The following is a 111,322-nucleotide window of genomic DNA, read 5'->3' on the forward strand; positions in this document are numbered from 1 at the left end:
GTTTGATGTATCCAATGGTCTATACGAGACCAAATATTGGCCATGCAGTGGGAGTTGCCAGTAGGTTTATGTCAAACCCAGGAGTGACCCACTGGAGAGCAATAAAGTGGATCTTGAGATATCTACGAGGCACTACAGATAAGTGTTTGTACTTCGTTAAAGGTGAATTGAAAGTACAAGGGTATGTAGATGCATATTTTGCAGGAGAAGTTGATCACTGGAGAAACACCACTGGATATGTGTTTATCGTGGGCACAACAGCTGTTAGTTAGATGTCGCAGATACAGAAGACTGTTGCATTATCCACCACTGAGGTTGAATATATAGCAATTACAGAAACCAGTAAAGAGATGATATGGCTTTAAGGATTGTTAATCGAGCTGGGATTCAAACAAAAGAAGAATGTTTTGCACAGTGATAGTCAGAGTGTGATACATCTGGCAAAGAATTCTGCATTTCATTATAGAACCAAGCATATTGGACTATGTTATCACTTCATCAGATCTCTGTTAGAGGATGAGGTTCTAACATTGAAGAAGATCCAAGGTAACAGGAATCTTGCGGATATGCTAACAAAAACGGTGGCTATTGATAAACTGAAACTATGTACAACTTCAGTTGGCCAGCAAGAATGACGAAACCGAGAAAGAGCAACTGCATTAATATTTAAGTGGGAGATTGTAAAAGGAGGCATGAGTGCCTAGGAAAACGTGGTGGACAATGAAAGGCACAAGGCTCAAGGCTTAAGTCCAGGAATAGTAGCAATGAAAAAAAAAATATTTCACAGGACTCGATCGTAACATGAAGAAAAAAAAATTGCTTTTCTCGTCACCATCACGAGAAGTTTTTGGTTGTTGCTCATTGTCTGTTGGCCATTTTCAACCTTAGTGTAGAGGGAGACAACAAAGAAGAAAAAGAAGAAACACTTCGATGTGTCCGAGTTCGGGAGATCTGCATCTCTGTAGTCGTTTTTCTTTCTCTGGTAGCCGAGAGAGGAAGTGTAGAGGCTCTGTCTGGTTGCTTCCGGCTTGAGATGTTTGGGTGTTGGCCAGTCTCGGGGAACTTTGTAAACATGTTGCTCTACCGGGATCTCCAAAAAGGTTTCCACTATTTTCTTTATTGATCTTTATCGGACTTTTAAAAATTTGTCCTTCTGTTATCTGCGATGCAAGATTGACTTATGGGTTGTGATTTGAAAATATTGTACACTATGAACTTTTTCTCCCTATGATGAAATAAATGCAGCAGTCTATGGACGCAGCTAGAGTTGGGCGAACCACGTTAAAATAGTAAGTTGTTATTTTTATTTCCTAGTAAATTTGGTAAGAATTTTCTTAACAATAGATTTACCAGCTCTTCAGTTCTCAAAGGCAATTCCTCGATGACTGTATGTGAGAGGTCAAGCAGTTGCAGCTCCTTGAGATTGGCCAAGCAAGGCAACTTCTTTAATCTAGTGCAACCATGCAATATTAAAGCCCGAAGATTTTTCATTTTCGAGCGCGACTTGGGAAGAGACCTAATATCTACGTGAGATAGATTCAAAGATTTGACACACTTCATTTGGTCGAAGGGTGTCCATTTGAGTTTAGATGAGGGAGGGGTTCTTTTGTTACCCTTCTCATCTATCAATCTATATGCCGTTTCAACACTCATCTTCTGTTTCAGCTCTCCCAAACGCCAATAAATATGTATTAGGACCGGAAAATGAAACTTCTTCACCCCACCAAGCTCCTGCCTCAAACGGAGATGGATCAAAAGATACTCACACCACCAAAAAGAAAAAAAAACGCAAAGAAAAAAAACAAAAGAAGAAACTTCCATAAATTTGGCTAGTTGAAGTAACGAAAGAAGCATCCAAAGAAGGATTTGTTTCGAAGATAACAAACTCAGTGATGTTGAACATTTAAAGAAATAAGAAGAGAAAGAAACCACCTATTACGAGGAAAGCAAGGGAGGTGCGAGACCTCAAGTCTTCATCAATGGAATTTTTCACCGGTCTTCGGTTTTTAGAGAAGTTCAGAGACAACAGGATAAACAAATAGATAATGGTGGGCAGATTCTCATTGAAGGGGGCAGCGACATGGAAAGTTAGACCAAAGGTCGGTGATTTAAACCAGAAAAATAAGAAAAGCGACCACAAGCTTTGAACTTTGATGAGGAAAGCACCAGTTTGTCACGTCGACACTGCAAATCTAACCGAAAGCCCCTCTCCTCATCCATTCCCTACAATCCAACCTTTACTACACGTTTTTGGTATGGCTTAAAATATCAAACATTATAAAAATTAGAGGCTGGTTACAAAGTCATGAAACCCAAACTCAAGACTGAAGACCTCATTGCTTTCACTTTCACCATTAAAGCAAAAGCCATGGACTGATGCTTGGTGGGTGCAGCCCATCTGTGGTGTCTGTCTGAATCCAATTAAGTGATTACTCATCTTTATTTTATTTTATTCCCATCACAGTTATGAATCATCCTCATTCATTTTGCCTTCCTTAGGTGGGTTCATAGCCAAGTCGCCCTTTACAAGACAACTTAGTTTTGAGTTGCAAAACTTAGCTGTTAAGGAGGGGGTATGTGGACAGAAGCTATCTTCTCCTGGTTCTTATTCACCTCCTCTGCAAGTGACAGAATAGAATTTACTTGTGAAAAACAAATCTTGTTTCAAATTAGAAGCTTGAAGATAATGTTGAAACTAACTCTTCTCATTACAGTGCAGAGTCCTCCACGCAACTTTCATAAATGAGTCTTTGCACTTGTACTCAACGTGATCCTTAATGAAAACTTTCCACCTTCCCATCCTATGAAGCTGCAAGGTGTGGTGGGTCATTAGATGCATCAACTATCAATACAATCCTAAATGAGTTTGTCAACCACCCGCATGGTCAACCAACCCATTTATTTATCGGCACAACTGCTAGACAAACAGTCTCATGATTCGCATAAGCATTTGCACAAACATGTTTTGCACATACATGTATTACTTGATATGGTATCATCTTCCCTTTGTATTTATCCTTATCCCTTTGGATTAGGATATAAGATCTTCATGATTGTATTAATCCTCTCTATTATAAATTGTATAAAAACTGTGAACAATATGGCACCGTAACGGAAGCATGCAGATAAGGCTTCCATCACTAGAATCGAAGGATCTTCGAGTGCCAAAAATAGTATTTTTTTGTTTAAAAATTATGTATAAATACCCCTTTGTAACCTTGTTTATAATCGTGGTGAATAAAAAGTTTTTCATTAAAAACTCACATGGTATCAGAGCCCGTCGATCCTCTATGTATCTGATCGCCATTTTTTCGGCAAGAAGTTTCCCCAAGAAAGAACATCAAGATTTCCGCTGCTGCCAACCTTTGTGCATAGTCTCCGACACCGGTATAGTCGCTTCCCTTCAGATTTTGTCGTGACGCAACGGCCCACCGGCGTTCCACTACCTTCCACCATCACAACCTCATCGCAACACCGCTTCCTCTCCTAAGCAAAACCTCTTTTCAATTTGTCTCCCCTTCGAGCCTGAGGGCACATTCCTCCTTGAGCCAAACCAATCCGTCGTCCGACCCATGCAAAAACCCCGGGTTAGGATCGGCCCATGGTTCAACCCTATGCCCGATTCGGTTCATTATTATTTGAAAAAAAATCAAACCTCAATGGTTGCTGACTACATTTATCCTTACCTCCCCTTTCAAACTCTCATTCACATGATTACCATTAAACTCTCCTCTACCTCCTACCTCCTCTCGAGAAGCCAACTACTTCCCCTTCTTGAAAGCCAAAATCTCCTCGGCTATGTGGACGGAACCCTCACACCACCACCTCAATTTGTCTTCGTGGATTCTACCATCCCTACTATCGAATATATAATAAGAGAGCAATGGATCAATGCCTTCTGAGCCTCCTCCTTTCCTCTCTCATTGAGGAGGCAATGGTCGAGGCTGTTGGCTTCTCCACTACACATGAAATCTAGCTCGCATTAGAAAATACATCCAATCACCGGTCAAAGGCTCAATAAATCCATCTCAAAGATGACCTCTTGCAGATAAAGAGAAAAAATCAATTCATTGCCGCATACACCCGTGTTTTCAAAGGTCTTTACGATTAGCTTCATGCGATCGGTAGACCAGTTGACAACATCGATAAACTCCATTGGCTTCTTGGTGGACTCAACTCCGATTTTTCCACCTTCTCAGTCACACAAATGGCTCTTATGCCTCTCCCCCGTTTCGTCGACCTCACCTCCGGAGCCAAGAGCTTTGAACTCTTCCAAAAATCCCTCAAGAACTTTGTTTCTCCCGCTAATGCTTTGACTGCTACATCCCATGGTTCGAACCGGTCAACCCACCACGACTCTAGTCGAACCAACGGTTTTGGCCACCATTCTGTCAAATGAGGCCACACTCATTCTAGTCTAGGGGGCCGCCCTCCTCACTACCAGATATGTAGTCTTGATGGTCACTATGCTGATCATTGCAACCAACGTTATGCTTGTAGTGAGTCCAATGAGTTTCTTGCCCATCATGTTGAAGCTTTCACTGGAATGTGCACTCTTAATGGATCTACACCCTCTGACTGGTTCTTGGACACTAGGGCTTCTACTAAGAAGTCCAATAATGCATCCATCCTGAATCAGTCCACTTCATACACGAGTATGGATTCTATAATTGTGGGGAATGGTGCCTCCTTACCTATCTCATATACTGGTATTCTCTCTCCTACCCCAACTATTCAATTGTTAGATGTTTTGACTGTTCTTTATCTCACCAAAAATCTTCTCTCCATCAGTAAATTAACACTTGATTTTCCTTTATCCGTTACTTTTACTAATCATCTTTTCACTGTTTAGAATTGTCTCACAGGAATGGTGGCAGCAACCGGTAAAAAAGATGGATGTTTATATGTGCTGGAGTGTGGCAACCCTGCCCTTTTTTGTCTTTACATGCTTCCTATGATTTATGGTATGCTTGCCTTAGCCATGTAAATCAGTTTGTTATTTCTTCTTTACATAAACAAAAACATCTTTATCTTACCTCTTTATTGCCCTCTCCATTATTACGTAGTTCACATCAACTTGACAAATAATCATTATATGCCTTATCCACGTCATGAACATAGGTCATCTCATGTGTTAGATCTTATTCATTGTGGTATATGGGACCCTTTACCTATCAAATCTCATTTAGGATTTGCATATTATGTTATTTTCATTGATGATTTTTCCCATTTCATTTGCCTTTATCCTTTGAAATTCAAATATGATTTTTATGATATTTTTACCCAATTTAAAAAAACTGTGGAAAATCAATATTCGGCCCTTATTAAAAAAATTCAAAGTGATGGCGGGGGAAAATTTTCTAGAACTTGCTTTCAGACTCATATGCGTACATCTAGAATTCGTCACAAAAAATCTTGCCCATATACACCTGCCCAAAATGGACATGCAGAACACAAACATTGTCATTTGACTGAGAGTGGTCTGACACTTTTTTTCACTCCCATCTCTCTCCTCATTTTTAGGTTGAAGCCTTCAGCACTGCAACTTACATCATCAACCGTTTACCCACATCACTTCTTGAAGGTACATCACCGTTTAAACTTTTATATGGTTCCATTTCCAAATTATGCAAATTTTCATCCATTTGGTTGTCATGTTTATCCTTGCTTACGTGATTATATGTCTAATAAATTTTCATCTCATAGTATTCCTTGCATTGTTTTTGGTATACAGCCCCTCTTATAAATTGTTTCACTTCATTGATCCTGTCACCTCTCGGATCTACATCGCCCGCGATGCTCAATTTGATGAACACAATTTTCCTTTCATAAAATCATTTCAAACTCAACCCCCTTCCTCTCTCCATTTTTCTAACTTTCTAGAACCCAATCTTATCCAAACAGAAACCCACCCTTCCTCCTCACACCATTCTCTGCAAATTACTCAATTCGGATTTACCCCATGTTCTATTTGTACTGATCCGATCGATGAGTCCATGTAGGCTACTGATTCTTTTGTAGGTCCCTCCTCGCAGCACCAGGCTTCCAGTCCAAAACCTATCAAGACACGAATCACTCCTCCTGCTCCCGATTCTACACTACTGTTGGGTTCTTACCCTATACTTACACGAGGTAAAGTTGATATTTTCAAACCACATCATCTGGCCAACCTCGGTATCATGGGATCTTCTGAACTTCTCTCCGCTCTCCTTGCTTCTACTGCACCTAAAGGATTTAAATTTGCTGCTAAGAATCCTGCTTGAATTGTTGCCATGGATGAAGAAGTTCAAACTCAGCAATATAATCGATATTGGATTTTAGTCCCTCGACCTGCCAATACCAATATTGTGGGCTCCAAATGGGTGTTTCAGACCAAATATCTGTCTAATGGATCCATTGAGTGTCTCAAAGCATGCCTCATTGCCAAGGGCTACACTCAAGTACCAGGTCTTGACTACAGTGACAACTTTAGTCCTGTTGTAAAGGCTACCACCATCCGAGTTGTGGTCTCTATTGTTGTGACCAACAAATGGCCTCTTCACTAACTTGACGTCAAGAATGTGTTCCTCAACGGTACACTCACTGAAAATGTTTATATGAAACAACCTCTTGGGTACATGTACCTTCAGTTTCTTCATCACGTTTTTCGGTTGCAGAAAACTCTTTATTGTCTCAAGCAAGCTCCTCGTGCCTGGTTCCAACGCTTCAATTGCTTTATCACTCAACTTGGTTTCTCTTGCAATCGTGCTGACACTTCTCTGTTTGTCTTTCATAAGCACTCAGACATTATCTATCTCTTCCTTTATGATGATGACATCATTATTACTGGCAAAAATTCCACTCTTATCACCAGCTTCACTCGTAAACTCAATTTTGAGTTTGCCACTAAAGATTTGGGTCCTCTCAAGTACTTTCTTAGCCTTGAAGTTTTGCCAATTACCGATGGATTATTTATTAGTCAAATCAAATATGCATTTTTTTCTCAAACTCAGCTACTTGATAGCAAACCTGTTCCTACGCTTATGGTCATTTCACAACATCTGTCTGCTAATGGTTCTCTATTTTTAATCCCACTCTTTATAGGTCTCTCGTTGGTACCCTTCAATATTTGACCATCACTTGCCCTGACATAACCCATGTAGTCAACTCTGTTAGCCAATTCTTGCATGCTCCCACTGAAGATAATTTTCTTACTATTAAGCGTATTTTTTGCTATGTCAAAGGCATCATTCATTTTGGCCTTGGTTTTCGCCCATTTTCTATTCCTGCTGCTCTAGGTGCTTGCTTTGATGCTGACTAGGCTGGTTGTCCTGACACTTGTCGCTCCACCTCTGGTTACTCCATTTATCTTGGAGACAATTTGATTTCTTAGAGTGCTAAAAAGCAACCTACGGTATCACGTTCCAGCTATAAATCTAAGTATCGTGCTCTTGCGCACACTGTAGGTGAACTTATTTGATTTATGCATCTCCTTCGTAATCTACATGTTTCTATTCCACAACCACTTCTTCTCTTATGTGACAACAAAAGTGCAATCTCCCTAAGCTCCTATCCAATTTCTCACAAGAAAGCCAAGCATATTGAATTAGATTATCACTTCCTTCACAGACTTGTTGTTGCTAACAAACTTCACACTCAGTATGTGCCATCTCACCTACAAGTTGCTGATATTTTCACCAAAAGTATTCTACACCCTCTCTTTGAATTTTTTTGCTCCAAACTTCACTTTCGTTCCAATGCGACACTTAGCTTGCGGGGGGGTGTGAATGATATGGCGATGTAATGGAAGCCTGCAGACCATGCTTCCATCACCAAAACTGAAGGATCTCTGAGTGCCAAAATCGTATTTTTCTGTTTCAAAATCTCCCTAAGCTCCTATCCAATTTCTCACAAGAAAGCCAAGCATATTGAATTAGATTATCACTTCCTTCACAAACTTGTTGTTGCTAGCAAACTTCACACTCAGTATGTGCCATCTCACCTACAAGTTGCTGATATTTTCACCAAAAGTATTCTACACCCTCTCTTTGAATTTTTTTGCTCCAAACTTCACTTTCGTTCCAATGCGACACTTAGCTTGCGGGGGGGGGGGGGGGGGGGGGGGGGGGGGGGGTGGTGAATGATATGGCGATGTAACGGAAGCCTGCAGACCATGCTTCCATCACCAAAACTGAAGGATCTCTGAGTGCCAAAATCGTATTTTTCTGTTTCAAAATCTCCCTAAGCTCCTATCCAATTTCTCACAAGAAAGCCAAGCATATTGAATTAGATTATCACTTCCTTCACAAACTTGTTGTTGCTAACAAACTTCACACTCAGTATGTGCCATCTCACCCACAAGTTGCTGATATTTTCACCAAAAGTATTCTACACCCTCTCTTTGAATTTTTTTGTTCCAAACTTCACTTTCGTTCCAATGTGACACTTAGCTTACAGGGGGTGTGAATGATATGACGACGTAAAGGAAGCCTATAGACCATGTTTCCATCACCAAAACTGAAGGATCTCTGAGTGCCAAAATCGTATTTTTCTGTTTCAAATTTATGTATAAATACACCTCTGTAACCTTGTTTATAATCGTGGCGAATAAAGAGTTTTTCATTAAAAACTCACAAATACCACCCTTAATCAATGCAAATGTGTGCTTCAGTTCAACATCTCATATGGTATTAGAACAAATCGATTAATCATATGCATCTGCCGAATTCCATTTTTTTTATTCAAAATTCTCTCCTCCCTTCACTCCCTCTCTATCGATCATCCCCGCCGGGTCTCACTGGTGTTGCGCCACATAGGACTTTCCCCCCACCCATAGGCAGCAAAACCTCACAGTCCCATCCAACCTAACTTGTGTTGTCACCTGGAACGACATTAACCTGCACCACTCCTCGAACCTAGGCCTAACCTCCACCCCTCGTACCTCCTAAACAACAACTTCACTACATGGCTCGACAACACTTACATGTACCCTCTAGTTGCACAGACTACCACCACGCATCCTTCGTTTGGCACGTGAGCCTCTTCTCACGGGCACTTCGTCTAGCAACCACCGCTCTTGATCCCCTCAATGTAGATGGCCAAAGCTTTCGTTTCTGCGATTGCCACCGCTAACACTCAAGCCTTTCGCGGCTTTATATCTTGTCTATCCAATTTTGTTCACCTTCCCTCTCCCACCATCATCACTGGTCCGACTCCTCTCTTGTCACATGACCTCTCCAAGACTAGGAGTTAGCTAATTGTGCTCCCCCTGTGCAGGGTTTCGATTAATCAAGCGAATTGCACACATGTGACCTAAGTCACTCACATGTGCGAGAAAAAAAATCATCACAATTAAATTGAATTAGAAGATAAGATTCCATGATTGTATTTATCTTCTCTATCCTAAATTGAATAAATACCACCATTAATAATGGAAAAAATGTGGTTAATCTCATATTACTGTGTTTCAGCATTGCAGTGACGTTTTGTGTTTGTAAGTAGGGGTGGCATAGAATCGAGCCGAGCCCGAACCTGCTTATGTTCGAGTTGGGCTCGATTTAAATATTTGAACTTGAGCTCGAGTTGAGCCTAGCCTCGAGCCTAAAATTGTAATCAAGCTCGAGCCCAATAATTTTAACCGAGTTCGAGCTCCAACCTACATTTAAAACTTTGCATAAAATATATGTCAAATAAATTGTATATAAAATTATGCATACATTTTACATAAAATTGGGCATGACCTTACTTAAAATTGGGCATAACCTTTGCAAATTAAACCTGCATAAAATTATCTATATACTCTGCATAAAATTATTCTTAAAAGTTGCATAGTTATGCATAAACTTTATTCAATAATCAAATAAAAAAATATTCCTTTGAAAAACAACGTTACTTTTGTCCATTTGTACTCAATCAGATCGTTCTGATTCAAGGACTGGAAAACCAGATCATCGAGACAGATAAAAAGTTTAAGAAAAATGGTTTTGGATTACTTAATTTGCATGTGTGAAACTAGCACGTTTGAACTGCACGTGCGAGTTCGCACGCTGTGCGGGATAGGGCATGGGGGGGGGGGGGGGGGGGGGGGTGAAATAACTCCGATTAATCATAAGAACTAACGATTAAATGTTGTACATACCCTTTGTAATTATTGTTGTGTAACTAGACCTGTTTTTTTACAACATGTATTAATTTTGGATTTTTATCACCCTAAACTTTGTAGTCATCGTTTGATGGATCAATAATCGATAATAGATAGATAATGAATTTAAATAAATAATAATATTTATTGGTGAATACATGTGTTCAACAAAATAAAAAATGAAAGATATTGTAATAGTATCTAATTTGAAATTGCAATTACTTTTATCATGGAAAAGATGGAAATACTTTTTATATTCATGAGTTAAAAAATTGGTTTCAAGTAAAAAATTATTGGATATTTAAGAATGGTTTGGTACAAGTTCCAAAAAATAAAGATTAATCTAAATTTGATGAGATGGTCTTGGGATAAGTTCATGGTGGTGAACATTGAAGAGGTGTGGACCTTTCATTTCCAAGTGGAGGAGATAAGGACATTTCCCGTGTCTTGCTTGCCTTCTTCTTCGAAAATCATGTATGATTTTTTTGCATTGGTCTCAATTGCTTCTCTCTTCCATAAATTTGCTTTTATCACAGAGTGAGACACTGGAGCCCAACGAAGATAGGGAGGACGGTTGAGTAGAGCAGATGGTGATAGCGATGGTGACAAGGACGACAATAGAAACGTCGGAGAGGGGGAATGAGAGACGGAGACAAAGAAGAGGGAGAGAAAGTTGTGGGAGGGGCTCGGCGGTGATAAGGATTGACGATTGCAGACGGGGGGAGGAAGAAATCGAAGACTGCCAATAAGAAATCGAAGAGGAAGAATAAAAAATAAAAAGGCGAAATCGATCCCATTTTCTCCTCCCTGTTTCCTTAGAAAGAAAGACGAAAAATCGAAGTCTCGAACTCGGAGATTTGAAGACACCTCAGCTCAAACCGATTCGGTCGAGCTTAGCTTAAAAAGGAACCTTATCTGGAGCCTGATCTGGATCACGATCTAGATAAACGGTATCAAACTTAGCTAGAACCAAGCGAAGCTCGAGCTAGGTTCAATTCCACACGCCGAATTCTGTCGACGGAATGTCCAAAAACAAAACAAGGACTTAGGAAGCCAGAGGACTGACAGTAAAGTCTCACTCATTGAAGTCAATTTCGTCTTCAATTGGGTCAACCATTATGGGGCCTCGGTCAAAAGTTAATATATCAGCGGATCGAATATAGTTTTAACATGGGGATCGGACGACGAGTGGTTTAACTGTTAGTGAATATGAACTGGAGTTTATTTGCAATCTGAGAGTCCTGTTAATTAAATCTCCTTATTTTTAACCCACATAATGAAGTTCCTAAAAAGTGAACGACTGTCTCAGTCCCTGATCCTCCCAATCCTCAAATGTACAGGAAATTTGACGAGTTTCAGCGCACTCCCGTCTCCACCCCACGCCCGCTGAAAATCCTGGATCACTTCCTCCTTCAAAAGCTCCATCCCCTTCTCCTTCGCCGTCTGGTACGCAGACCATGAACGAACGTACGTAAGAAACTTATCCAGGTTCATCCACTTTCCCCCTTTGAACTCGAATGGCCCTGTGTGTCCCTCCCCTTCCACCGGATCGAACGGAAAATCAACGCTTCTGTACCTATCGTCCACCATTTGCCGCTGGGGAGCCCAGAACGGCCCAGACTCCTTGTACAGTTTCCAGAAGACGTCGTCCACCGCGTCGTCCACTTGCGGCTCTGTGTAGCACCAGACGGCGAGCACACCTCCGGGTCTGCGCAGGATCCAGTTCACTTGTTCGTAGAAGGAGGGTAGGTCGAACCAGTGAAATGCCTGAGCTACCGTCACGAGGTCCACACTTGCTCGAGGGGCGACGGCTTGCTCCAGTTCGGGTATAGAAATCGTTGCAGCGGTCTGCTGGTAGCGGACATTGGGAAGCTTTGGGGCGTGGGATAGCTGTTGCGCGCTCGTATCTGTGCCGACTACCTTCTCGTAAATCCTCGCCAACTGCAGATAAAATAATAACCAGAAACGGTCAAATGTTGCTTCTTCCGTGAGTACTTCAGATCAATTGGTTAACGGAGAGAATCGGCCGGCGATCCAGAGAATGAATAATTAAGAGCTTACAGCGACAGCAGCCTGACCGTTGCCGGCTCCGACGTCCCAGGCGAGAAGGTGATTGGAAGTTTTTGAAGCGATGAATTCGAAAAGATCGTCTGGGTAAGTGGGTCGAGTTTCTGAGTACAAATCCGCTTGCTTGTTGAATAGATTTGCCATCTCTCCCTCGCCTTTCTGTCTAAATTTTCTGGTGCTTAATAATAGGTTCTGCACGAGGGATAGTATGTATATATACCGGATTCACCGTGTATGCCACCATTAAAATTACAGATTTATAGTAGGACAGTGCCAGAATCAGAAAGAGATGACAATTAACAAACAATGTAACATTTTCTAACTGATTATTTAAGCTTTTTTAGATACACAAACGGAACACGACTGTATGTCCCTGACTAAAAACAGAAAAGCCTTCGTGTTTAAGAAATTGCAGCATGCATACACCAAAGTCCACCGGTGCATGCGGGAACGCCAGGTTTGACCAAATCGAGGTTGTTTCTTGGCGTGGCGATCACGCATGGGAGCTTTCGTTGCGACTGCCCAGCTCACGGATTTTGCTTCAAAATCTGAGCACCAAAGTAAGTGTACGTCAGCCATGACGAAAGACGACGCGGAGCTCAACCCGGACTGAGAATTCTTTTCCCTGAAATAGGAAGAAAGATTGTTCGATTCGATCACGAAGACAGCTGCAAATGGAGGTAAAGAAACTTTCGGGTAGGAAAGACGTGGGAGCTTTCGCTGCGACTGCCCAGCTCACGGATTTTGCTTCAAAATCTGAGCACCAAAGCAAGTGTACGTCAGCCATGACGAACGACGACTCGGAGCTCAACCTGCACTGAGAATTCTTTTCCCTGAAATAGGAAGAAAGATTGATCGATTCGATCACGAAGACATGTGAAAAAGGAGGTAAAGAAACTTTCTGGTAAGAAAGACGTGGGAGCTTTCGCTGCGACTGCCCAGCTCACAGATTTTGCTTCAAAATCTGAGCACCAAAGCAAGTGTACGTCAGCCATGACGAACGACGACTCGGAGCTCAACCTGCACTGAGAATTCTTTTCCCTGAAATAGGAAGAAAGATTGATCGATTCGATTACGCAGACATGTGAAAAAGGAGGTAAAGAAACTTTCGGGTAAGAAAGACGTGGGAGCTTTCGCTGCGACTGCCCAGCTCACGGATTTTGCTTCAAAATCTGAGCTCCAAAGCAAGTGTACTTCAGCCATGACGAACGACGACTCGGAGCTCAAACTGCACTGAGAATTCTTTTCCCTGAAATAGGAAGAAAGATTGATCGATTCGATCACGAAGACATGTGAAAAAGGAGGTAAAGAAACTTTCGGGTAAGAAAGACATAAGGGTGTTTAGGGTTTATGAGAAACGGTTTTCTCATTAACGTGGTCTCAAACTCCTGACAGTTGTAACTTCCGGTAGTTGTAACTCCTTCGTTAACATGAAGCTATGAATAACCTTGATGGGAGGTTGGCTTCAGTTAATGTGTGTTTTCAGTCCCCTGTCTCGTGACTCAAACACCTTCAGTTGAGCCATCGCCGTGAGTGGTTAGAGATCGGAAGCGCCGAATAGAGAACGAAATTTGAAACGTATGGAAGGAGGTATGATTTAGCTTCCGTTTAATTTATAATGAATTTCATGTTGTTATTAGAAATTCATGTTTATGGTTTACAGTTGGTATCAGAGCAGACCTCTGATCCAGCGTTTCGGTTCCAATTGAGCTTAAGTTTAAAAACTCTGTTTCAGTCTCTATTTTTGTTTTTTAAAACCAATTTTGTGCGGTCTCTGTATGTTCCCCGTTTGCGACAGCTGGGGCTCTTGCATCGGCGAAAAGTGTCGGAGAAAGACGCAACACCGACGCCGGCGACCATTCCGCACGGTTTGACGGCGTCGACATTGTATAAAAACAATTGGTGCCGACAATCTCTGTCCGCTCTCGGTGTGGGACTGTCGACGGCTCTTTCGCAACGCCTTAGAGCGTCGGAGCCGTAGCGCCGACGCCAGCGACCATTCCGACAAGTTTGCTGACGTCGACGACTTGAAAGAACGCCGACGAACTTTCCTTCTGTGAGTGGCTGGAGGTTGAAGACGACCTCTAGCATGCAAAATCATGTTAATTAAATTCATAAGGTATTTTTTTAAATACCAGACGAGTTGGGTCGGGACGAGTCTTCTGTGACTTGCTGTTCCTCGACCGAGCCGACTAGGTACTTAAAATTGGTTTTACGCCAGCGGGATTCGAACCCGCACGCTGGGAAAATAACTTGTGCCAGTGACTATTAGGCCACTGGCCGTCAGCTGTTATTTATATAGGAAATTTTAGATTTATTTCCTGTTACAGTTTTTATGCATTTTTTGGCATATATGTAAATGCATGAAATTAAAGTTATGCATAATATTATAGTTTTCAATTATGCATATCTTATGAAAATATTTTGTGCATAATGATAACATGTTAGTGTAAGTTATAATTATGCAATTCATGTTATTCTCATACATTTGTAAGATTTAATGTCTAGTGATCCATATAATTTTTATTAATTAGAGAGTAGCCACAACATCTTTAACTTAATAAAAATTATATATTATGATTAGGATCACATAAAGAATATTAGACATTAATTATAACTAATTTTACTTGATATAGTAAATTTTATCCCACAGGAATTTTTATTATATTTGAGTTTATTAATTAGGATAAAATATCAAGTTATTCATAATTTACCCACATGGATTATGAATTCATAAATAATTTGATAGTTTTATCATAAATAAAAAGTAGAAATTAATTGTAATTAATTATACTTAGTATAATAAATTTTATCCCACATGAATTTTTATTATATTTGAGTATATTAATTAGGATAAAATATAAATTATTCATAATTTACCACAAGAATTATGAATTCATAAATAATTTGATAGTTTTATCATCAAGTTTACTCATAAAGAATATTGAATCTATTTGAATTAAAAAATATTTAGCCCACAGGCAATGTTTTTTATGTCAATTGATTTGATTTTTAAGCATGATTTACATTGGTAAAGCATGATATTTTATTCAGGCCTCATTTTTTAACATCAGCATGTAATTTGTAATTTTATGCAGTTGTACAACCTGCATATTTCTCTGATATTCGTTGTGATATCCCTGATCTTAAAGGAGATAACTATAAGGTCTGGAAAGAGAGAATACTTCTTCATTTAGGGTGGATGATCATAGATTATGCTATTAGGAAAGACGAACCACCCATAATTACTGATACCAGCACTGCAGCTGAAATTACACTTTATGAACGATGGGAGCGATCTAATCGCCTTAGTGTATTGTTCATTAAGACTAAAATTGCTGTTGCTCTTCGTGGTTCTGTCAAGCAGTATGACAATGTCAAAGACTTGCTAAAAACCATTGATGCTCAATATGTCACTTAAGATAAGGCATTAGAAAGCACCCTAATCATGAAGTTCTCATCCCTAAAGCACACCAGTATGAGAGGTGTGCGTAAGCACATCATGCAAATGAGGGATATTGTGGCTCAATTAAATAATCTCGAGGTTGATATGTCAAAATCTTTTGTGGTGCATTACATCCTGAATTCCCTTCCGCACCAATATGGACCCTTAAAAATCTTGTACAACACACATAAAGATAAATGGTCAGTTAATGAATTTTTGACCATGTGTGTTCAAGAGGAAGGGAGACTGGTGATGGAACAAGGAGAAAGTGTCATGCTGGCAACACATGGAAAGGGCAAGTATCAAGCCAAACAAAAAGGGAAGGGTAAAATACCCCCCCAAGCTGGTATTAAGAAAGATTTCAAGTGTTTCTTCTGTAAAAGGAAGGGACACGTGAAGAAGGAATGCGCCAAGTTTCAAAAATGGTTTGCTGACAAAGGTACACCAACCTCATTTGTTTTTTATGAATCTAATATGGTTAAAGTCAATAATTGCACTTGGTGGATTGATTCTGGATCAACAATCCACATCTCGAATTCCTTGCAGGGTTTGCAAAACCTAAGGAAACCAGTGGGAAGTGAGCATCACATTTTCTCAGGAGATCAGATGAGCTCACATGTGGAAGCTATAGGAACTTGCTATTTAACTTTAAGTAGTGGTTTTGTTTTAAAATTAGAAAAGACCTTTTATGTTCCAAGTTTCTCTAGAAACTTGATTTTAGTTTCAAGGCTTGTACCTTATGGATATTCTTTTAATTTTTCAGACTCATCTTTCAGTTTATATTATAAGTCTGATTGTGTTGGGAATGGTACATTGTCCGATGGTCTTTATAGCAATAATTTACAAAACAATGCCACTTACGATTTAATGCATGTTCACACTGGTCATAAAAGAGGTGTTATTAATGAGGATTCCTCTACATTATGGCACCAGAGATTAGGTCATATCTCCATAGATAGAATTAAAAGATTAGTGAATGAAGGGGTACTTAATACTCTGGATTTTATTGATTTTGAGACTTGTGTAGACTGCATTAAGGGAAAGTAGACTAACAAGTCAAAGAAATGTGCCAATAGGAGTTCAACCATATTAGAGATCATACATATTGATATATGTAGTCCAGACATGGACTCACATGGTCAGAAATATTTCATCTCTTTTATAGATGATTCCTCACGATACATATATCTCTACATGTTTTATAACAAGAATGAAGCATTAGATGCCTTTAAGATCTTTAAGGCTGAAGTAGAGACACAATGCGGTAAGCAAATTAAGATCGTGAGATCAGATAGAGGTGGAGAATACTATGGTAAATACACAGAGAATGGACAAACATTGGGCCATTTGCAAAGTTTCTTCAAGAACATGGGATCGTTGCCTAATATACCATGCCTGGTTCTCTGGACCAAAATGGTGTAGCAGAAAGAAGAAATCGAACATTATTAAGCAAGGTGCGGAGTATGCTTAGCAACTCCAATCTTCCGAGATCCTTGTGGCTTGAAGCACTTAAGACGACAATGTATATATTAAACCGAGTTCCAACCAAGGCTGTTCCAAAAAAGCCATTTGAATTATGGAAAGGTTGGAAACCGAGTTTGCGACATATGTGCGTTTGGGGATGCCCGTCTGAAGTGATAATTTATAATCCACAAGAGAAGAAGTTGGACCCAAGGACCATTAGTGGGTATTTCATTGGATATGTTGAAAGGTCTAAAGGTTACAAATTTTATTATCAATCTCACAACACACGAATTGTGGAATCAAGAAATACAAAATTTCTTGAAAATGACTTGATCAGTGGGAGGAATCCAACTTGGAACATAGTTTTTTAGAAGGATTATTTAGAATCTCAACCTTCCACCTCAAGTGATAGATTGGTTATTGTTCACAGCACCCCTCAATTACAAACTGGTGTTGAACACACAATCATTGAAGTTCCACAAAATGCTAACAACATTCCAGTAGATCAAGTACTTCAAGAGTTGCCAAACACTTTTGAACAACTAGTTGAACCACATACTTCTCAGGAAAATGATGGTTCTACATTAAGAAGATCTACTAGACTCAGGAGATCAGCAATTCCTGGTGATTGTACTGTATATCTGCAAGAATCTGACATTGGAACCGCAAATGATCCCATGTATTTTTCAGAAGCCATGAGTTGCAAAGAATCAGAATTATGGTACAATGCCATGAAGGAAGAGATGAATTATATGAAGAGTAATGGAGTTTGGGATCTTGTTGAGTTGCCTAGTGGATTTAAAGCCATTGGATGTAAATGGGTCTTTAAAACAAAGAAAGACTCATTAGGCAACATTGAGCGATACAAGGAAAGACTCGTTGCTAATGGATTCACTCAGAACGAAGGAATCGATTACAAGAAAATTTTTTCTCCTGTATCTACGAAAAATTCCTTGCGCATTATTTTGGCATTAGTAGCCCATTTTGACTTAGAGTTGCAACAAATGGATGTGAAAATGATATTTCTCAATGGAGATCTAGAGGAGGAGGTTTACATGAAACAACCTGAAGGATTCCCCTCTAGTGATGGTGACCAATTGGTTTGCAAGCTAAAAAAGTCAATATATGGATTAAAACAAGCATCCCGCCAATGGTATTTGAAATTCCATAATATAATTTCTTCATTCGGGTTTGTAGAAAACATTATGGATCAATATAAATAACAGAAGGTCAGTGGGAGTAAAATCTGTTTTCTTGTTTTATATGTGGATAACATTTTGCTAGCAACCAATGATAAGGGTTTTCTACATGAGGTAAAACAATTTTTCTCTAACAATTTTGATATGAAGGATATGGGTGAGGCATCTTATGTCATTGGCATTAAGTTTCATAGAGACAGATTTCGAGGTATCTTATGTCTGTCTCAGGAAATCTGTATTAATACAGTGTTAGAAAGATTTCAGATGAAGAGTTGTTCACCAAGTGTAGCTCCCATTGTGAAGGGTGATAGGTTCAATTTGAACCAATGCCCGAAGAACGACCTTGAAAGGGAACAAAGGAAGGACATTCCATATGCTTCTACTGTCGAAAGCCTAATGTATATTCAAGTCTACACAAGACCTGATATTGCATTTGCTGTTGGGATGTTGGGGCGATATCAGAGTAATCCTGGGTTAGACCACTGGAGAGTTGCAAAGAAAGTAATGAGGTATCTTCAAGGAACCAAAGACTACGTTCTGATGTATAGGCGGACGGACAATCTAGAAGTCATTGGTTACTCAGATTCTGACTTTGCTGGCTGTATTGATTGCCACAAATCAACATCAGGCTACATTTTCTTGATGGCCAGTGAAACAATATCATGGAGGAGTGCCAAACAGACTTTGTCTACCACGTCGACTATGGAAGCCGAGTTAGTTTCCTATTTTGAGGCTACTTCACATGGTGTATGACTTAAGAGCTTCAATTCTGGGCTTAGAATTATGGATTTTATCTCTAGGCCATTAAGCATATATTGCGATAATTCAGCTATTGTTTTTATGGCCAAAAACAACAAAAGTGGAAGTCGAAGTAAACACATCGACATAAAGTATTTGGCCATAAGAGAACGTGTTAAAGAAAAGAAAGTGGTCATTGAGCACGTCAACACTGACTTAATGATCGCAGATCCTTTGACTAAGGCATGCCACCGTTTAAATTCAAGGATCATGTTGTGAATATGGGACTTGGTTCCATTATGTAAATTTTGCATTGTATGAATAATGTTATTTCAATGAAATTCTTAATTAATGTGATGTTTTTTCTCATATTTATGTGCACTTTAATTTTGAGAAAATTCATCTGTGTTGGACCAAGAGTAAACATAGGGTTTATTCATAAAGTATAAGTAATACATACATAGTAATACATGGAAGATAATACTCGTCATTAGAGGACCTATCGCCATGATTCATGTATTTATTACTTAAATTCAAATTATCGATGGGTTTAAGATTATATTAGAAGTTTGGACAAAGTGGGAGAATGTTAACTGTTTTTATGAGAAATGGTTTTCTCATTAACGTGGTCTCAAACTTCTGGCAGTTGCAATTCCCTCAGTAACACGAAGCCATGAATAACCTTGATGGGAGGTTGGCTTCAGTTAATGTGTGTTTTCGGTCCCCTGTCTCGTGACTCAAGCCCCTTCAGTTGAGCCATCACCGTGAGTGCTCAGAGATCGGAAGCACCGAACAGAGAACGGAATTTGAAGCGTATGGAAGGAGGTATGATTTAGCTTCCATTTAATTTATAATGAATTTCATGTTGTTATTAGAAATTCATGTTTATGGCTTACAGAGGGTTCATGGATCACCCATAACTTGCTTTCAAATTTTACAAAGCATTAATATTCTCCTCTATTTAAAAATTTTTAGAAAACATTAAGAGATGGTAGACATTAACAACTAATGGGAGGATACTCATGTGCCAATTAATCCACAGTGTAGACCTAGAACTTGAGAACCGATACCAGCAAATGGTTCCTCAGTACATGCCCCACCCAATGGATGAAGAGGGTATGATAGATCCTTGTGGCTCTCTGTTGGGAATCTTGAATCTCTATATAGGGATCTTGCCTCCAAGCATCCGCCAGTTATAATTACATCCACCCCTTTGTTAGGTCATTCCCTTGCTTCAGCGAGGAACTGGAGGAAGAAGTACCTGTGTGCAAAAAGAGTTCATAACTTACAACATAAGAAAATAAATTATTAAGTGGAATAAAATTTTGTTAAATTGTAAAGATAAAAGTGTAATACACATTCTAGGTGTCTAAGACATAATTCTCATCTCCAAGGAACTCGTCATCATCCATCTTTGGGGCTCTTGTTAAAGAAAAATTCTTTAGCTTAGCAAAACTTTGACAAACAGAATATAAATAAAACCTTATTGGCATACATTTTGCTTGTGTGATGCATCTTGTTATCGAAACCAACCATGGAATTTTTATGTGTCATTTGAATAAAGCTTCTACCCCTTTCTTATATTATTCATTGAATAACCTATTATACAAAACTCTTTAAATTTTATTTTTTTTCTACTTGACACCAATATGTTGCACAAACACATCAATTATCTAACATCAGTTATTGGTACCAACGTTTCTATACATCAAACGATCCTAATTTAACATCCCTAAGATCAAATAAAAGAGCACCTGAACTATGACTCTCAGATCACATTCACCTCTATTTGATTAAATTTGTGAGTCCACCTCACCAATTTAGGACTACATATTGTTTAGTATTGTATAGTTAAACATTTAAGACACCTATCGAATTTCAGTGACACCTCCCTACATCTTTGGTATTATACCAATAAAATTTGTTGTCATGCATATACATGCTCTATAGCCAAAACACAATGCATACCAATCAATAAATTATATATTATATGTTGGAAGTGAGGCCTAAGATTCCTCTGAAGTAGCCTAATTTTGATGATAATAAACCTAGATATTAAACCTTGGTCCATGAGCGATTTTTTTTGCAAATAACAAAGACATTTGGGCCATTTTCTAAAGTAGTCAATGCCATATGAAGGACTCAAGACCATCAATAAGCCAAAAAAAAAAAAAAAAAAAGAAAGAGTTGTGCCCCATTACAGAAAGTTTTGTATTAAATGAAAATTCGACCAACATAGGGAAAGACTCACTGTAGGAGTCAAAGACATATAGAGAAGTCGACTCTATCTGGCAACATAAAATAAAATAAAAGAAAAAAAGGAATCAAACCACCATTACAACAAAAAATGAATTAAAACATGGTGTTGACCCTTCTAGGAAGAGACACACTATAAGAGTCTAGCTCATATGGAAGTTTGAAAGGAAACAGAGTTGAAATCAAGTTATATAAAATTTTGAATTAATATAAAAGAGTTGACCGCTCTAGGAAAAAAACACATTGTAAGGAGTCGACTACATGGAGAGGAGTCGACCTTGTCTATGCAAGAAGCAACAAAAAGGTGTTGACCCTAGCTAGTAGTAAGTTTTGGAATTAAAAGTGGATTCAACACCTGTACAAGTAGAAGCCAATGGAGTCGAACTGAGTGGAGGACTTGACCCCAGAAAAAGTCGTTGGAACATAAAGGAGTAGACCCCAGGCTCAAAAGTTGACCTCAAAAATCATCTTTTCATAATGTCAGAGGCAGATTCAGAGGCTATAGACCTTCAATTTTTTAAGTGGCATCCAATATGTTCAACAACAAAAATAAGATTTATTTGAATATTTTTTCATAATATTTTGACTCAATTTTCATCTATTTTTACTAAATACCCAAATTAACTATTGATTTTATGAAAAAGAGAAATATTTCGTTGACTTGTTGTAATTTGAATACAATGAGCCTCTATTTATAATATAAAAAATATGTAGAATCAAATTATAATTAAACTACCTGTGTCCTAGTTACACCCAAAGTTTAACACTTAAAGAAAAGTTTTAACATAATTAAAAAAATAAATCTAAATAGAAGACTAACATAATTAAAACACTTTGATGGAGACTCTTCTGTGAGACCTCCTTCCGTGAGACTCATCTTAGACTCCATATTAATTCTGGCTTGGTGAAACTTCTTGTTGTAAGAGTCAAATGAAACTCTTCCATACCTGCTCTTCAATAGTAACCTTACCCATTCATAAGGGTATGATATTGCAAAAAAAATTATATTTCTATACATGTTCCAAAATTTATCAACCATATGAAATAAAGTCCAAAATTTTCTAGCATTACAGCACAAGAACTTAACTTCCTAAAAATGGGTTTCCCCTAGATATTTACATGCAAGGTAATTAACTCCCTCTTGATTTATGAATGCACAGGTTTGTGTTCTAATGTATTCCTACGTTGGAAGACACCTCGAAGTGGCATAATTGTAAATACCTCCCCATGTAAAAAAGATGGCAAAGGAGATAATTAAAATGTTTTCTCATAAAGATAGCACAAAGATGTAATTAAGGAAGATGATGTATGTTTACTTATGTATTTTCTTTTTCAAAGTTTTAGCCCTGAGGGCATTGTAGTCATTATAAACCTCCTTACACAAGTACAAATAGAAGCTCAAGGCTTGGGGTAGACCATTAAGTCTCTCCCCTTTGTCTCAAATTCGTCCCTAGCTTTCTCTCTTCTCCCAAGCTCTCTCTCTCTCTCTCTCTCTCCATCACTCTAGTTGTCTCTTCTTCTTTCTTCCTCTTCATTACTTCTCATCTTCTTCTTTCTTTCTTCCTCTTCATTACTTCTCATCTTCTTCTTTCTTTCTTCTCTCACCACCTTGGTCAAGGACCTTGTCATAGGATCTTAAATCTAACATGATATCAGAGCAGTGGATTTAGGATTCCAACATTAAGATGGTGATTAAGATTATTAAGTTTCATGTAAAGTTCTTTTGAAGAAGCAAGGATTAGGTTGCGCCAAAGACAAGTTCTTCATCCTTATTTTTTTTTCTCCAATATCATTGGCACCGAGGTTTTGATCTCTAAAATTTGTGCAAGGGATGATGATTCTCGTTTAATCTGGATAGAAAGCCTGAAAGTTACATCTTTGGCTTCGGTGGTAGCTATTTCATGGCTTTTTTATACTTAGTTTGCAAAATCTGGTTCAATTGATCAAGCTCAGCTATGCTGCTATTTTTGTGCATGAAAAGTTGATTTGGTTGCTTGGAAAATACATGTGAATGATCTCAAATGATTAACATAATCAAAGCTCATTGATTTGGTGTGTTTTTGAGTTGTTGATTTTTTTTATATGGTGCTCATCCCTGAAGAACTCAGTTTGCTAAAACAAGGAGGATGTTGAGACCTTCGAAGGTTGGTATCATTTTTTTTGTTTCATGATTATGGAATGTTCAAAGATATTTGAATGAAGCTAGGCTTGTTTATCATTAGTTTAATTAGTATATTATTTAAAGAAGCCATGCATACATAATTAAGATCTCTTGAAGTTTCATTGTTTGATGAGGATAAGTTGATATTCAACATTGAACTCGTGAAGTTTTCTTTGGAAGTGCCAAATTTGTTTTGATTAATAAAGGATAAGTGTTGGTGTTTTCCCTCTCCTTGGGAAGTATTCCTCGTTGAGATAAAGGGTGGATTGACTTACCCAAAGATTCAAGAAAAAAAGGAAATAAAAGGTTGTCTTTTGGATGATAGTTGGCACCTAAAGCATAAAAAGGAAAGTTTTCTCTCTTAAAAAATCCTCTAGCTTGCTCAAAATCCCTTGATTTTTGTATGTTATTGTTAAGTTGTGGAGCCTAATTAACACCTTAAACTGAGTTGGTACGCGGATTGACCTTTACAATAAGTCACCGTGGGGGTTGGAAAGGGTGCGGAGACCTCGAAAGGTCCACTATATATTGACTGGTGTTTCATTAAAGATAGTTTGGGAATTTCACTATTGTATTACGGTTGCCCTAATTTTCTCTTTATATTTGGGGGCTCCGCTATTAGGGTTATCATCGGAGGAGGATCATCAGTTGTGGCTGAGAGAGATTAGAGAAAAACACGAGTGTGAGTGATTTCTCTTGTAAGCTACTTCATCATCATAGTGAAATATTACAGCGGTGGAAGATAGGACATAGTCCCACCTTGAGGTGAACCTGTATAAATCTTTTGTTTTCAGTGCTTGATTATTTATTTTTTTAGTGATTTTTATTACTCTCATTAGTATTAAATTAGGGCGTCTAATTCCTAACAATTATTACTTGCCTTGATTAATTATCCTCTTGCCTTAGATAATTAAGGAAATTGAAGATTGACATATTTTGGTGAAGTGATGCCATAACTCAAAAGGAAAGTTTCCTTGGTTATTTTTGGAAGTGGTTGATTTACTGGAAGATCTTCCATGTTTTGATTTAGTGGATGAGTTTATTGGATTATGCCCTTGAATATTACTCGATTAAGAAAGACATGTGTTGCCTATTTGATCTCGGCCAGCATTACCTCCTTATTAAACACATAATTGATTGAGATCTCGGGTTGGCTTGGTTAGCTTGAGCCTTGATTAAGATCTCGGATTGGTTTGATTCTTTCTTTGGGTTGGTTCATATTAGGGTCAGCTTGTTGGAGTTATTTAACTTATTCATACAAGGAGTGCAATAATACTTGATTAAGACTTTCTAAGGCTTGATATTAAGCCTTGAATTATTGCAACTCCTTACATACATTGAATAAGAGTAGTGCCGTTGTGATACTCATTGGTTGAAGACACATGGGAAGTAAGAGTGACCTCCTCAAAATTATTACCATACCCTTGAGAGGATTGTCCAATTACCTAATATGGTCACAATCAGTTAGGAGGTTTCTCACTCAAAACCTCTTAGATCACTTAACCAAACCAGCTCCACTGATTGGTGAAGAAGATAGTTCTTGTGAAATGACTCAAGAATGACACCTTGGTCATTAGTTGGATAATCATTAGCATGAAGGACCATATAGCCAACAATGTTGTTCACCTTGAGACTGCAAAAAAAATTCGGGACACTTGTGTTAAGTTGTACTCTAGTAAGGAAAATTTACAAAAGTTATATGATGTATTCCAAAACATGTTCGATACAAAGTAAGGGGACAATCTACATGACTATTTGGCTCAATTTAGAGGACTGATTTAAGAGTGGAAGATTGCTTAGCCTTACTCCACTGACATCTCAGTTCAAGAAAAGCAGTGGGAGACCTTAGCAGTTGCTATTTATTTATTTGTCAAATATCGTGTCATATCTTGAAGCGGCCAAAAGTCAACTTCTCTGCTCCTTTACACTTGCATCATTCGATGACATAAGTGCAACATTACTTCGGATACCAGATCCTTCTTCCACCTCTCAGACTTAAGTATCATATGCTATGTATTAGGGTAATAGAGTTACATCTTCTACCACCTGAATACACGATAGAAATTATAGAGGAGGCCGAGCAAGAGGTGGTAGAACTGTCTGGTTCTTCAAGGTTAGATGACCGAGTTTGCACTCATTGTGGTCGACTAAACCATTTAGTAGACATTTATTGAAGCTTCATGGCAAACCAAATTGGGTTACTACCAACTAGGCCTTAGTTAATAATAATGAGAAAAATAAGACAAATTTGGGTTACAAAAAGGCGAGAAGACTATAACTGAGGATGATTATAAGTTATTGTAGAGGATGGAGACTCTGATGGTATCTTCTCCTACATCTTCTACAATGTTGTTGCCAACACTGCTTTAGGTATGATCTCTACCACTTCCTCCACTTCATCATGGATCATCGACTCAGGGGCTCTGAACATTTTACATGTAAGAAGTGTTTGTTACATTCCATGTTTACCAAACAAGTTTGTTATCATAGCTAACGAATTCCAAACCAAAGTTCTTGGATAATAATAATCCTCTGTTACACCCTCACTTCCGCTCACTAATGTCTTGTTTGTCCCTCAATTTTTCCTAAATTTGTTGTTTATTAGCCAGTTAACAAAATTGTTTAATTGTTCTATCACCTTATCACCTTCTTCTTGTGTTTTCTAGGAACTAACCACGAAGCAGGTGATTGTGGAGGCCATGAATAGGTGGACCCTTATTGCTTATATTTGCCTCCAATGACTACATTTTCCATTTCTCAAACAGAGGCAAGATTATGACACAACCAGTTTGGACATCCATCAATACCATTACTGCGACACTTATTTCCATCTTTGAATACCTTGTCTGATTTAAATTGTAAAATTTGTTAGTTGAGCAAACACCACAAGCCAACATATTCTCCTAGAGTTGAACTTAAAAGTGTTGTTCCCTTTTACTTAATTCACTTAGATGTATGGGGACCCGTAAGTATCTCAAACATATCTCAAGTTAAGTATTTTATTACGTTCGTTGATGACTTCATGCGAATCACATTGTTGTTTTTATTCAAAGATTGATCTGAATTTTTTTCCATATTTAAGTCATTTCATGCCATGTGAACACTCAATTTGGGGAAAAAATACAAGTGGTTTGGTCAGATAATGCTAGAGAATACCTATCTAATGAATTTCAATTATTTTGTCAGGATAATCGCATTATCCATTAGACATCTTATGTCTACACTCCTCAACAAAATGGTTTAATCGATCGAAAAAATTGACATATCCTTAAGGTAGCCCATGGCCTACTCTACTCTATGAAGGTGCCCTATTTTTATTGGCCTTTTGTCATTCATACAACTTGTTTCCTTATTATTAAGTTACCATCTTCGGTACAAATCCCTATACTCATTATTATTTCCAGATGAGGACTCATTCTCCTTTCCATTAAAAGTCTTTGGTTGCACATATTTTGTTCACGTCATATCCCCTCAGAAGAGTAAGTTTGACCCTAAGTCTCTTAAATGTATTATTTTGGGTTACTCTCGTACCCAAAAAGGTTAAGTCTATTATAATTTTTTTTAAAGTTAATTGTTTCTAAGGGTATCACCTTTTTTAGGACATATATTTTTATTCCTCAAAAGATGTCACAAGTCTGAAGCCCATTGTGTCACATGATGTGGATCTACTTAACCCTCTAACGCATCGATTAACTCCACACTTGTGGAGTTTACAAATTTCTATGAGGTAAGCCCATCTCTCCCTATTGTATTTGGCCCACAATTTGATATTCGGCCCATAGCTCTGCAGAAGGAGCCTAAGACTTGCACTAGGTCCTCCACTTCACATCCTATATCCAATTTTGTTTCTCACCATCATTTGACTTCTTTACGCTATCAATTTCTTGCATCTATTTCTTTCAACTCTGTTCACAATCGTATCAGGAGGCTCTGAGACAATTTTCAAAGCTAACCCAACCTTGTTGGTTAGTGCTAGGTCTTTGTCTTTGAAGAAAGCAAGTGAACTTTCAAATAATTTTAAACCTCAAGAGAGAGCTCACGGATACCCAAAGGATTTAGGACCTCTAGGAAACTCTAGCCAAGGATGCAGGCGGCAACAATAGGACTTTGTCTTTGTTGTTCTGGGATATGTCCCCAACCCTTCATCATCAAAATACAGTTTAAGAAACTAGTTAGAATGCCTGAACAAAACGTTCCTTCAAAACATATGTTCATGGCCTGGGCATACGATACTCTTCCGAGTGTAACCTATGGAAGCAAGGAACGAAGAATAACAAAGTAAATACACAATAAATTATCACAGGAAATGAAAACCTTATGGTGGAAGACATATTTGGCTTACCAACTCTAGAATTCAACTCCCTAATCATTTTCTCTTTTTTCGAATGATGGTGAGTAGATGCCTATTAGACAGAAGACAGCAAGGGCTGGATGGCGGCAACTTCTTCAGAAAAGATGTCCATAGGCCTCAAACACTGCAGACAATAGGCTTCGATTGGACTCTCACTTGATTCTGTCAGGTTCTCCATTTCATCCAATTCATCGTTTTCCATAGCACCCTAATAGCATGTCAAAATACACCACACCACTATCAATTTGAACATAATCTATAGATTGCGCTCAAGGATAATAACTTTCATAAACAATTGATTGTTCTTGACAACAATTCCAACTTAAAACATCAAAGGAATAACTATTATTACAAGGATGCTATTTACTCGAACGATTTGTTCATGAATATGGTTCAAGTTAAAAACCCACAATTTTCCATAAGTAATTAACAGCCATTCAAGTTTTTGACAAGAAAAAACCCATTTCAAGAAAATGTTTGGTGAACCACCTGAACATAAACTGTGAATGGTAAAATTCTGCTCATTTTATCATTTGGAAGTGCTCATTGCAAACAAAGATTTAATGAATAAGCTTGGCCTCAATCTGAAGAATTAATCTAAAACAATTCCACATGTAAAATGTTGATAATACATGATCTCGGCATGAGAGCTGGTGTTGAGGGGGAGTGTTGAAAATCAACACTAGCGGGCCCAGCCCATGTGGGCCCACCTTTTTTTGCGTGTTTAAGCCATAGACACACAATGCGTCGGGTGGGAGATACAGGAAGGGTGAAATAAATTAGGGTAAAGGAAAAATCGTTGGTGCGGCGTGGTGTGAGAGCAGAAACAGAAAAAGGAAAATCGAGGAGAAAGGAGAGAGCGCTCGGGAGGCTTCTGTTGACGGAAGAGAGAGAGTTGGGGAGGTTCTCGTTGTAGCCGGAAGAGAGAGAGCTAGGGAGGTTCTCGTTGTAGCCGGAAGAGGGAGAGTTGGAGAGACTCTCGCCGTTGACAGAAGAGGAGTCCGGGAGGCTCTTGCTGTTGTTGCTGAAGCCGGAGCTCGGGACTCGGGATTGTTGTTGGAAGAGGTCAAGGTTGGAAGCCAACGTTGTTATTGTTGGACAGAGAGCGTGAGAAGCGACGCTGCTGTTGAATAGTGTCGTTGTGCGCAGCAAGGAGGTTCCTTTTTCTCTCAAGTTTGATTTTTGTTTAATACTGTATTTGTGGACCCTATTTGTGTATTTATGTTTTTGTGGATGTGTATTTGCCCACTGTGAAGTTTGTATTCAGTACGAGAACTGAATAGAATAGCAATTTGGTTGTTGTGTATGTGAAATTTATTCAACAATTGGTATCCGAGCGGGATGGTCAGGGACCGTTATTTTTAGGTGAAGCTATCTTGAGGTGTGAGCAGTAAAGTACTCTACAAGGTTGCTGCTATCTGAGGTTGTTGGGTAGAGTGAAGTTGTGCAAGCATGATGAATGACCTTCATGTGGGAGGAGGAGTCAAGAAGTTCAACCACAAAAACTATAATACGTGGTCAATATGTATTGAGTCTTACCTACAAGGTCAAGACCTGTGGGATGTTGTTGGTGGCAGTGAAACTACACAACCAGTGGCAGAGGATGCCAATGGGATCTTGCGAAAATGAAAAATTAAAGCAGGCAAAACAATGTTTGCCTTAAAGGCTACAGTTGAAGAAGAAATGTTGGAGCACATTCGGGGTGTAAAAACACCGAAGGAAGCATGGGACACTTACGCTACACTGTTCTCAAAGAAGAATGATGTAAGATTGTAACTGCTTGAGAACAAGCTGCTACCAACGGCACAACATGACATGACGATTGCTGAGTATTTTCACAAGATGAAATCGATATGTCGGGAAATTTCAGAATTAGACCCAAAAGCTCCCATTAGGGAACCCAGGATGAAGAGGATAATCACTCATGGTCTGAGACCCGAATATCGAGGATTCATTGCTGCTATACAGGGATGGCCAACTCCACCATCACTTGTTGAGTTTGAAAATTTACTCGTTGGTCAGGAAACCTTGGCTAAACAAATGGGAGAAGTCTCGCTGAAGGGTGAGGCAGAAGCTCTCTACAATAGCAAGAGCAGAGGTAATGTCAAACGGTACACTAGTAGTGGGTCTAGAAAGGATGGGGACAAGGTGAAAAGAGTTACCAAGAAGAGGGAAGCGCTCGTCAAAAGAGTTACCAAGAAGAGGGAAGCTCTCGTTAAAAGAGTTACCAAGAAGAGGGAAGCTCTCGTCAAGGGGGAGCTTCGAAGAATCATGAAAATAGTAGAAGGTTTGATGTCAAGTGTTACAACTACGGGAGGATGGGCCACATAGCGAGAAATTGTTGGTCCCAGAAACAGTCTATTGAAGGTAACACTGTCACTTACACATCTCTAAAGAAGATTGAAGAGGAGTGGGATGCTGAAGCACATTTTGTTATGGAGGAAGAAGAATGACACTTGGTTATGGGGGAAGAAGAATTAGCCCTCACTGTTACAACTACTGAACAGATAAGTGATGATATGTTGAAAAAAGGGGGAAGAGAAGAGGATTTTGAGAGGGATGAAGAGGATGACCTAGAGATTGAAGTTGATAACACAGTTTTTCATCAAAACCATACAGCATCTCAATCATCCCCTGTAGTCCCCACACAAAAGGCTTCAGCAAAGATTTTAGTCCCAATCACAGCTATTAAGCAAGTGATGGATGCTATTGAAGATGAAGCTTCAAAAGGAAATTTTGTTTCTAGCTCTCCTGGTGATGTATTGGGTCTTGGGAATTATGCATTAGATGATGATGAGGTTCATAGCTCTGGAGTACTTCAGTTTACTGAGCAGAGAAAGGATGATGTGTCTAAGGCATTGAACAAGGAGACCAATAGAGGTCACATGTCTGAGAATGGTAAGAGAAGCAATGTTAGTCATAATGGAATCCTACAAAACCAGAAATCAGGAGTAAATAATGGAGAGTCAGGACCATTTGCTCATAGAGGTGGGGTCTCTGGAGTTTACGATGACTGCCAGATGAAGGATGAGGAAGAGAGAAGTAAAGGTTCCTAAGGTAAAATCTCATCAAATGCTATTGAATCTATTTCAAATGTTTCTATTGGAGGAGCCCTTGTGAAATTTGAATTGACTACTGGACACCATGATAACAGTAAGGGAAATTGAAACGTTAAGAAGATGGAAAGAGACATCAGTAAGAGGGATAAAGGCTCTATGAAAGAAGTGAGAGATCTTAAGGAGATAGAGAAAGATCAAGTTGTTAAGCCAGGAGAAAAATTAAGGGACTTAGATCCAATAAAACCCCTTCAATATGGGAGTTCAAAGGCTGGGAGAAAAGAAAGAGAGGCAGCAATTGAGAAGTCTTCTAATGGTAGAGAAGACCGAAACAACCAAAAAAGGGAATGGGAAAAAGATAACAAGGAAGATAGATCCATGACACATGGAGATGGTAGAGATTCTGACAGACAAGATAAGAGGAGGCATTCTTCATCTACTACTAGAGGCAGAAAAAGTGAGAACCCCAACTTATTTGATGGTCATGAAAACAGTGGCTTTAATGATGCATTTGACAGAAAATCACTGATGATGCATTTGACAGAAAATCAAGGGAAAGGAAGCCAGAAGAGAAGGAGGTCATGAGGCGTGACCGTGTTGATAATACATGATCTAGGCATGAGAGCTGGTGTTGAAGGGGAGTGTTGAAAATCAAAACCAGCGGGCCCAGCCCGTGTGGGCCCACCTTTTTTTTGTGTTTAAGCCGTAGACACACAGTGCGTCGAGTGTGAGATAGAGTAAGGGTGAAATAAATTAGGGTAAGGGAAAAATTGTTGGTGCGGCGTGGTGTGAGAGTAGAAACAGAAAAGGGAAAATCGGGGAGAAAGGAGAGAGAGCTTGGGAGGCTTCTGTTGATGAATGAGAGAGTTGGGGAGGTTCTCGTTGTAGATAGAAGAGAGAGAGCTGGGGATGTTCTTGTTGTAGCCGGAAGAGGGAGAGTTGGAGAGACTCTCGCCGTTGACGGAAGAGGAGGAGTCCGGAAGGCTCTTGCTGTTGTTGCCGGAGCCAGAGCCGGGACTCGGGATTGTTGTCGGAAGAAGTCAGGATTGGAAGCCAACGTTGTCATTGCTGGACAAAGAGCGTGAGAAACGACGCTGCTGCTGAATAGTGTCGTTGTGCGCAGCAAGGAGGTTCCTTTTTCTCTCAAGTTTGTGGACCCTATTTATGTTTTGTGGATGTGTATGTGCCCACTGTGAAGTTTGTATTCAGTACGAGAACTGAATAGAATAACAATTTGGTTGTTGTGTATGTGAAATTTATTCAACATAAACTAGTATGGGTCCTAAACATGACTCCACCATATAAAATAAATTATCACAATTGAAAAGAGGTTGATATGTAAAAAGAATGAAGAGCTGTGTTTTTAGATGAATCTTTTAATACGTTTAATCTCTCACTGCTCATTTATCTGCTTGGCGTATTCCTCAGACACTTACTGAAAGTTTCCTATTTGTTATTTTAGTAAACTTTAAACAAACACACAAACATTTATTCTTTGCTTCGTGCATTTAAGTCAACTGCCTGCACAATCATTCTTTTCATTTGATAGGGAAAGCTAATAAACATTCTCGTCCAATATTTAACAACGGAAGTGATAGGTTTTACTTGAGCAGAAACAGCACTTGAGAGATGAGCAGGAAAATCCCTTGGATGAGTGAAAGTTTCTCCAATCTGATCTAGCAGAGAACCAGACAACAAGCTCAGGAAGAATACATTTCCAACTAAAAAATAGAAAACCATGCTACAGGTTCTGATCTCCTGTTTTGCTTATTGAGATGAAACCTTCAAGTCCAGCCATCGCTAACATGGCATAGGGGACAACATAAATGCAGCTGTTAAGAACAACGCTCGGGAGGTACCCTGTCAAAATGGAATTCAGTCCAGGTCAGTGGGATTGAATTTGTCAGTTCTGCTACCAAAAAACATTCTTTCTTATATCTCTTACATTCTCAATAGAATCTAAAGGAGTAAACCTAAATTTACATACAAAAGGTAGCAAAGTACTGCCACAAACAACTACACAACCGAAACCGTAATTTTCCCTGAATATATTGGTTTATAGGCACAAAGAAGCTAAACATGAAAATCAGCCAAAAGATATTATTACACTTTCTGTAACCAAAAGATAATGATTGACAACATCATTTTAGTAGCTAAATTTAATCCTGCTACAGTATCATCTTCTTCCCCGCTTCCACTTCCGAACAGAGCGGAAACCAGAGATGAAGGAGATCGTTCAGCAGCGAAATTTTTTTTTCTGGATGTTGGCTGATTGCTAGCGGATTAAATGTGCTGGTTCTCTGGATCGAATCAGCTCCTATCTTCTCGGCGGAAATAGAGTTCTCGGTGGAGGAAAAAACCCAGCGAGCCGAAACAAAAAACGGACTCAACAGAGTCTTCTCCGGCAACGATCCAGTCGAATACCAGGCTGGATACCGAGTAACAGAGCAAGTTTACGGAAGCTTGCAATCAGGATGCTGTCGTAGAGTACAGTAATGATCCAGTAGAAGCAGAAATAAGGTCGTCGTCGTCCCCGCTTCGGAACATAGCGGGACAACGACGAACCACATAGACGACAACTCAGTGCTGGTGATTGTCGAGCAGAGCGGAGAACCAGGCAAAGTCCATTGTCTCCAGGAATGGTAGAGGAGTTTCCGGAAAAAAAAAAACAATCTACTAGGCTGGACGAAGATGATCTCGGACTGAACCTCCGAAAATAAATGGAAAGATACTCCTTTGTTATTCTAGGTGATTACCAGAAATCACCAAGATACAGCAGCAACGGAGCTTGTGTAAGCACCGGAATGGCCTTCTCAAGATTTTCCAAACACCCCACAGAAGCCGCAGGCAGATACTTTCGATGACGGTGGGTCAACAACCGGTGGATCGCAGTATCTTCAACCAGTGCATCAATCGGCAAGATATTCAGCAAGCGAGCAATCAGCGAGGTCAATTTCTGGTTTACGATAGCAAAAAATAATCAAGCAGATGTCCTAGATACCATGATGACAGCACATCGGATTTGCAGCGGTTAAGCAGCAGAGATTTTCTGAAGGTAGCAGAAGATCCGAGAAGCAACAGTTTTCAGGATGGAATAGCAGAGACACAGGTGAATTCGTTGATGGTTGCCTCCGGCACGGTGGCAATTACTAGTAGAAAAAAACAAACAAGGGCATAGTTAATAGAAAAAATAAAAAATAAAATCAATGCCACGTTGATTTTCAGGATTCCATATTTAAGTCCCAGAGAAAAATACATTGAGAGTAAACAAGAGGGAGACGGAGGTTATCAACTTGATCAAAACCCTCCCTCATAATTTATATTTATAGGTATCAAACCTACCAATATTATAAGTATACTCTTCACCTTAATAAAAGTAAAAAAATATAAAAAAATCAACTAATTGTTTTTTTAGTGAAATGATAATTTTATTAGAAAATGAAAAGCATAGACAGGCTCCATCCTCAGCAAGAGAATCAGCAAGAGAGTTAGCTGATCTCGAGATACGAATCCAAAATATTGAAAAAGGGAGATAATCACAAAATTTTGATGAAGAACAGTCTAGTGTCGCCACGAGGGTAAGATATAGAAGAACACCAACTGATGATAGCCTGTGAATCTCCTTCAATAACTAGAGGTCCACCGAGATGGTCTCTAAAGATGGAGAGGCCTCGAAGGAGAGCATAGAATTCAGGTTGGGTACAGTCAACAACTCCCATCAGACCAAGTAGGTGATGAGGGATTAATCCTCGGTATCACGAATGACTCTGTTACATCTCACAGTGCCTGGATTACCACGAGCGTTGCCGTCAAAGTTCAATTTCAAAATTCTGTGAGGAGGAGGCGACCAGGTTTGATTGATGGGCAGCCGCCCGAGGTGGGCATGCTGGCAAGGGCTGTCCAATGGAGGAGCAGGGAAGAACCAACCATGCTGAATTCGTTCCTGGTATGTAACCAGGCCGGCACATGCCCAGAGATATTGCTAGCCACATTAGCGCTACAGGCCTTGAAGTTGAAACACCTACTGCTTCTCTCCTTCCAAAGGGCCCAAAGAATATGGCCAATGCAAGAGAAGAGGATGAGCTTACCCAGAGTGGGGAAGGAGGTGCCGGTGAGAATTCTGCAGGCGTCTAGGAGGCCGGTGGGCAGGCAAAGCTGGATCCCAATTCGATACAAGATGTTGGTCCAGAATAACCATGCCAAGTGACAGTGAAGGAGAAGATGGGTTGTCATTTCTTCAGCCGTGCTGTAGAAAGAGCAAAAGATGGAAGGTGTGGTGTTGCCACGCTTGTGAAGATTGACGACCGTAAGTATTTTGTCTCTCATGGCACAACAGACGAAGAACTTCATCTTGAGCGGGGTGGGAATTCTCCAAATAAAGGTCACCTCACGAAGAGAGCAGGGGGTGTCGACCAGCGATTGATGAGATAATATGCAAATGTCACAGTGAATTTACCATGATGCCAGAGAATTTTATCTTAAAAACATCTCTCCAATTTACTAAGTGATATTTGAAGAGCCACGCCAAAGGAATCTTCTCATGAGGGCATCAATTTTTCGGCATACCGCAGCTCCGGGGCAGTGGAGGAAGGAAAGAAAATAATTTGGAAACCCGGCAAGATAGGAGTTGAGAAGGATTCGCCTTGGGTAAAAGTCTTCCTCTCCAAGTTGATAGCCATCTTTGAAGTCTTTCTATTACTGGGTCCCAAAGGTGATTTGAGGCCCGCCATCAAAGAGAGGTAGGCCCAAGTAGGAGGTGGGCAGAAAGTTGATCTCGCACTTCAGGTATGCAACTATGGATTGAAGCAGAGCAAGATCAATGTAGATGTTTGATCCGATATCGTCAGCAAATTGAAGGAAGGAGATATTGAAAGCCGACTGTGAGGAGATGGGCATTAACCAGCCAAGTTGCGGAGAGATATTTGGCCACAACGTTAGAGAGGAAGGAAGGGCGACATTAAAATAACCACAAACAGTATGTTTAATAAAAGCGAGAAGGGATGGGCGATAACACAGCTCCTTATCCAGAATCGCCATTTATCTCCGAAACCCATTTTGTTGAGAAGAAAATAGGCAGGTTCGGGGTCGGCTCGGCTCGATACCACGCTCTTTCCATCACTCTGAAAATATTCAATGGATGCTAAAATCGGAAGTTTTTTCGAGTCCATGGGAGCTTTCTTCAGCGGCGGAGATAACATTCCTTGGTGTGATCGGGATATTATAGCCGTAATGTTTCTGTTATCTATGCCAGTTTCTAGTTCTTTTTGTTTTTTACAGCTCTGGTTGCAGAGTTGGGGTTTCGGTGCTTTAATTGACTTGCCTTCAGCTATTAGATGATATCTTAACCTGTCAAAACTCCCGTTGGATGGAATTACTTAGTCCATTTGGGGCATTTTGGCTTGGTAACTATCTCCCAGATGTTATTAGTATTTTTTTAGGACATTTGGTTTGAGGCATTAACTAATATCATTTTGGGATTTCGGCCTTACGCTACTTTTCCGAGGAAAATTTGTGTTTGTCTATGTTTTTTTCTTAAAAACGGTTAAATAAATTATTTTATGATTAAACTATGCAACAGCAGTAACGTGTATTCTTTAGAAAAGGTAATGCTACTAGGATGAATATTTACTTCATTGCATATTATTTCGCTTGTTCATGAATTAAGGTTGTGCATCCATGTTAGCAAGCGTTTGTAGATTATAATTCAAGACACTGTACAAGAGACTATAATTCGCCTTACAAACATAATTGCAAATAAATCTTGCATTTCTTGATTTTAATTTAATGTTTAATGCTTCTGTTCGTTTGTATTGTTCGTTCTTTTATTAGCTTGATTTTCTGAGTGCGAAAGAAACTGAGCCATTTTCATGCGATATTTTATTTGGCAATGGCAAATTTCACTTGTGCAAAATGGTGGTTGGCATAATGGAAGTGAATCGCGGTCAGCTCACTCTTTTCTTCTTCTTTTTTTCTTCTTTGTATTCTTTCACTACTTTTTCTTTGCCAAATCAGCAAGCACATCATTTTTATTTTCAACGTAAGTGTTTTTTTAGGTGGATTTTAAAATTGGTGAACTGTTTCTGGTAGAATAAGTGATGGTAGATGTCAATTGCATGAGGTAGATAAAAATGCATTATCTTAATGGGCTTCATGTGAAAGTCCTTTTATTTTGACTTATCCATTGTTGTTTCACATGGAAAACAACATTCATGCAAGTGTTACCTTCTAGATGAGTAGATTGATCACAAGGACAACAAGTATTTAAGATTAAATTTATCTTTATTTAAACTGTAGACCTTAATTTTACTTTCGGGTTTTTGTATAAGGTTAGAGCATGTGTCTCTTACTTCCGACAATGTATGTGTATGGTTGGAGCTCCCTCTACATGTTACACATCTTCAAAATTCTTTTTCTTTATCAAAGCTTGTGTCAATAAACCAGACCTGAGCATATGAAAATTGAGTTGGGAGTGAAATGAAGTCAGGCATCTATAAAATTCTAGTACTGTGCCCCTTGTTGGCTAAAATTCTAGTGTCATAAGCCCTGGATGACTGACTTAAGCTAGCAAGCCACTTGAACCCAATGTCTACAAATCAAAGCTTCTGAGATTGTCTTTGATCTTTTTATATGGCTCACTCCAGAGAAAATGTGAGAACTCTCTATCACACATACATGGATGAATATCTGATGAAAAGGAGTTAATGCGGAATCCTAAAGTGCTTGTTTCATAAATAACAAAGTAAACATGCAGTTGTTTATTCTTGATGGATTATTGGTTTTGAAGTGTAGAGGACTTAGAGATTGACTTGAAGCCATCCACTGAGTGATCATTGTGAAATGTGCTGCAAAATTTATGGCACAGGAGCCAAACCATACATGTACTTATCTTCCTTCTACTTTTCATTGGAGTTTCCTATGAACAGAGTTCTTTTTTTTTTTTTTTTTTTTTTTTTTTTGTAAATGAAAAAAGAGGGATCACATGATGGGATTAGCATTTCAGATAAATCTTCTGCATGATTGGGAACGATTTCATTCATAATAGTTATTATGCCAGATTAATTTGTTCTGTTGAGTTTGCCCATTTTTCCATATATTTTCCAAAGTCTAGGCAGATTTCTGCTTTAAAAGTAAGAAGCTTAATAAATGCCCAAAATACCACTAACATGATAAAAAAAAAGTCACAATTGTTAAAAAATAAAATCATTGCCCGAGTGTAAGCGTAGGCTGTTGGTTTCCATATTTGAATGTCCCATGTATTTTCTTTTTCTAGAAACATAACTTTCTCAAAGAAAATGACCCATTTCCTATGTTGCCTTCTCATTGTTTTCCCTGTACTTTCTGCTCTCAGGGATGTGAAAGGGAAGTTGCAGAAGCTGAAAATGATGGCTCAGAACAACTCATAAGTCAAAGCATCATGAGGCTGTCATGGGCTCTGGTTCACTCAAGACACCCAGAAGATGTGCAACGGGGAATAGCTATGCTTGAAGGTAAAGTACAAAACCTCCAGTTTTGGCTTCATGTTCTGATGGTCTATTGATCTTCTATCAGGTTTGACTACTTTTACTGAGCTCTTGATTTGCAAAACTTTTTATATGTTTATGCTAAAAGCTAGCAAACTGATTACTCAATTATGAAACTTTTGTAAATTTGTCCTTTTCAAATGTAATTGTGAAACTTGGGACTGGCAGTTGCTTTGAGTAAGCCTGTCAACCCAGATCAGAAGAGGGAAGCACTGTATCTTCTAGCAGTTGGACACTACAGGAGTGGAGATTATTCAAGGGGCCGTCAGCTAGCAGAAAAATGTTTGGAGGTGAAGTATCAGCATGTTTTTAAAATTATTTTGTAGTTGCTCCTGCTTTCAGTGACAGTTCTTGTTCCTTATGATATGATATTATAACTGAATGCATTAGTGTAGGCTTGATATGGATGGTCTCTTTCTTGGCAGAAACCCAAGTATTGGTATTCTGAAGAATTCATTCTGGATATCTATGTTTTGGTGCATCATTAATTGTTAATGCTGTTAAAAATAAATTTTTTTACTGAAAATAAAAGATAATTTTTTTCGTTTTCTCTCACCTGCCTGTGGGCAACTTCTCTGTCAATGTTTCAATTCTAGATTGGGTCTTTTTATTATTGACAATAATGAAACTTCCGATTCTGACAAAGATATTTGACAACATGAACAGTAACCGTATTAGACTAGAAATGGGATTTCCCTAGATACCTATTGTTATCTAAGTTTTATTGAAAAACAGCATCAGTTTTAGTTAGCCTCTTTTGCCCACCCTTCTTATAATTCCAAGAGTTAGCCACTTCCCTTGCACAAAATTAACTGCAATATGCCTCACTTTTTTAGGCATCTCTACATCTCTCAGATGTTGTCATTGTCAGCTTTAATTCTTTTACTTCTGGGTTTTGTATCTTTCTGGATTTTGTAGATTGCTCCTGATTGGAGGCAAGCTGTGACATTGAAGAAGACAATTGAAGATAAAATAGCTAAAGGTAATAATTAGGTTCACAAACATTCAACATATTAAAATTTATATTTTATCTTAGTGTCTAACATTTTGATCACGATATTATATGGAACAAAAAGATGGTGTTATCGGCATAGGAATCGCTGTAACAGCAGTTGGACTTGTGGCTGGTGGAATCACCGCAGCATTGACACGTAAGAAATGATTGAACCTCCTGTTCTTTCTTGGAGGAGCTGATATGCAGATGTTTAATCCATCTATATTTCTGTTAGATATGTCCACTGTTGATGCAGCCACATGAAGTTTTTTACTTGTAATTTGTATTGTGAAGGTTTCCTTGCCTAGTTGTTGAAGGAGTTTGATAATAAAACATTCAGAGTAAAGGTCTGACTTAATGCAGACTCATGTTATAGATGAGGATCCCTTGTGAAGCTATTTGGAGGATTGCTGGTACTAGTTGAAATGCTATGATTGTGTCGGTCTCTGGGGTCTCTGGATGGTTATGTGAACTAAAGAAGCCTTGAACAATACAGATATACATTAGTCTTACATTACTCACACATTTGGCTTTCATCTATTTCATGAAGGGTAGGTTTTATAATGTCAAATGTAGTCTGTTCATGTTTACATTACCTGAACTCAATGGATATATTAAGCTATAGAAATTTTTTTGACCCAAACTTGATGTTTCTTTCATGCAGTTACCTAGTTACAGCAACTAAATAGGTTGCAGCGGAGTTGCACGAAAGACTAAAGCAAAGCATGAAGATGAGTTACAATAACAGTAAAATCCACATCTTTCCTTCCATTCATTAAACATTAAGCATGATAATACAAGAATCAAATGAATTATTTCGTTGAAGGAGTAATATCTTTGGCTTAAAGTTGCAGAAGGTCACAGTTTGTCGTCACCAAGTAAGGTGAGCAATATGTCCTTGTAAATCCCCGAGGTATCTCCAATAACATCATCAACAAGCTTAACTTTGAATGCTTCGAGGTACTCTGCTTTAATCTTCTCCATGTCTATTTCTGCTCTAGTTACTATGGCTCTGGTCGGTGAATCTTCATCTGTTCCAAAACCCACAATCGATCATCGTACGACCTGGTTTGATGACATAAAACCATGGAAACCAAACTTCTTAACGATTGTGAAGAAAACCCAGTAAGGGTCTGTCTAGAAGAGATGGAACAATAATCTCTTTACCTCTGCGAAGTGTTTTGCAGGTGAACGGATGCACTGTATCGCAGTCAGCAGAAGATATGCATAATCGTCAGATACGGAATATTTGATACCCTGCATTAGAATATGGTAAACTTAAACAGTTTTGAGCTGAAACTTGTCCCTTGTACTCAAAATCCAAATAACAACATCCTCAGCCAAGGCGTTCTTCTTGATGGCCTCTTTCCAGCGTGGTCGCCTCCTTTTGTGCCTCTGTCTCGTCCGCCTCTTCTCCGTCGAATCTGAAAGAGCTGACTAGACTCACCAGAAGCTGTAAATGAAACACGTTATCGTTTTCTACGTAGAAATCGAAAGTACTGAAGAAAGAGGTACCTTTCTGAAAGGTGGCTCGACATGGAGAATAATGTCTTCTTCTAAGGAGCATTTGAAGAGGGAGCAGTAGGCTCGTCTGACTTCTATGAGGTGATCGGGGGAGAAGAACAAGCAATCTCGACGAGGACAAGTAGTCGTGTGGCGTCCTTTTTTGTCAGAGCCTCCTGCGCCATCTTAGCGTCTCTTTGAGGGGAATCCAGCGTCCATTGGATCACTGCGTTCTGGTTGGTTCATTTCACAGAGATTTGAACATTTCAAATACAGATAGAACTAGACAATTGCATAGCCACTTTACTTGATCGTCTTACAAGGTTCGGATTTTGAAAATAACCATGAGATGGACCAATCCTCATAGAAAAGAAAATAAAAAATAAAGTAGTTTAAATCAACCATTTCTGTTCTAAACTTATTTTTTATGGAAAAGGTGAGGCAAGTTTTCAGCGAGCAAAACAGAGAATTGATGGTAAAGCTGGACAGAGCAGGGAGAGAGGTTGATACCCGGAAATCGCCGGAACAGAACTGAGAATTGATGGTAAAGCTGGAGAGAGCAGGAGAGAAGGAAATAAAGAGTGAGAATCCTATACCATATACCCCCTGGACCTGGTCCTGGCCAATCAATCAGAGATTTGTCATCTTAACAATTGACAAAAGAACGTCAGAGAGTGATAGTGTGACGACATTAATCTACATTGTCGTCTTCAAACAACCACGCTTTGATGAGCGGAGAAGGAGAGATACAAAGTCAGCCATTAGAAACTCCAGCTGTAAGGGACCCAGAAATCTGCTCATTTCTATTGATTTGAGGAATTTGTTAATTGGGTTCATATTATCTGCCATGGATAACACGCAGAGCGATCTTGAGTTGATATAACGCATTACGTAATTAATTAAATTGAAGAAAACAGTTTCGTCGAGCTTCATAATTGTCATTCTTTATACTATATTACGATCAATCCTGAAACTCCTCCTTTCATCTGTTTCTTGTACATTTTAGTTACTGGCAGTATAAATGAAATTCCCGTTTGGTATCTGAAATGACGAAAATGGTTTTTGAGACATGTATATAATCTGAAGATTCTAAACTGAACAAAGACATCGACATCACCGACGCTACTTGTGAACAAACAAATGGCCAACGATTTGGATGGGTTTGGGTGGCTGCGATCTGTTTGTGAAGTGGGCCCTCAGTGAAATGGTAAAAATTTGTAGAAGAAGTGGGAGTGACACGGGAAGCTGAAGAATCAAGATTGGCATAAGGGAAAATATGTTCGACAAAATGAACATGACGAGAGACAAAAATTTTGTTAGTATGTGGGTCAAAACAGTAAAAGGAGTGATGAGCAATGGAGTAGCCAAGAAAAACACACGGGCGAGAGCGAGGTTCTAATTTATCTTTAGTATAGGGACGAAGCCAAGGATAACATAAACAACCAAAAACACGAAGCGAAGTGTAATGGGGATGATGATGAAATAATTTGTGAAATGGAGTGTCAAAAGCAATAGTAGAGGAGGGCATGCGATTGATGAGATATGTAGCTGTGTTAAATGCAAATGACCAAAATCGAAGAGGTAAGGAAACTTGGTGAAGAAGAGTAAGTCCGGTTTCAACGATGTGACGATGTTTCCGTTCGGCAGAGCCAACATGTTCGGGTGTGTAGGGAGGGGATGTGAGATGTTGAATACCAAATTTACACAGGATGTGTGTTAAGGCCTAATATTCAAAACCGCCATCAGTGTAAACTGTTTTAATTTGGGTATGGAAGAAATTTTCGATTAGAGATTTGAATTGCTGAAAAATAGCAAAAACATCAGATTTGACTTTAAGAGGATAGAACCAAGTATATTTCGTGAAGTAATCAACAAAAATGACATAATAGCGAAACTTGTCAATGGATAAAATTGGAGATGGACCCCAAACATCTGAATAAATAATTTGAAACAGTTCATGACAATTTAGGGATGAAACATGAAAAGACAATTTATGACTTTTATTACAAGCACAAGAGTCACAGTGAGACTAAAATTTTGGAGACGCAAAATAAGTAATGTGCTTCGTGGCAAGGAGCTTTTGTTGGATGGAGAGAGAGGGATGACTGAGTCGTTGATGCCATAAGGCAGATGTCGTGGTGAAGGAGGTAGAGGGTGAGACTTTGGAAGGTGGAGAGTAGGATGGCCATTCGTATAAGTTGTTCCTACTCCGGCCTCGTGCCAAGGATGCCCCCGTACTCAAATCCTTCACAAGAAAATGGTTAGGAAAAAATTCAACAGAGGTGTTATTTTGTTTACAAAACTGAGAAACGGAAATGAGATTTTGTTTAATAGATGGAGCACATAAAATATTATTCAAAGTGAAAGTGGTATTAGATGCAGTAAGTGTAGAGGAGCCAGTATGAGAGATAGGAATACCAGTGTCATCACCAACAACGACATCTTCATTCCCGTCATAGTTGGAGTACATGGAAAGGTTTTGCAAGTCAGAGGCAATGTGATCAGTTGCACCCGAATCAAACACCCAATTGCCATTGGAAGCACTAGGGGCACTGGTGGTTAAATGAGCTTGTGGCCGGGATTGTGGATGGTTTGGTTTGGGGCAAGAGCGACACACCTTTGCTGTGTGACCAACTTTGTCACATAGTTGACAGACGACACGAGGGTAGCCCTGCTGAGTATTAGGCCGCCAAGGAGCAGTGAATGGAGAAAATGATCCAGAGGGATAGCTATTACCTTGATGAGGAGAGCTATTGGACTGATTTTGGTTGGATGAGGAAGGATGAGAGCTTTTGTTGGTTGGAGTGTAGTTTCTATGGGATCCACCTTTGGGCTTCTGACCATTGCTTTTGTGAGTAAATTGAGCAATGGTGGATGCCTCTGGTTTCTTGTTTTCATTCTGTTGTTGGATCATCTCTTCATCGAGTAACTTGTCATAGAGATCTTCGAAAGAGATTGTAGAATCACGAACCCAAACAGCAACAGTGAGTTCCTTGAACTCATCTTAAAGGCCATTGAGAGTATGGTTGATAATTTCTTCATCGCTCATGGAATGACCAATTATGGCTAAGCTATCAATCACACCTTTGATCTTATTCATATAGTCTGATACAGTGAGACCCGCTTTCGTAGTCCGCATCAAGGAGGTGAGTAGCGTAATCATCCTTGTGTTGGAAAGCAGCTGCTGAAGTTTGACAATTATTGATAGTGGGACCAATGGCTAAGTGGATTATGGCTTGAATACCCAGGAGGACAACCCTATCTTGCCGGAGCCATAAGTCATACGCTGAATCGACTGTTGGAGGACAAGGATGAGATCCATCAACAAAACCAAGGAGACCGTAGCCAAACAGCAAGTTGGTCATCTGAGATTTCCATGAGGCATAGTGTGCTCCATCTTTTGCTAATTTGAAGGAGATTTGAGAGGAAGCATTGAGAGAGATCAGACTTGTACCAGCAATAGTGGTATTACCTGACATGGTGGTGCGCGCAACAATTGATATTGTAGCTGAGTTATGAGGAGGAGCAAGTTGAGTTTCCTGGGAGGAGGCTGAGCGTGGAGAAGAAGGATTAGACATGGAAAAAATAATACTATGAAGTCACGGCAGATCTGGGTGAAGGAAGAAGAATGGGACAGAGATTGAACGAATAGAAGAAAAGGAGGAGTTGTTCTTTTGACAGCTAACGCTCTGATACCATAAAGATTATCAAACACATTCATTTACATTTCAATCTCAAGTATTAAGTAAAAGAAAGTGGGGCTAATATATAACCTACAATTACGCTCTATCAGCTCTCACCAAGGCTTTTTCAGATTTCCTCATCTCCATTTTATCTTTTCTGAGTTCTTTTCCACTACACAATAGATTTATTACTTGCTTATGTTGATTTATTTTTGTGCTTTCATTAATTATGGTTGCATTTAGGATTTGGAGTTGATGAATCGTTTATCGTCTCCGTCTCCGTGAAATGGCAATCGGACCACCTGATGAATTACTGGAAAAGTTGCAACGATCTCTTCAGAGACGATGAGTGTTCCTTCCAAAGATGGGAAGCTGCCCATATCGCCAAATTGAAGACAGAATTCTCCCGTTTTAAGGTACTGTTTCTCATGTATTGGTGCTCTGTAATGCGGTTGTGGATCTCGAGTTGTTGACCTTTGCCATTGGCTTGTGACCTGTGAACTTTCTCTCATTTGAGCTCTGTAGAAAGCAGTGCTGCAATGGGGGATGCACCCGTGGGAGAGAGACGCCCGGTTCGCCAACGAGGTTGTCCACAAGGGCCCCCCTCTCGACCTTCTCATAGAAGTCGCTTGTACTCGCTCCTCCGAAGAGCTTCTTGGAGCCAGGAAGGCCTACCATTCCATCTTCCACCATTCTCTAGAGGAGGACGTCGCCTCTCATCTCCAAGGAAACAACCGCAAAGTAAGCAACCACAGTTCGATTTTCACGAAACAGAGAAAATTTTAAGATCGTTTTATTCGTATCTTGTCGATTTGGTACAGAAAATCACGGTCTAAATTTGGGCCTTTTTTTCTCTCTCTGGGAAGTTGTTTGTGGCACTGATGAGTTCGTATAGGTACGAAGGACTTTGGGTGAACCCAGAACTTGCGATTTCAGAAGCTAAGATACTGGGTAAGGCCGTTAAAGAACCTGGTACAAAGATGTTGTCAGAATCCTGAGCACGAGAAGCAAGAAGCAGCTCAAGCTCACCTTTCACTAATACAATGAGATCTTTGGTAGCACAATCGACAAGGTATACTTGATGATACTGAGTTTTAGTATGCGTTTATATTCTTCTTTATTTCCTCCTTAAGATGACTTCAAAATTGGGTTTTGTAATGATTTGGAGAATGATTTGATCCTGCAATCAATAGTTGAATGCCTCACCTCTCCTGTGCCACATATTACAGCAAGGTGATGATGGATGACATCGAAGGCAAACTTGTAGAAGCATATGGCCTACTCTGTTTATAATACTCACGCACAGTATAAAAAACCTTGTTAAAGAGTGATATGGATTTTTCTATGAGCACTTCGTTACGATTATGCTCCATAGACACGATACCATCTCTATGGAGGATGTTAAGGCATCTTTATACTCTAACGAGTTTAGGAAGAAGGTGTCTACCAGTGGGAGCGAGGAGCCAGCAGATGGTCTGTTTATTCGAGGGCGAACGAAGGAAAAGGATTCTAGAGGCAGTAGCCGTTCTAGGCAGAAGTCAAAGGGGAAATGGGGCAAGTGCTATTATTGTCATCAACTGGGTCATTTTGCAAGAGATTGTCCAAAACTCAAAGAGAAAGAGAAAAGAGAAGAAAAGGAAGAGGTTGTTGGGGTTGCTGAAGATCATTCAGATGGTTCAGAATATGTTCTCACAGTTGAGTGCTGCAAACTCACAGGATGAGTGGATACTTGATTCGGGCCGCTCCTACTACATGTGTCCTATCAAGGATTTTTTTTTCTGTGACATATCAATCGGTAGATGGTAGTACAATTTTGATGGGGAACAACATGCCCTGTAAAACTGTTTAGGATTGAAACGGTTCAGATCAAGATGTATGGCGGTATAGTGAGGATTTTGAAGAAGTTCGGCATGTACCAGATTTGATTTCTCTAGGTTCTCTTGTTTCTCTTGGCTACAGATATACACCTAAAGGTGGAGTTTTTTGGAGGTCTGTATAGGTACACTGGTTGTGATGAAAGGGAAAAAGTTGGTAACCTTTATGTGCTTCAGGGCAGTACAATAATAGGTACTGCAACAATTTCCTCATCTTCAGATTCAGATATTGACACGACTCGTCTGTGGAATATTTGATTAGGGCATATCAGTGAGCAGGTAGAGTTTGAGGGTGGTAAGTACTGCTATGCCGACATGGTCACTTATGCATTGCTTGTGGCAAAGACCATTTAGTTTCCAGAGCCCTCTAACTACCGTGAAGCTGTCATAGGTAGCGATGCTGCTCAATTCAAACTTCTAAGTCCTACACCCGATTAACAAATCTCCACCTGACCGGATTACCTGGTTCGGATCTGCGTCAGGACCCGATTAAGTGATTAAATCGGGAGCTCTCTGTTGGGAGGTTTTTTGAGTTTGAGACGTCGAGATTTGGAGATTCTTTGTGCGAGAAAGAGGGATTTCGTCGAGGGAGAAATCTGAGCTCGATTTTGTATGCTTGAAGCCGCAAAGTTTCACCCTTTTCGCATTTAGTGGATTATCATCTCCTCCGTGGATGTAGGTTGTCGCCGAGGCACGTAAGATCGTTGCCTCTTGTGCTGTTGTGTTGATTTACTGCTATTCTGCATCTATTTTTTATTTCTCTCTTTGTTATATGCTTCGTGGTGAATACTCTGGTTTATGTGCTCGGATTTGGTCTCTCCGTTGTAACAACCCAAAATTGCCTAACCTTGGCTTTCATATAAGAAAGCCAATCTCTTCCTTCAACAACGTAAACATCTATAAGAAAACAGAGTTTGTTACTCAGAATTTACGTTCAAACGAGTGCATGCGTCTCGGAAAGCTCATCAATCTTCTGAAATTGATTTTGAACACAAGTTGGCTACGGTATTGGAATCATGTACAATCACAATGGTGCCTACGCTATAACTCATCCAGCTTCCATCTATTACTCCGAAGTTTTTACCAAAGGTGAAGGCAAATGGAGGTAAAAAAATGGAATGCTTTTTGGCGTCGACACATCCTCTGGTTGCGGACTTAGCTCCGAGATGAAAATGGCTGGAAATTTGGAATTTAATGTAGAATTTATATAGTGTACATTGTAGGCCCTGAAGGATCATTATGATGTTGAACTTCACTCACAAGAATTGGTGGCTTTGAAGCTTGGGGAAATTTATGTTAGATGTTGAATTGAACCATATAGGAGGATGAACTAAACCAGACATTTACAATTGATTAAAAGTGGTATTTATAAAATTTAGAATACAAAAGATAAATTTACATGAGAAGATAATTACTACATATGATAAATACAATGGGGTCTTATCCTATAACTAAAAGGATTATGTTAATCCCTTATCATACCCCCTCAAAATAGGTTAAGGTTAGAATGGTCAATCTTGTCTCGTAGCAACTGAAATTGTGAATTGGCTATTTATTTCGAGGGTTCTTGGAAGCAAAAGGATGGGAAGAATAGTGACACTGGTAGCAGCTAGGGCGGACAGAATCGGAGAGAATGCATCATCCAGTGAAGAGATGTAGAAGAGCAATAGCACTGGTAATGCTTGGGGCAGACAAAGTCGGTGAAAGTGTATCATCTGGTGAAGAGATGTGAAAGAGCAGTGGCACTAGTCATGGTTGGGACAAACAGAATTGGAGAAAGTGCATCGTTCAACGAAGAGATGTAAAAGAGCAACAACACTGGTAGTGGTTTGGGCGAACGGAATTGGAGAATGTGCATCGTCTGGTGAAGAGATGTGGAAGAGCAATGGTACTGGTAGCAACTAGGGTGAACGGAATCGAAGAGAATGCATCATTTAGGGAAGAGATGATGAAGAGTAGCGACACTGGTAGCGGCTAGGGATAATGGAATCAGAGATAACGCATCGTTCGGTGAAGACATGTAGAAGAGCAATAACACTAGTAGTTGTTGGGGCTGACGGAATCGGAGAGAGCGCATCATTCGACTACAGAGGAGAGGATTTACAGTGAGGGTGTTTTTTTTTGGCACGTGCAAAATTCGCACGTGTGAGTTCATCTATGCGTGAGACAAGGGAGGGGGGAGTTTGAAAATAATTATTCAGGAATACATATCACTCTCATACCAAATGTAAGCCTAAATATGAATTTCTACATCATTGTGAAATTCATGAAATAGAATTAATCAGAAGCGCGAAAGAACGCTTACGATCAAATTCCCGAAATAGAAGATCGTCTCGTCTATATTAGAGTCTCCTCGATGGAAGAGTTACAGTCACTCTGCTAGACCAAATCCGTTGTTCTTAAAGTACATCTTTTTACATCAAAAGATAGATGTTTCAAAATGCCTATCTTATCTACATCTAAGGGATAATGGATCATCTCTAAGAAATAGGAACTACTATCTCTTCAAGTGATAGTGTTATCCCAGAAAAGCAGTAATTGTTAACATTGTTGATATATATTTCTTAAGACAATCTTTATGTCCCTCGAAATATGTCTCTATCAATCTTTATGCCTGTGGCATAAGAAGCTTCACCCATATCTTTCATATAAAATTTCATCGAGAGAAATTTCTTAACCTCATGAAATAATCCTAAATCACTTAAAATGTCATCTACAAATATGACAAAGAAAATTATTTTGCTCCCACTAACCTTATGGTATATACATTGATCCATGATATTCTTTGTAAAACCAAATGAAGAAATAACATCATAGAATTTTAGATACCACTAACGGGAGGCTTTTTTTCAGCCCATATATAGATTTCTTAAGTCTACAAACTAAATGTTATTCCCCTCTAAAATGAAACATTCATGTTTTTTCATGTAAACCTCTTCTTCTAGGTCTCCATTGAGTAAAATAATTTTCACATCCATTTGATGTAACTCCATATCAAAAGGAGCTACTAATGTCATGATTATCCTAAATGAATCCTTCTTTGAAATAGGAGAGAATGTATCATGATAATCAATTCTTTCCTGTTGAGTTAATCCTTTGTGTACAAGTCTTGCCTTATGTCTTTCAATATTGCCTAAAGAGTCTCTTTTGGTTTTAAAAACCCACTTATAGCCAATGGCCTCCCCCCCTTTAGACAATTGAACAAGATCCTAGACTTGGTTTTTAGCCATTGAATCCAACTCTTCCTTCATGGATTTATTTCCACTCACAACCTATGAAATCATAATATGATCATCTTCAGTGCCAATGTCTATGCCAGATTCTTGAAGGTACATTTCATACTTTGGAGAAATAGCAAGTTTCCTTACTCTTGAAGATCTTCTTAATGGTACTTCAACATTTTTCAGGTTGAGAATGCTAAGTAACTGAATCTATAAGAATATCCTCATGATGATAGTGTTCTTCAACTATTGGTTGTTCTTGAGGAATTATGTCCTGATGATTATCTTGAAACACAACCAATCTATGTGAAGACATAAGAGCAGTTTGAGAACTGCTATATTCCTCAAAAGCTAAGTTTTGAGGTAGCATACTCCCACTAATCTTATCATTCTCTTGGAACTTGGTATTCTTAGATTCGACAATTCTCGTCGTCTGGGATCTGATGGGTCCATTGATAGATTCAAAGATCATCTTGTGGCCAAAGGATCTGATCAACAGCCAGGTGTGGATAATAAGACTTTTAGCTCGATTGTTAAACCCACCACAGTGAGACTCTATTTAGTATAGCAATAGCAATGGTTAGTCCCTTTGTCAATTCGATATCAACAATACCTTTCTTTAAGGTCGGCTCTTAGAAAATGTATATATGGCACAACCTCTAGGCTTCGTTGATTCAAATCATCCAACTTATGTCTGTAAACTTCATAAAAACTATCTATGGTCTCAAATAGGTTCCACGGGCTTGGTATCATGAACTACGTCAATTTCTTTTGGGTTCAAATTTCAAGAATTCTCACTCTAATATTTCCCTATTTACTCTTCAATATTGGCAAACATGTTATGTTTTTATTAGTGTATGTCGATGATATTATTATTATTAGTAATAATGATGACCTTATTTCTCAATTTGTTGATTGCCTCATTCAACATTTCTTTTTGAAATATCTTGTCTCTCTTTGTTTCTCCCTTGGAGTTGAGGTTGCTCCGTATCGCAATGATATATTACTCTCTCAAAGAAAATACATACAAGATCTGCTAAAAAGGACTCATATGGAGGATGCTAAACCTATTCTAACCCAATTTCTGATGAACTCTTTATCACTCACCATGACCTCAATCTCTCCTCTTTCTGATCCATCTAGTTTTGTGAAGTAGTTGGCATCGTGCAATATCTCTCTCACTCGACATGATATTTCCTTTATTGTCAATATGATGTCCCATTTTATACATCAACTGACTAACAAACATTGGTTATTAGTTAATAGAATTTCACTGTATTTATGTGGCACATTGGATGCATGACTTCTTCTACATTGTCAGTCTCCTGTATCTCTACATGGGTTCTCGTATACCAGTTGGGCAGACATTAAAGATGATTACTCCACTAGTACCTAACTTATTTATCTTCGACATAATCTCGTTTCTTGGAGTTCAAAGAAGCAACACATTGTTACTTGTTCTTCTACTGAGACTGGGTATCAATCAGTTGTTGTTATTGCTGCTGAACTTCGGTGGGTGTGCTCTCTACTTATTGAACTTGGTGTGACTTTGCAGTTTTCTCCTGTTGTCTATTGTGATAGTATTGGTGCCATTCAGTTAAACTCCAATCCTGTGTTTTAGTCCAGAATGAAACATGTAACAATTGATTATTACTTCATCTGTTATCAGGTTCAATCTGGTCTACTTCATGTTCCTCATGTTGCTTTTATTGACCAACTTGCTGATCTACTTACCAAACTATTAACACATTCACGATTTCAATTGCTAATAGATAAGATTGACCTCTCAAACCGTGGGCTATCATAGGGGGTATAAAGAACATAATACTTTAAAAAAGACTTTATAAACATTCATCAACTAATCAATTGAGTCATCCATAAGAATAAGACTCTTCTGAATAACTCTTGTGCTGAAGTGATTTTTTGTGTAAAATTGTATATAATTACCATTCTAAATCAACACAAAATCATGGTTCAATTTCAACGAAAAACAATTCATTTACACTTCTAAGCCCCAACTAACACAATTTTTGAATTTATCAATGTCGCATTGAATTGTTGTGGTATGAAGACGATTTTGTTATTAGCTATTGGTAATTGAATTCTCAAATATTTGTTGGATTGAATTTATCACCCTTGCACATTGCTTTTGTCGAATATTTCTCTCCTTCAATCTCTGACCTTGAGCAGCAAGTCGACCAACTTCTGCATATGACAAATCTTCGAGTTTCGATCCGCCTAATTTATATTCGATGATGAAAATCGCAACGCTACAGGAAAAGAAACCGATTACTATTTTGGACTGAAAATGAAACCGATTACTGACCATTCTTCTCTAAAGGTGGGTGGACTTAAATGATCCATAGATCGACACACCAGACTGTAAATCCCAAAACCATAGATACCAGTCAAAAATTTAATGGCTGTCTTTTGACAAAACCGAGTAGGGCAGCGAGCTGCGAGTCCCACAAATTAATTTGAGATTTGTGGACTTCCTCCACAGTCCACTCAGAATTCAAACTCCTACGAACTGACCGTCCAATTCAGTGCCGCCGCACAAATTCTTATCGCAAAATCTGTCGACTTTTTTGACTCTGAAGCAGACGATAGAAATATTAGAAGAGGCATTAGTGGAAGTAGAGGATCAGTATGATGATTACGCTTAAGCTTAAACTATTAGTTTAATCACCTGTTTTTGGCTAGTCGATAACGCAGGCTCCGTCCCCGACTCGAAAGCGACTCCTAGAATCACTCCCGCCACGAACCGGAATTTACCTGAAATCTGCCGAAATTGATCCAAAATGAATCTGAAATGAAACTTCCATTCGTCTCCAGCCAATGGCCTTCCAGCATTAGATCGCTCATTTCAGCCACGAATGATGATACGCATCATGCACGTGGACCCGCTGAATTGTCGGATAAATCTCTGCCTTCCACGTGTTCTTCTGGGGTCTTGTTTTCTCTCTCTAACCCCCTTTGTCTCTCTCCTCTCACTCACATATCCTTCTTCTTCTTCTTCTCTCTCTCTCTCTCTCCATCCGTCCATTAACTTCCCACAGCTGCAACTACTGCACCTTTTCGTCTCCTTTGCGATTCGAGGACCCCTTGTCCGTGTTTATTTTGCTAGACTGAAGCCGTTTCTTTCATTGTTGGCGTCCATGTATCTCGATTTTGGTTGAAGGCCTTAGGTGTTTCCACGCTTTTTCAACCTGGCAATGTTTGAGTTGAATTACAAGTGCTTTCGGGAAGTGGTATACGGCGTAGAGGTCGTTAGAGATGTTTGATTGGAACGACGAAGAGGTGGATATTTTATTATTATTATTATTGGATTTTTTTTATAAATAAACAGAACATAACTATGTTCGGAAATTTAATGGATCTATCCTTCATTCAGTTTTTCTTTTTAAAATTTTCTTCCCGTATGTGTTGGCTTGTTACTGAATTTCTACGGGCGAACTGTTCGGATTGCTTTCTAGGAATTTTATGTTGACAAGTGCTCTGTTTCTTAAAGTATATATATTTGTAATGGAAAAAAAGAGAGGTTATTTTCAGTGAAGAAGATGTTTTCTTTGGGGAACAGAGTTAACCGGAAGAATCAGGCAGTTGTGAATTTTAATGGTTTACCTAGGTGGTTTTCTTTCTGTTCGTATTTGGGATTACATTGTGGAGAGGCCGTAATTAGTATGACTAAAGGCACTCGGGTGACCATTTTTTTGGTCGTATATATTTTGCCTACGGTCGGATTTAACTGTTGGGTTTCTGACTTATGAGGAGTAATTATTGTGAAATTTCCAACTACATTGAACTGTTCCATTTTTTAGCTTTTGCTGTGATGAGTGGCCGTCCTGCCTCTTACGGGCTCGACAAAAAGGCGAACTGAAAATGCATGGCCAAATTAGAGGAGCCAGAGTGGTCGCTAAAGACTCCTCCAGTACCTGTGTGCCCTAGATTGCCTAGGGATCAGACATCGAAATTCAGCTTCTTCCTACCAACTAGTGAGGCTTGTCAGATGTAATGACTGGGGTTATATGATCCTTGAAGCTAAGAGTGGTTCTTCAATATCTTCTGTGGTAGAGCTTGAAAAGGGGACTTTTGTTGGAGTGAGCTGGTCTACCAAAGGGTGGAGTGAAAGATGGATCCAATTACAGGGTTGAGGGAATTGAAAGACCGGTTGATTCCCTTCTTTTTCTTCAAGGCAAATGTACCATGGGACTGCACTACTGCTGCTTTTCTTAGGATTTTTTCATATATTGATTGAAGCCTTGTGCGGCATTGAGCTGTAAACGTAGAGAAAGATTCGAGAAGCACATGTGGATGGCAAATTTCTTCAAAATTTTCCACAATCTGAAGAGCTGAATGGGCAGATGAAGATGTGTAATCTAGTGTCTCCTCTACCTCACCATAAAGCTTGCAAAGGCTGTTTAATGCAACTTACTTACCTCTTCTAGCTCATCACAGGCGAAAGCTTTCCTTTGAGCTACTGTCTGTGCGAATGGGGAACTTTTTGTGACCCAAGAGCCTCTAGGGCAGACTAGCTTCTAGTGCTATATTTTGGAGAGTGTGAGTCATGACAAGGCTGTAGTATATAGCAACCAAGAAGGTGCCAAGGGTTGTATGACTCCATATTGGTAGCGTGTCATCTTTAAAGTCCCTCCTGAGGCTTTAGGTGCCATCCAAAGATTTAGCCACCTGATGTTCTTGAATCTTTCACTAAGAATGACAAATCCTGGGGGCCATTGAGCTTATGGTACATTACACTCATTTTTTATTTAAGTAAAGTTTCTTCTTTTCAGGGTTTTACAAGGCATGAGTTTGCCACTTTTGTCTCCTCCTAGAGAACAATGATTCAGCCTTGGCAACCTCCTATGGTGGGTTGGCTTAAGTTGAACTTTGATGGAAGTTTTTGGGGAAATTCGGGCCTTATAGGAGGCCGGGGCATCGTTTGGAACAGATCCTGTGGGTACTTTTTTCTCTATTTGGGGTGTGAGATTCTACTGAAGTGAAAAGTCATGCTTGGCTTGATGGATTGAGGATTTATGTGCAGCATTATAATTTGCCACTTGTTATTAAGGCAATCTGGCAATGATCTTGGGGTGGTTTTCATCTGGTCGATCTCCTCCATGGTGAGATGAGACAATTGATATTTGCTGAGGTCTTTTTGTAAATTGGGTTTATGTCGGTAGAAGTTTCAATGGGTTGGTGGATAATTCAGCTTGGATGGGTGTTTCTCTTTCACTTGTTATAGAGGGTAATACTTATTCAATAGATACATGTTGATTGATGTATTTGGTTTGGGTGGGGATTGCTTTATTGGGATACTTTTGTTAGCTTTCTTTTCCTTCTTTGGTGATTGTTGTTTGATGCTGCCCTAAGTTAGGGGCGCACTTCTTTCTCTTGTTCTCTTTCTTCTTTTCTTAATGAAATTCTCATAATTTTTTTTTTTTTAAACATTGGCTAATCTTTGGCTAGCCTATGGAGAGGTAGCAAAGCAAGAACCATGGAGATTGCATAATCTCAATCCAGAAACATACCATATGCCCATCCCTTACATTGTAGCTGATGATGCCATGAAAAGTTTGTTTGTCTTTCACATTCACCTTCCATATTCTAGATGCTCTTCTAGGGAGCATGCCTAGAGGTATCCAATTGTCTTAAAGGATGGATTATTTCAGAGAGATTAATCTTTTCCATAATATTTGCCTGTTAAAACTTAGCCTCTATAGCCACTTAGAAAATAGTGCTAAGTTAATGGCTTTAAGCCTCGTTTTTCTTAAGCCTCCATCTTTAGTTTTTTTGGCATACTTGATGCCATAGCACTAATGCATGTATGAGAGTGGATATTAACTGTTGTTTCATTAAGGGCAGTTTGGGAATTTTATTTTTGTATCGCGGTTGCCGTAGTTTCCTCTTTATATTTGGGGTGTCGCTATTAGGGTTTTATCATCCAAGGAGCATCAGTCGCTATTAGGGGTTAGAGAAAAAACCACCTATAAGTGTGTGGGATTTCTCTTGTAAACTATTTCATCTTTGTAGTGGATTACTGCAACGGTGAAAGATAGGACGTAGTTTCACCTTGAGGCAAACCTCTATAAATCTTGTTTGTTCTCGTGCTTGTTTTTCCTTTCTTTCGCGAGTATTATTATTGCTCTCGTTAGTTTGGAATTAGGGCGTGGCATCAGAGCTTTGGTTTGTGATTGAGAGCAATGGCTAGCGGAGAAGGACCGACACTTGGAATCAACAAGTTCGATGGTATGAATTTTGCGTTCTGGAGGATGCAGATTGAAGATTATCTTTACAGTAAAAAGCCACGTGTACCACTTCTAGGTATGAAACCAGAAGCTATGAAAGATTATGAGTGGAATCTCCTCGATAAACAGGTGTTGGGAGCAGTCCCTTTAGTTCAAAATGTGGCATAAGAGAAAATCATAACAGGGATGATGAAGATTCTATCTGACATGTATGAGAAGCCTTCCGCAAATAATAAGGTACATCTCATGAAAAAACTCTTCAATTTAAAGATGACAAAAAATACATCAATGACATCGCATTTGAGTGAGTTTAGCACGATTTTCAATCAATTGACCTCGGTTCGGATTAAATTTGATGATGAGGTTCGTGCTTTAATTCTTTTGGCGTCTCTGCCAAATTGTTGGGAGCCTATGAAGGTTGTGGTTAAAAACTCTATAGGCAATGGGAAGTTGATATTTAATGATGTTCGGGATGCCATTCTTGCGGAGGTAGTTCGTAGAAAGGACTCCAGAGAATCGTCGACATCTAATTCTGCCCTAAGTGTCGATACTAGGGGCAAAAACTTCGAGAGGAATTCAAAAAAGGGCAATGGTAGAGGGAAGTCAAGGAATGGTAGAAGCAAGTCCAAATTCCGTGCTGGAATTGTGGCAAGTCTGGTCACATAAAGAAAAACTGCTGAGCACCGAAGAAGGATGAAAAGAAAAACGATGCTGCAAATGTGGTGACTGAAGAAGTACAAGATGATTTACTTTTGTTGGTTGATAGCCCTATTGATTCTTGGGTGTTAGATTTAGGAGTTTCTTTTTGCACCACCGCACATCGTGAGATCATGGAGAATTATGTTGTTGGAGATCACAAGGTGTATCTTGTAGATGGAGAACCTTTGGATATTGTCGGTATTGGTAATGTCAGTTTGAGGATGTCAAATGGGTCGGTGTGGAAAATTCACAAGGTGAGACATGTACCAAAACTGATGCGTAATCTGATCTCAGTAGGGTAGCTCGATGATGAAGGTCATAATGTGACTTTTAATGATGTTGTTTAGAAAGTCACAAAGGGAGCCATGGTTGTTGCACGAGGTGTTAAAACTGGAACTCTTTACATCACATCACTTTCAGTTGCAGAGACATGGTTGCAGTTGCTGATACTGTTACTAATTCTGATTTGTGGCATTGTAGGCTCGGTTACATGAGTGAGAGGGGAATGAAAGTGCTTTAGTCTAAAGGGAAGCTAGCAGGGTCGAAAATTGTAAACCAGAGTTTGTGTGAAGACTGTATTTTCGGCAAGTAGAAAAAGGTTAGCTTTCCTAAGGCTGGAAAGAAACAAAAGACAACAAAATCGGAGTTAGTTCACACGGATGTGTGGGGGCCTTCAACTATTACCACCTTTGGTGGTTCTAACTACTATGTGACATTCATTGATGATGCATGCAGAAAGGTATGAGTTTATTTCCTGAAAAAGAAATCTGATGTCTTTTATACCTTCAAGAGATGCAAAGCAATGGTTGAGAAGGAGACAAATTTGAAGGTGAAGTGTCTGCAGTCAGATAATGGGGGATAATACATAGATGATGATTTTAAGCGGTATTGTGCTGATAATGAAATCAAAATGAAGATCATTCTTGAAAAACCTCAACAGGATAGTATGGTTGAGAGGATGAACAGAACTTTGAATGAGCGTACTAGGAGCATGAGATTTCATGCGGGATTGCCAAAGATGTTCTAGTCTGAGGCTATTAGCACCGTTGCCTATTTGATTAACAGAGGTCTCTCAACACCATTGGATTGCAAAATACCAGAAGAGGTCTGGAGTGGTAAAGAGGTAAACCTTTCTTTCTTGAAAGCTTTTGGTTGTGTTTCTTATATTCACATTGATTCTGCTGTTAGAAGTAAACCTGATGCTAAATCTAAAATATGTTTCTTTATTGGCTATGGTGGTACCGAGTTTGGTTATCGCTTCTATGATGACCAAAGTCGTAACGTTATCAGGAGAAGAACGTGATCTTCAATGAAGGTGCCCTGCTTAAAGACAAGTTGAAAACAAAGTCTGAGAGCACAAGTGATGAAGCCAAGAAGTCTGAAGTGATTTAGTTGAGAGATCTTCCCTCTATTGAGATGGAGAATATTACTCAGAAGATCAGGAGAACATATCCCCAGAAGTAAATCAGAACATTCTTGTGACTGAACTAAGGAGATATGTCAAAACTAGCAGACCAAGACAGAGGTACTCCTCTGCACTGAATTATATTCTGTTAACTGATAAAGGTCAACCAGGGACGTATGAGAAAGTCGTGCAAGCTGATGAATCAACCAAGTGGGAGTTGGCCATGCGGGATGAGATGGATCCACTGTTATACAATTAGACATAGTAGTTGACCGAGTTATCAAAAGAGAAGAAGGCCTTGCATAACAATGGGTGTACTGAATAAAAGACGAACATGATGGCAACAAGCAGTACAAGGCAAGACTGGTGGTAAAGGGCGTTCAACAAAAAGAAGGCATTGACTACACTGAGATTTTCTCTCCAAAATTGAAATTGACTACTATTAGAACAATGCCTGGACTAGTGGCAAATGAAGACTTGCACATTAGAGCAGTTGGATGTAAAGACAACCTTTCTTCATGGTGATTTGGAGGAAGAAATTTACATGATGCAATTACAGGGTTTCAAAGCACAAGGAAAAGAGAAAATGGTGTGCTAACTTCAAAAGAGTTTACCTAAGGCCATTTGGTCTAGTTGTATTCTGTGTACATTAGGTGCATCAGGTCGCGACTTCGAATCGAGCCACGCCCCACTCAAAAAAAAAAAACTTCAAAAGAGCTTGTATGGTCTTAAACGAGCTCCAAGACAATGGTATAAGAAGTTTGACACCTTATGAGTAGTAATGGTTTCTTGAGGTGTCGGGTGGATCATTGTTGTTATGTGAAGAAACTTGATGACTCCTACATCATTCTAGTGTTATATATTGATGACATATTGATAGTAGGTGATTGTAAGAAGGAAATAGATAAGTTGAAAAGAGAGTTGTCCAAGAAGTTTGCAATTAAGTATTTGGGTATTGCAAAACAAATCCTTGGGATGAGGATTACTAGGGACATTGATGTCTTGAAACTGTCACAAGAAGAATATGTGAAGAAGTTGCAGAGCAGATTCAACATGAATGATGCAAAACCAGTGAGTACTCCTTTGGCTACTCACTTTAGGCTATCTAAGGAGCAGTCATTTTCTACAAAGCAAGAGTGAGCCAACATGGCCAATGTGCTTTATGCTTCTGCTAGCAGTCTCATGTATGCCAAGGTGTGCACTAATCTAGACGTAGCTTATGTAGTGGGAGTTGTGATGAGTACTCCAGGTAATCAACATTGGGAAGCAGTGAAGTGGATTCTCAGGTATTTGAGAGGCACTGCAGACTCAGCCTTATGTTTCAAAAAGTCAGACTTGGGATTACAGGGTTATGTATATGCTGACATGGCTGGAGACATTGATGGCAGAAAAAGTACCACTAAATATGTATACACATTGGGTGGTACAATAGTTAGCTAGGTCTCTAAGTTGCAGAAGATAGTTACTCTTTCCATTACTGAGGTAGAATATGTCGTCGTGACTGAAGCCAGCAAAGAGATGGTATGGCTGCAGTCCTTCTGGGAAGAATTAGGTCTCAAACACGGGAAGAATGTGTTGTACTATGACAGTCACAGTACTATTCATTTAACAAAGAATTTTGTTTATCATATCAGAACAAAGCACTTACAGGTGCGTTATCACTTCATTAGATTGGCTTTAGAGGATGAAGTCTTAGCACTTGAAAAGATTCAAGGAAGTCAGAATGCGGGTGATATGTTGGCAAAGACTGTTAGGATTGAGAAACTGAAGTTGTGTGCAACTTCAATTAGACTTCTCTCTGAGGATTGAGAAGTTGTTGCCGTTGCAGAGGAGATATTGATGATGGATTAGTCTCCAAGTGGGAGATTGTTAAGTTGTGGAGCCTAATCAACGCCCTACGCTGAGTTGGTATGCGGATTGACCTTCGTGGTAAAGTCAACGTGGGGGTTGGAAGGGAGGCGGGAAACTCTTATCCTGGGGGTGTTGGGGCGGAGCCCCCTCCCGGTCCATGATATATTAACAGTTGTTTCATTAAGGGCAGTTTGGAAATTTTATTCTTGTATCGCGGTTGCCCTAAATTCTTCTTTATATTTGAGGTGTTGCTATTAGGGTTTTATCATCCGAGGAGCATCAGTTGCGGCCGAGAGAGGTTAGCGAAAAAACTACCTATAAGTGTGCGATTTCTCTTGTAAACTATTTCTTCTTTATAGTGGATTACTACAGCGGCGGAAGATAGGAAATAGTCTCACCTTGAGACGAATCTGTATAAATCTTGTTTTTCCTTTCTTCCACGATTATTATTATTACTCTCATTAGTTTGGAATTAGGGCGTCTAATTCGTAATAGGTTGGGCACCCGTACGATGCCTTTTTGGTTTTCCACCACTAATCCTCAAGTCCCAGGAAAGTCAATTTTAGGTGTTCCCCCTCAAAGATTGTCACAATCTGGACCCCCTACATCAGGGGCAGGAAAAGAATTGTCAAAACTCAATTTGAGGATTCAATGTCATAAGTGTCGAGGATTTGGACACATCGCATCCAATTGTAGCACTTGAACCCTTCTTATCGAGCATTAAGAGTACTCACAGGAAGACTAGGAAAACGTGGAGTACGAGCCTGATCCTATCGACTTTGATCTCTCAAATGAAACGTCTGAGGAGAGCACACCCGCTTTGAATTGTGCCAGACCTACTCACACCCCCGCCGTTGATTGAATGTTGTCCAATGTGCGTTGACTTAGCCCAAGGAGTTTGACGACTGGCATCAAGCTACTATCTTTCACACTTACATCAAGTGTGGAGAGAAGAGCTGCAATGTTATCATTGATAGCAGCAGTTGCATCAATGTTGTCTCATCCCGCACTGTTGCCGACCTCAGCCTAAAGACCATTCCACATCCTAGACCTTATCGAGTTTGTGGGTCAATGACACTTCCATTTTAGTTGAGGGTTGGTGTCTCGTCCCCATTTAATTCCTTGAATACAAAGAAAATATCTGGTGTGATGTAATTGCCATAGATTTGGGTCACACCATCTGGGACAAGCCCTGGTTGTATGATTGAGATGTTACAATTTATGGGCGCTCTAATATTTGCTTTCTTGTTCAAAGGAAAGACCATCCGCCTTAAACCATTGCCCTCAAAATTTGTTACGCAGAGTAAAACACAATCGAGCTCTCAAAAGAAAACCTTGTATTTCATCAGTCTCAAGGATTTGGACGATGAAATATTGCATGAGTCTGTAGTTTTTGCAATGGTAGCCCGCGAGGTACCCGTGAACTCCTTAGGCGACTCAATGCTTGAAGTTGAGTCCATCTGACGGGAATTCCAGGATGTCTTTCCCAAGGAGCTCCCAGATACACTACCACCTATGCGTGACATCCAGCATGGCTTAGAATTGGTTTTGGTAGGGCTCGGGATCTTTGGTTCACTCCCCAAGCTGATGCGAATGACCGGACCTGAGTTGCAATTAACACGCTCGACTGTAACTCAGTTTTTCCCATATGAGAAACAGAGAAGAGGTTTTTGTCACCGTCGCCAGGAGAGCGGTCCATTCCGTGTCGTTGGGTTTCGTCGGGGCATTCGGATGCTCGCCGGCATGGTTGTCGGGGTTTTCCGATCGTCGGCTTGAGCTCTGGCCGTTGCTAGAAGGGACGACCTTCCTGTTACTTGGAGACGCTTGGAGCAACGGTGGCCGGCAGGTGGGGCCACCCCTTCACACTCGGTCTCTCGCAGTTGCGTTCAGGTGTGCTCTCACTCATTTTGAAATTTTGTCATTAGATTGTTAGAGATGGTGAGAGAGTTTTGTAACCTGGCCTGCACATCTTCTCACCTAATCTTTTCTAAGGAGGTTGAGCATGTTTATTGGCTTGATGGGTTGAAGCTGGTGGGGTCTAAGACATGGGCATAGACTTATGGTCAGATGGTCATATCGTCATAGTACAGTATAGCTTAGATCCCTTCTACTCAGCTTAACTGTTCACTTTAAGGTTGACAAGGGAAGGACAAACTACCTTTTTTAACTTGAACTGCATTAAATCACTAGCTTACTTTTTTTTAAAGAAAAGATGTCTTGCAAATAACTTTCTCAGTGTGGACTTTCATCTACTTGGTGTTGTTTTACCTGTATGGTTAGAAACATTTTATGGTCTGTATATTATGTGCCTTTCTTTTTTAACTTGAACTGCATTAAATCACTGGCTTACTTTTTCTTAAAATAAGATTTGTCGCAGATACTTTTCCATGTTTAAACTTCTCTTCTACTCAGATGTTATGTTTATTTTTCTAATATTCTTAAAAAGTTAAATTAATGTGGACCAAGAAGAAGTGTTGACTTTAGTGGAAAAAAAAGTTGAATAATAGTTTTGAAAATAAGATACCGACTGTGGATTTGACATGGACAGATGAACTTACTGACTTTAACATTTGATTTTGGTACAGAACTTACTGACTTTAACATTTGATTTTGGCACAGAACTTACTTTAACATTTGATTTTGGTACAGTTTGTAGTAGTTACAGGTTCTTCATATTAGTATTTTTCATGAGATAGATGGACAAGTAACGTGTCTCTATTTAATGGATTTCCAAGTCTGTTCTGTGCTTAGTACATCTTGAATTCTCATATTTCTTGTTTTTAAAGTAATTTTCTACGACTTTTTTCTCTCTTTTTTGTGTGCTTTGTCATATGCCTAGTACATCTGATTTTCTCTCTCTCTCTCTCTCTCCTTCTTTGTCATATTATCTTCCCTGAAAACATTGAAGAATTTCAGAAAGTGGCAAACATAGATGCCGATCCATTAGTTATAATGGTCTTTCTTAAGAAGGTATCTAGGATGTTGTGCAGTTGGCATCGAGGATGAAGATAGGGTCATCTTGATTAAGAAGTTTTTTTTGCGCTTTATCATATTCTGTGCTTAATACATATTGGATTCTCATTTTTCTTGTAGTTGAAGTTATTTTCTACCACTCATTTTTTTCTTGCCTAGTTCATCATATTATCTTCCCTGAAAACATTGAAGGATTTCAGAAAGTGGTGAAGGTAGGATGTCAATCTACATTAGTGAAAATATGTTTTATTAAGAAGGTTTCTAGGATGTTGTGCAGCTGGCATTGAGGATGAAAAGAGGGCATCTTTCTCAGTAAATTGATTCAAAGATGTGTAACTTTTGGTAATATGGAATTATTGAGGTCTCTCAAGAAGCATTTTGGTAAACTTGAGTTTGCAAAAAGGCAGATGTTTTTCATTCTGTTTCTCTTTATTCTGCAAGAGCCAATAACTTGGCTGCTGGTAGTACTTCCCTTAACGTTCTTGTGCGACAGACGAATGTGGTTCACTATAGTTTGTAACTATGCGACAGACGAATGTGGTTCACTATAGTTTGTAACTATGGTTTTCTTAAGGTCATTGTGACTTAGGAAGGACCTTTGGTCTAGCATCCTTAAAATCTCAGGGGTGATTTTTGTGATTTCCATGAAGCCATAATATAATATAAATTAGGGTTGCCTTGTTGTCAATGTATCTCATGTCTTCTTGCTTCTTTTTCTTACTTTGTCAGATTGCAGACATAATATGGGGTGAACCTGGTGAGAGTGATGATCATATTGTCCCGTATCCCAAGGAGCATAATGAGAATGCATATTTTTCATTTGGGGATATCGGGAAGGAGCAATGCATTCAGGACACCAATGTCATAAGTAAATCTGGTGAGGACAAGACTCTGGGAGTCAAAAATGATTTACCTGATATTAAGGTTGAAACCTCCCCTACAAGGGCAAATGAAGAACTTTCAGCTTCAGGACTGGGCTTGGGTTCATGGACAGATTTGCCTGCATCAGATGTGGTTAACAAAGGGGGCTCTATTGAGACCGAACTGTCTAATTTCACTGATGTGACCAACTTCAACTTGATAAAAGGTAACATGATTGAGAAAGCATTTTATATTTTGCAAAATAAGCCGAGAGCAAACCTAGTGGACTGACTCAGTCTCCCTAACCTGCTATCCTGGCAGGTCAAAATAGTGTAACCTGTATGACATCATAAATAACTACAACACACTCCATACAATGTCAGCTGAATTGCGTGGTCCTTTCCTTTCTTCCATTAAAGGTAAACTTTATTTGAATCTGTCATCTGCTATGTGGTCTAGCTGGGTGATGTGATCTTCTGGAATCAGCCCAGCCAATCTAGCCTTTGCTTGTCTGTGTGGTTAAATTTAGAATGCCAATGCTATTCTAGACTAAGGATACTCTTACTAAAAGAAGTGTCTACTTCGGTACTTACTCCCAGACTACCCGCACCCTCAGATCCTCTGTCTCCATTTTTTTCTCCAATAAGCCGTGTTCTGTGTTCAGAACTGTATCCATGTTCTTTTTCAGGAATCAGTGCCAGCAGTGTCCTCAGGAAATTTTCAATTTTTCTCCTTTTTGAATTTTCTTAAATAGATTATGAAATTCTTAAAACACTAATCATTCTCAACTTTTGGTACAGGTGAACCTGAATTGTTTGGAAATGAACAAGAAGCCAAGGAGAGTGACGGCTTCCTTGACTACAGTTGGGCTAACATTGGCAACTTTGATGACCTTGATAAAATTTTTAGGTAGTAGCTATTGTTTTTTCCATGGTTGAAACAATAAGCAAGTTACTAGAAAATTCAAGCTAGTAAACTTAATTAATTGCATGATTATTATATTGTTTATATCTTTTTCCTGCCTAATTCATTCTATTAAGTTATCTGACATGCTATCCTCACAAGTGATGATTTTGCAGAAATGATGACTCTGTACTTGGACATGAAATGATTGGCAGTGCGGATGAGCTATGGTCATCTGCTGCTGCAGACATGATTGATAATAGCCCTACACAATCTTTCTCTGTGGCTGCAAGCTCTCTAAGTACAGAATTTCAAGCAATCAGGAACACCTCAGAGCATTATGAAGGAAAAATGGAGTATGTTCCATATAAAAACCAGTCTCTTAGCTCAGAAATGGCAGAGAGAAACAATCTCAGCTCTGTTTGTCCAAAAAATGTGCCACAAAATAAGGTTAAAACCGCTGAGTTTTTTAACAAGGCAACTGGAGGAAAATCCTCGCTGGAGGAAAAGGTATGGAACATTTATTATTTATCCCAAGGGTATGTGGATGCTGTCTAAGGTGATCTGATGCAAATATAATGAAAAATACTGATGAAAGTTTGATGTAATAGCTTATTTTGACTTTTCATCAGTGTCAAGATAAACTACAAAAATTAGTCATACTTGTCACATCCTTATTTATTCATGTGGTACATGCAAATTGTGCAGCCTGCACAACCACATGCTTAGCATAGTATCATTTTCTATTGGCGAGCAAGTGTAATGAACCAGCTGGCAACACTGATTTTCAGGTCTGGCTATAAAAGTTCATCAGAATAGATATGAACTGTTTGCATCAGGCCACTACAGGAACACATGAGCTTGGTTACTCTTTCATTAAGATAATTGTTGTTAAATTCTAGGGTAAATTTTAGGTGCTGGAATTTGAAATGTCTGAGCCCGCGCCTGTGCATGAGATCATGAGTGTGACTGAACGAGACAGGGTGGCCCCACCTGCCACTGGTCCAGGTCCCATCCTGCACCCACTTGCCGGCTGTTGCACCGCTGGCGGTCCTGCCGTCGTCATCTCCGACAACGGCCACCGGCGCTCCAAGCATCCCCAAGCCGCAGAAGGTTCGTCTTCCCTACCAGCAATGGCCAGAACTCCGGCCGATGACCTGAAGATCTCGGAAATGCCTCCGGCGAGCAATAGTTGACGTCGATGGAGCCCAGGGATGCGGAATGGACGACCGTCTCCCGGCAACGACGAAAACAGCAACCGTTTCAATTTTCTTATAGGAAAAATCAAGTTATAGTTGAAAGGGTTAATTGAAGCTCGGGAACTGTCATTCGGATCAGTTCGGCGAGCGAGACGAAGCTCTCCTTCATCTGTGTCTCCACAACAGTCATATCTGCCTTCGTCCAACAGTTCCTGCGCTGTACGGAAGACAGATTGAGGAGAACTTGTGAGCTCTAGTCTGGAAGCTCGATTTTCACTTTCTCAGTGACCACTTTCTGTGGTCGCTAAGATTGCAAAATAACTCAGTGCCGGAGGAGCTTGATCCTTGCTCGCCTCTTCATCCTGGAGACCACCAACTCTGGCTTCAGTTGGAATGAGCTGCCTGAAGTTCTCCGGAGCTTATCTCCAACGCTAGCGTCGGCGAGTTTTCTGGTGACCATCGGCGGCAATAACCTTGCATTTCCACCTCTCCTTCCCGAGCCTTGCCAAAGCCTTGTCTCCCCCCCATGACCTTTTTCTTCTCTTCTCTCCTACCCCGAAGTTGTTAAGTTGTAGAGCCTAATTAACGCCTTACACTGAGTTAGTCGTGGATTGACCTTCACGCTAAGGTTGCCGTGGGGGTTAGAAGGGGGCAGGGAGCCCCCGTCCGATCCATGATATATTGATTGTTGTTTCATTAAAGGCAGTTTGGGAATTTTTCTCTTGTAATGCGGTTGCCCTAGTTTTCTCTTTAAATTGGGGGGCACCGCTATTAGTGTTGTTTTATCATCTCAATCCGAGGAGCATCTCGAGTTGCAGCCCAAGAGGTTAGAGAGAAACACCTGTAAGTGTGTGATTTCTTTTGTAAACTATTTCATCTTCATAGTGGATTACTGCAGTGGCGGAAGACAGGATGTAGTCTCACCTTGAAGCAAACATGTATAAATCTTGTTGTTTCTTTTCGTGCTTGTTTTTCCTTTCTTCCATGATTATTATTATTGTTCTCGTTAGTTTGGAATTAGGGCGTTTAATTCCTAACAAGTGGTATCAGAGTTTTGGTTCGTGATTGAGAGTAATGGCTAGCAGAGAAGGATCGACACTAGGGATCAACAAGTTTGATGGTATGGATTTTGTATTCTGGAGGATGCAAATCGAAGATTATTTGTACAGTAAAAAGCTACACGCACCAATTGTGGATATGAAACCAGAAGGTATGAAAGATGATAAGTGGATTCTCCTCGATAGACAAGTGTTGGGAGTAGTCCGGTTTGCTCACAACGTGGCGTTGGAGAAAACCACAACGGGGATGATGAAGATTTTGTCCGACATGTATGAGAAACCTTCCACAAATAATAAAGTACATCTCATGAAAAAACTCTTCAATTTAATGATGACAGAAAATATATCAGTTGCATCGCATTTGAATGAGTTTAACACGATTGTCAATCAATTGACATCCGTTCAAATTAAATTTGATGATGAGGTTCATACTTTAATTCTTTTGGCGTCTCTGCCAAATTGTTGGGAGCCTATGAGGTTTGCGGTCAACAACTTTGTAGGCAACGGGAAGTTGATCTTTAATGATGTTCGGGATACCATTCTTGCGGAGGAAGTTCGTAGAAAGGACTCCGAATAATCATTGACATCTAATTCTGCCCTAAGTGTCGATACTAGAGGCATGAACTTCAAGAGGAATTCCAACAAAGTCAATGGTAGAGAGAAGTCAAGGAACGGTAAAAGCAAGTCCAAATTCGAAATGAATGTGAAGTGCTGGAATTGTGGCAAGTCTGGTCTCTTAAAGAAGAACTGTAGAGCACCGAAGAAAAATGAAAAGAAAAACGATGTTGCAAATGCGGTGACTGAAGAGGTACAAGATGTTTTACTCTTGTCGGTTGATAGCCTTATTGACTCTTGAGTGTTAGATTCTGGAGTTTCTTTTCACACAACCGCACATCGTGAGATAATGGAGAATTATGTTGTTGGAGATCACGGGAAGGTGTATCTTGGTGATGGAGAACCTTTGGTTATTGTCCGTATTGGTAATGTCCGTTTGAGCATGTCAAATGGGTCAGTGTGGAAAATTCACAAGGTGAGACATGTACCAAAACTGATGGGTAATCTGATCTCAGTACGACAGCTTAATGATGAAGGTTATAATGTGACTTTTAATGGTACTACCTGGAAAGTCACAAAGGGATCCATGGTTGTTGCACGGGGAATTAAAACTAGAACTCTTTACATCACTTCCAGTTGCAGAGACACGGTTGCAGTTGTTGATACTATTACTGATTCTGACTTGTGGTATTATAGGCTCGGTCACATGAGTGAGGAAGGAATGAAAGTGCTTCAATCCAAAGGGAAGCTACTAGGGTTGAAAACTATAAACAACAGTTTGTGTGAAGACTGTATTTTTTGGCAAGCAGAAAAGGGTTAGCTTTTCTAAGCCAGAAAGGAACAAACGACAACAAAATTGGAGTTGGTTCACACTGATGTGTGGAGGCCTTCAAATGTTACTTCCCTTAGTGGTCCTAACTACTATGTGACATTTTTTTATGATGCAAACAGAAAGGTATGGGTTTATTTCTTGAAAAATAAATCTAATATCTTTTATACCTTCAAGAGATGGAGATCAATGGTTGAGAATGAGACAGATTTGAAGGTGAAGTACCTACAGTCAGGTAATGGGGGAGAATACATAGATGATGATTTCAAGTGGTACCGTGCTGATAATGGAATCAAGATGAAGAAGACCATTCTTGGAAAACCTCAACTGAATGATGTGGTTGAGTGGATGAACATAACTTTGTATGAGCGTGCTAGGAGCATGAGATTACATGCGGGATTGCCAAAGATGTTTTGGACTGAGGCTATTAGCACTACTGCCTATTTGATCAACAAAGGTCCCTCAACACCATTGGATTGCAAAATACCAAAAGAGGTCTGGAGCAGAAAAGAGGTAAACTATTTTTTCTTTAAAGTTTTTGGTTGTGGTTCTTATATTGTTTTTGGTTGTGGTTCTTATATTCATATTGATTCTGCTACTAGAAATAAACTTGTTGCTAAATCTAAGAAATGTTTCTTTATTGGCTATGGTGGTACCGAGTTTGGTTATCGCTTTTGGGATGACCAAAGTCATAAGGTTATCATGAGCAAGGACATGATCTTCAATGAAGGTACCTTATATAAAGACAGGTTGAGAACAGATTTTAAGAGCACAGGTGATGAAACCAAGAAGTCTGAAGTGATTCAGTAGAGAGATCTTTCAGCTAATGAGATGAAGAATATTGCTCAGAAAGACCATGAGAACATACCCCCAAAAGTAAATCAAAACATTCCTAAGACTAAACTCAGGAGGTCTGTTAGAACTAGTAGACTACCAAAGAGGTACTCCCTTGCACCGAATTATATTTTATTGACTGATAAAGGTGAACCAGAGAGTTATGAGGAAGCTGTGCAAGTTGATGAATCAACGAAGTGAGTTGGCCATGAAGGACGAGATGAATTCATTGTTATCCGATCAGACATGGTAGTTGACTGAGTTACCAAAAGGGAAGAAGGCCTTGCAGAGTAAATGGGTGTACCGAATAAAAGACGAACATAATGGCAGCAAGCGGTAAAGGCAAAACTGGTGGTAAAAGGCTTTCAAAAAAAAAAAAAGGCATTGACTACACTGAGATTTTCTCTCTAGTAGTGAAATTGACTATTATTAGACTAGTGGCAAATGAAAACTTGCACTTAGAGCAATTGGATGTAAAAACAACCTTTCTTCATGGTGATTTGGAGGAAGAAATTTACTTGATGCAACCACATCGTTTCAAAGCAGAAAGAAAGAAGAAAATGGTGTGCAAACTTCAAAAGAGCTTGTATAGTCTTAAACAAGCTCCAAGATAGTGGTATAAGAAGTTTGACACTTTTATGAGTAGTAATGGTTTATTGAGGTATCAAGTGGATCATTGCTGTTATGTGAAGAAGCTTGATGACTCTTACATTATTCTACTACTATATGTTGATGACATGTTGATAGCAGGTGCTAGTAAACAGGAAATAGATAAGTTGAAAAGGGAGTTGTCCAAGGAGTTTGCAATGAAGGATTTGGGTGCTACAAAACAAATCCTTGGGATAAGAATTACTAGAGACATTGATGTCTTAAAACTGTCACAAGAATACGTGAAGAAGGTGTTGAATAGGTTCAACATGAATGATGCAAAACCAGTGAGTACTCCTTTAGCTAATCACGTTAGGCTATCTAAGGAGCAGTCACCTTCTACGATGCAGGAGCGAGCCAACATGGCCAATGTGCCTTGTGCTTCAGCTATTGGTAGTCTCATGTATGCCATGGTGTGTACTAGACCAGACATAGCTCATGCAGTGAGAGTTGTCAGCAGATATATGAGTAATCCGAGTAAACAACATTGGGAAGCAATGAAGTGGATTCCCAAGTATTTGAGAGGCACTGCAGACTCAGACTTATGTTTTAGAAAGTTAGACTTGGGATTACAGGGTTATGTAGATGCTAACATGGCTGGATACAATGATGGCGCGAAGAGTACCATTGGATATGTATACACATTGAGTGGTACATCAATTAGTTGGGCCTCTAAGTTGTAGAAGATAGTTGCTCTTTCCACTACTGAGGTAGAATATGTTGCCGTGACTGAAGCCAGCAAAGAGATGGTATGGTTGCAATCTTTTTGGGAAGAATTAGGTCTCAAGCATGGGAGGAATGTGTTGTATTGTGACAATTAGAGTGCTATTCATTTAGCAAAGAATCTTGTTTATCATGCCAGAACAAAGCACATACAGATGCGTTATCACTTAATTAGATCGGCTTTGGAGGATGGAGTCTTAGCACTTGAGAAGATTCAAGGGAATCAGAATCCGGCTGATATGTTGACAAAGACTGTTATGATCGAAAAACTGCAGTTGTGTGGACTTCTCTCTGAGGATTGAGAAGTTTTTGTCACTGCAGAAGTGATATTGATGATAGATTAGTCTCCAAGTGGGAGATTGTTAAGTTGTGGAGCCTAATGAACGCCTTACGTTGAGTTGGTCGCGGATTGACCTTCACACTAAGGTCGTTGTGGGAGTTGGAAGGGGGCCGGGGAGCCCCCGTCCGATCCACAATATATTGATTGTGGTTTCATTAAGGGCAGTTTGGGAATTTCACTCTTGTAATGTGGTTGCCCTAGTTTTCTCTTTAAATTGGGGGGCGCCGCTATTAGGGTTGTTTTATCATCTTAATCCGAGGAGTATCTTGAGTTTCAGCCCGAGAGGTTAGAGAGAAACACCTATAAGTGTGCAATTTCTCTTGTAAACTATTTCATTTTCATAGTAGATTACTACGGCGGAAAACAAGACGTAGCCTCACGTTGAGGCGAACCTGTATAAATCTTATTGTTTCTTTTCGTGCTTGCTTTTCCTTTCTTCCGCGATTATTATTATTGTTCTCATTAGTTTGTAATTAGGCCGTTTAATTCCTAACAAAAGCATCCCGACCCAACCCCCTTGAAAATGCCCACAGCCGCAAATCTCTCTGAACTAGCACCATCCTCTCCCCCCCACCGAGCTCCAGAAAATCATCCGCCTACCCTCAAATCTCCTCCGTGACGGGCGTCTTGCACTGGCACAGTCAATTACCATCCATTCTACCCCCAAAACTGACAAATCCAGCATCCTCCAATGGCTGAAGGATGGTCTAAACCTCACATACACCCCCAAAATCTCTTTCCTCGCCCCCCGAACCTGGCTCGTGCACTTCTGTAGCCAACCGGAGACAATGGCAGCCCCCACCCTCGTACCTCATCCGGCTTCAGGCATCTTGGGGATCTCAGAATGGCTTCCATTGACATCATCCAATCAATTCGAGCAATGGGCGAACATAACAGGCTTGCCAGTGGAGCTATGGCAGCCTTTGGTCTTCACTGACATCATGGAGGAGTTCAGGTCCATCATTGCTTCGGACCCACTTACTGAGCATTGGTATTAACTTGATGAGGCCCAGGTTCTCATCAACCCACTCTGACACTGCGACAGAGTACACTTCAGACATGTCTTGGTCGATAATGCTCGATTCTGGGTTCGAATTGACATTGGAACTATGTCTGTCTTCCGACATGTGGAGTACCCCACCGTCGAGAAGCCATTTTGGAGATATTACCCCACAACCTGGCAGCGCCTACTGGCTTCACTCCTCCCCAAGAAGTGTGGTCCTCCCCTTGCAGCCCTGTCACGAGCCATGCTGCTACCCCTACGGGTCCCCAAACTCGCTTGTCCCCTTGCCTGTCACGTTCACCCCTTCTATTTGCCGCCCCCAAGCAGGATAAAACACTTCACCACATCCAACCTCCCCAAAAATTAGCCTTTTTGACTAACTCTTTGCCAGTCCCCATATACAACCTACCGACACTCACCCTGTCTTTACTCCAAAAAAACCATGCCCCCACTATCCCAGCATTTGGAGGACGCCACGTGTTCTTTGGATACCCCTTTTGTTCCTTTAAATCCAGCATCCCCCAATGCTTTCACCCCAAAAATCACCCTCCCGAGCCACCCGCGACAACTGCTTCAGGGGGAGCCTAGTGTTCAAGCTCATTTCCCTCGAGATCTAGAGACGGGCCTTTTTGTTCCGAAACCGGAAGAACAATCTCAGCAATTCTTAGAGGCGCTTCAATCTGAGCAGCACAAGTACGACCCGTATACCTAGGCATAAATCGTGGTGCTAGCAAAAGATATGGAAATTGTCTTCACATGGCCTCTTCCTAGGGACAATCACCCTTCAGAAAAGTCGAAGAAAAAGTGAAATGATCAATGATTGTGCTCTTGTGGAATGTACGTGGAATTGGCTCGTCATGGCGCCATGCGACTATTCAAAGCCTTCTCACCTCTACTAAATCTAGCATTGTCGTGCTTCAAGAGGCTATGGTGGTGTCTCTTCCGCTCGGCCTCATTTGTGATATTTGGTCTCTGAGGGAGCCCGGCTGGATCATTGTGGATGTTGTTGGCTCGGCGGGAGGCATTCATTCTTCTCATCTAGGACACCAACACCATTGAGGTGATGGATAGCTTTCGGGGAAACTATGCACTGGGAGTTAAGTTGCGAGATAAGTGCTCAGGAAACATTTGGTGTCTCATGGGGTTCTATGGGCCTACTAGGCATAGCGAGAGACACCTCTTATGGGACGACCTCCTGTCGGTCTGCCAGAGATGACCTGTCCCTTTGTTACTCGCTGGCGACTTCAATGTGACTCAATTCTGCCATGAGAAGTCCTCGCCGTCTAGGAGGATCACTATCTCCACGAGGCTCTTTGCTAACTTCATTGGATGCTGGGAGCGCAATGAAATTTCTTTGTCTGGGAAGATCTTCACTTGGTCAAACGGTAGGCAACCCCTTGTGCTATCAAAGTTTGATAGGTTTCTCGCCAGTGACGTTTGGTTGCGGCTCTATAACGATGTTACTGCCAAAGTGCTTAGCCAGGCAGTTTTGGATCATTGGCCGATCATGGTGGACACTCACTTCCCCCCTATTCAGATCCAACAATGCTTGGATCAGTGACCCCTCATTTGATTCTTCGGTCCAGTCCTTTTGGAGGAGGATTGTTGCTGTCGGACCAAGCGGGTGGTGCCTCCTAGTGAAACTCAAGCTTCTCACGCCCCTTTTGCACTCATGGGCCCTTGAGCGTTAGTCCTCCCGTTCGGCATGTTCTTCTGCAATGTGGTTTTTCGTGGAGAGTTTGGATGGTAGTGTTCCAAAAAATTGGCATCCAGTGTTAAGGTTGAATACTGGACTATGGCACCAGCATTAATTCAGTTATTATGGCTGAGATCTTTCATGAATGAGCTAAGATTTTGGATAACCACGCCCATGCAACTTCATTGCTACAATCAAATAGCTATCCATATTGCAACCAATCCAGTCTTTCAAAAAAGAACAAGCATATTGAGATAGATTGTCACTTTGTTCGGGAAAAACTCCAAGCTGGATTAATATATATACGGTATATGAATCAATTGGCAAACATCTTTACAAAAGCTATTGTTGCGAAGTCACTCACATATGCATTCACAAAGCTGGGAATATTTGATGTTTTTTCACCAACTTGAGGGGGAGTGTTGAAGATATTCAAGTGGTATCATGTAATTAAGAGAGTGAGTAGTATAGGTTGTAATTCTTGCCACCACATTTTGTTTCTTGCTTCTCTAAATGACTAGATTGCCTCTAATTGTTGTGAAATAACCAAAGGTAGATTTCCTATCACCAGGAGACCCAGTCTAATCCGCATCACCAAAGTTTTCAATTTCAGTGTACCCATGACATTTGTATTGCAATCCTTATCCTAGGTTCTTCTTAAAGTACCGAAGGATTCTTTCCAATGCTTCCCAATGCGATTTTTGAGGTTGATGCATATACTGACTGATAACACTGACTAAATAGGATATATCTGGTCTTGTGATTGTGAGATCAGTTTCCCAACTACCAACATCGACATCACTCCCAGTTCCACCACACAACTTAACATTAGGTTCCATGGTTGTATCAACTGGCTTACAACTAAGCATCCCTGTTTCCTTCTACAGATCAAGTACATAGTTCCTCTATGATAAAATCATACCATGCCTGGATTAAAAAACTTCAATCCCTAGGAAGTACTTGAGAAGTTCGAGGTCCTTAGTTTGGAACTCCTTGCTTAGGTCCTACTTAACCTGCTGAATGTCACTAAGATCACTTAGTGGCCTGTAATAACAATGTCATCCACGTAATAAGGACTGTATAGGGCTAATAAAACTGAGGAACATTCGTAGACAGCATAATAGTGCGGCCAACCTCTATAAGATGGCGATGTTTTCTTTCCGAGACACCATTTTGTTGAGGTGTATAAACACGTGAGGATTGGTGAATGATCTTCTTTTTCTTGCAAAAATTTTGAAAGAGCAAAAATATTCTTTCATGTTATTAGGCCAAAAGATTTTTACCCTGGTGTTGAACTAATAAAAGAAGGTGAAAACAGAAAATACTTCAGCCTTGTCCTTCATCAAATATAACCATGTGACTCTCATGTAATCATCCACAAATATCAAAAAGTACTTGGATTATGAAATATTTGGGACATTAATAGGTCCCCAAACATCTGAATGAACTTGATTGGGTTGAAAGATAGATCTATGGTGTTTCCCAAGCTCACAAAACTCACATGACAAATGTGAAACAAAACAAAGAAAAGGAACTAAACTTTTTAAATTTGCTAAGGAGGGATGGCCCAGCCTCTTATGCCATTGAGAAGCATCTTCTGATGTGGTTGTTGCTACTGTTGTTAGAATGGAAGGATCGATATAGTAAAGACCCCCTCTCATCTTGATGTTCTGAAATACACAAAGAGAAGGAAAAAAGGTAACAAAACAACTTAGTTTCTTGGTTAATCAACTTAGTACCCTGAATCCTTGTTTGGGACCCATCTGCAATAGAAACAAATCGGTTTGAAGTGCATAGTGTCACAAAAGACAAAATTTTCAATTTTACCTGTGAGGTGCTTGGAGGCTTCAAAGTCAAATGTTGCAAGGTGAATTGCTAGAACATGAGGGAAAAGAATACGTACCAATAGTAGCAACTATGGCTGTGGTGTTGCTTTGAGGAGTGGCCATCATACTCTTAAATTTTTGAAACAATTCATGATCCTCTTCTGATAGAGTCAATCTTCCTTTCGAGGGATCTAAAGATGGTTCACTAGTAGTGGAAGTTGATGCTTTGATTAACTTTGAAGTTTGGTGGTTTCCCATGTAGGTCCCAACAATTCTCAACCAGATGATTGTTGAACCCACAAAAAGTACACTTCTTTTGCTGACCACTAGTGTTATTTGAACTATAGGTAGGAACATACCCACCTCTGCCTCTTCCTTTTCCAGATGTCTTCCCACCTCTTCCTTTACCTCTGTCATAACCATTGTCCCCCCTTCATTGGGAGAACATAACTGAGTTTTCCACTTGGTATGGCTGATTGTTGGACTCCTTAACCGGAATTCGTAGCATAGTAGCACATACATCATTGAAAGAGGGTTTTGTTGCAGAGCTGAGTACTCGTGACTTGGCAACATCCAAGTATGATAGTAGATTTGTAGGACATATAGTTGAAACAAGGTCTTCTCTCTACTTTTCCTGTGTAGCAATATCAAGAGCATAAGGTTGTGCAACTTTCCATTCATGTAGTAACCCCCGAAATCTAGCGAAGTACTCATGAAGCTTGTTTTTACTCTTTGTATTGCACATCTCCTAAAAAATATCATAAATCCTTAGAAAACTAACAGGAATAGAATATAACTCAAAGCATGTGTCCCATATTGTTTTGGCTGTCTCTAAGTGCACCACATTGTTTGCTACATTTTCCCCCATTCTATTTATCAACCAATTGATAACTAGAGTATCTTCCCTCAACCACCTGTGATCAGAGAGGTCATCTATATGCAATGTTGGCCGAGTTATATGTCCAACAAGGTCTCTAGTAATCAAGAACTGTTTCACACATTGGGACTACCCTAAACCCTTTTAGTGGAATTGTAGTAATTTTCAAGGGATCTCCCTTGCTGAAATCAGCATATGTAGAGGAGGAAGAAGAGTTCAAAACTTCAGATATGATGACTAAAAAAATTTTTTTTTTCTTCTAGAAAAAAGTACTCTTGAACGATTTTTATAAGGAAGAGGACAAGATTGAATCAAAGAAACAAATACTTGATGCAATGGAACTCAAAAACAACACTAACAACACATCGAATTCAGCAATCAAGAAAGAGAATAAACCCAGCCTATAAGCATATGAGTATGGCTTCCCTTTTTTTAAATTTTTTGCTTGTCCTTTTAGAGTTTATACCAGTACTCTAATTGGCCAACAATCACTGTAAATTAGCCAAGGAAAAGCGAAATAAAAACTGGTATGAAAGTGGTCCTAAACACAATTGAACTGTGGACTACTTTCCAAAAACAACTCCTCAAACCCTAACTTAGGGTTTCACTGGATTAATTGGTCAATTAATTTTTCAACAAGACTGAACTCAAGGAGAACTTTCTGAGGAATTTTTGAAATATTATTGAAGAATTTTTTGCATGAAAAACAAAGCAAGGCATAAACTGCACAATCAATATATCCGCATGCATTTTTCAGCCACTGAACTTGAAGAAAAACGAATATGTTTTTTAGAATTGACAAGGCTTCACCATGAACCAATTTCTAACTTTCAAGGGCATGAATTTGATCTCTCATAATGTAAAACATAGAGTGAAACTTAGCTGATTAAAGAGAGACCTTGCTGAATTGACTTCAACCTCTTCTTTTCTTCAAGTTGGCCAAACCTGGTCTTGCTTGAACGATGATTTTGAAACTCCTTTTCTCTAAATTTGCATGACTTGATTAACTTTGATTTAAACCCTAAAATTCCAGCTCTAATACCATGTTAAATTCTAGGGTTTAATCCATAGGAATTAGGTTTGAGAAGAAGAGGGAAGGAAGAAGATGAAGAGAAGAGAGCTTGTGAGAGGCACGAGTTGGAGTGAATATTAGGCTTTGGAGAAGAGCTCAATGAGCATCCGCTAACTATGTTACTTATATAGGTGGGCTTGAATGCCCTAGTACATAAGCAAGTAAAAAAATAACTCTTTAACTTATAATTAATTACAACCTGTGCCACTCACTCTCTTAATTATATGATATACAACTTGAATATCTTCAACAATTGCCGTGACAAGTGTGCCACACTTCTACTTCTTTTTGGCAGATAGAAGATAGCACTGCGGCGACAACTCCACCTCAAGGAAGTCATGAAAACAGAGGGGTTCACAATCACATTTCTGACAAGGTACATCCCTTTCTAGTATCTATTTGTTGTCTTGAAGGCATTTTATTAAATATGTAGCTTTCTAGAAATTTCACTGGTATCAGTCCTTGTTCATTCATATTAACTATTTTCAGGTAAACAGGCAGAGAAAGTCTCTGAAGAGTCGAAAAAACCCAGAAGAAATGAATGAACCAACTTTTACACTGAATGTGACTGGAGCATGGTCCCCACCTGTGGACCAATTTCAACAATATGTTAATGCCAGAGTTCCTGTCTCTTCTCTTCAGACTTTTCCAACTGCAGTCCTTGGTGGCCCTGAATCGATGAGATATTTGCATGGATCTAATCCTTATATGCATGCTGGATATGGGTATCCAGTACATCAGTTTCCTGCAATACCACAACTGCGACATACGCATTCTGATAGGGATCAGCATCAAATATTTCTCAAGAATTATAGAAAACTCTCTCCAGATTCTTTGAAGTATGGACGCTTGCAAAAGAAGTTAGCTGATGTTCATACAAGACCTCTAATAATGACTCCTCAGGAGAAGATAGAAAAGTTAAGGAGGCGCCAACAAATGCAAGCTATGCTTGCCATCCAACGCCAGCAACAGAAGCTTGGCAATCAGATCAGTGGTGCGGACCAGAAAAGCCTGAATGAATCTCAAGGTCAAGATTTTGTGGCTAATAGCATTGAAGTGGAGGATAATTCAATAGGCATTCAGCCGCCATTGGAAATGAGCTTATCATTAGAACAAGAGGAGTCCAGTAAAACCTCCATGGCTATAGATGTATTTTCGGTAGCAGAATCGATATTTGACCAGCTTCAAGATGCAATTGGAAAGGTAACTTTTCTTGTTGTCCTTTTTAATTTTGTGTTTATCTTTGGGTGCAATCATTTGACACATTAAGAGATTGTAGTCTGATAATATGCACTTTTAATGGTGCAGTTGGACAAAAAAACCCGGCTTTGTATTCGAGATAGTTTGTTCCGCTTGGCCGGAAGTGCGATGCTAAGGCATGCTGTTAGTGATACAAGCAGTAAAAACAAAAACAGCAGAGATGAAAAGGAAGTGACAGCAAATGAGGAGATAGACAATCATGGCAGGTTTGTGCAGTAAAGATAATCTTATCTGCTGAATAGGCATGCATTGAAGGATGTTAATGAGCCCATGTAATTCTTAGGTTTCTGAGAATCCATCTAATGAAAATGTTAATACACTTTCTAAGCAAAATGTGGAGATTATTTAAATTGATAGTTCAGATGCTACCTGTGGATTGAAGCTTTGGTTCAATGGCCACGGGAAAGTTTTTAGTGTCATGTTTTGGATTCAAGTCTCACAGGTGTTTGGTGTCCATGGCTGTATAATTTTCTTACCAATTTCAAGAGTAGTTCAGAGTCTACCTATGACTTAACAGGCAATCTCTTCTAAAATCTTCTACTCCAGAACTTGCATTTATCAACTCTACTGGTATCAGACTAGTTTGTAGTGTCATTTTCATTTTTTCTTTCCCTAGGTGATCTACTTTTCAAGTACACTGACCCTTTTGTAGTTTCTCTCGAAGTTCTCTTGTAAGTTGCATGTGGGATTAGGAAACTAAGTACAGTAAGAGACAATTTGCTTAATTATATGTAATGTTTACAAGAGAATAATTATATAAGGAGAATTAATGTGGGGAGAGTAAAAAGACAACACCTATTTTCATTAATGTTTTTGTCTGCAGGTTGCTCAAGTTTCTTCCTATAACCGTCCTTTCCTCTCTTTTTCCCCTACATTCAAGATCAAACCTTCTTAGCTCTTGTTCTTGCTCTCTTCTATTCAGAAGTGCCATTGTTGGTATCAGACCTTTTCAAGAAGTGCTCTTTTTTTGTTGGGTTCTTCACCGGATACATAAGCTTCTTTCTCTGTTTGAGCTTTTGCAGTTCTCCCTTCAAAGTTTTGACATGAAATAAGTCTTTTTTTTTTTTTTTTTTGAAAGAGATGCATTTTAAGTGTAGTAGATTGCAAGTAGAAGACGACCTCGAATTGCCTCAACCCCCTTGACTCAACTTTGCACCGGCTATCAGAGCTTGAAAACTCGAGTCAACTCAACACGCAACTTGAGTCAACTCGACCTCCCACCTCCAGCACTGTTCGAAAGGTTCTTCCAGCAAATCTGCCCCTTTGGATGATTCATGACTCCCCTTTTTGGGTGTACACTTTTGGAGTTGGCTATAGGTTATGTATCAAGTTAGACGTTTATGGTTCAAGTTTGGTTAGATCTGGAATTTTATCTATTAAGTTATGGAGGTAGAGGTTATGAGGAGAACTATTGTAATTGTGAAAAATAAAAATAAGACATTATAAAGAGAAAGGAAAGAAGAGAGGAGAAGACTTTGAAAAGAGAGACTTCTTCAGAAGACTTTCTTTGGGGGTCGTGCTCGACTCATCTATTTATTGAGTGAAACAGGTCAAAGTACAAAAATGCCCTTATCCACTTTTTAGACCCTTATATCCCCCAATTTTACATCATAATAATATATTAAACCAAGTCTAGTGACATAATCAAATATGTAGAACAAGATAACGTAGACTTTGGAAACACCAGTTGATGTGAAATGACCAAATTACCCTTCAATAGATTTTCTAACACTCCCCTTCAAACTAGAGCATATATGTTCATAAGGCCCAGTTTGTTACAACGTTTACTCAAGCTTTAGTAAACACATCTCCGATTTGATCACCAGATCGAACATAGGGAGTGATGAGTTCTTTCCTCATTATTGCATCTCCAACAAAATGACAATCTACCTCAATATGATTAGTCTCTCATGAAAAACTGGATTCTCTATAATGAATATTGCTGCCTAATTGTCAAAATACATAGTGTCCCATGTTCATCCTGGTGTAGACCCAATTCTTTTACCACAGATCTTACCTACATTAATTCACTGATAGTATGAACCAGTGTTCTATACTTAGACTCAACACTGGATCGAGCTACAACATTGTATTTCGTGTTTTTCCAGTTTATCAAATTACCTCCTAGAAACATACAATGGCCTATGGTAGGTTTTCTCTCCAGTTTTGAACCTGCATAGTTTGCATCTGAAAATGCTTTTTCTATCTTAAGGTGATTATGAGGCTTAAAGAAGACAGCTTGATGAGCTTTTGCACCATGCTCGCTAGCTTTTCGTAGAAGCTTCTTAAATGTCTCTTGTTTATTAATTGAGGGAAAAGAGGTTGGACTCAAGTCCAGCCAACTTTGGCTGCCTCCACCTCTTTCTTCTTATAAAAAATTATACTATTTACAAGAGTGCATTTACTTTATTATATTTATAACAATGTCATTATCTCCGTTTTATCATAAAAATTAATAAAAATAAAAAATCTTAAACGAACATCAACTTGAACTCATGAGATAATATTTAAATTTACAATAAGAAGAGATAGAGTTTCAAGTTATTCAAGTCAAATTTAATGGTTAAATCGAGATTTGGATGCACCTAAGGTTAGATAGACTTGGATCCATACTCCTTTCTCTCTTCTTAATTGTACTCCAAGGTTTTAATATAATGTTTCTTGTTCCTAATTTCCTTTTCATATCTGAGTAGCTATGGTTCAATGTAATGACAAGAGGCATGCACTAATCTTCTTAATGCACGTAGGTTCCTACTAAGATCTTGGAGACCTTGATGATGTCCTGCTGATTTCCTTATTGATAAAAGAGTACATGGAATTCTTGTTGCCTTTGTAGATGACTTTAAACGGTATAGATGGAATTTTTCATTGTTTAATTACTGTGACTCCACATTTTCTGTGAGTTGCATATTTAATATGCTCAACTAACTCACCATGGCTTTCATGAGTTCAGCTAAGGTGAGACTGGAGGCATCATTACCTGCTTAGGTCCAGCTAGGTTCAATGTTTAACATTTGAACTACAGAATTTCAAATTCTTACTTCATGTTTCCAAATAGGGGTGGCACTAAGCCCAGCCGACTCAGCCAAGCTTGAGCTGACCTGTGCTTGAGCTTTGCCTAGCTCAGCTTGATGGATCGTGAGCAGGGCTTGTGATTGTTTTTTCTTTAAATAAAATAGTCATTTAGTATAAGAGGCAAAAAGATGAAGCATAATTTTGACTTGAGCTATGACGGTTGTTAACCTGAGCTCAGCAAGCCTATGGAATTATGCTCAGGCTGAACTCAAACCCAAGGATGAGGTTCAAGCTCAAGCCCAAGCTAGATGCAGGTTCGGTTCCATCCGTATCCTTAAAGGGCTAACCTGGTTTTCATTTGGTACATTCTAAGAATTGACTTTCGAAACTTCAGACTTGCCTCATAATGCGTATGCTGAATATTCCATTGATGTGTTCATTTTTCCTTTCTTGATTTTTGTGCTAGTGGTAATATTTGAAAATTGTTATTCATGTTTCTTATTTCATTCAGTTAGACTGCAACAAGTACTGCATCTTTTCTTTCTTCACAACAATCTGTTGTTTTCCTATTTGAGGGTAATTATCCTTCCATGGTGTCTGTTAAGCTGCTTTCTTAATTGTTGTGCAATGAGGTGTTGCTATAAATCCTCAAAAGTGTTTTTATCAGTAGGAAGAACTTTTAATTCTTACTCTCTTACTTCTTTTGTAGGTCGACCAGAGTGCTAGATGCAGAAACTGATACCAATCCAATTGACCGTACGATTGCTCATCTGATGTTTCATAGGCCAGCAGAACCACCTGTAGGGCCATCCACTAAGGAAGGAGTTCCAGGATCACCGGTATCTAAAAATTCTGAGAAGCTTGCACTAAGATCCAAATTGGAAAATGAGGGACGAGTAACAGAGTGCATATCAGAGAGTAAGACAGGCAAACAATTCCTCACTCTCTCTGAAACCGAAAACCCACCAGCAGAAGACCTTCAACAGGGGAATAACTGCTTAGCAAGTCCATGAAAACTTCAAGGTAGCATGCTTTTATTTAAATATTGCATCAATTTAGTGTTTCGTTGGTGGCTGTGGGGTTCCTATCATTGAGATGGTTTTGATTCTCACTTGTCAGAGGATTGGATCTCGGTGCACAGAGATTGAGCACTCCATTATGTTTCCTGGTGTTAGGATTTTTGTGGTTTTTCTGGGCCGAGGTGCTGTGCAGTAGTAGTTTGTTTATGTTTCAGTATGTGATTGTGCTGTTAGAAACAGGTCTTTGTCTAGGAGAAGAATTCATGAGCCTTAGCCATGATAATTTAGGTTCCTTCTGAGAAACACAGCCTGCTTGCAGGCAGTGGTTTGGAGTGCAAAAGGGTGTTGTAAGATTGTGTAAGATTAGTAGGCCGAACAGTTCAAAAACAATAGACGACCGCTTTTGCCGTTTATGTAAATTATTAGTCAAAGAGATGGCCATGTTCTTCATGCTGAAATCAGGCAAAATTGGGCCATATCTGTCTAGAGATTGAGAGAGAGCCATCTGAACTCCGGTCAGTGGTTGGTTGAGACAGTTGCCAGATGCTATAGATAAAGAGGGACCTGTACTATGTATGTATGACCTGAAGTTCTCTTCAAAAAATAAATGCCTCTTCACACATCTTACTACATTAATACATTTAACGGCCTCTCTAGTAGCAACGTTTATAACTATGTATTAGACTTCTATTGGCTGATTGTGCGACATTATCTTGCTTCTCACTTTTCTAAGAAATAATACCACTTTCGAACATAAAAATAAAACCAAAAGTGGACTTTCTTAATGTCAGCATAATTTTCAAAGTTTGAATAACTGACAAATTTCAGCTCATCAACTTAATAAGTTAGAGCATAGGATATGGTTCTTCTTAAATAGTGCATTACCCATTTGACCCTTTCTTAGTGATTGAAACCCGGATTTGCCTGAATCAGCTAGAAGTACAATAACAAAGTCAAGATCAAGTATCCTTTTTGAATATGAGAGTATAAAAATTAAGGTTATACTTTGTTTGCATGGGGAGATGTGTCATACATACACAAAACAAGTACATCCAAAAATTTTCAAAAGAAGAGTAAACGTATTATCATGAGGAAACAATAGAGTATTGGGAATCGTGTTTGAGAATCAAAGATGGCGAATACGCAAGCATGAATGAGAATTGTGTATGACCAAAAAAATGAAGTACAATCGTACGCTTCAGGAGGGCCTTGACAAATTCAAGTAAGTGTTTATTTTTTTGCCCAATCACTGCATTCTATTGAAAAGTGTAAACAGATGATGTTTGATGAATAATTCATTGATCACTAAAAAAAAAAAAAAATTGAAACTCACCATATAGATATTTTATGGCATTGCCAACTGAAGAATTTTCAACTTAGAGCAAAACTGAGTGGAAATCATAACATAAAAGGATTTAAAAATAGGTAAGACTGCAAATCTATCTTTCACCAAGAATAACCATGTTGCCCTTGAGTAATTATCAATAAAAATAATACAATATTTAGATAGATAAATATTTGAACAATTCAATGGTCCCCACACATCGTATGGACTAGAAAATGGAGTAACACCCTTAATTTCAGACCTAGGAGAATAGGTACTTTTGTGATGTTTACCCAAATAACATACTTCACATTGTAATAGAAATAGACTTAAAGATGGAAACTGTGACCAGATAGATGCAAGTGAGGGATGTCTCAGTTATACCATTGTAGTTGTAACTACTGGTGTGTCCAAATAATAGAGCCCCCTCCCCCCACCCCTCACAACTTTCACCAAGTTTCGTCTAAAAATCATGAATATACAATGAGTAAGATAAAATATAATGGAACAGTCAAAAGTTTTGGTTAACTGACTAACCAACATTAAACTTAACAGAAATTGGGGGGGGGGGAAGACGTCTTTTAGTTGAAGAAGGGCTAACATAAGTAGATCTCATCCCATTTACCTTTGTTTGGGATCAATCTACTATGGAAACAACTTTCATTTGGGCAAGGAGATAGAAAATTTAAAAGACTAGCGTTACCTATCAGGTGTGTTAGAGGGATGGAAGTGAAAGTGGAAGTGGAAGACAAACGATATAGAAATTGTCAAATTTTTCAATCAGGCAAAAGAAAAGGGAGGGGCAAATTTTTTTTCGACAAGTATGTAGGAGTTTTTTTAAAACTAACTATTGATCAACAATAGAGCAGTACAGTTTCTCTCTTTTTCGTAAGTTTCACACACACACACACACACATACACATACACACACACATATATATATAAACAAAAAGGTGCCTAATTGGACCCGGTTCAACCAGTCTAACCCGATTTGACTAAAATCAGTCATCTTATAATAACATTGCTCTAAAAGTTGTAAAAAATGATTTATTCCAGCCAATTTGAACCCGGATTTAAATGCCACTAAAACCCGAACCGTAGGTTCGGCACTCCGTAAGCCATTGGTGATGTCACGAGTAGCAAATTCTGTAATACGTACGAGTGACTTGTGAGAGCCTTTATTACATGAGCAATAGAGCCATTGAAGATAGACTGGTTGGCTACTTAAGAATATGAGTACAAATATTGTCCAAGTCCGTTCCTTTTCTTCTGCCGGTTAAGTGGACAGACAAAATTGTAAATTCATTTTGGTGCCTGAGCTTGAGGTCGTCTCCATTCTCCGCCATGGAGAAGCGAAAGCTGAAGTCGTCCTCTCGCATCAACATTAGCAATCTCGACGACGGGTGCCTCATGCATATTTTCAGTTTTCTGACCCCAATTCCAGGTTTACTTCCCCTCTTCGTCGGAAAACCTAGCTTGTATTTCTTTCGAATGAGACTCTGTAACTTCCTTGTTTTCTCCTGTATGTGTTTTTTTTTGTCACTTTCTTTCGATGGGGATTTCGGTTAGTTACCGATTCCGTTCATTTATCATGTACGAACTATGGTTGCATTGATTCGCGTAGGAATTTTGGGGACTTAGCTCCATATTAATCATGTAACTGCCAGCCTAGAAGTGTGTATTATCTGATCTGTTGTTAAATTTCTCTGGGACTTGTGACGAAGTATGTACTTTCAGATGTGAGTTCTGCTGGGGTAAAAATTCTCAAGACATCCGGCATGTGTGGCACCTTTGTGTGCTCATTATTTTATCTTTTCTAATTTGCTTTTTACATGTAGAGCTTGCCGAGTGAAAGACTCTTTCTGGTTGTGGTTAAAATCAGTTCATCATATTATATTTATATGGGTAAAAGGAAGCTATTTGGTACTTTCTAACGTACACGGACTCACATGAGCAAGCAGACTTAAGTTGAAGCACAGTGGCTTGTTGTAGGAAATCAGAAGTCTCTGGGTTTCAGATTTCCGTGTAGATACAGAGAAAGCCAAATTAAATGAAAAAATTTCTCATCAATAGTCTTAGGCTGTATGTGGTGGTTACACCCTGAGTTTGAAACTGAAAGGGATCACAATGGCAGTGCTCTCTAGGTAATAGCAGCTAGTGAGATGGGGACAGATTTGGATCTTTCTAAATATCAGGCTTTAGTCTGTTTCATGCATTTAGTTTCCACATTTGAAGTTATGTTTATCAAATTGACAGATTATTTTATTTTGAAATGTTGGAGTTTGTAATTGAAGGCTAAGGAAGGTATGAGTAGGTTGAAGTTGCTATTTTCACCAATTTAGCTATAGGTATCATTTTGTACTTTCTCTTCTTGCCTTGTATCTTTATTAGGGTATTGATACATATTATATGATTTCTCAGATTTACAAATGTATGCAAATGTTATGCTCTTTAAAGCATTGACAACTAGTTGTTTTGTTGTGACACAAATTCTTGTCCTTAAAAGTCTTGAAATGGCACAAAAATTTATGTTTTATACTGTCAATTCTTATTTCAGTAATTATTTATTTATCCTTTTTTAGATATCTGTCCTTTTTAATTATTCTTTACGGGATGTTGTTTAGCATTTTTTCCATTTATTCCTGGGTTTGCAGATCGGTATAACACAGCACTCGTTTGCCACAGATGGCGACACTTGGCATGCCATCCTCACCACTGGCTGCGAGTGGATCGATCCATTAAAAACTTATCTCAGCCTGGTGTTTTCCCCAACCTTGAAACTGCAATATCTGCTGCTAGGTTAGTGACACTTTATATTGAACTAAATCAGCAACTATAAAGTCAGAATCTCTCAATCAAGCAGTCTTTGTCATTTTGTTAAGGCCTGGCGATACCATTCTTATTGCTGCTGGAGGGAGTCATGTTGCGCATAATATTCAGATAAAAAAGCCACTTTGCCTGGTATATATTTTCATGATTTCTGTTATTTATCGACCACATATTTAATACAGGGAAGTTATTTTCTTGGACTTTATAAGGCATATTGAGAGAAAAAAATTAACAATTTTCAATAGTTGTCTGAGAGACAGGTCTGTAAACAAGTAGTAGTCAAAATCAATTACTGAGACCAGGGACCAACTGCTAGTTGAACCTGGTTTTACTGAGTGGCGGACTCTATTCCAGGGTCTTACATATACTGTTTGAAGTAACAAACCACTCTGGCCATCCAGTCCTGTTTGTTTCATCTAAATCTTACTTGCTTTAAGATTCAAATGTTAAAAGTAAAAGCTGAAAATACGGTCTCAAACCTATACAGTTTGAAGTTGACGGTTTGAAGTTGAACGAGAATACTTCCACACCACAGTGTCTTACCTTTATATGAAGTAAACACGTACTTCCCAGTAAATTTAATATGATAACTATGTAAAGGAATGTTCATAATTTTTACTGGTGTAGATTATACTGGTGTTGGCAGTGGCGTCCACTTGATCACTACCGGTTTGGCTAATAAGCCTATATCTGGTTTGTTTTTTTATCATTGGTGGAAACATTTTGCATTTGGCTAACATTTCTCATATTTTTACTGGCATTTGCAGATCCAAATGGAAGGGGTCAGCATTTTTATTAGAAATATACACTTACATATACATACAAGGTGTCCTTGACACCATTATCTTGAGACTTGAACCAAAGTCTCACACTGGCCTCCAATTTGACCACTTAGAAAGGACTAACTTTGCAAAAGCAAACTAGATTCAAAACTTTGCCTGGATATCGTGTTGTCATTTTTGTAGTGCAATTTTTTTCTGCAAATAGTGAAGAGCAGGATGAAACACAAAGATACTATCTGGATTCATGTTTCTTATTAGTTCTCTTCATCTACCAATTATTTGTTGCACAGAACTGGTCCTATATAAATAATTTTAAGTTTAGGTCAAGCTCGGTAGTATGAGCCAACTGGACTGAAAATTCGGTGGAAACATGCTTAATCAAGTCCAGAGCAATACCTGGGAGAGATTAAAATCCCATGTTATTTCAAAATATTTCCAAAATTCCTTCTCATGACAATTTTTTTTTTTCAGATGGGTGGAGGTGATCGTCCTGACGATACTCTATTGATCTGTTTAGAAGGGTCAGATAGGTTTGTTTTTGCTTAGATTCTCTGTCCGTTTCTCCTTTTACTCCAAGAATGGTAATAAAATGCTTGAACTTGTAGTGCATTCGAGTTTCTAGCCACTTGCAAAATTGCAAACTTAACAGTAAGGGCAGAGCTGGGGTGTTGCTTGCTTCATAGGAGTGGAAGACTCACTATCGAAGGTTGTATTCTTCAATGTGAAGAAAACCCATTGGACTATCTCTCCTGCCCTATTGTCAGCACTGCTAATGAGCCCCCTGCCTCAAAGGGCTGCAAAGATGGTGTGAATGTTGTACGCACTCGGATTGAAGGTGGTGCCAGGGCTGTTTCCACCATCGGTGCCCTTGTCTTGCAGCGGGTTAGAGTAATATGTGCTCGAACTGCTCTCTTGTTTTGGTTTGACGTGGAGCACCTCGAGACAACTCAGGTGGCTTCCTGAATATATGTACAGATGTTTTAGTGTGATTGCATCACTGTGTACGTGATATCTTCACCAGAGAGGATGAAACGTCCGGTAGCTCATGTTGCATGACAATGTCACTTAATGTAGCTGTTATTTATCAAGTGTATTGTTACTTGTTGCTGCTGGTCAATTGTGTGTTGACTACAGACTGCGACTGCATGCTTGCGGATATGCTCCTGCAAGTGAAAAAGAAATTATCGCCTGAAACTTGCATCATCAAAATTTAAACAGGGTTAGTTGAAAATAAAATAGAAGAAATAGAAGGTTTCCTTGGGTCACAATCATTGGAAGCCTTCAATGGAAATGGAGCGGAACTGGACAAGATGAGCGGGAATTATTAGCTTAGACAACTTATCCACAATTTGTCATTCAACGAGAACATAATTAAGATTTACAGAATACAAATAGCCTTGCTCTGTGTCTGCTTCTATTCATCAACAACAATTTCCTAAAATGCTGTACACTTCGGATTCTTTGCTCTCAACGGTAATAGTATTTACACGATACAGTTCCTAATTTTCTGAACTCTTTATCTGAACATTATTGCACCACAAACGAAATGCTTTTTCTCAACACTTGAGAGAGGGAAAAGGGCCGGAATGAGCAGCTGCCTGGGACGACAAAATTGCAGCAAAGATAACCGATACCTTTCAAGTGCCTACCAACACACTAGCTCCAGATCCCCAACAATATCACAATCTGCAAGAATTCCCATCAAGAGTTCAAAACGGTCTCTGTTCAGAATGTGGTGCTCGAAGTTCAAATCCACCAACTAGAAGAAGAGAGGTGATCAACCTTCAGCACATGCATTTTGCATGGCACATGTTCAGGGTTGGAAGAGGCCCACCACGAATACTCTAATTAGTCTCTTCAACGTGTTTGAGCGTAATCCACTATTCTCTGTTTGATATGCTGCAAGAACAACATGGCCATAAAAGGGCTGGTAAATGAAACTCAAAACTCACTTGAAATTGGTGCAACCAACGCAGTGTGACAGAAAAAGCTCAAAGTACTTACTCTCAATTCTTCATAAATCACAATAAATATCTTCTTCAACTTCTTGTGTTTCTGCGGCGAGTTAGGAGAAGCATAAATTCAAAGAACATGAAAAGTAATTATAAGTACAACCATTCCCTGGAATATTAAAGTATATTCAGTCAAATAAAATATATAAGCCTGACTGTGCTGGTCATAAATAATTTTGATGAAACTTTACAAAGATAACAAATGGTCACTGTGTGCTCTCAAGTGGGTATCATGGTGATATCCGTTTCAGCAGATCTTGTTTGCAATGGGAGAAAACAAAAGACCAAGTAACTTACCACTCCACAATGGCGATAAGATTCCTTCACCTGCTCTAAGATTTTAAGATATCCGTCAACATCACTCTCTCTTGCAAGTTCAAGATCATGGCCAAGTTTGTGAAATTCATTCCTGCAAACAATATGCCACGCATGCAGGACAACAAAAAGCATTAAACCAGTCCATCTCAAGTTTATAAGTGGTCTCAGATGTTAAACATTGCATAAAAGGAACAGCATTTTTCTTTTCTTTGCATCTTCAGTTTTTTTTCCTATTAGTGATATAGAAAAAGAGATGTTCAGAAGAGCAAAATACAAACCAAACTTGATCTTAACAAATAAATAAGAACAACATAAACAATAACACCAAATAAATAACATAATCGAGTGGATTGGGCCTTTGACCACATGGAGTTTTGTAGGTTGAGGTCTTGGGTTCAAATCTCACCAGGATATAATATATATTACAAATATAATATATATTACATAACACAGTTAATCTTATAAATAAGAAACTACCTGTACTTCTCTAAGCTCCGGCTCAAGGAGCGGTAAAGGGTAAACTTTTCACGATATTCTTGTATATACTCCTTGTATCTGTATGATATAAAAGAGATGATGTTATAAGACCATAATAATTCCAACTACAAATGCTAAACAGTGCTTTATTGATTTCTTTCCAGACATGTGAAACTATGGATAGAGACAAAAGACTCCACATCAAAATTGAAGGAATGCCCTAACCCTCAAACAAAACATGCACTGGGCAGTTGTAAGTCAGGATGAAGGGCTGAAATTATCCATTCAAACAGGAGGCACATAGTTCCACATAGTCTGGTCTGTCTACCAAAAATGGACCATATGTCATCTGCAGTCTGCTCCTATGAACATTAAGTGTTAGCACTGAGTTAGAAGTAAATCTAGCTTACTCTTGGTAATCCTTAATCGGTCCCTTGAGTTCTGGCTCATCTTTGCCATACTTGGAGTAAAGTGAAGTATCTTCATCTGAAGACGACTCCCTCTTTTTACCTCCATTAGTATAACTCTCAATTGAAACTTTATCCCTTCTTTTATCAGTCAATTCTGTCACAGTTTTTACTTTCTGCAATTTAGTTTCCTTTGAAGTGTTACCACTCATTGTAGGGCCCCCATAGTAAGATGTGTTTCCTGAAGTCTTCTTATTTCGAGCAAAATGGCCTTTCAAATTAGACATTTGATTTGCCCGTGCCTCAATCTTTCTTGTTTTGTGGGTAGTCTCTGTTGTCTTATCCTTATGGGATCCACCATCAGAATCTACAAGATCCATGCCTTGGTGCCTCATTGAATCATCAAGATCATCTTCAGAAGACCTCTTCTTAGAAATATCTTCTTGGTAGACGCCAACTTTAAGACAAGGAGACGATGACCTTTTCAATTCTTGAACAGTTTCTGCCACCGACCTTCCTTTACCAAAATCTGAAGTCAGGTTATCTGATCCACTGGATCTATTCTCTGGTGTCCTGAAAGAGTTTTTTTTCTCAAATAGTCTCTTTGTTGTCTGCATATCTTCAGAGGGTGCAGATTCACGGAATTCATTCTCAGATGATCTGAATGAATTTTTCCTCTCAAATTTCTGTTTAGATGCTTCAATTTCATCAGTGGGCATAGGTTCACGAAATTCACCTAGTTCCAAGTCAGAAAGCTCTCTTCTCAGCATGCTGCTTCTTTCCACCTGCCCACTGTCTTTTAGCTTGAAACCTACTTCACCAAATTTCCTGCAACTTGAATCAGATTGTTTTTCTCCACTACCATTTCCTTTAATGTTTTTTGTTAAAGACGTCTCCCAATCACAACTATCTTCAACACGTGCTTCTTCATACAATTGTTCCTTGGACATTGGAAGCTTATCTGTGACGGCTCTGCTTTTAGTAGCAGGTAAATCCAACTCATCATGGAAAAAAGATGCTGATTCAGAATTTTTACTCCTTCGTCCCAAGTTCTCACCATATTTCCCAGGTCTTTCTGTAACATTGGTGGTTCTCCCCCACATGCTGACATCATCCACTCTCTGACACGACTGATGTAAATCTGAAACTGACAAATTATGACTGCTGGAACCCATTTGGCCCTTGTGTACATTTTCATTAGACAAGGATTTGTGAGGAAATGCTTGACCATACCCTCTTTGTGAATCAAATGCATGCTCCTTTGGCAGTTCTTGACCCAAGCTTCCAACTCTTAATCTTTTAACATCTTCTGGCATCAGACCAGAAGCCCTCTTAGGATTTGGTTTGGATATCCCTTCTGTGATGTCAGCCAGCTGATGAGTAGAACTCATCTTGGGCACATCCCTCTTACTACTCATGTCACTCATATTTTTGCCAAAACTTCCCACATAAGCTCCATTTTTGTTCTCTGAATGCTTATAAGCATCAGAACCACAGTGCATTTCATCTTCCAAAGATCCAATCTTTGGTTCTCGTGGGACCATGCCACAACCCTCACCAATGTCATTTTCTTGATGTTTACTCTCAGTAGCAGCAATAGGTGAATCCCTAGTAACATTGACATCAATATAACTATCATCAGCATCATCCATATCTTGAAATTTGTTTAAAGCCTTTGAATTAATCAATGGGGAAACTAGACCATCTTCTTTACTTTCGTCTATCCCAACCCGTTCATTCCCATCATCAGATGTTAGAGACTCTACTCTTGCCCCAAGAACATGTTCTCCCTTTTCATCATCACTAGTCATAATGTTTACATCCACATCAGATCCCTCTTTGCTACTAGAGGAGCCATCACTCTCACTATCACTGCTGCTCCCACTTTCAGTTCCGGCTGGACTTCTGCTTTTGCTTCTACTTCTGCTTTGGCTTCCACAACCACTCCCACTATCACTACTGTCACTGTCACTGTCACTGTCACCTCCACTTTCACTAGAATTTGCTGCTCTCTCTTGACTATTATCTCCAACTTTTCTGTCACTAGTGTCAGAAGAATTTTGTTGAATATCAAGTCTTTCTGCATCATTATTTGATTCCTTTTGTAGTCTTGAACTCTGGTCAGTTTTCGGCTCAAATTCTTCTGCTATCCCTTTCTCAGAAAAGGTTGATTCAGCAACTGGGGTTTGACGTTGGACAGACTCGGGCGAACTAGAAAAAAAAAATTTAGAGAGGAATACAAATGAAATAATAAGAAAAATAAAAGGAATTACACATACCACCCCTTCCAGCACTACAGAAAAAATTAAAAGAATACCTCCCACTCTCAGGTGAAGGTTTCTTGAAGCTTTCCATTTCAACTCCAGGTTTCAAGATGTATCTTCCTGGGACCTGATAATTTGCAATCTGATGATCAAGAAAAACACGATGATAAGCTCTTGAGTCCTTTGTATTCATGTCCAGTAATTCCAAGAATTACATAACTTACTTTTTTTATAATAGTCTCAATTTTCCTCCCGGAGTTGGGATTTGTGTCACCAACTGCTTTCTCCAATGCCTAGAAAAGTAACTATGCATAAAGGAATCAATAATAGAAAATAAAACCAATTTAGTTAATGGCAATCTGTAAGTATTTCTCTGAGTTATTTGGCTGGTCAAAAATTCTATTTGTATTCGTGTAGGGACTTGGATCTTTAGCTCAATAGTCACATGGGGAGTTTGTAGTATGAGGTCTTGGGTCCAAGTCTCACTAGGGGTAAGGGGGTTGTGTATGTGTAATCAACAGTCAAAAAACAAAAAAGATTCTGTCTGTTATACAGCAATCCATAAGTAGTTTATTTCTAGCAAAGTAAAAAATATGCAAACACAAAACATTAATTATTGATATCGAGGAGGTGATTTCAATTGGTGTGGACTACTTACTACCAGCCTGGAATGGTGCCACCACCAAAAAGTTCTGTTAATTGAGATAACGTAGAAATAAAAGCAGTTCCAACTGTCCACTTGTAGGTTACCAATTCGTACCTAGAATAGTTTGGTTCATAATTTTCATAGTAACAAATGTTGTTTGTTTAAGTAAGCCTTTTGTCCATTTAAGTAGGCTTGATCATCAGGAGTGTTACTAGGAATAGTCTCACATAAGTTAACATTAGGAAAGATCTTGTGGCCAAGTTGGGAAAAGATTACCTAACTTCAACTAGTCATTTTGGAACAGACCTGAACTATAGTTTAAAATGGTATAAGAGTAAGAAGCCTGCTTTATTGGGCCCAATTTGTGCCCCACTTGCATTGTCCATGTCTTAGGCCTATTATCTATGTGTGTAAGCCTGGACATGAGGGAAAGTATCAGAAGGAATAGGATAATGACCTCTCAAAACTTAGCTAATCATACTGAGATGGACCTAGATCCAACTTTAGCAACATATATAGAAGGACCTACAAATACAGGTCTAGCTTGCGTATGATATATGTGTCATAATATCATAGACAAGGTAACCTTAATAAACTCCATGATTCATAATTCTGTCATGAAATAATGGAAGAAATGGCGATTAGGATCAAAGAAAAAATAAACAGTAAACCGACAAACCTTTAGGCTCATTCCCTTGGGGTTATCCAGCAGCAAGTTAAGCAAACAATTTTTCAAGTCCATTGGTGTGGCTCCCTCACTGCCTTTATGTCCATATAATTCCCTAGCTTTTGTGCCAATGCTCTTACTAGCTTCTTTCTCAATGCCGGTGAGATCTTCTCTACTAATCACCCGGGGGGTAGCAACAATTTCATCAATGTTTGTAAGACCCCTTGAAGAATTTCCACTTCTGAAAGGAGACACTGAAGAAGCAAATTGTGCAGGTGGAGAGGGTTGAGGTGACATTGAAGGTTGGTTCTTTGCAGTCAATGAAGAGGGACCAAATTTCAGGAGAGATTTTGGTGGCCCTGAAATTGAAACTGAAGCAAAAACAGTAAGCAGAAATAGATAAAGTCCCATTGGCTCTTAGATCTTGAAAGTACAACATTTAGTTTTTGAAGGTGCATTATCACCTGGACTTGGTTCAACTTTCTGCTTCTTAAATGGAGGACCTTTCTTTTGTTTGTAAGGCATCCTCCTTGGATTCACTGCCAAAAAGATATAAGCTTTAAGAACTTACATAAAAAAAGTCTATCTCCAACTTTTAAGCAAGAAGTAACTCACTTAAAAATAAGATAAATTGAACAAACTAAATAAGAGCTTTTTCTAGATATGCCTGAGAAAGAACTCACTATCAACAGCAGCAGCTGCCAATGTCTTAACTTGATTCTTTACAGACGGGTTTGCAGGATCTAACACAATAGCTCTACAAAAAGCCAAATCAAAGGTCAATTGATAGCAACAGAGGATTTCCATAGATCCGGTTACCAAAAATATGATCAAGCATTAAGTTCAATTACTTGATCCATAGAAAATAGAAAGAAAAAGAAATTTTATTTAAAGAAGAGAAGTGCTCAAACATGATAGAAATTTTGGAGAAAAAAAATGCCAAACCACCATTGACTTGGTCCGTATTTAAATAGTGAACTTTGCCAAATTATAGGTAACAAATAAACCTAATTTTCCTTTCTTTGTGATCATAAAATTTTAAATTAGGAAAAAACAGAAGAATCTTGTTTTTGAGAATCGAAAGAAAGGAAAAGTTATATTTATAATCTCATCACAGAGATTAAAGAACTCCAGTGGAAGAAGAAAAGTGGAGCCCAAGTGCCCAACAGTTCCAGATTAAAAATGACCAAAATGAAGAGAAAAACTTATTGAAGCCAATATTTATACAACCATGCAAAGACAAACAGCATCCTCTATGAAAATTTGGATGAAAATTCAATAATTACATCTCAAATTTTAAATAATAATGATACTCAGAAAGAGAAAATAAACATACTTCCTAGATTTAAGTTGCCGCTCTGCCTCCTCAGACCTTTTCTTTACATGGTTCTTAGTGGATTCATCCAAAACACGTTGCACATTTAGCTTGCGCCACACAGAACCAGATTCAATTAGCAAGCCGTTTCCATCTTCTTCACTTTGATGTTCTTCATAAATATCACAGTCACCGAGTTCACGAGACCATGTAAATCTGAAGTCTTTGCCACCAACATCTATTACCTGATAATGAAAAGAAGGACAGAGCACATCATCAGATATCATTTAGTTCTCAACTCATGAGGACAGCTAAAACCTCTTTCTTTATGGCTAGCAAGTATTGGAGCCCCGATACCACTCGAAAAAAGCTAGATATATTAATTAATTTTAGACATTGAGAAGACCATCAACAGATTCTTCACAATTCATTATGCGACCATACTACCCTCTTCAGGAAAATGCAAGAACTTGGAGTCAAGCTCTTTCGCATTCCTTCTGCCCGAAGTCCCAGCCAGTAATAGCGAGGGCTTTAATTCTCTTCTCACGGACCAATCATTCCTCAAGGCAATAAAGGAAAATAGCGAGCAAACTGAGGGACTTGCCAAAGCAATGAATAAAGGCTATAAAACAAAATAAGCAGTGATCAATAAGCCCCTTACGAACCCAAAAAAAAAAAAAAAAAAAATGAAAAAATCTAAAATTGAATGGGCATGAAAACATATAATGTAAGGCGGGGCCAATTATACAAGGAAATTAGAAAAACTGTTCGACTGAATTTCTAATCCGCTTAAAAAGATTACGAAATAAAACAGGTAGAAGAAAACCATATGGTTTAGAAAAGCTAACAAAACGTAGCAAGAGGAATAGAGTCAAGAACAGCTCACATTTCCCGAAGAGTTATTAGGGTTCACCGCGAATTTGATCCTTGGAACTCCACCCTGCACCTCAACACGCTTGATTTCCTCAACGAGGTCAGGAGCGAGGCGGATGATCAATCCAAAGGCGAGAGAATCCGCAGAAACGAGGCTAAAGCTCTCCTCAGGCACGGGCGGCGTGGGAACGGGGGGTTGTCCGCCGTTGCTGTGGCGAGATGTCGGAGCAGCACGAATGGAAAGGCGAGAAGCACCGCCTGCGGGGCGGTGGGAAGGTGGCGGAGGCATGAGGCGCTTGGCCCCTCGACCGCCGCCTCCCCTTCCAAGTTTTCCGGAGCTGCCGAACATCGGCCACCTGCACCAGAGATACCCGTTATTTTGAACTCATCACGGTCTTTCTACATGTTCTCGAGTGATCAGAGAGCAATGAAGGGGGAGGGGGAGAGGAGGAGAGAGAAAAAGATGGGCTGCCTGTTTTTGTCTTCCGATTACCTAACCAATCTGCCATTGTACCTGCTATGGATTTTCTACTTTAATGTGCCTTTTTATTCTCTATAAAAACAATTTGGCCTTTATTTTTGTTTATTTTTATTACATGGACTGAAAATAAAATAAAATTCTTTCCCCATTTCCATACCCTTTTTTATATTCTTCTACTTATTTTTAACAATTTGTAGTCTTTTGTATAAATGACTTTTATGATTTTTTTATGGATTTTTAAAGTGAATTTATAATATTAATTCGATAAATAGGTAATAGTAGGTATGAACAAATAATTTTTAAATAATAAGCTAAAAACCATATCCAAAATAAGACAAGTATAAACATAACATAATATGATAAATTATTTTGTTTCGTTTGTATATCGTTTATACTCTACATAGGATTAGAGCATTACTCGGACCAATCGCAAGGGGGAGGGGTTATCGACCATGTCCTTGTATCTTGTCTATCTCGAGGTTTCTTTCTAGTTTTCTCCTTCTCATAGGCAGGAGTTATCATTTGCATACAATTTTTTAGGTCATTATATAATTAAAACTTATTACTTTATTACTTTTTTTTTCCATTAAAAATAATTTCTAATGTGAGAAAAAGAAATGACCAATTTAACCATGACATTGGTCTTATAAGTTAATCAATATTATGAATTCGTTTATTTTGAATTAATAATCAAAGTCGAGGATTTAAAACTCCATTACTCAATGCTAAGAGTTTGAAATTATGATTTTTGAGGAATCCTCTCCTTGTGACTAACACCTCAAGGAGAGGTCCAAGTTGTTGGAAAGTTTTTTAACCTTGGAGTAACCAAATGCTATGTGGACGTGCAAATTCAATTCATGATAGTTGAACTTTTTGAGGGAACCTCGAGAATAAGTTTTTATATCCTTTAATTTTTTTTTACTCCTAATTTCCTCATTTTTTTAATCAAACAACCCTGAGGCCGTGTTAGTGCATTTTTCAGGAAACACCGAAAAAGGCATTTCTAGTATAAATTTGTTTCCATGGACCATTTGTGCCTCATATTTCCTACAAACAGTTATCTAGCTGGAAATTCTTAGCAGAAAAATCATATAATTTTTTAGGTAAAAAATTTCAGCCAAGATGAGCCGAAAAACCATATGAAATTTTTTTGTGTGTATTGACAATTGATGTTGTAATATTTTAGCACAAGCCAATTTTGTGTTTGACATTTATTTTACTGAAAAATTATCTGATAAGTATGGTAATATATGAAATTGGTTATTAATTTTCATTTATTTCCCTGGAAAAGGCACTAACAGTTCCATTTAATTTTTCTTGAAATTTTTTAAAAAAATCATGTAATTTCCTAGTACATATTTAGTTTTTCCTAAGATTAAATTTCCAACCAGTGACACTAATGGGGCCCAAGTGAATTTTTTGTTTATGACTTTTTTCTGTAATGGGATCCTCTTCTTTTGAAAGTCCAGGTCATCACAAAAATAAAAAATAAAAGAAATTTTGATAGGATCAATTTTTTAAAGGAAGCAAGAAATTTTTTCGAAGGTTTCTTTGACTACTTTGAAGTTCTTCTATGTGTTATTGATCCAAACTAGATAATGATGCACTCAATCGGGATGGATCAAGGGGAAAGTGGGGAAAATATGGTTATCATTGCAAAGGATGTATCCTAAGTGCTCCTCGTAATTTGTATTATTATATTTTTAAAAATATAATTGTTGGTCTCAAGACCCGTATTGAAATATATTTTATGATAACAAATACTTAAGTTACTAATTTTTGAATTTATGAAAAAGAGAAAAACTTTTTTACTTAATGTAATCAGAGTACATGAACTTCTCTGTAAGACTTTATTGTGAGATTCATGTAAGACTCTACCATATTTGCTCTTCAACACTAATTATGTGCATTAAGTATGCCTTGTAGCTAAGAAAAGACCAAATAAATTTATGGCAGCACATTCATTCATGCAGCCAAGGACCATTTGAATGGCCATATAAAAAGGGATAAATAGCTCAGGCCAGAAAACACATCATCCAATGAAACAACAGAGAAGAAAAGGTTATGCAAAGACCATTCACCCAAACATCCAAATTGTCGGCCTAATGAATGCATAAAATGAAAAATATGAGAAAACAAGGGTATACAAAGAAGGTCAATTGACGGTTGCCACTGTTTGACCGAATATGAGAGAGAAAAGATATTGTCGTACGTGAGATGCTTTGGTTGAGGTCTTTACACACAAAAATCGGGTTGCAAGTTAACACTCCTATGCAACTTTCTTTGTGATAATCAAACAACCATTCACATTGCAACAAATCAAGTCTTACATGAGAGAACAAAGCTCATTAAAATTTACTGTCACTTTAGCATAAAAAAGCTCAAAGCTAGAGTTATTTGCATTAAGTAAGTTCCTTCAAAAAGTCAATAGGCAAATATTTTCATTAAAGCAATTATAATCGGTCTTCTTCAGTAGTCTTGCTCTATGCTTGGTGTGTTTGATGCATTTGCACCGCCTTGAGGGGAGTATTTGCTTTAGTTCTCGTGCATTATTCATAAAAAATTCTATAAGCATTCTTGTAATTTTTAACTAAACTCAAAATATAAATATATGTTTGGAGGAGCTCGTCCTGATTCATGACATAAGGGGGATCTCCGCAATGTGCCCTCAAGTTCTCCTTCTTCTATTGCCTTCTCTCTTCATATCTAAGGCCCTAGTTTGTTCTCTTTTCTCTTCTTCTTTTCTTCTTCTTCTCTTCTATGTTCTTCTTCTTTTACTCTTTACACCTTAGGACTATGAAACCCTTAGAATTAAACATATACACTAGAACAGATAAAGGATATGAATGTTACAAAACTCAAAAAAAACTATTTGTATCGATTGTTGTTATATTTATTGAAGTTCATCTATTTTATTCAACCATTGGTGGTCCTCTTGGTTTTTCTTCTTCTACAAGTATGCCCGAACACATGGTGCCATTGCATTAGCCTCCATACGAAGACACAAGCCAATTACCACTAAACTCTTCTTCTGAGACTTCTACTTTGCTGGTTGTCCCCCTTCATGTTCAATCTACAAATCCTTCTAAGGTTAATAAGAAATCTCTGTATAAGTTAAAACTATAACCTTGCTCTGGTTTGATAAATTTAGCGAAGTGGTGATTTGGTATAGTTTTATTAGGTGTGTTGTAGATCATTTTATTTTTTTGCGAAACATACTAATAAGGGAGTAATATTTAATGGAGTCTATGTGGATGACATTATTTTGATAGGAGGTAATCTAGATGAAATCTAATAGGTGAACCATAGGCTATGTAGAGAACTTCAGACACAAGACTTGAGACTACTTCAATACTTTCTTGGAATTAAAGTGTTGCAGTCTAGCTATAAAATTATTTTATCTCATATGAAGTATGTACTTGATTTACTTAAGACGTAGGTCATTTGGATGTCGATTTTTAGACACTCCAATGGATAATAATATGAAGTAATGTGATGATTTACGTGAAGATACGAAGGTTAGAAAATTTCAAAGAGTATTGGTAGGAAAGTTAAGTCATCTCCGTATGATCAAACCTGACAATTCATTTATTGTGAGTGTCATCAATCAATATATGCACAAACCTCAAAACTATCATTAGCAAACTTTGGAAAGGATACCTTTGAATTTGAATAAATCTCCTATACAAATATCATGGACAAGTTAATATTGAGGTTTTCCATATGCAGATTGGGCTAACTCTCTGGATGATAAAAAATATACCTGAGGTTATTGTACTTTGGTTAGAGTGAGAAACAAATCGTGGCTACTCGATCCTAAAATAAAGGAAAAATATAGAGTAGACACGTGCAATCAGTGAGTTGTTATTTGTGATGTATCTTCTCTTTGAACCTAGATTTCATAAAAATGCACTGATGAAACTTCTATTATGATAATCAAGCAGTTATACATATTACCTCCAATCCAATCTTCCATGAAGGAATAGAGCATATTGAAATTGATTGTCAATTCAAGCAAGAGAAATTACAAGCTAGAATCATATGCATGGAACATGTTTCTTCTCAAAGTCAAGTTATTGATAGCTTCACTAGGGAAATTGCAACAAGACTCCTTCGTTCTACTTGTTCCAAGTTGGGTGTGTGTGATATATATGCCCACTAACTTGAGGGACTGTGTCAAAGATTAAAACAAAGAGAGGTCAAGATGTATTTTTTTCCTATATTTCAGCCTATATTTATCGTTCTTATTTGAGTTTATATAGAGGGGTAATCTTGTAATTTTATTTTAGTAAAAGTTATAAATAACTAAGGGAAAAAGGGGGACGGGCACTACAACCTCAAACCATATTCTTCTTTCTTTCCTCTCAATTTATATTCCATTGTTCTAACTCTTTCTTCTTTCTCTTCTATCACTTATCACTTCTCACTCTCCCTTTCCCCCCTCCCCTTTGTTCTCTTCCACACATCTAAGGGAATCCTCAAAGGTAATTCATGAAACCTAGAATCTAGCAACCATGAAGTAATTCATAAAAGGAACGACCATGTAAAGAATTTTAAGACTGCCTATTACTTGTGTAAGCAATAGTAACTAAAGACTCAATCTCTGGAGACTTAGGAGGCATATTGTACAATAACATGGTTAGACCCATATCAGTGACATGGTCATGATTTTGCTCTGCCACTCCATTATGTTCAAGAGTGTAGGGGCAAGAGCACTGATGATGAGTACTCTTGGCAGACAAATATGATTTAAATTTAGACATAAACTCTCTACCACCATTACTTTGTAATAAACTAATATAGGAGTTAACAAATTTCTATACATGAAAATGGAAATGTTTGTAAACCAAAAAAAAACTTTGGATATGATGTTGTATAAATAAAATCCATGAAAAACAGTAAAAGTCATAAACAAATATAACATAGAGATGAGAATGCGACATGAAGGCTAGGGGTGGCATCGAATCGAGCCGGTTCACAAGCGGCTCGATTCCATTCAATTTATCTGGATCTCAAGCCAAATTCAAGATCCAGATAAGGCTCGTTTGAGTTATAGAAACAAGCTCAACCGAACCATGGTTCTGTTTGAAAGCTCGCGAGTGGGCTCGTTAACTTAACGAGGGCCCAAGAGGCGGGAGCCGGGAACGGGAGCGGGAATCGTCTTCGACTCTTCGAGTTCGACTTCCATTTCTTCCTCCGATTTCTTCCTCCCCTCGTTTACCATCGCCGATCCTTATCACTGTCGAGCCCCTCCTGTCTACTGTTGTGGCCGCCTTCATCTCAAATTCCCTTACCCCCACGTCGTCTTGGTAGCCGCTACCTCCATCGCAGTTGTTAGCCTCAATGACAGCTCCTGGCCGGCACAACTAGACCCCCATCCCTCCACCCCCCCCCCCCCCCCCCCCCCCCCCCCCCCCTCATCGTCTCGGTGGAAAACCAGATACCTAAGTTAGGGGAGAAATAATTTTTCTCCCTGTGCGTGTGAAGACATCGTGCGATTTCACACATGCAACCTTCACTCATGCGACATCACAAGCACGTGAAAAAAAAATGTTTCTTGAACTTTGCCCATCTCTTCCTCATGGCTCTTGAAGAGAGTCAAATTGTTTGTGGTACTCTCTTAATGTTAACTCCACTCAAGTTTTTCAGATGAACAAATTGGTAGCATTTTAGAAATCTTGGTGTATGAATCCATGCTCCGAAGAAAAAATGAAAATGGGCATACGATTAAGTCATCCAAAACCATTTTTCTTAATTTTTTTCTTTGTGTCGATGATCTGGTTTTCTAGTCCTTGAATCAGAACGATCTGATTGAGTACAAATGGACAAAACTAGCTTTTCAAAAGAATGTTTTTGTGTTTGATTATTAAATAATAAAGTTTATGCATAATTATGCAGCTTTTATGAAGATTTGATGCCACCCCTAATGAAGGCCATGGGTGTAAGTCCACACACATTGGTAAGGATCAAATGTAAACTTGAGTGCTAGATAAGAAATGAGATTTTTAAATGTCTAGGCAATTGACAGTTAATAATACAAACACCGATGCATTTTATTTGAAAGATTATTACCAAAATATCAAAATATTTTTTGAACAACTAAGGCTGAATACTAGCTTAAACTACAATGCCATAAATGGAAAGCAAAAGTTTTATAAGGCTGACCACTACTATGAAAAACTGGAGTAAATAAAAGTTTGAGTGGTGCATAACTTGGTCAATATTGAAAATCACTTATTATCTTCCTTCTAGAGATACATTTTATCTTCATTTTTGGGGGGTCAAATTTGGTATTTGGTAGCAAAACTGTATATTTTAGAGATACATTTTTTTCAAAACACTTTGAAATAATAGAGTTACAAAATAATTACTAATTTAGTAATTAAAATTTTAAAATTTAGATTGATTATTAAATTAACTTAATTATAATATTAAATAATTTACTATAATTAAAATAAAATGTCAAATAGATAATATTTTTATTATTTTTAAAATATGAAAAATAAAATTTTAATTAAATAAAATAATTTGAATGTTGATGTAATTTTGAAGTAGATTTTTAATTATTTAGTTTAATTAATATAGTTAATAACGATAAATAATCATAATCTTTCCAAGTGAGTTAATTAACCAATAAAAACAATATAAGTTTTATTCTATAAAATAATAATGAACTAAATTTATATAATTATATTTAAATAAAAAAAAAATATGTATCAATGATTCAATTACATAAATTATTAAAATTCTCACATTGTTGATTTCGTATATACTTATTTAAGTAATTACATAAAATTAATCATTATTAAAAGGATAAATTGTTGTCATTAATATATTTTAAATTATTAAAAATTATATTTTATACAAACCATATCAATTTAATTTTAAAAATGGAAAGCCTCCTACCATTACTAGCGGGAGGGCTTTCTACCTTGAAGAAGATCAAAATGTGAGGTGAGGGAGGACCTACCCCATTGTCACTTCACTGTTGTCGTAAGGGGAAGGCTACGACCGGACAAAAGGACCTCCTTTGCCTCCCTTCATGTTCTTCGGCATCCTCTGCAATTCACAGAGGATGATAGGATTGATGAAAACCCAAAAGGGAGCATGAAAGGACCTTTCCCTCCGCAGAGAGTGAGGTCTTGCCTCACCCCCTTTCCTCTAAGCTATCAACTTCTAAATATATATATAAGAGAAGTACAGGAACATAAGAGAAGGTATAAAACATGGTTGTATTTCTGCGTGGCACATAACAAACCTGAGACTTATTATATAACACAAACTGAAGCGAGTTAAAGAGGGCAAGATAAAAGTGAAAGATTACATTTTCCTCTTCTAAGCTGTTGGATAGGAGGCCTCCATGACAATCCCACATAGACCCTCTTTGGCATCGACATTCCTCTGCATCCTGATATATCCATCTTCTCCCCAACTTGAGCCCCATGAGTTCTTCACTAACCAATACATGGTTCCATCACTCGTAGTCCCATAACCAACCACTGTGACTCCGTGGTCTAGACTCGTCCCACAGGGACCAGTAAAGACACCGCCGGAGTAAAGTTGGAACGGAATTCCTCCAGCATCAATGGCAACGGACACTGGCTGGTTAGCAGCCGCTTTCAGTAGAGCACTCTCACTATTTGCAGGCACATCCTCAAAACCACTGATCTTGGCTGCAGACGATGCCTCCTTCTTGGAGTTGCATTTGCCATCGACCCCCTCGTAGGGGTAAGTAGTTTCGGTTGTAAGTCCACCGTTGTGAAGAATGAACTTGAAGGCATCGTCCATGAGACCGCCGTTACAACCTTGGTCCACACCTCTGGTATCGCAGTCCACTAATTCCTGCTCCGATAGAGAAACCAGTTTACCTGAGCTAAGCTTGGTTGCTCCTTCCATTGCTGCAACAGCCGAGAACGCCCAGCAGCATCCTGTTTGGAAAATTTAGTAAGATGTGAACGAGTAGGTAACAACTATATCTTCACTTGCAAACAAAGAGTAGCTTACCGCATTGGCCTTGGTCCTTGACGGGTGTGACCGCACCTTTCTTCCTCCAGTCTACTGTAGATGGCACTGCCGTCACATTTTCGTACCTGAAGAGCGACGAACTTGTATCTCTTAAGGAAGAAGGCCTGAACCCGTTACGAGAGGCCCTGAATTCTTCGTTCGTGAGGTCTGCAAATTCATTCACGCTGAGCCTGTAAGTGTTACCACCATCGCTGTTGAATGCTTCCACCAACTGCACATTATCAGCAAATATCTTAAATCGTCTCTCCTTTTCGGCAGTGTCCTTGTATACTCGCCCATATTTAGCAATCCATTCTTCGTGCCTCTTCACCATGGATGATTCAGGCAATGTGCGAGACATGCCGGGGGAAACCCAGACCACCAGGATTAGGAAAGCTACAAGGGCATAGCGCTTTGTTGATGCCATGGCCGACTACTCTGGCTGTGCAGGTTGGATTAAAAGATGGGATTATGTCCCCTGCTGCTGCTACCACTCCCTAAAAGAGACGTTTATATAGATTTTCTGTAGCCTTAATATTTGATTGTTCTTTTGGCCTGGATTTGAGGAAGAAGACTAACGTGCCCGAGCAACCGTATTGATTTGAATGTCTATGCATGTCATATTTAATTTTCTACATCAACCCCCCAACATGTCGTGAACGATGCTTTACCGTCTCGCCCTCTTCTGCACTGCTTGTCCACAATAAAAATCAGCTTCACTGTTTTTTTGTCGGTAGAAAGCCAACTCGTCGTATACATATGGCAGGAATATTTTTTTGTTAGGAAACTTTTTTTTAAATTTTTTATTTCCTCATTAAAAATTAAATAAAAATAATATTAACTTTTTTCTTTAAATGGCACCGATTAAAAGTTTAAAATGAATTAAAAATTAAAATAAATAAAAAATATGTTATATTAATGATATTATTAAATCAATTGTACTTCACACGTGTATACTTTACAATAAAAAGAATAAAATATAAACTGGTCATGGACATTGAGATGTGCAAAGATTATCCTTGGTTTTTTTTAAAAAGTGCTTAGTTATTAGTATAAAAAAATTACCAAAAATAACTTGTATTTGTTATTTTATTCTGTACATATATTTCTTAATATTAGAATGAAAAATTCAAAATTTTCTTATCAATGTAGCCTATTAGTGATAAAATTTAAATTTCACTGTCAAATAACTTATATTTTTGTAGTCATGGAGATTTGATCACCAAATTAAAACCTTGATGATGGTCTAGATCATCAACATTGATCAAAGATCCAAATCGAAGGAACTCAATCAATAGTTAACTAATGGACAAAGTTGAAGCTCTCGATGGTCAAAGGAGATTTAGTCAAATAATTCGTCAATTTCCAAAAATTATTCATTCAAAATCTAGATCACTTATCGAGTTAAAAGCCCGATCGATGATCAACATGAAGTCGATTATACCGAACCCCTACCAAAATCAAATTAGAGGAAAATGTCATTTAGATGCCACTTAAGTGTCACACAAGCAAAGGAGTTGCACATAAGAGACATGTTATACAAATAGGAGCTCAACATTATATAACATGGTCTACGTCACCCTCCACATGGTAGAAGACTTGGCTTCTTCACATATTGCAATCTTAAGGAGTGAATACTTAACTTCGCCAGTATTGCGATCTCATGGAGTGTAGACCACGTGTCACTATCTCACCAATAGAAGACTTAGAAACGAGAGATTGAAGGAAAGAAAGGTGGGGTGGTTCAACTGTCCCTTGCCCTTCTATAAATAGTGAGTTTCTTTCCCATTTGGGAAGAGCTAAACAAAAGTCTCTACGTTGGGGAGTTGAATAAGAATGTCTAAGTGGAAGAAGAAATCCTAAAGGTCCAATCATTGGAGCATTGATACACTAATAAACTTTTACTTCAAAATCACAACAAGCAAATCCTTCATGTCGTTACTCTGTTGAAAGTCAAATCCGCCATATGTAAGCGTGAGACCAAAACTTCTCATCCAAACATCAATTGGAGATTACCAAATGCATCAAAATTGAACCAGCTTTATTTTCTCTACAAAGATGGTCTGAGTTTATTAAGTGGTGATAGAATTTGAGGGTTATTAAAAATTGAACTTAAAATCACTTATAATTTCTCTTGTGTTATCGTGTTATAAAAGGTTGCACCATTTTTTGGACCGGCTCCTTTGTACATCTAGTGGGAAAATATCTACATTTCATATCTTTCTCCATTTTTTAAGAACACATGGCTTCCTCCATCAATAGTAAGGGAAAGGAAGTTAAGACCACTAGTTGGACTTCTTGCCCAAACATGAGGCCTATTGGTCCTATTGTCGCATACTTTAGTAAGAAGAAGCAAGTCACTTGTGAAGAAAATGACATTCATTCGTCCATCCTTTATTTGTGTTGGCCTCCTGACTTGCCTTATAACAAGGAGCATGTCTACCAATCAACTGCTTTAGAAGTCACTCTATAAAAGACTCAACAGTGCAATGCTACACGAGTGTGGTTAAGTCACCACCAATTGGCAGCCCACTCATTGCACCACCCAAGAGTACCATATCAATACCTTAATTCAGCCTTCGTGTTAGCAATAACCAAGCTTTTTAGTAAACACTGCCAAGTCCTTTCACCAATTTCTACATCTAGGTCCACATCTCCATCTGAAGTCATCTGGACTTTGGTTAAAGTGATGATAATGATGACTCAACTCCAATTATTGATAAGGAAGAAGACAAAAAAGTCCTTACAAGAGATGCTCAAATTGCCCAGTTGATGAACAAGTTGAAATTCCTTATGGTAAACATGGGGAAAGTATCTCAGACTATAGAAAAACACCAAGTATCCACCAACACCTTTGCCAATCCTATCATAGATAATCAAACAACCTCTCAAAGGATACAACTAGCAAAATGTGACTGACTCAAGCTATGTACAAACCTATAGCCAGCACTCAATGAGATTATATCCAATGTTGTACAAACTAGCCCATTAGCTGACATTGTATACACTCTCAAGCTTATGTACAAGCCTATAGCAGGCGTATTCAAGTACTAAGGATGTTGTTAGGATATCGCCCATTGAAGTTTCAACGATTCAACAGTGATGAAAATCCCAAGTAGGACATCACCCATTTTATTGAAATTTGCAATAATCCTTGACATTGACAGGTATTTCCTCGTGAAACAAGTTGAACACTCCTCAATGGGGAATGCATTCGATTAGTTCATTGAAACATGGGGGAAGTATCTCACACTATAAAAATAAAAACAAGTATCCACCAACACCTCTGCCAATCCCATCCTAGATCATCAAACAACCTCTCAAGGGATAGAACTAGCAAAATGTGACTCACTCACTCTGGAGGCACTCAATGAGATCATATCCAATGTTGTAAAAAGTAGTCCATTAGTTGACACTATACACACTATCAAGCTTATGTACAAACCTATAGCAGAAGTATTCTAGTCTTACGAATGTTTTTTGGATATCATCCACTAAAGTTTCAACGATTCGATAGTGATAAAATTTCCAAATAGGACATCACCCATTTTATTAAAATTTGCAATAATGTGTGACATTGACAGGGACCTCGTGAAACAAGTTGAACACTTCTTGATGGGGAATACATTTGATGAGTTCATTGAACTTCTACAAGAATCAATCGATAGTTGGGAACAATTAGAACATGAGGTCTTGAGCAGGTTTTATAGTACATATCACATTGTAATCTTGCTTGAGCTCACTAATTTGAAGCAACAAACGGGAGAAAAGGCTGGAGGAATGGCATCCTCAATTGCAAAGAGTGCACCTATTCTGACAACCAAGACCAAAATTGATATGTGCATTGGTAGGATACACTAGGGCTTACTTTACTACTCACAAAATCAAAAGCCCAAAGATTTTCTAAAACACTCTACATAAGTACATAATATAGAAACTCTCATCGAATAGAAAGGGAAAATGAGGCTCCTGTTGATGACATTACGAAAAAGGTTAAGATAGTAATGAAGGACTCAAAGCCTCCCTTGAAGGATTTGACTAAAGAATCCAACAATACCAAGGTAATAGTACTTGTTAAAATAGCATATAAGTCTAACAAAAATGATAATAAAAAAACGGCTAGAGTTGGATACTAGAAACTTACATTAAGAGAAAGGTAAGAAAAATCTTATCCCTTCTCTGACTCAAATGTGCTTGTGATAATGGAGTAATTTCTAGAGAAGAAAATTCTACAACTACCAAAGTGTAAGAGGGTAGAAGATGTCAAAAAAAGTAATGGCCCAAACTATTCAAATTTGTATGTCCTTGTACCTTTTCTATCTTGAGGTTTCTTTCTAGTTTTCTCCTTCTCATAGGCAGAAGTTATCATTTGCATATAATTTTTTAGGCCATTATATAATAAAACTTATTACTTTATTAAGTTTTCTTATTTTTTCCCATCAACACTAATTTCTAATGTGAGAAAAAGAAATGACCAATTTAACCATGACATTGGTGTTATAAGTTAATCAATATTATAAATTCATTTATTTTGAATTAATAATCAAAGTCAAGGATTTTAAACTCCATTACTCAATGCTAAGAGTTTGAGCTGATGATTTTTGAGGAATCCTCTTCTTGTGACCAACACCTCAAGGAGAGGTCAGAGTTGTTGGAAGGTTATTTAACCTTGGAGGAAACTGTCTTTTAATAACCAAGTTGTGTGGACGTGCAAATTCAATTCCCGGTAGTTGAACTTTTTGAGGGAACCTCAAGAACAAGTTTTTATATCATTTAATTATTTTTACTCCAAAATTCCTCTTTTTTTTAATCTTATTACTGTATTCTGTAATTGGATCCTCTTCTTTTGAAAGTCCAGGTCATCAAAAAAATCAAAAATATGAAATTTTGATAGGATCAAATTTTTAAAGGATGCAAGATATTTTTTTGAAGGTTTCTTTGACTACTTTGAAGTTGTTCTATGTGTTATTGATCCAAACTAGATAATGATGCACTCGATCGGGATGGAGTAAGGGGAAAGTGGGAAAATATGGTTCTCATTGCAAAGGGATCTTGTGACTTTTAAAAATATAATTATTGGTCTCAAGATATCTTTTGACACATATTTTATAATAAAAAATACTTAAGTTACTAATTGTTGAATTTATGGAAAAGAAAAAAACTTTATTGACTTCAAAGTACATGAGCCCCTATTTCTAATCGAGGAAAGTAGTACAGTCCAATTAGAATTAAACTACCCTTGTCCCAATTACTCCCAAACTCTAACACTTAAAGATAAGTCATAGCATAATTAAATAACTCAACATAAATAGAAGACTAACACAATTAAAACACCTTTAAACCGAAACTCTTCTATGAGATCTCCTTCTATAATAAGTGTGGCTCTATAAGATTTCTTAATGTAGAAGTCATGTAAGACTCTTCCATATTTTCTCTTCAACACTAATTATGTGCATTAAGTATGCCTTGTAGCTAAGAAAATACCAAAGAAATTTTTGGCAGCATATTCATTCAACCAGCCAATGACCATTTGAATGGCCATATAAAAAGGGATAAATAGCTCATGCCAGAAAGCTGACCGTCCAATGAAACAAAAGAGAAGAAAAAGTTATGCGAAGACCATTCGCCCAAACATCCAAATTGTCGGCCCAATGAATGCATAAAATGAAAAAAAATGAGAAAACAAGGCTATACAAAGAAGGTCAGTATGACGGTTGCCACTGTTTGACCGAATATGAGAGAAAAAAGCTATTGTCATACGTGAGATGCTTTAGTTGAGGTCTTTACACACAAAACTTGGGTTGCAAGTTCACACTCCTATGCAACTTCATTGTGATAATCAAACAATCATTCACATTGTAACAAATCGAGTCTTACGTGAGAGAACAAAGTTCATTAAAATTTATTATCACTTTATCATAAAAAAAAGCTCAAAACTGCAGTTATTTGCATGAAGTAAGTTCCTTCAAAAAGTCAATAGGCAGATATTTTCATTAAAGCAGTTATAATCAGTCTTCTTCAGTAGTCTTTCTCTATGCTTGGTGTGTTTGATGCATTTGCACCACCTTGAGGGGGAGTATTTGCTTTAGTCAACTTGAAGTCCGAGATGAAGATCAACCGCATGACGCCCTTCATCAGTTGAAGCTATTAGTGGAGCGCAGATGACATTTTATTTGGATGTTGAGGATGAAGCGGTCCTTCATCTCCACGTTTTAAAATCCTTCATTTCGTTGAAGACCATTTTTTATCTTCTTCGAGATGAAGGACGCGCGTGGCTTGGTTTTTATTTTTTCCCCTCTCTCTCCTCGCACCCCCTCTCTTGTGCGTCCTCATTTCCCTTTTTTCCTCCCTCTCTCCCACACCCCATCTCTCGTCTC

The 111,322-nt window shown here is 38.7% G+C and overlaps 8 protein-coding genes across 15 annotated transcripts; 5 read left to right on the forward strand and 3 right to left on the reverse strand.

Moving 5' to 3' along the window:
* Positions 1-11,340: 11,340 nt before the first annotated feature.
* LOC137957214 (uncharacterized) lies at positions 11,341-12,374 on the reverse strand. The gene is made up of 2 exons (XM_068804960.1): positions 12,182-12,374; positions 11,341-12,061 (listed from the first exon to the last, which is right to left on the reverse strand). Exons 1-2 carry the CDS (start codon positions 12,329-12,331, stop codon positions 11,426-11,428), a joined length of 786 nt encoding a protein of 261 aa, XP_068661061.1. The 5' UTR covers positions 12,332-12,374; the 3' UTR covers positions 11,341-11,425.
* Positions 12,375-18,448: 6,074 nt separating this feature from the next.
* Positions 18,449-19,048, forward strand: LOC137955088 (secreted RxLR effector protein 161-like). The gene has a single exon (XM_068801961.1). It carries the CDS (start codon positions 18,449-18,451, stop codon positions 19,046-19,048), a length of 600 nt encoding a protein of 199 aa, XP_068658062.1.
* A 16,521-nt stretch (positions 19,049-35,569) lies between these two features.
* LOC137956682 (mitochondrial fission 1 protein A-like) lies at positions 35,570-41,253 on the forward strand. Of its 4 annotated transcripts, XM_068804269.1 has the most exons (8): positions 35,570-36,083; positions 38,206-38,344; positions 38,546-38,667; positions 39,296-39,359; positions 39,454-39,528; positions 39,748-39,922; positions 40,036-40,118; positions 40,220-41,250. In XM_068804269.1, the coding sequence occupies exons 1-6, from the start codon at positions 35,991-35,993 to the stop codon at positions 39,762-39,764; spliced, it is 510 nt and encodes a 169-aa protein (XP_068660370.1). In that variant the 5' UTR covers positions 35,570-35,990; the 3' UTR covers positions 39,765-39,922; positions 40,036-40,118; positions 40,220-41,250. The 4 variants fall into 4 exon arrangements, with proteins under 4 accessions (XP_068660370.1, XP_068660371.1, XP_068660369.1 ...); XM_068804270.1 differs by having other exon boundaries at positions 39,666-39,922; positions 40,036-41,253; XM_068804268.1 differs by having other exon boundaries at positions 39,735-39,922; positions 40,036-41,253.
* Positions 41,254-44,862: 3,609 nt separating this feature from the next.
* On the forward strand, positions 44,863-45,555 carry LOC137955368 (annexin D4-like). The gene is made up of 3 exons (XM_068802280.1): positions 44,863-44,973; positions 45,083-45,298; positions 45,424-45,555. The coding sequence occupies exons 1-3, from the start codon at positions 44,863-44,865 to the stop codon at positions 45,553-45,555; spliced, it is 459 nt and encodes a 152-aa protein (XP_068658381.1).
* A 7,096-nt stretch (positions 45,556-52,651) lies between these two features.
* On the forward strand, positions 52,652-83,184 carry LOC137956967 (protein LNK2-like). 3 transcript variants are annotated; one of them, XM_068804647.1, is made up of 9 exons: positions 52,652-52,952; positions 63,558-63,915; positions 64,490-64,598; positions 64,769-65,102; positions 77,548-77,628; positions 77,742-78,455; positions 78,561-78,718; positions 82,237-82,550; positions 82,647-83,184. In XM_068804647.1, the coding sequence occupies exons 1-8, from the start codon at positions 52,929-52,931 to the stop codon at positions 82,538-82,540; spliced, it is 2,082 nt and encodes a 693-aa protein (XP_068660748.1). In that variant the 5' UTR covers positions 52,652-52,928; the 3' UTR covers positions 82,541-82,550; positions 82,647-83,184. The 3 variants fall into 3 exon arrangements, with proteins under 3 accessions (XP_068660748.1, XP_068660747.1, XP_068660749.1); XM_068804646.1 differs by having other exon boundaries at positions 82,237-83,184; XM_068804648.1 differs by lacking the exon at positions 52,652-52,952 and adding an exon at positions 64,011-64,108 and having other exon boundaries at positions 63,840-63,915; positions 82,237-83,184.
* Positions 83,185-85,138: 1,954 nt separating this feature from the next.
* On the forward strand, positions 85,139-88,563 carry LOC137956968 (F-box protein SKIP5). 2 transcript variants are annotated; one of them, XM_068804649.1, is made up of 5 exons: positions 85,139-85,314; positions 86,525-86,669; positions 86,753-86,831; positions 87,953-88,011; positions 88,087-88,563. In XM_068804649.1, exons 1-5 carry the CDS (start codon positions 85,215-85,217, stop codon positions 88,442-88,444), a joined length of 741 nt encoding a protein of 246 aa, XP_068660750.1. In that variant the 5' UTR covers positions 85,139-85,214; the 3' UTR covers positions 88,445-88,563. The 2 variants fall into 2 exon arrangements, with proteins under 2 accessions (XP_068660750.1, XP_068660752.1); XM_068804651.1 differs by having other exon boundaries at positions 87,953-88,002.
* A 240-nt stretch (positions 88,564-88,803) lies between these two features.
* Positions 88,804-96,889, reverse strand: LOC137956966 (uncharacterized). 2 transcript variants are annotated; one of them, XR_011113292.1, is made up of 13 exons: positions 96,474-96,889; positions 95,609-95,832; positions 94,956-95,029; positions 94,737-94,811; positions 94,285-94,643; positions 93,184-93,252; positions 93,013-93,101; positions 90,699-92,906; positions 90,289-90,366; positions 89,791-89,902; positions 89,486-89,536; positions 89,264-89,380; positions 88,804-89,167 (listed from the first exon to the last, which is right to left on the reverse strand). XR_011113292.1 is itself a non-coding variant. In XM_068804645.1 (12 exons), exons 1-12 carry the CDS (start codon positions 96,807-96,809, stop codon positions 89,339-89,341), a joined length of 3,717 nt encoding a protein of 1,238 aa, XP_068660746.1. In that variant the 5' UTR covers positions 96,810-96,889; the 3' UTR covers positions 88,804-89,338. The 2 variants fall into 2 exon arrangements, 1 of the variants encoding a protein (XP_068660746.1); XM_068804645.1 differs by having other exon boundaries at positions 88,804-89,380.
* Positions 96,890-104,276: 7,387 nt separating this feature from the next.
* LOC137956473 (senescence-specific cysteine protease SAG39-like) lies at positions 104,277-105,372 on the reverse strand. Its single transcript, XM_068803993.1, has 2 exons — positions 104,946-105,372; positions 104,277-104,869 (listed from the first exon to the last, which is right to left on the reverse strand). Exons 1-2 carry the CDS (start codon positions 105,370-105,372, stop codon positions 104,277-104,279), a joined length of 1,020 nt encoding a protein of 339 aa, XP_068660094.1.
* Between the last annotated feature and the right edge of the window lie 5,950 nt (positions 105,373-111,322).

Source organism: Aristolochia californica, unplaced genomic scaffold (genome assembly GCF_029961685.1).
Source record: "Aristolochia californica isolate CCGP_79_NKW_82.1479 unplaced genomic scaffold, dmAriCali1.0.hap1 SCAF_2, whole genome shotgun sequence".
Classification (NCBI taxonomy): Eukaryota; Viridiplantae; Streptophyta; class Magnoliopsida; order Piperales; family Aristolochiaceae; genus Aristolochia; species Aristolochia californica.

What these genes read in the sequence shown, in the direction of transcription:
- LOC137957214 (XM_068804960.1), bottom strand. Translation starts at nt 12,331, where the DNA reads ATGGCAAATCTATTCAACAAGCAAGCGGATTTGTACTCAGAAACTCGA. An exon ending in ACGGTCAGGCTGCTGTCGCT is followed by an intron (nt 12,062 to 12,181) that starts GTAAGCTCTTAA and finishes TTTTATCTGCAG; the next exon opens with TTGGCGAGGATTTACGAGAA.
- LOC137955088 (XM_068801961.1), top strand. Translation starts at nt 18,449, where the DNA reads ATGGGTGAGGCATCTTATGTCATTGGCATTAAGTTTCATAGAGACAGA.
- LOC137956682 (XM_068804268.1), top strand. Translation starts at nt 35,991, where the DNA reads ATGGATGCTAAAATCGGAAGTTTTTTCGAGTCCATGGGAGCTTTCTTC. An exon ending in GGGAATAGCTATGCTTGAAG is followed by an intron (nt 38,345 to 38,545) that starts GTAAAGTACAAA and finishes TGGGACTGGCAG; the next exon opens with TTGCTTTGAGTAAGCCTGTC. An exon ending in TGAAGATAAAATAGCTAAAG is followed by an intron (nt 39,360 to 39,453) that starts GTAATAATTAGG and finishes TGGAACAAAAAG; the next exon opens with ATGGTGTTATCGGCATAGGA.
- LOC137955368 (XM_068802280.1), top strand. Translation starts at nt 44,863, where the DNA reads ATGAATTACTGGAAAAGTTGCAACGATCTCTTCAGAGACGATGAGTGT. An exon ending in CAGAATTCTCCCGTTTTAAG is followed by an intron (nt 44,974 to 45,082) that starts GTACTGTTTCTC and finishes TGAGCTCTGTAG; the next exon opens with AAAGCAGTGCTGCAATGGGG. An exon ending in TCCAAGGAAACAACCGCAAA is followed by an intron (nt 45,299 to 45,423) that starts GTAAGCAACCAC and finishes CTCTCTGGGAAG; the next exon opens with TTGTTTGTGGCACTGATGAG.
- LOC137956967 (XM_068804646.1), top strand. Translation starts at nt 52,929, where the DNA reads ATGTTTGATTGGAACGACGAAGAG. An exon ending in ACAATCACATTTCTGACAAG is followed by an intron (nt 77,629 to 77,741) that starts GTACATCCCTTT and finishes AACTATTTTCAG; the next exon opens with GTAAACAGGCAGAGAAAGTC. An exon ending in GAGATAGACAATCATGGCAG is followed by an intron (nt 78,719 to 82,236) that starts GTTTGTGCAGTA and finishes CTTCTTTTGTAG; the next exon opens with GTCGACCAGAGTGCTAGATG.
- LOC137956968 (XM_068804649.1), top strand. Translation starts at nt 85,215, where the DNA reads ATGGAGAAGCGAAAGCTGAAGTCGTCCTCTCGCATCAACATTAGCAAT. An exon ending in TAAAAAAGCCACTTTGCCTG is followed by an intron (nt 86,832 to 87,952) that starts GTATATATTTTC and finishes TTTTTTTTTCAG; the next exon opens with ATGGGTGGAGGTGATCGTCC. An exon ending in TGTTTAGAAGGGTCAGATAG is followed by an intron (nt 88,012 to 88,086) that starts GTTTGTTTTTGC and finishes TTGAACTTGTAG; the next exon opens with TGCATTCGAGTTTCTAGCCA.
- LOC137956966 (XM_068804645.1), bottom strand. Translation starts at nt 96,809, where the DNA reads ATGTTCGGCAGCTCCGGAAAACTTGGAAGGGGAGGCGGCGGTCGAGGG. An exon ending in CTAATAACTCTTCGGGAAAT is followed by an intron (nt 95,833 to 96,473) that starts GTGAGCTGTTCT and finishes TTTCATTATCAG; the next exon opens with GTAATAGATGTTGGTGGCAA. An exon ending in CCGATTAAGGATTACCAAGA is followed by an intron (nt 90,367 to 90,698) that starts GTAAGCTAGATT and finishes TATATCATACAG; the next exon opens with ATACAAGGAGTATATACAAG.
- LOC137956473 (XM_068803993.1), bottom strand. Translation starts at nt 105,372, where the DNA reads ATGGCATCAACAAAGCGCTATGCCCTTGTAGCTTTCCTAATCCTGGTG. An exon ending in CAAGGACCAAGGCCAATGCG is followed by an intron (nt 104,870 to 104,945) that starts GTAAGCTACTCT and finishes TTTTCCAAACAG; the next exon opens with GATGCTGCTGGGCGTTCTCG.